A 144,179-nucleotide genomic window follows, 5' to 3' on the forward strand; every position below is an offset into this window, starting at 1 on the left:
GATGGAATCCGCGTCCAATGCAACCTGTTGCAAGTAAATCGGATAAGGCTAAGTACAATAAAAAGTGTATCACTTTTTTTATACACACATACATACATATATAGGGAACGTCCACAAATTACGTAACGCTTAGAGGGGGGAGGGGGGGTTGAGTGAAGTGTGACGATCCATACAAAATTTTCGGAAGCTTCATACAAAAAGTGTGACATAGGGGGGAGGGGGGGTTGAAAAAGTCCAATTTTTGCGTTACGTAATTAATGGATCTTCCCATACATACAATACATACAAACATATATACATATAATACATACATACATACACACATACAGACATCACCTCAATTCGAAGAGCTGAGTCAATTGGTATTTAACACCATGGGTCTCCGAGCCTTCTATCAAAAGTTCGGTTTTGGAGTGATCATATAGCCTTTACGTATACTTATTACTTAGTATACGCGAAAGGCAAAAACTGGGTGAACTTTTGGGAGGATGTGTTGCCCGATTAAACCCGATCATTTTGCATGCAGATAAACTATAAATAATCATTCGAATGGTTATCAATTTTCATACGAGTTGAGTGGGATTCATGGGAACTTTTGTGGGGATGCAAACCTCATATGTTGTAATTCGGAAAATTTTAACACGCATATTTTATCACACTTTTAATCATTACGTTAAATCGCATGATAAAGGTAATATTAAACGCAATATAAACACGACATCAGCCAGTCTGGACGGGCGCACTTTACACCGTTCTCCACTACATGATAGTAGCGATAGTAGGCCCAGCGGACATCCTATCATAGTACACGAAGAGGCTTTAGCTTCCCCTGCTCTTTTTCTTTCTAACAGAAATTTTGCCTATTTCCAGTACGTATCATCAAACCGTTCCCAATATGAAATACTTTCAGCTATATATCAGACAAATCTTGCATACAATTTAGTTCAATATTGCATGAGACTTTAGTACTGAACATTGTCATCGGTGACACAGTTAGCAGAATATTGTATGAAAGAAAAACCGTGTCCCTCTGTGGTTGAATTATTCTTGTTGGTATGGGTGGTTTTTGGTGCGAGCTTTCGTGGTCACGTCACCTACTGGCATTTAAACCTCTGCAATGTAAATGCCGTACAGATGGCATAATCAACAGAAGCTTTATTTAGAGTCATCTTGTGACTGAAAATGGTTCTTACACGCTTAATGTAAACTATGGAATAGATAGATAATAGTGTGAAAGTCATTAATAAATTTTCTGGAGTGCAATCAATTTGGCGAATTGCGGCGGAAACAAAGTGTCAATGGTTGAAGGTCGAACGCCATTTGGCCGAATATTTGAAATTTGTTTCGTTATTACGTGAAATGATTTGAGAAGTAAATAGTGAAGTGAAGTGAGTACAGAGTGAAATGTGAAATGTGTGAAATGTGAGCAGTAACAAATAAAAAAAATAGTAAGTAAAGTAGAAAAGTAAGAAATGAGCAGTGATAAGTGAGATATGAAAAGTAAGAAGTAAGATCTGATAGGTGAGAAGGGAGAAGGCGAGTATCGAGAAATGATAATAGAAAAGTGAGGAGCGAGATGTTAAGAAGGAAGAAAGAATAGTGAAGGAAATAGAATAAAAAAGGGAAAAAGTAAGAAGGAAGAAGAAAAACCCAGAATAATCCACCTAGCGGTGATAATACCTTTCTTGTGTATTATAAAACAGGAAAACACATAAGAGTAACAAGAAAAGCACATAAGAGAGGTCAAAATTGCATTTTAGGGAGATTTAGTTATTTCAATCAAATTTCAATTTGCGTTCATTTGAATGCATTGCCGCAGCTTCTGAAAAAAAATTGATTGTTACTTGGCACATTTTACCCTTGAGAAAAATGAAAAAAAAAACAATGTTTTTGAAATAACTTCGGAGCGCAATGGCCATTTGAGCCAGTTTCAATAGCGAAAAATAAGAAGGATTCCGCGTCGGATGCAACCAGTTGCAAGCAAATCGGATAACATTTTTGTGCTTACAAACACATACACACATACAGATTTATTTATTTATTACCATGCTAAGGCCGGAGTGGCCTGTAAAAAAAAATCTCCATTCAGCTCGGTCCATGGCTGCACGTCACCAACTACGCGGTCTGCGGAGGGTTCGCAAAGCGTCCTCCACCTGATGGATCCACATTGCCTGCTATGCACCTCGCCTTCTTGTTCCCATCAGATCGTTGTCTAGAACAAGGGCCTCATACGCCTGTCACTGGCGAACAAAGCTCGTGTACTCTGCAACGAAGCCGGTGTTAGAGCGCAATCGTTAATGTGAACATTTTTATATTCGGTTAGTTACTGCAAATAAATTCTTTTTCGTGTCCCTATAATCAAGCAGGTATCTCAAGCATACCACATCGTTATATTGCTGCATGATTGAGTGTTTAATTTTGATAAAATATCAAAAACAAAAGTGTGCAAAAATTGCCTCGCCATAACAAAAGGGTGGTAGAGAATTAACACTGTTGTTTACAGTTTAGAACCAAATCCAGATGTCGCACATGTTGGGGTAGGGATTCAGTGCTCCGCCTTCTCCCCCTGGTCTAGAACCATTTTCACCGGGTAAGAGTCTGACATTCTGGCTACGTGCCCGGCGCACCGCACTCTTCCGATTTAAGCGGTGTGAACGATGGATGGTTCTTCCAACAGCTGATGCAACTCGTGATTCATTCGCCTTCTCCGCGCACTGTCCGCCATCTGCATCCCACCCGAGTGTAAAATAATCGAAATTTTTTGGTGAAGTCCACCTTTCTTCAATTGTCAGTTCACTCCAGACACATTCATAGTCGGCTCTGGACAGTCAATATTCAGTTGAATATTAGTCATTGAATATTTATGCACATTTTACAAATTGATAAATTAACTGAAACCTAAACACGTTTCAAATGAGTAAAGTGATTTATCACACAGGACTGAATCCGATTTTCGTCCGCGAGGCACTTTCAATGGTAAACATCCACATAAACAATGCTAATAATGTTTTTTTCTGCGCATAGTAAACACACTCAGTGACAGTCGAATGAATGAGTTGGTGGAGTAGTCGTCTGACTATGTCATTCTATGTTTTGAATATTCATGCGATGCTTGTCAAAATTCGGACTGAAGTTGCTTCATGAAGATGAATATTTTAGGCTCTGATTCTAATGATCCAGATTTTTCAACCGGATCCGATCCGTAGAACAAAACGTAAGGAGAATGCAAAAAAGTAAAACCTTCGTCATTCTGGCTCACACTTTTGAACCGTACTGACAATAACTTTACCCTTTCTTGTTTACAAGCGTATGGATTACTAAGAATGAACTTTTTATTTTATTATTTCCTTACAAATGGTCAAATAATTTGATGATCTGGTGAACTGGATCTTTTAAAAAATGATCCACGAATCATTCACTCAATTTAGAGATCCGGATCATTTGACCGGTTACGGATCTGAACGCCCATGTCTAGCCGTAATAACTCTCTACGCGTTTCGAAGCGACTCAAGAATGGCCCTGAAACTCGAACTACGCACATCACCCGATCCATCGTCGCCTTGATCAACCGTGTCAGTTTATCCGTACATCCATTTTCGTGCATTAGCTGCCATAGCTGGTCCCGATCGATTGTATCATATGCGGCTTGGAAGTCGATAAAAAGATGATGTGTGGGCACGTTGGGGCCCTCCTTAGCCGTGCGGCTACAAAGCAAGACCATGCTGAGGGTGGCTGAGTTCGATTCCCGGTGCCGGTCTAGGCAATTTTCGGATTGGAAATTGTCTCAACTTCACTGGGCATAAAAGTATCATCGTGCTAGCCTCATGATATACGAATGCAAAAATGGTAACTTGGCTTAGAAACCTCGCAGTTAATCACAGTGGAAGTGCTTAATGAACACTAAGCTGCGAGGCGGCTCTATCCCAGTGTGGGGATTTATTTTATTTTATTATCAGACTAAGGCCGGAGTGGCCTGTGCTATGTATGTATGTATGTATGTATTAAGCCACCACCCTGGCTAGAGTCTTGCTCTGCATGCGGTTCCGCTTGACAGTAAAGTTAAATTTCAATTTGAATTCAACAGATTGCTGTATGAAGGGCCAAAAATGGGGGTGGTGGACCTGTAAGCAGAGACACTTACACGAAACCCACGGGAAAATGAGAATCTCCTTCCAGCAGAAAGATCCAACAAAAAGAATAATGAAATTTGCAATCCTTGTCAAGTTTTTCACGGGATGGTTTGTTTGAAGAAAGGCGCGTCAAGCAGGATGTTGTTAAAATATCTAAATTTCTATCAAAAATTACACTACTGGAAACAAAAAACTATCAAATTTTGTTACAATTTTATCGTAAAAATAACTTATTTTGATAGAAATTCTTAACAGAACTAGATACAAAATATATTGTTTCTGTGCATTTGGAAATTTTACAGGTCGTGATAAGTCTCCGGATTGAGATCAACAATCAGAATTTTTTGATTTTGTCTGAACAAGAATATTTTTTAAGAATATGAATCATGAAACCTTTTCAAATTATATCAGCGTTCTGATAGCTATGGTTGGGACTGCTGGGAGCCTTTGCTATATCTATTTTAATTGCCTACTGTTGGGCAATTCGGTGTTGAGCATTTTTTAAATCATATTATGATAAAATCCTGTTATGACATTTTAATGATAATGGCTACAAAGAAGAAAATTGTATCAAAATAAGTTATAAATACCACAATATGTTAAAATTGTGTTCAGTTTTTGTTATGCTCTTCTAGTCGGGTAGTTACAAATGTCGGAGAAAAAAGTAATCTAATAGACGCGAGCGACTAATACTTCACTTCCTTGACTCCGATTGGCTACCACTTCATTGTCCAGTTGTAACTTCATTGATGCCCTGCAGGGTAGAAATATTTCACAGTCAATGCAGTGAAAAACATGTATCTCAGTATAATCTGCAGTCGCCTTCCTCGCCGCCGTGGTGAGTGCGACTGGGTGCATCCGAAAAATCATTTCCAACACCGACCATTCAATTTCGCATTCAGCCACTCACAAGTCGCTCTGACATGCTGCTCCGTTCGTGCCTTACCGTATGACTGTGAGTGGCCCATTTAAACGCGTGGTGATTTTTTTCAATTTGCTGGGTGAATGTGTACATTTTGCTGTGGTAAATTTCACCTTCGCGGCGCAGTGGGTGATGTGAGTTCTGTTGTTTACTTTTCTGCCTCTCCGGGAATGTGAGGTTGATTTCAAAGCAGGAAGAAAATAAAAAAATGAAATAAAAAAACATCACCTTCATCCAGTGCTGCCGAATATTTACAACCCTGATGCCCTGATGCACTCTCCCAACCCCAGTATTTTTACATTCAAATCAGTAATATTGTAAGGAAAATATATGCATATGTAGAGAATATATTAAATAGTGGTCTGGCGGATAATCCTGTATCTACTGTACTGTGCTCTAATGCCATACTCTGAAACATGGGGGCAGCAGGGATTTAGGGATTTAGCCAGAGCGTTAATGAATAAAGCTTCCAATGAATGATTAAATTCGTTATGATTAAATCATTCAACTCTATGATTAAAGGTTATGAATAATGATTCATTCGTTTTTAACAATGATTAATGATTATGATTAACGATTAAATAAATTTTTGACAATGATTAACGATTATGATTAATGAATAAAAAGTTTGGAGTGTGATTAACGATTACCGAATGCGATTAAATGTTGGCACAATATGTGTATGATTAATGAATAACGATCGATATGATTAATGATTAATGATTATGAATAATCAAATTGAATGATTTGCATAGTGATCAATAAGCAAGTAACCTTTCTACCAAATTGGGTTATTAAAATGTATAATAATGATATGATTATGATTAAAGAATAATAAATAAAAGCGATGTATGCAATGATTAAAATTTATGATTAATGAATAAACCCAAAACAATTATGAATATGATTGGTGATTAATGATTAAATGTAAAATTCTATGATTAACGATTAGTGATTAGTGATTAAATCGTGTTTGTTGTATGATTATGATTAATGAATAATGATTAAATAACCCATTATTCATTAATCATGATTAAATCTATGATTAATCACTAATGCTCTGGATTTAGCCTATAATTATCTACTTCCTGTAAGCACAACTTAATACGTTGGTTTTTCGGTTACCCGTGACCTCGGGCCTTCATCGAGACAATTAAATAAAATATCCCTGAAGGCATAGGCAGTTTTTTTTATTATTATTTTAATCCGCTGAAAAAAATGATTATAAATAAGGCCGATACAAATATTTAAAAACAATTATGTCTCCCCCCCCCTCGGTTTTTTTTGGCAAAAAAAAAAAAAATTTGAAGGGGCAACAAAAAAAATCGGGCAATTTTAAGGATTTTAAAAACATTCTTTAACAAATCCGAGGAGTTTTGTTGATTTTTTCCATTTTACTTCTTATTTTTTATTGTCCCCCCTTGACCTTTCGGAGACCAGTAGGACATAATTTAAATTTGATATTTGTAACAGCCTAATATAAAGTATATAATATAAAAATAAAATTAAATATGAAATATAAAATTCAATTAAGTTATATGCAGATTACGCATACACAATTGATATAATAATTATAATATAATATAATATAAAACAATATAGTATAATATAAGGCCGATAAAATATTTAAAAACAATTTTGTCCCCTCCCTCGAATTTTTTTTCCAAAGAATAATATTTTGAGAGTGCAACAAAATACAATTCGGATACTTTTGAGGATTTTCAAAACATTCTTCTGGATGCTAAATTTCTTATCTTCGCTCCATTGTTATCTGAAACGGATAACTGATTTTGGTTCAACTCCTCTACGGATGATTGCATTTTAGTCTCCAGCTCGTATTCAGATATTTAACAAAGTATATGAGTTAATGCAACAATAACAAAATAAATTCTGTATAGATTCAAATTGTGATCCCGACAGTCCAACTTATATGCGTCAAGCTATTTTTATGTGGGAATCAAATCAATGCTGGTAAATATAACTTCAGTTAATCCATTTCTGTTTAAATATTCAAATTATCATATTCTTACAAACAAAATAGATTTTTTTAAATTTTGCATTTTTTTTTATTTTGCATTTTTACTCACAAACTAACTGAAATAAATTGATAAAAACTGAAATAGGAAGCAATAAATAATATGAAAATAAAGAAAATAATTAAATAAATTACTGAACAAACTTTTAGTTCAAAGGATATATGAAACAATATTTATAATAAATGCATGTGCGCACAAATGCGCTAGTGATGTCCAATGCAAATAATTTCTACTTTTACATGGAACTATTCAAAGATCCAATACGCGCCATACTTTCCTGGTTAATTAATTTTTATTTCCCATGTGCTCAATGTGCATGTTTATTAGGATTCATTTGATATTTTTAATTCTCCATTCTACAAATTTATGCCCACATAAAAAGATCAAAATCTTTATAGATAATGCGAAACTATACTTATATTTGCCTATACGAGTCGACTCGAGACGAGTCAAGTACGAGACACTGAAGACGGCCTTACGGTTGAGGTCGAAATACGTATCTGTCAAGATACAATTAAGTGGTGGAATTCAATGGGATTGTATTAACTCGTCTTATGACAAGTGAAGACATTCCACTAAAAAGCTCAAAATAATTTTCTTATCACGATTTTTAGCTATTATTAATTTATCATCCGCGAAGACCAATGCGTTTTTCATTTTTTCTGTAACTGTTTTGAAATCCTCATTAACCGATCTTCCCATTTGTTAATTTTCTTCCTGTCTCCCTAATGCTGCCTGGTACTTCTCCTTCAAACAGTCGTATTTTAATGCTGACGCATCCAGTTGAAATTGTTTTCATTCCTTTTGAATTATTTTCTCTGAATGTATTCTGACACCTGTTATAATCATTTTGCGATCCGTTGCTATTTCCGTCAAATATTCCGTCATGTTCCCTTCAATCGGTTTCAAAACGTGATCGATTTGACTTTCTCTCTGGCTACTTCCCCATGTCACTTCTGTATTTATTCCTATCTCCGATGATATATTCTTTAATCTGTGTATAGTTAAAAACATTTTGAACTCTTCTCCGTAGTCGTTGTTTTTGTTGAATCCAAGCTTCGACCCCACATTCTGTTTGTCTTTTGGTATTAATGAATCATATCCTATCTGTGCATTCCAGTCTCCCATCATGATCAAGTTTTCCCTCAAGTGATCCTTATTAATCATTTTACCTAGTTTCGTATAAAACATGTATCCTCTTTTATTTGGACCGTGAACACTTATCAAAATAATTTTCACTCCCTTCACTGCTCACTGATATTCCCTGGTTTCCGATCTCCATCCATTTAATAACGGCTATTTCTGAATCCTTCCTGATCAAAATTGCAAGCCCTCTTGCCTTGTTTCCTCCTTTTGATGCTATTCTCCAATCATAATTTCTTGTTGAAACCTTTTCTGCTTTTATATTGGCTTCCTGGAGTGCTACTATGTCCACATTGAAAGAGTTAAGCATATTGTCGATATCTTGCTGTTTCTCTGGCCTCGAACATCCTCTTACATTCAGTGAAGCAAACAGTACCAGCTTCTGATTTCCTTCCATTTTCTGCTTCTTTGATGTATTATCCCTGCTCTGTTCCTGTTTCAGTTTTGTCCCGTTCATCCATGTTTTCCTCTGACATTAAATTTGTATTGAATACATTTTCCTGTTCAGTCTCTGTTCCTACTTGTGCAGCCGCTAGTTGTTGTTCTGATTCTCTCATGGTGTCCTCCACTAGTGTATCCTTATTGTGAGCTGCTGGCTCCTGATGGTCGATTTCATACTCCATAACCGTGCTAGTTCCATTTGCTCCTTGTACTGTTTCTTCTGATTGTATGGTTTTCCCGTATACTACATCCCTTATTATTCTCTTTTCTTTTTCCATGTCGTAATTTTCTTTTCCTGCTTCCGAGCAGTCTTCCTCAATTCGCCTGACGCTGTCAAAATGGTTCTTGATACCATTCTTTCCTGTGTATAATATCCGTAGGATATCTGCTTCCCTTTCTTTCTGTTCTCCAATTATCATAGTCGGACTATCCTCTTGATACAATATAGGGTAAGACGGTATAATGCGCCCCACCTGGCCAAACACTGGGACAGATCCGCCTCGCAGCTTAGTGTTCATTAAGCACTTCCACAGTTATTAACTGCGATGTTTCTAAGCCAGGTTACCATTTTTGCATTCGTATATCATGAGGCTAGCACGATGATACTTTTATGCCCAGGGAAGTCGAGAGAATTTTCAATCCGAAAATTGCCTAGACCGGCACCGGGAATCGAACCCAGACACCCTCAGCATGATCTTGCTTTGTAGCCGCGCCTCTTACCGCACGGCTAAGGAGGGCCCCATTTTTGTATTACACAATGAAAATAATAGCAAAATACAAAAAGTTATAGTTTTGATGTAACTTTCAATGTTTGTTTGCTCAACATTCTGGAGCGACTCTGGCATACTGTCCGCAAAACTTGCACTGGAACACTCAGTTGGGCAACAAAATAACTTTTCTCAGTGGTTAATATAATATAAAATTGCTTCCATCTTCAAAAATGTAACGATTTTCGAAAACATGTTTCACTGGCCAAAACGCCCCAGTGTAGGCAGGACGATATGCCCTTACCAACTGGACACAAGCGCAGCGAGCCTGCAGCGGTTGCTTCCAAATTGTATGGGAAATATTGAATATTGAGTAATTCACACCTGCTTAAATGAACCTAAGTTGATTTTTTAATGTCAAGCGCATAAGGATTTGTAGCCTTTTTGTTATGGGATTGATAAAATACTAATGAAGGGCTTTGAAACGTCTTTGGTTAAGGTGGAGCGTATTGCCCAGACACTTTTTGAAATTAATTTTTTCACGACTTTAAAAAAAGCTTTATTACGTGTTATCTGTAATATTTTTATATGACTACTCGCGGGTAATGCATTTGCGACTTCCTGGACTACCAAATAACACAAAGTTTGCATAAATTGCGTTGAAAAGTAAAAAGTTATCGAGGAGTTGCCTTAGGGGGGCATATTATACCGTCTTACCCTTCAAACCAAATTTTTTTCGCTGGAAACCAGCAAAATTTTGCTGGATTTTGCCGAGCTGTAAAACCAGCAAACCATCCAGCAACATTTATTTTGCTGTTCTTCCAGCAAACATGAAAATCCTGAAAATGACAGGTACATTACTGTATATTCAGCAATGTCGTAAATGGTTTGCTGGACGGTCAGCAAGAGAGAAATTAAAATAATTTGCTGGTATTCCCAGCAATTTAATGTTATTGTTGAAACATCAACAGAATATAAACCAAAAAGCGCATTATAGTTATTTTAATAATATATTAATTATGAGAATGAGACAACTTCATTTGACATGTATCAGTTAATTCCCTCGAGAAATAAAATTGTAATCGGTTTTTGTTTGATCGACTGCTCATACATGCCATATGGGAAACAATCTCATATACGATATCGTTTGTATCAGTTTTTATTTTTAATCATTGTATTTTCAATCAATACTAAAAAGCAGTGAAAGACAGCAGTAAAACAGGTTATTTGAGTCTAACGGTATCATCGCTCTCGGTAGTGGATCAGATGGCTTAGTATTACATAAAATAGCTGTAGTTGCTACTGTTCAATATAGCGCTCGAGGGAGCGATTAGGAGAGCTGGTGTGCAAAGAAGCGGTACCATTTTCACAAAATCGCATATGCTCCTGGGATTTGCGGACGATATCGATATTATCGGAATTGATCGCCGCGCCGTGGAAGAGGCTTTTGCGCCTTTTAAGAGGGAGACAGCGAGGATTGGACTCACGATCAATACCAGCAAAACGAAGTACATGGTCGCTGGCAATCAACGTGGGTTCATTAGTGGTGGTGGTAGCGAAATAGTGCTGGATGGTGAAAAATTTGAAGTGGTAGAAGAATTTGTGTATCTTGGAACATTAGTGACGTGCGATAATGATGTTACCCGCGAGGTGAAAAGGCGTATTGCAGCTGCAAATAGGGCTTATTACGGACTTCGTAACCAGCTTAAGTCCCGTAGTCTGCAAACGAAAACAAAACTCGCGCTGTATACTACTCTGATTCTTCCGGTGGCTTTATACGGCCATGAGACATGGACGTTAAAGGAGGCTGATCGGAGAGCTCTCGGAGTGTTTGAGCGTAAGGTGCTGCGGACAATACTCGGCGGTAAACAGGAGAACGGTATCTGGCGGCGTCGCATAAATCACGAATTGTACCAGGTGTATAAAGGGCTGGATATTATTAAGCTTATGCAACACGGCAGACTACGGTGGGCTGGTCACGTTGTTCGTATGCCGGAAGAACGACAAGCGAAGATAATATTTAGTAGAGAACCCGGAAGAGGCCGCAGGCTTCGTGGAAGGCCGCGTACACGATGGCTTTTTGCAGTTGAAGAGGACCTGAGGGCGCTCAATGTTCAGGGCGACTGGAAGCGATTGGCCCAGGATCGAGTCCAGTGGAGAAGGATACTCCATTCGGCGTAGGTTCATCGAAGAGCTGTAGCCCATCAAGTATCAAGTAAGTAAGCTGTAGTTGCCTTAGTCCAGCATCTGGATGATGAACTGAAATGCAGGATCTATTCAAAATGTTTAAATAAAGTATTAAGGAACTTACACTCAAACATGCGGAAATGAAATCGTGCCCTCTAGTTTTAAGCTTCACTTTAAATTAAAAAGACACTTTGATGAAGAATATAGATTAAGATTAGATTAAGCAGAAATGGTGGCAGTTTCTTTGCGTGAATGTTTATCTTTGACGCATGACTTCAATTTGACAGATAAGTAAAATTGCTGGATTTCCAGCAATAAGATGACTTTTGCTGATTATTCAAATGATTGCTGGATTTCAGCAAACAAAATAATTGCTGGTTCAGAACCAGCAATCTGTTTTGCTGGAACGGGAAATGAAAATTTGGTGTGTGCACTTATCCAACAGCTCAGTTACCGCTACCATACTTTCGTGTCCAAGATATATACCTGGCTTTTTCACCTGTTCTGCAAAGTGTAAAAATCCTCCTTCCTGCAAGCTTTCTGTTAAAAATATTTGAAATCTTTCCCGATTGATCCAAATATGGTTTGCTATCATGTTCCGAAATTCCATTATATCTGTCATGTCACAATTATACACGTCTTTATCTTTGTTCAATTGATCCACCACCGATCGAATAAAACAGTTACCGTCTCCTAGTATCATCTTAACCGTCATTATTCTTTGAGTTCCGTATTGTTTAACCTTATACAATTCTATTGCTGTTGTCGTTACTGTCTCTTTTATGTTTTCACTGTTGATGTTCTCTATGCTCATCTCCTTATCTTCTTCTTCTTCTTATCTTCTTCTTATATATAAAAATGAAATGGTATGTGTTCGTATCCGCATAACTCGAAAACGGCTGGATGGATTTTTTCATTTCTTCAGCAGAAACATTCGTTATACCTAGTTTCCGACGGGTTTATATGATATTTCCTAATGCGAAAATTACGAGTAAAGTTGAGAAAATCGTGAAAAACTAAAGTTGTGATTCCTATGCGAACTTTGCATGGGCAATTCACAGCGCGCATTTCCGCCTACTATGCAGGACAACGTCTGCCGGGTCGACTAGTTAGCCTATGAAATTTATCTTGGCCGTCCTTTCTGTCAACCATGATATTTATGGATTTCAACCTATCTATATTGGTGCAAGCATGTGGCTGTAGCGTTTCTACTTCACCATTTTTGTGGTAAAACAATATTTGCACCTGGAACAACTCAGCTAATTTAATTAGTTAGTTTAACTTTTTAACTTGGTTATTCTAATTTCGACATTTTCTAGAAAACATACAGCTAGACGAATACTTTTTGGACTCACCGTACAAACTTTGCTCTATTTTACTCATTTCTACACATTCAACAGGTTGACTTTGTAATAACATCAGTTCACAATGTTCCGCATTCGATTAAATGAGAGAAAGCGAGATAATCGCGCCTTTCCTTTTTCATAGTTTGTTTCTCTCTAATTTTGAACAGCTTTCGTTCTAACAATTCAAATTGGAACTTGCGCAGTGCAGTACCCCGTGTCACTCACAGCATTACAATGAATAATTGTGTGAACGTACTGCAACCGTTCCAGTTAGTGTTTCTACTGTCGCAGTCGATGAAGGATTGAAAATGAAGAATTGAAATGATTCTTTTGCCTTTCCCGTACACTAAGCGTACGCAAAGACTATAGGATCACTCTAAAAACAAACTTTTAATAGAAGTCCCGGAGACTTATAGTGTTATATACCAATCGATGGATTGGGGTGATAAGTATCTGTGTTTATGATTACGAGTGTATGTACCATTGCTAAAACCTGAGACATGTTTACTACACCATCGTATATGTTCGCAACAGGTTGCATTCCATGGGGTCCTTTTCTTGTTATTGAAAATTAACTTGATCACTTTTTATAAAATATTGGGATTCGTTTTGGAAAAATAACATGGATAGTAGGGTGTCCCAAAAAAAATCGATATTCGAAAAGTCATGGTGCTCAACCCTGAATTGAAAGATATACCTGTCTGGATAATTTTTGTAGAACAAACCGAATATCTAAAAAATCGTTTAAAGGTCGCGCCAGATCGATTTTTGAAAAATGAGCTTTTTTAGGTAAAAACATTTAAAAATTGGGATCTTTCGCAATTTTTTTTAGGGGTCACCCATTCGTTTTATATTTTTCTATTTTTCTGTGGATCTTTGCCCATATTCTCCATGAATTAGTTTTTGGTATTATGCGCTTTTACAGTCTGCAGAACTTTTTAAATATCGAAAAGAACACATTTTTTTGACTAATTTTCGAAGTTATTTCATCCTCAAACAAAAAATATTTTTTTCTCGTTCAGAAAAACTTACATACTACAAAGAGCTATTTATAAGGAGTATTTTCATAAAAAAAGATCCAAGAAATATTGTTCTGGGGTTTAGATATTGCAGTTTTAGTTAATAGTCAAAAAGTGTACAAATTCGGTACTTTTTCTATACATGTTAAAATTTCATCAAGATAGCACCAATATTTTAATTTAGATTTAAAAAATTCAAAAGCAAATAAATGGGAATATTTTCTTGGTAACATAGCTTTTCTTTCCGATGGAGTTGGTTACCTGAATTACAGGATTTGGTCGGAGTATATGGATGGAGCCAGTTATAAATATCACACCCAGTTGATATGTAGCAATATACAAGTAATCTGGTTTACTATGATCTGTTTATTAGTTTTGATTCAATCATAGGATGCTTTTCACGGTATACTAAAAACAAGGCAGGCTCAGCACGTATGTAAACATTCAGTTTGAACGTGAACATGTGTCGTCACTACTATCTTCGCACAAGTTGAACTGAGACGATGCTCTACGGTCTCAGGATGCTTACTTTTGCACTCTAACATGTGGAGATAAAATATGCGTCACTCTTGACGTGTCATTTTTCCGTTTTTACTTTACGTTTATTCCGTTTTTACTTTTCCAATATCTCAAGTGAACTCTTGGAAAAGTTGTCGAACTGATACGACGAAAAAAATTGTTTGACTGTCATATGACATATAAAAAGCATCACGGTATACAGACAACTAGGTAGGCCCGTAAAAAAAGTGACACGTCAAGAGTGACGCATATTTTATCGCCACATGTTAGAGTAAGCATGCTGAGACCGTAGAGCATCGTCTCAGTTCAACTTGTGCGAAGGTAGTAGTGACGACACATGTTTACGTTCAAACTGAATGTTTACATATGTACTGAGCTTGCCTTGTTTTTTTTTATACTGTGAAAAGCATCCTGTGATTGAATTAAAACTAATAAAGAGACCATAGTAAACCTGATTGCTTGTATATTGCTACATATTAACTGTTGGGTGTGATATAATTTTATAACTGGCTCCATCCATATACTCCGACCAAATCCTGTAATTCAGGTAACCAACTCCATCGGAAAGAAAAGCTATGTTACCTAGAAAATATTCCCATTTATTTGCTTTTGAATTGTTTTTAATTTAAATTAAAATATTGGTGCAATCTTGATGAAATTATAACATGTAAAGAAAAAGTACCGAATTTGTACACTTTTTGACTATTTACTAAAACTGCAATATCTCAGCCCCAGAACAACATTTCTTGGATCTTTTTTTATGAAAATACTCCTTATAAATAGCTCTTTGTAGTATGTAAGTTTTTCTGAACGAGAAAAAAATATTTTTTGTGTGAGGATGAAATAACTTCGAAAATTAGTCAGAAAAATGTGTTCTTTTCGATATTTAAAAAGTTCTGCAGACTGTGAAAACGCATAATACCAAAAACTAATTCATGGAGAATATGGGCAAAGATCCACAGAAAAATAGAAAAATATAAAACGAATGGGTGACCCTTAAAAAAAGTTGCGAAAGGACCCAATTTTTGATTTTTTACCTAAAAAAAGCTCATTTTTCAAAAATCGATCTGACGCTACCTCTAAACGATTTTTTAGAAATTCGGTTTGTTCTACAAAAATTATCCAGACAGGTATATCTTTCATTTCAGGGTTGAGCACCATGACTTTTCGAACATCGATTTTTTTTGGGACACCCTAATGGATAGACAACTTGAAGCGATAAGATCTATTAAGATTATATTCCCAGGTACGGACAATATATATCAATCAATATATGTTAATGCAATGGCAAAGAGTACGGTAAAATAGGAAGACAACGGACAAACGGCTCGTTCAAGGTATCATGGAAGCAAGAATTTCACGATATTCCATTCACTCCAAACAAAACTGAATACCAGAATGCAATTACTGTTAGCCCACATGCACTTTCCCAGTTCACATACTGTTCAAAACTGCGTGTTCAACAATCGGTTTGTCCTCGTGGGAAATTAAACTTTTTTTTACCCGAACACAACCTGCCGTGTAACATTGGCTGTGCAGTGAAGTACCCACCATTAACAAACATAGCCTGTGATTGAAACTGCAGTTGTTGGTAATCAACTTTGTTTCCCACAATCTTATTATATGGATGTGGTGTAGATATTTTTCATGACAACGATAAAAACAATGTTAAAAACATTTTCTTTTATTTTTTTAATTGTACACTTTGAATAGTTTTCAAGAGCAAATGATAAGAGCTGCCAATCAATTTTAATACTACGCCACAATTTCTTGATGACACTATAAAGGTATTATCCTAGCGAATCAATTGCGATAACCACATTAAAGCTTTTATTGGAGCAATTTTTTTTCTTCTCCTTATTCATCGCCTCTACTTCTAGAACCTTTTCCACTTTTTCAGCTTTTTCAACTATAATCATTTCCACAGTTATTTATTTAAATTTTTTCTATGCCTACCATTGCATGATTTTTGAGTGCTGATAAAAATCGACTTTAAAAATATTCGAAGAGAATTGATCCCATTCCAAGAACTCGCTTTAATAAAAATAGAAAGGTATTCTCCGATTTTAAAAAATATTTATCCTCTAAAATACGCATATTTTCCGACTTGCAGTGAATATTTATTACCGAGTTTTGTTATGGAACTCGACAGCACATGCTATCTTTGAATTTGGGAAGACTGGATTCCCTTTCTATGATATCCACTCAACCAACTACGAGCCAACTCTTCACCAAATCCATCAAATTTACAAAAAAATAGAGGCCTAACAACGAGTTAATATTTTTTAATTTTTTCGCATTTTTTATGGGTTGCTAATGAGGGATCAAATCCCATATTGATGAAAAAACTAAAATTTACTAAAATGATGATGGAATGTTGACATTTTTATCTGTACGTACCATTTAGCATATCTATGTCTTTAGGAGGATCAAAACAGCCAAACCTTCCTGCAGAATAAATGTGGTTGTCAATCTAAAACATAACTCACCAAATAACAATCATTTGTCTAGAGGATCTATACTTAAAAATATGCTGAAACAATTTCGAATCTCGGTAATACAGAGGGGATCAAGTATCCCCACCTTCCCCTACTGTTTCCAACATCACATTCTCTTATCAAATAAAATTACCAAGTTTAAGTGTTGATAGACACTAGTAGATACCACTTGTTTTGAAAAATTAATAAAGATTCCACATAACTACGGCGAGTTAAGTTTCTTTTATATGAATGACTAACATTCGTTACTTCAAAACCTTCCTGATCGAAATTTAATTGCACATTTACAACATGAAGGTATTTTGAAAGTATCTCTATACACCTGATTTGTGTTCACGTTTAAAGCCATTAAAGAAGTATTTGTATACATTTGTTGGCACTCCGATTCCAATAGAAAATGTTCCAGCAAATTGCAGGAACTTCCCGCGTTCCTAAAATTATACAATATTCATTCATATAACATTACCTAGTATTGCATACATTATTCAACTTGCTCCTACTTACACGCACTTTTCTACTTGAACCGATTGTCGAAACTCTGGCGTATTGACGATCAGCACAGTGGTCTCATTCAGATTCAAACCACTTTGAGGATAGATAACCTGCTTTACGGAGTTACACAAGAACGACTGTTCGTACTCTTTACCTGCGTCTCCTTCAAATGGTGGAAGTGGATCGTTTTCAAATATGTCCAATTGTTTGAGATTGTTCAGTTTTACAGCGGCATCCATTACCTGATGCGGATAATCTGTCACACTACTGCATATAGGGATCTCCGAACTGCATTCATCGGAATTCACTGCCGGTAGAATATCATTGGGAAAAATATCGTATTCTGAAATTTAATGTTCCGAAATGAGTACTCTGTTTCGAAATAAGTAAATTAAGAATACCAATCGGATTATTTCGCACGTGGGATGATATTTGGCTTTCGTTTCCTGTAACTTCTCCGGATGCTGGAACTGGGAATTCATTTTTTACCTTATGTCGGACTAGAGGAAGGAAATCATAACACATACTAGCGTTCTTAAAAAAAATTAATGAAGTTCAGAATAAACTCGATTCACTTATTTGAACTTACCATTATTATAAAAAGTTGTATTGAAAGAACAAACGTATAATAATTCTTTGCTAACATTTTAACAGACAATGTTCAATTTCTATATTCGAAATGTAATCAACATCTTTCGCAGTACAATTTAAATACGACTCAGAAACATATTTATGAGCAATCCTTCCAATAGCTTCTTCACTAGAGTGAGTCGATGACGCTAGTCAACAAGCTTGATTGATAGTAGCGAAAAAACCGGCATATATGGGAAAATTTCAATATGGTATCTCACAGCTTCGGCATTGACCGTGTTTTGTTATCATACTGGAATTTGGTCAATAGATCTTTTTAATAAATGAGATCATGTTCGGAATCAGCATCGTAATACAAATAAATAATATGGAGGTGCAATTGATCTTCAAGGTCATCTTTTTCGGTGTCACAAATGCAAATCGCCCTAGCTACCAGCAACCCTAGGTAATAGTGTTTACGCTTGAATAATTTATGGATCAATGCCATCCACAAGGGAGCGAATTGGATTCATTTTATTTTGCTTTTGGTTATAATAACGCTATTTAGATTATATTCTTCCCCATTTAATTTAAATTTTAAACATCATCAAAGATCTGGTTCCACTCCAACGCCATTTTGCTGAAGTTTGATCTGACTGGAATGAAAATATCCAACAATGAACCAACTGTTTTATATCAATTTGTAAATCGAAGTTCTTTTAAAGTAGGGCAACATCTATGTTTTCTATACTGGGGTACACTTTGCGACTGCGAAAATCGGAGACGGTCACGAAAATGTGATAGACTTTGAACGTTCATATCTCAGTTGCTTCTCGGTTAATTTTCAATTTGGGCCATGCGATCAAGAAAGAGTCAATTATTGTTCTGAAAATACTGATTTTCAACTTTTTATTATCGATAATTGATAAACAGTTTAGAAATAGGTAAATCAACCAATACTGTAAATGCATCGCAAGCACAGACATCAGAGTCAAGCAACTTGCGGGTTTAGATCTCATCCTCAGTTCGGATGCGCTGGTGGCAGTTTCGATGGAAAACTTTCGCATCGGTGGTGGTTGTTGCCGTTCTTTCAACCTCAACTCTTTGGTCAGCACCAACGTGATCGACCAGCAGCAGCGGCGAGTGGCTGTCGCCGTGAGTGCAATGATGACTCCGGTAGCAAAGGTCCCAAGAGGAAAGTAAATCTTCGCATGGTCGTCGCTGACAGGAGCATCACAAAGTGAAATTTCAACGCAAGGTTCGAACAAGCGTTTGATTGTTGTTTGTTAGTAATCAAAAAAGACGTTTTTGCGTCGAAAGCTACGTGAAGTTTGGTAGTCACGCTTTAAGGGCGTTCGATACAGTGATGTAGGAATAAAACAAGACACTAGAACTGACTGTCGTATGAATGGTGGTTGTGATTTATTGTGTGAGGGCATTCAGCTCAAAGTTGTCTTATCTCATCTCAGCTTTTTATTATCGAGGCACTTCGTCAGAGCTTGCCATTTATTTATTTACTAGCAGACCCGACGAACTTAGTTTCCCCTAAATTTGATTAAATCGCTGATTAGTTCTTGAGTTATGCAGAAATTTTTGTTTCATTTGTATGGGAGCTCCCTTTTCCAAAGCGGGAAGGGGTCTCGAATCGTCGAGAACCATTTTTACCGGATTCTTGTCCTTGCTAGAGAACTGATTAATTTACATCGGTAATAAAGATCGATTCAACGTGTCCCGAAAAGTCAGCCACCCCATGACTGAATCATCAAAAGAAATGAGTTTTACTGCACAGGGATACATAGAACTCGAATCACCATTCTGGCCTGAATAATTTTGGTCATGCGATTGATTGCATTGGGACTTAAGCGCAGGCAGCTCAGTACGTTGTACTCAGTACTACTTGGGAGTGACATTTCGCAGATGGATCAAATCTTTGGTGAGTGTATCAATAGGTAGGGTGTTGCTGACCCTGCTCGTGAACGTGAGTACGACAGCTGCCCAAGCCACAACGTAAAAATCATCATAGGAGATTTGAACGCTCAGGTTGGCCAAAAGGAGGAGCTTAGACCGACTATTAGGAATATGGCCATTCGCACCACCTACTTCCAACACAGCCTCCCGTATCGGTACACCTGGAGATCACCACTGCAGACAGAATCACAAATCAACCACGTACTGATTGATGGACGGCACTTCTCCGACATTATCGTCGTCAGGGCATATCGTTGCGCCAACATCAACTCTGACCACTATCTGGTGATGGTTAAACTGCGCCCAAAACTATCCGTCATCAACAATGTTCGGTACAGACGACCGCCGCGGTACGACCTAGAGCGACTGAAGCAACTTGATGTCGCCACTGCATACGCGCAGCATCGCGATGCAGCGTTGCCGGAAGAGGGTGAGCTCGCTAGGGCCCCTCTTGAAGACTGCTGGAAAACAATCAAAGCAGCCATTAACGACACAGCGGAGAACAACGTCGGGTATATGGGACGAAGTCGACGGAACGATTGGTTCGACGACGAGTGCAGACAGGTTCTGGAGGAAAAGGACGCAGCGCAGGCGGTCGCACTGCAGCAAGGTACCCGGCAGAACTTGGATCGTTATAGACGGAAGCGGAGACAGCAGACCCGCCTTTTCCAGGAGAAGAAACGCCGCCTAGAAGAAGCGGAGTGCGAAGAGATGGAACAGCTGTGCCGTTCTCAAGAAACACGCAAGTTCTATCAGAAGCTCAACGCATCCCGCAAAGGCTTCGTCCCGCGAGCCGAAATGTGCCGGGATAAAGATGGGAGCATCTTGACGGACGAACGTGTGGTGATCGAAAGGTGGAAGCAGCACTATGAGGAACATTTGAATGGCGCTGAGAGTACTGGCAGTGAAAGTCAAGGCAGCGGAGGAGATGACTACATCAGTTCAGCGGACGATGGAAGTCAACCAACCCCCATCTTGAGGGAAGTTAAGGATGCCATCCAACAGCTAAAGACCAATAAACCAGCTGGTAAGGATGGTATTGGAGCTGAGCTCATTAAGATGGGCTCGGAAAAGCTGGCCACTTGCCTGTACAAATTGATAGTCAGAATCTGGGAAACTGAACAGCTACCGGAGGAGTGGAAGGAAGGGGTTATATGCCCTATTTACAAGAAAGGCGACAAGCTGGAGTGTGACAACTTTCGAGCGATCACCATCCTTAATGCCGCCTACAAAATGATATCCCAGATCATCTTCCGTCGTCTGTCACCATTAGTGAATGAGTTCGTGGGAAGTTATTAAGCCGGTTTCGTTTACGGCCGCTCGACAACGGACCAGATCTTTACTATACGGCAAATACTTCAAAAATGCTGTGAATACCACGTCCCAACGCATCATCTGTTCGTTGATTTCAAGGCGGCATACGACCGTATAGACCGCTTAAAGCCATGGAAAGTTATGGGAAGCTTACCAGACTGATCAAAGCAACGGTGGATGGTTTGCAAAACTGTGTGAAGATTTCGGGCGAACACTCCAGTTCGTTCGAATCGCGCCGGGGACTAAGACAAGGCGATGGACTTTCGTGCCTGTTGTTCAACATTGCGCTAGAAGGTGTCATGCGGAGAGCCGGGTGTAAAATGGGTACGATTTTCAACAGATCCAGTCAATTTATTTGTTTCGCGGATGACATGGACATTGTCGGCCGAACATTTGCAAAGGTGGCAGACCTGTACACCCACTTGAAACGTGAAGCAACAAAAGTTGGACTGGTGGTGAATGCGTCAAAGACAAAGTACATGCTTGTGGGCGGAACAGAGCGCGACAGGGCCTGCCTGGGAAGCAGTGTTACGATAGACGGGGATACCTTCGAGGTGGTCGAGGAATTCGTCTACCTCGGATCCTTGCTAACGGCTGATAACAATGTTAGTCGTGAAATACGAAGGCGCATCATCTGTGGAAGTCGGGCCTACTACGGGCTCCAGAAGAAACTGCGGTCAAAAAAGATTCGCCACAGCACCAAATGTGTCATGTACAAAACGTTAATAAGACCGGTTGTCCTCTACGGACATGAAACATGGACAATGCTCGAAGAGGACTTACAAGCACTCGGAGTATTCGAGAGACGGGTGCTTAGGACCATCTTTGGCGTTGAGCAAGAAGATGGTATGTGGCGGCGAAGAATGAACCACGAGCTCGCCCAACTCTATGGCGAACCCAGTTTCCAGAGAGTAGCTAAAGCCGGAAGGGTACGATGGCCAGGACATGTTGCAAGAATACCGGACAGCAACCCTGCAAAGATGGTGTTCGCTTCCGATCCGGCAGGTACGAGACGGCGTGGAGCGCAGCGAGCGAGATGTGCAGACCAGGTGCAAAACGACTTGGCGAGCATGGGGCGTATTCGAGGATGCAGCCTCAAACCGTGTTTTGTGGCGTCAAATTGTTGATTCAGTGTTATCTGTTCAGATGTAGACTAAATAAATGAAAATGAAACACTTCAAAGGATAGACTCTGGGTACGGACATGATCAACGGTTAACTGACCATTTGACTCGTGTTCTTATACTTTTTTCGCGTAGTATATAATTGAATTCTAAGCTCACTCTATTTGTAAACGTATTTTAAGCATAACCTTTCTATTCGATATTAAAATTTCTGTTCCAATATTGTATGACGGCTACCAAGATATTCCCGATGCTATTTTGACGTAAACTACGTCTAAAGGGAAGACTCAGATACAGGGTGTAAAACCGAAATTTCCAAATTCGAGACCGTCACGAAATTTGGATAGATTTCAAACGCTAATAGCGTCTTTATCTTTCCATGGATTTTCGAGATTTGCTTATCAATAGATTCGGAAACTCTCCAGAAATTTGCCAATTCTATTGATACTATTGATTATCAACGTTAAACTATTGAATATGTTATTTCTTTCCAAACCGGGTGAAAAATTCAATTCCGTTCATAAATCCCCAACACGGACATCAGATTGCAGTAACGTACGGGCCTTTTGATCCACTGCTTCGTTTTCCCTGTATATAAAAAGCCCCGTGTTTCGCGTGCGCGTGTCATTTTCATTCTGGATGTCATGGAGAACGGGCCAGCGCGGTTCCAGCGATAACGCCTGTGGTTTGGTCTGTTGTGGTAAAAACTCATGGACGATTCAAATCAAGTCCAACTCAGCACCTAAAAACTCATGGATGAGTTGAATCATCGTATGTTTTCTGTATGTATCTGAGAGAGAGAAGCCAGCTCACTGACAGATCGTTTATTTACTATGTTTTCTTCTTCTTTATTTGTGAGGAAACCGTAGAAACTAAACAAATCAAAGTAACATTTCATAACGTCGGAAGCAACATTTTTCACTTCAATAAAAACATGTTCAAATTAGCTGATTTTATGGTTATGACCTTCATAATGTGGAAAAAAACGATTTCTCATAATACGGGATCATTCATATGGATAATTACGAGTTTAAATCACTGTACCAGATATAAGAAAAGTTGCGAACATAAATCGCCAAATAAATAATTTTGGTTACGACCATATGAAGTTGCATCGCAGTGTTTACTTTTCCGGTTCGCAGTGACTGGATCCCGGTGACATTAGGATGAACGTTAATAAAGCGAGCTGTCTTCTCTCTCTCAGGTATGTATGTAGAATCACGAGCGCGTGTCAAACGGAGAAGCTGCAAAAATTTATTCGCATGGATGACTATCTACTAAAATTATAAGTCTTTCTCTGAATTGAGATTTTATTATCAATAAATTCGGAAACTTTTCACCAATTCGTTAATTGTTTTAAAACTATTGATTGTCAACGTAAAACTATTGAAAATTTTAGTTCTTTCACGTCTGGTAAAAGTTTCAGAACTAACCAACTCCGTTCATGCATCCCCAACACGGACATAACGCACGCACCTTTTGGCCCACTGCTTCATTTTTCCTGGGCATAGTCGTGTCTTGCGGCCATTGGCGGCCTTCGACGGGTAGTTGTTGCAGAAAATTATTCACAAAGATGACGTATGTAGCAAATAAGGGGAAAATCATTAAGTGGCTGTCGTCGGTGACAGCAGAATTGTGGAAATGCAATTTTCTCCTCATTTTAACTCGCTGTCGACAAACCTGTTCTACTAAAAAATTAAACAAATTCTATTGAACATGCTGATGACAACCGCACGATGGTTTCAAGAAAAAACGCAAACGCGCGCCTGAGAGCAGCTTTTTGAATTGACTTGAGACGATGGCTGCACCGGTAGCGGTTCAAGTAACATCTGTATGGTCGTCGGTGGTGATTGAGAAAAATGTTTGTTCTGAAAACAGTTTAAGATAATTTTTGGTTGAAATTCGCTATTGTGTCATGTATACAACCTAATGTTCATTTGATATTACGATTCCCATTGCACTAAGAGGTTTTACGTAGTTTACGTCGAGCGGTCGTGTCTTGTACACAACCCTTCTGTTTTTTTCGAAGCTATCAGTAGGAATCCATTAATTTATTTATTTATTTATTGTCGTCAATCATGTTTGTAGACCGTTTGATACAGATTTAGTCTTATAATATAGTTCTCCGTTACTTAAAATTACTAAACACTTTTATCCGATATGAAAATTATATACACCAAGCATTTACTGAGTACGCAAGTATTGTTTCAATTTAGTCTTAGATGTATTGAAATCAATAGCATTCCAATGTTTATTATAGGCAGCCATCATTTGATTTATGGGTCCGAATTTCGCATAGTTTGTACGATGACTACTACAGGCAAATAAAGTTCGATTTCGCAAAGGTCTTTGTGGGATATAAAAATTTAATTTAGATAATATTGCCTCTGAGTCGACCTTGTTCGAGATAACATCATTAATGAAAGATAGCATCGCATATTCCCGTCGTTCCTTCAATGTTTGTATACTAATTAGCATGCATCGTGCTTTATAAGACGGGAGTGGAAGTTGAGTCCACCCCAACTTGCGTAGTGCATATAATAAAAATTGCTTTTGTACCGACTCAATTCTTGTGTCATGCGTGACTGTGTAAGGTGACCAAACTATGCTGCAATATTCAAGTATCGATCTGACATAAGCAATATATAATGTTTTTATAGTGTATGGATCGTGGAAGTTGTAGCCAAACCTTTTATGAATCCTAACATATTATTAGCTTTGTTTATAATAGTATTATAATGGTCAATGAACGTAAGCTTAGAGTCTATAATTATGCCAAGATCCCTAACTCTATCACATCTTGTCACCTTTTGGCTACCTAAAGTGATTGTCATATTTGGAATACTTCGTTTTCTGCTTATAGTAATCAAGTTGCATTTCTTTATATTGAGCTGTAACAAACTTTTTATACACCAGTTATGAAATATCTGGATCTCGTGTTTGAATGTGTTCATGTCTTCAGCGTCTTTGATCTCAATAAAAAGTTTCATATCGTCAGCGTAAATCAATACTTTTAGATGCTTTAGAATGAAGGACAAGTCGTTTACAAACAAAATAAACAATAGCGGACCTAAATGAGAGCCTTGCGGGACTCCCGATGTGGAATGAATAGCTACAGATTGCTTTCCTTTGAACCTAACTATTTGATTGCGACTGGTCAGATATGCTTCAAGCCATTTAAGGAGTCCAGGCTGGATTCCCATTTTTGCAGTTTAAAGAGAAGCATTGGTATATCAACTCTATCGAACGCTTTACTAAAATCCGTATATAAAACTTCAACGTGATTTCCTCTGTCCATGGCTTCAAGAGAATAATTCACAAATTCCAGTAAGTTCGTAGCGGTCGACCGACCTTTAAAGAATCCGTGCTGGCTTGTAGTGATCCTATTTTTATTTGGTTGAATATTTTCTCATTGACAATTGCTTCGAGTAATTTTGGAATGGTGGAGAAGAGCGATTCCGCGGTAATTGCGGATGTCGGATTTTTGCCAGACTTGAAAATCGGCACCAGAAAGGAAGTTTTCCACGGTTTAGGAAATTCTCCAGATTTTAGTGACATATTGAAAAGCCAAAACAAAGGAGCAGTGAGCTCAGCTGCCATAGTTTTCAAAAATACGGGGAACACCATCTGGACCGGTACTGTTTGTTACGTCCAATTGTTTTAACGCGTCCAAGATGTCAAGAACATTAATTTGGTCGACGCTTATATCGTTTGAGAACTCAGGATAGAAATCAAAAAACGCGCGATCACGGTCCTCCTCTGATTGTTCAGAGTAAATTTCACGGAAATACTCAGCAAACAAATTGCAAATCTCATCAGAATTAGTACCCACTTTGCTGTCTATGTACATTATTGAGGGAAAATTGTCAGTCTTTAGTTTGGTGTTTACATATTGGAAAAATATTTTGGGACAAGATTTAATTTCCGCTTCAGTTTTTGCATTATACTCATCAAATGCTGTGTGCATAGCCGTATTAAGTTGATCGCAAATGTTCAAATAATTTTCCATACTACTTGAATTATTAATTTTTTTGTGATTTCTATGCGCCTTTGCTTTCGATTTTTTAAGTTCTTTATTTGCCTATTGAACCAAATTGGTTCTTTTGTAGAAAAAGAGCGTCTACGTCTTTTAACTGGAACTTCTTCTTTTATTATTTTGAACAATTTACTGTAGAATAAATTAGCAGCATTTTCGATATTATCTTGATTCCTCAAAGTTGTTTGCCAATCAATAATGTTTAATTTATTTCTAATGTTCTCGTAATTAGCTGCTTGATAATCCAGAACTTCCTCAATTTGATAGTCATTAGGTGGGGAAACATCGTGTAAAAACAAAGAGTATTCGATTGCCGTGTGAAACACTTCATTTCTCCATAATGGTGTGAGTGATTCGTTCACACTAAAGTCATCATAAATGTTAGTTAGCAATAGGTCCAAATGACAGTTCTGTTGATTTTTTACATGGTTGACCTGATTAAGTCCCAAGCTTGAGATTTTGTCAAAAATAAAGTGCAGAATTTCACTTTCTCCAACTATTGGAAGCAAAATGTTTTCATTATCAATATCTGGTATGAAATCTACATTGCGTTGGTTGAAATCACCGAAAATGTGAATTTTTGTTTCAGGAGTTTGGCCTGACAAAATTTGATCAGCTACAGAAAAAACTTATCATATAGATCTTTATTGGCTCTGTTTGGAGGAAAGTATACCGAAGCGAAAATATGATTCTCATTTGCCATTTGAACTTTCACCCACACGTGCTCGAATTCTTTAAATTTCGTTACTGCAATGATTTCTGAATTATAACTTGTGGAAACTGCCACCAGAACACCACCACCTGATTTCTTTTCGGACCATTCGCAATCTCTGTCATCTCTAAAGACATTATAACTGTTACCAAAAACTTCCTCACTTCTTACACTCATATCCCAGCTTGTCTCGTTTGCTAGAATTATTGAATAAGAGCAGCTCAAAATATTATTTTGTATTTCCTTAATTTTAGAAGCACTTCGCATGCGATTAAAGTTTTGAAAATAGATTGATATTTCTTTTGATGCATGCAAATTTTGCGAAGAACTATTTTGGTTATGATTCAATTGAGCTTGTAACTGATTGTTATTAACACTATTATCCTCAAAAGTTAGTTTTTCATTTCCTTCACTACTATTAGGTACCTCTCGGTTGTGGAAACTTGATATATTCAGATTATTGCTATTCTCCGAGTGCATCAGTTCCGTAGTTTCATCCACATCAGTATTTTTGCCATCGTCACTTATGCTAAGAATATTACAATTTAAACGTGTACATCCATTGCTTTCCTCTAAGGAGTTCGTCAATCCTGGCAAAAACACTGACAGACACAGGGCCTCGGCGATGGAGATATTGCGTTGGTTGTTCTTGAATGGTTAGCAGCAAAGTATGGATTTAACACCTCTCCTCTCCGAAAAGCGATGGTTGGGCGGTACGGGTGTTGGCTTGATGGTGGTGGCGGTCGCGAAAAGTGTTCCTTAGCCGCCGCGAGCAGCTCTCTATCGCGCGGAAGTATAGGTGTATGGCTGTTTTGTTTGTCACTGCGCCACGGTGGGTAGTATGGTGGTGTTGATCAGTCTTATTGTTACAATAATTCCGTTTATGTTTCTGCTTATCACGCGATCTGTCTGTTTTTTTCTGCTTCTGTCGACGAATGCATGCATCAAACTCCGACCAGTCCCGTTTCCATATCCACCTCCCTTTCCAGCGCCATAGTGGGTCATAATCGCGCGGTTCCTTGTACTTTGCGTGGAAATTTAATTCGTCACGTGTCTTTTCTGGAATGGGGCGAGGCAGATTCAAATCAGGTTGATTATTTATTATTACACCACGTTAAACTGTGCAGTTGGCCAGTGGTGTCAATAAACTTTTATTTCTGATGCATTTAGCGTCGATTATGCGTCAAAATGGCTGATGAAATAAGTTAGATACTCGAAAAAGAGAGCTTTAAGATTGACTCGTACCATTAGAGAAAGCTAGTGAAGCTAGTTAGACGCACGTGGCAAGGAACATTATTCAAGTGAGGATTATTTGCAGCATAGAGAAACCGACGTTAATTTTCAAATTCAATCAAAATCATCGTCACAGAAACATTATCGCTCAATGCTAAATGCACTGTGTTTGGACAAGCGGAAATCAGATGGCGATAGTGTGCAAACGTCAAACACAAGCAAATAATGGATGAAAGCGCCACCGGTGGCAGTTCGAACACCTACAAAAAAAATGAATCATCAAATGTTCAAAAGGTGATCGATGGAACATATGTTGAGTGAGACGTCTGTTTCTCTGTGTTTGCAGTGTAAAAGTGATTATCATATAGCAAATAGGATCATCTGGTTAGGCTAGTCTTTTAGGTCACGCTACCCCTTTCGGACAATCAAAGGAAATAGCGCATATGCACATTGACTTGTAGCGGTATGTTGGAACTAGTAATGATTTCAAAAGAAAATATAAAAATTATGAAAAGGATTTACTGTATTTCTAAAATTTGTATTGACAACTAATTATTTTGAATTATGAATATATTTCGACATCAACTATAATAAACTCTCTATACATAAATGTCAAACATAATTTCAAAGCAGTCTAAAAGTATTCTTGTACTGTACGGACCCCTCCCCACATGTAAAAATAATCACGATACTCTGGCACATTTACAGCAGCTTGGTAGCAAAATCTGTTCTTTGGTTGCTTTCCCGCTAATTTTGTCCACTGCTACCAATGTTCTGTAGTGGTACACTTGTTTGCATATAGCATTCACCTCACAGAAATTACACTGTTTGCCTTTGTACCTGTGTAAAAAAAACGGTGTTCATCAGAATGCTATTGAAAAAAAATAATCTCACCTACCGACACGTTTCTATGCGAACGCCCTGCTTATAGTCTTCGGTGTTGACGATCCATACCGTCGAATTATTCCTTGTGGTACCACTCCTGGGATGTACCAATGTTTCCGCACTGTCGCAAAGAAACTCATCCCCAAATGCATTGGAACGCGCGTTGAGAGCATCTCCAGCGGGAATAACGAGATCATCCCCAAATGCGCCTTCGAAGACAAGCCTGTGAGTGTTCATGACTTCGTTTATGAGATCCGTTGGGTATTCGGCTGTACCTTGTGTATGATCTACGAATTTAGAAATTTTGAAACGAACGATTGAAATATAGGTCAGACAACGATTAAAAGTGGTATCACCTGTATCACTCATTCTATCGATCAGATTGTCCGTTTCTATTTTATCTTCCTTTTCAGGTGATAAGGTAGAGGTGGTAGAAGTGGCGTCAGAACTTGGATTATTAGGAAACACGTAAGTAAGAGTACCATTGGGATGTTTGACTATGTAAGATTTGTTCGGATCGAAATCCTTTCCTATCAGTTTCAGTGGGCGCTTTCTTCGTGGTTTACTCGTAACCTGTAATCAAACAAAAGAGTTTATTCTCAAAATTTCTTCAACTGTGCAATAGTTTTGTTACCACTTCATCGTCTTCCGGAGTAGGTGTGGGGTTTGAATATCCTTTCCGGTTGTAAATTTGCTTAATAATCTCTTTCACATCGTCATCGACTTCCTTCTTTTCTTTTATACTGCGCAAATTTGGCAATGAATCTGGTTCTATCGAATCAATATTTTGCTGAATGTTGGATGAGGAGTATGAGATCTGAAACATGCATATTGAATCACATATTAATAAAACATAGGGGCGACTTGATCCTTTTTTCTCATTTTCGATGTATATCAGCTAAATGCAAATAAATTTACACAGTGTTTGCCCAATTAAAAATTAGAATAATACCATTATTCTCTCCTTCTTCTTAAAATTAAGTACCACAGTATCAATGTCGTTGTCGAAACCAAATATCTAAATTGTACCACTCGTGGTCAATTCCTGTCGTCGTATTTACCCCTCCAAAGCAATGTTCATTAACCACCCAACCAGGGGATGGCAGATTTTAATACAGTTCTGCATAAGAACCTTACAGAAACTGTTTAATTATAATTGGGCATATACAATTCCGTAAGCTTTTTATACAAATATTGTATTAAAATAATACAGATTTGTATTATTTTAATACAATATTTGTATAAAAAGCTTACAGAATTGTATATGCCCAGATTTTATACAATAATTAACAGATTTGTTTTTTGGGTGCAGGCACGGAAGGTAACTATCTGCGCGTTTTAAAGGAGCTCGAGAATGCCTCTGAAGCTACGCAGTATTGGATCACCCGATAATTTCGGAAATCCGTATTCGTGTAGTAGCTGCTTTAGCTGGTCTCATCCATTTTTATCATATGTTGTTTTAAAGCAGATGAATAGATGATATGTGGGTGTTAACTATCAAAGCAACCATTCTGAAGATTTGGCATAATCATAGTAAGCGAGTACATTGTACATAGCAGCCAGGCAGCCAGTATATAGAATCCACAAGGTTGCTGTCTTGCATCACAAGTATCAGCGTCGTTGTCATGGTCACCGCAGAATTGTTGAATTTTCGTTAATTCTAGAATGTTCCAAACTTCTTGTATAAAATAGTGCTAAAAGGAAACCAGTTTTCTTTCTTGAGTGGACCAACACCCAACCGGAGGCAACCTGGCACCTCAAAATTTGGTCCAACCCGAGCCGAATACCATCCTGTGAAGTGAAACCAGCCTACAGTACCTACCAGGTCCATCGTCGAAGTGTTTCTGCTGGTCAGTGTGACACCAACCGATCAGTGGACACCAGATTGATTTCCTTCTGGTGAACAAGACGACCACCACCAAAAGTGACAGTGCGCAGAATTGCAAGCCGTGAAACCCGTGAACATTACAACGTTTTGATTCGTCGTCGCGAAAATCGAGAACTCGTAAGTGAACACGTGTCGTTCGTTACGTTTCGGACATTGGACAATCATTCGTCGCGAAAAAGTGAATACGTGGCGTCGGATGCACAAAAGTGAAAAACGTGCATTGCCAAAACAGTGAACACGTGTCGTTCGTTACGTTTCGGACATGTATTGAACAATCATTCGTCGCGAAAAAATGAATAGAGTAAAGGATGTATTTTGGACCACCAGTTAGATGGCTCATATTTTGGACCACTGAGTGCAAATTCCTCTTGGTGGTCCAATATAAGAGCCCCCGTAAGGGTGGTCCAAATACGTGGCGTCGGATGCATAAAAGTGAAAAACGTGCATTGCCAAAACAATGAACACGTGTTGTTAGTTACGTTTCGGACATTTGACAACAATTCGTCGCGAAAAGTCAACACGTGTCGTCGGAATCACGTTGCGTCCATCGCGTTGAATCACGTTGTGCCGTGAACGTGAAGTGTGAGAAACGGAATGTCTCCTCTAAATCACACTCCGAAATCTGATAAAAAGAAGAATAAGAAAGAAGAAGACATGGATGCAGCCAAAAATCTCATCCACCAGCGTGGTCCAATCAAGCGAAAGGTCACACTCATCACTTGGAGGAAGCAGAGGATGACCCACCAAAATAAGTGCATATCTGATGAAAGTGTTCTCTAAGAAACTGGAATTGCATTACCAAGAGTACGAAGCAGTACACCGTGAAATTTTGGCATTAATCCCTTCGTCGAAACTGGAAGAGCGGAAGACGAAATGCTAATTAGCTTTCGACACGATGCACACCGAGGTGCTTGACAGAATCGAGCGTCTCTCCGAGCTAATTGTTAAACCAGGCACTTCTTCAGCTGGAGCCGGTAGTTCTCAGGTAATTATCCAACAGCAATCACTAAGAGCTCCAGTTCCTAGCTTCGATGGGAAGGTGGAGAATTGGCCGAAATTCCGAACGATGTTCGAAGACGTCGTTGTACGCAGTAACGATTCCGATGCAATGAAATTGCACCATCTGGATAAGGCCCTCATCGGTGATGCCTCTGGATGGATCACTGTGAAGATGATTTAAGACAACAACTTTCAACAAACCCTCCAGCTTTGGGAGAGAACTCAAGAACACTGTTAGCTACCTGATTTTCATGAAACTTTAAAATTCCTGCAAGGTGAATGTCAGGTTCTGGAAAGGTTTCAGAATCGGCACCAAACGGCCGCAAAGGAAGTTAATTTAAAACAATTTAGCGAGAAAGCTTCAAGCCAAAAGGCACAAGCTGCGACGTCCGCTGCTAAATCCCCACTCTGTTTGATGTGCAATGGAGAACACCGTCATTTGGAGTGCCCACACTTCAACAAGTGGTCCCCAATGGAACGTAGCGCAAAGGTAAAGGAGTTAAATTTGTGTTTCAATTGCCTTCGATTCGGATATCGATCCGTCGATTGTTCATCAAAGAAGATCTGCTCGAGATGTCAACGAAAGCACCACACTCTTCTACATGAAGCATCGAAGCAAGCACCAGATAAACCGGATCCGATTTCGCAGAAAGAAGGCCCGTTCGTCAAGCAAATTCATCCATCATCAAGACCATTATCAAATACCGCTGTTCCTAACAATCATGTCATGGAAACCAAAACCTCAGGTAAGTTTTATTCCGAAGCCCATGACTGACCGTCTCTCCGTGGGAAGAATTCCGACGCTTGTTCCTGTTACTGGAGTTGGAGCAGCTAAGACCTGTGCCCGCGAGAAAATTTTAGTAGCAGTCGAATCCAGATACTCGGACTATGGTTGAGTGCCTTGTGATTCCAAAGGTGACAGGTGTTATTCCCACAACCCGCATAGATGTGTCCACATGGCCACTACCAGCCAACATTTTCCTAGCTGATCCACAATTTCATTCTCCTGGACAAATCGACATGTTGCTTGGAGTACACCCGATTCTGTTTTACACGGATTTTTTACACGGCCTTGTAAAAAATCTAAAAATTTTTGCGAAGTTGCTCCATTTTGCATGATTCGTCGAGAAATCATAAAACTTTTTTACACGGATTTTAAAATTTTGAACTGAAAACTTTTTTTACACGGAACGCATCCCCCGTGTAAAAAAAAAAGAATCGGGTGTATCTCACTTCCTATGCCTGCTTAAGTCAGGAAGAATTCAATTGCAAGTAGGTTTACCAGATCTGCAAGAAACACACTTTGGATGGGTGATTGCTGGAGACGTCGAGGAGCAAGTGAATGAAAAACAGTGCTACACCACTATCACCACAACGAAACCATGAAGAAGTTTTGGGAAACCGAAGAAATAGACGATGCCGATCAACCCACGGACGCAGAAGAATGTGAGAAGATTTTTCAAGCTACCCATTACCGAGATGAAACCGGAAGGTTTGTTGTGTCCTTACCTTTCCGTGAATATCCCACCCCTGCTGAACAACAACCACGAATTGGCGCTGGGTCGGTCCCTCTCCCTAGAAAGACGAATGAGGAAGGATCCTGGTTTGAAGCTACAATACAGAAATTTCATCGACGAATACGAAGCCTTGGGCCACTGCCAAGAGATAAGTGAAGAACTCGATAACCCTCATCAAGTCCGTTATTATATGCCCCACCATGCCGTTTTACGTCCAACAAGCACCAGCACAAAACTCCGTGTTGTATTTGATGCGTCAGCAAAAGCATCATCAGCCGATATTGCTCTCAACCAAGCGTTATTGGTCGGTGCCACAGTACAAAACGACATCTTCGCCATCCTTGTTCGTTTTCGAAAGCATTTCATCGTATTCACCGCCGATATATCAAAAATGTATCGACAAATTAAGGTCATTCCAAGTCAATCGTGCTTCCAACGAATTTTTTGGCGAGCTGATCCAGCACAGCAACTTCGAGTATTGGAGTTAACAACCGTGACTTACGGAACCGCCTGTGCACCATTCCTTGCGACTAGATGCTTGTTGCAGCTAAGTATCGATGAAGCTAAATCATTCCCGATGGCTGCGAAAATCATGCGAGAAGATTGCTATGTTGACGACATTTTGTCAGGAGCTAACACCGTTGCTGAAGCGATTGACTACCCGAAGCAGCTTCTTCAAATGCTCGAGTCTGGAGGATTTCACGCTTCCAAATGGAGCTCCAATTCTTCGGAAGTATTACAGCATATCCCTGAAGCTGACCGTGAGAAGCTTATAAACCTAAGCAACGACGATGAAGGAGTTATGAAAACTCTGGGTTTAACTTGGAGTCCCCAACTAGACGAATTTTCTTTTGGTGTGAACCGAACCGATGCCGATAAACCACCAACCAAGCGATCCGTCCTATCTGAAATCAGCCAGCTTTTTGGAACACTCGGCATTCTATCCCCAGTTGTAATTGTTGCCAAAATAATCATGCAAAAAATTTGGAATGCTGGATTACCATGGGACGCTAGTCTGAGAAACGACTTGCTGCAGGAGTTTGCGGGTTTGCATGGATTTTCCGACGCGTCAAAATCAGCCAGTGATATACCTTCGCTGCATTTTCCCCGACGGTACAGTAAATCTTCATTTGCTATGTAGCAACAAGCTACAAGCTGCTCTGGAACTTATCGTAAAGGTTATTCAACACCAAGCACTTGCGGATGAAATTCATCGGATTCAAGCAAACGAACCATGTAAGCGAATTCATTCATTCATTTCATTCATTCATTTATTTAGTTAACATCTAAACAGATAACACTGAATCAACAATTTGACGCCACAATACACGGTTCGAGGCCGCATCTCCATCCTCGGATACGCCCCACGCTCGCCAGGTCGTTCTGCACCTGGTCTGCCCATCTCGCTCGCTGCGCTCCACGCCGTCTCTGTACCTGCCGGATCGGGAAGCGAACACCATCTTTGCAGGGTTGCTGTCCGGCATTCTTGCAACATGTCCTGCCCATCGTACCCTTCCGGCTTTAGCTACCTTCTGGATACTGGATTCGCCGTAGAGTTGGGCGAGCTCATGGTTCATTCTTCGCCGCCACACACCGTCTTCTTGCACACCGCCAAAGATGGTCCTAAGCACCCGTCTCTCGAATACTCCGAGTGCTTGCAAGTCCTCCTCGAGCATTGTCCATGTTTCATGTCCGTAGAGGACAACCGGTCTTATAAGCGTCTTGTACATGACACATTTGGTGCGGTGGCGAATCTTTTTCGACCGCAGTTTCTTCTGGAGCCCGTAGTAGGCCCGACTTCCACAGATGATTCGCCTTCGTATTTCACGACTAATGTTGTTGTCAGCCGTTCGCAAGGATCCGAGGTAGACGAATTCCTCGACCACCTCGAAGGTATCCCCGTCTATCGTAACACTGCTTCCCAGGCGGGCCCTGTCGCGCTCGGTTCCGCCCACAAGCATGTACTTTGTCTTTGACGCATTCACCACCAGTCCAACTTTTGTTGCTTCACGTTTCAGGCGGGTGTACAGTTCTGCCAATGTTCGGCCGACAATGTTCATGTCATCCGCGAAGCAAATAAATTGACTCGATCTGTATAAAATCGTACCCCGGCTGTTACACCCGGCTCTCCGCATGACACCTTCTAGCGCAATGTTGAACAACAGGCACGAAAGTCCATCACCTTGTCTTAGTCCCCGGCGCGATTCGAACGAACTGGAGTGTTCGCCCGAAATCTTCACACAGTTTTGCACACCATCCACCGTTGCTTTAATCAGTCTGGTAAGCTTCCCAGGGAAGCTGTTCTCGTCCATAATTTTCCATAGCTCTACGCGGTCTATACTGTCGTATGCCGCCTTGAAATCAACGAACAGATGGTGCGTTGGGACCTGGTATTCACGGCATTTTTGAAGGATTTGCCGTACAGTAACGATCTGGTCCGTTGTCGAGTCTCCGTCTACGAAGCCGGCTTGATAACTTCTCACGAACTCGTTCACTAATGGTGACAGACGACGGAAGATGATCTGGGATATCACTTTGTAGGCGGCATTAAGGATGGTGATCGCTCGAAAGTTCTCACACTCCAGTTTGTCGCCTTTCTTGTAGATGGGGCATATAACCCCTTCCTTCCACTCCTCCGGTAGCTGTTCGGTTTCCCAGATTCTGACTATCAGTTTGTGCAGGCACGTGGCCAGCTTTTCCGGGCCCATCTTGATGAGCTCAGCTCCGATACCATCCTTACCAGCTGCTTTATTGGTCTTTAGCTGTTGAATGGCATCCTTAACTTCCCTCAAGGTGGGGCTGGTTGGCTTCCATCGTCCGCTGAACTGACGAAGTCATCTCCTCCGCTGCCTTGACTTTCACTGCCTGTACTCTCAGTGCCATTCAGATGTTCCTCGTAGTGCTGCTTCCACCTTTCGATCACCACACGTTCGTCCGTCAATCCTTATCCCCATCCTTATCCCGGCACATTTCGGCTCGCGGCACGAAGCCTTTGCGGGATGCGTTGAGCTTCTGATAGAACTTGCGTGTTTCTTGAGAACGGCACAGCTGTTCCATCTCCTCGCACTCCGCTTCTTCCAGGCGGCGTTTCTTCTCCTGAAAAAGGCGGGTCTGCTGTCTCTGCTTCCGTCTATAACGTTCCACGTTCTGCCGGGTACCTTGCTGCAGCGCGACCGCCCACGCTGCGTCCTTCTCCTCCAGAATCTGTCTGCACTCTTCGTCGAACCAATCGTTCCGTCGACTTCGTCCCATATACCCGACGTTGTTCTCCGCTGCGTCGTTAATGGCTGCTTTGACTGTATTCCAGCAGTCCTCAAGAGGGCCCCATCGAGCTCACCCTCTTCCGGCAACGCTGCCTCGAGATGCTGCGCGTATGCAGTGGCGACATCAGGTTGCTTCAGTCGCTCTAGGTCGTACCGCGGCGGTCGTCGGTACCGAACATTGTTGATGACGGATAGTTTTGGGCGCAGTTTAACCATCACCAGATAGTGGTCAGAGTCGATGTTAGCGCCACGATATGTCCTGACGTCGATAATGTCGGAGAAGTGCCGTCCATCAATCAGAACGTGGTCGATTTGTGATTCTGTCTGCAGTGGTGATCTCCAGGTGTACCGATACGGGAGGCTGTGTTGGAAGTAGGTGCTGCGAATGGCCATATTCTTGGAGGCGGCGAAATCAATTAGTCGTAGGCCGTTTTCGTTCGTCAGTCGGTGAGCGCTGAACTTTCCAATAGTCGGTCTAAACTCCTCCTCTTGGCCAACCTGAGCGTTCAAATCTCTTATGATGATTTTGACGTCGTGGCTTGGGCAGCTGTCGTACTCACGTTCCAGCTGCGCGTAGAATGCGTCCTTATCATCATCAGTGCTTCCGGAGTGTGGGCTATGGACGTTGATTATGCTGAAGTTGAAAAACCGGCCTTTGATCCTCAACTTGCACATTCTTTCATGGATCGGCCACCACCCGATCACGCGCCTTTGCATATCGCCCATCACTATGAAAGCTGTTCCCAGCTCGTGTGTGTTGCCGCAGCTCTGGTAGATGGTATGATTACCTCTAAACGTTCGCACCATTGATCCCTTCCAACAAACCTCCTGCAGCGCTACGATGCCGAATCCACGGTCTTTGAGCACATCGGCGAGTATGCGTGTGCTCCCGATGAAGTTGAGAGATTTGCAGTTCCACGAACCGAGTTTCCAATCGCTAGTCCCTTTTCGTCACAGTGGTCTTCGCCGATGGTTCCGGTCCGTACTCTCTTGTTGATTGTTCGTTGCTTAAGATTTTTTAAAGGCTGGCTTGCAGGGCTTGACACCAAACCCCCTAAATTTCCGGAGGACCATGGTGCACAGTTTCACTTAGAGTCCCTCGCTGGCACTCGGACGATGATCAGCCGCCCCTAACATGGAGAACAGACGCTGTTGTGAGCCGATCCTGACATGGAGAACAGGCGCTCAATAAGATTTGCACCTCCGGAGAGGAGCAAACCCCCCCTTCCCTGTCAGCATAGTTCCCCCCCCATAGTTCCCACCGGGGTTGGTTACCCGATCTTCCCTAAGGTTGCTCGTATCCCGGCCAGCACCGCGGGGAGGTAGGGATAGGAGTTGCTGGGTAAGAGGCTAAGGACCGCGACATGGGGTCTATTTTATTCCTTCAGGTACGCGAAGTACACATGGTACGCTCTACCCAGCATTTGCCGTGCCATGTAAGCGAATTCAAGCTCTAAATCCGGTCTACCAAAATGGAATTTTACGTGTTGGAGGAAGATTACAACATTCAACGCTTCCTCTCTCCAGTAAACATCAGATGTTGTTACCCAAGCACCCAATTACCGATCTCATTATTCAAGCATATGCAGGAGCTCCTGCATATTGGTCCATCTGGTCTATTAGCAGCCATGCGAAGTAAATTTTGGCTGCTGGATGGACGATCATCAGTGAGGAAGATCACAAGGACCTGTGTTAGCTGCTTTAGATCGAAACCACGAAGCGCAAACCAGTTGATGGGAAACCTACCGTCATGCAGAGTGATTCAAGCACATCCGTTCGAGAAGACTGGTGTGGATTACGCTGGTCCGGTACTAGTTAAAGTGGTCAAGATACAGTATGTTGCCCGGAGATTTCCCATGCGCTGAGTTGCTACACAACTAGTGGTGTCCACGTCTTATTGAACGAAATGTCAAGGGATACCAAATCAGCGTGTTTACATTTCTACAAGGCATTCTAAAGGACATCTCCTAGGCCGACGAAGTCGGTTTCGTACTCAGGATGGAAGGAATGCTGTTGGAAGCCAAATATTCTATCGGTCTCGAGCTTCTCGCGAAGAAGACGGTTAATGACTAAAATAAATACTCCCCCTAAACAATTAGAAAATTCCCATAAAAGATAGAAAATTGCCAATAAAGAAATCAGGGTATGAGCAATAAATAAATATAAAATTTCCACAAATAAAACAAAATTTCCATAAACAATTTAAAAAAATCCACAAAACAAAAATAAATAAGCACTTTTGAAAGCAAAAATTGCAATTATGAAAGAAGAATTTTCCATTAAAAAAATTAAATGTTCCACGAAAAAAAATACCAAATTTCCATAAATAAATCAATATTAGCAATAAAAAATTACAAAATTTATCACAAAAAAAAAATTCCATAAAATGATCAATAAAGAGCAATAAAAAAATATGAAAATTTCCATAAAGAAATATAAAAAAGCAATCAAACTGTGATTTTTTTTCTATAGATGACCCCTTCTTTAAAAACGTTCAAAGTTCATGTTAAATTTCATCAGCTTTATTGCTTTCTTGTATTTTTCATGGAAATTTTCTTTTTTTTATTGCTCTTTATTGATTAATTTGTGGAAAATTTCAAATTTTTGTCGAAAAAATACTCATTTTGTGGAGCATTTTGTAATTGTTTATTGCTAATATTGATTTATTTATGGAAATTTTGTATTTTTTTCGTGGAACATTTTCATTTCTTTATGGAAAATTCTTCTTTTATAATTGGTATTTTTGTTTTTAATAGTGTTTATTTATTTTTGTTTTGTGGAAAATTCTTAATTGTTTATGGAAATTTTGTTTTATTTGTGGACATTTTATAATTATTTATTGCCCATATCCTGATTTCTTTATTGGCAATTTCCTAATTGTTTATGGAAAATTTCTAATTTCAAATGGAAATTTTATTTTGCTGCCGACGGTTAATTAGCCTCTCGACAACCTTATAGACGCAGGAATTCATCTAAATAAGACGGTATTTCGAGGCATCCCGAGAGAGACGCTACCCTTTGGTGGCGGGGCTGAGCCGCCATTCGTCTTGGCCCGACCAGGCTTGATTGACCAAATCTAGGAATAAGGCTTTAATGAGAAGGGGAAGGTTTTTTTTTAAAATGGGTACTCCTGGCGAGGGCGATCGACAGCTCAGTGACAGAGAAAGGCTGGTTGAATGAGAAATTTGACACGTCCGGTGGGAGTTGATGTTCTCGAGAGAGCTGGATCTGGTGGTGATGAACCTCTGAAATTCGGCTGGGTACCCACTAACCGTGACAAGTGAAGCAAAATACTCTCCGAGAGCGTTTGGCGACGGGTTGGGCCGAGTCCTCCTATCGCTTTTTCTTTGCTTCATGAATGACGGCACGGCATTCGTAATGTTTTTTTTCGGTATGTCTGTAGCGTACTTTCCTTTCTTGGATGACTAGCGGGAAGTCTCCTAAGTAATTGGAGAGTTTTCCTACGCACTTTTACCACGTGACGTGTTCCGTCCGACCACCAACGAAGGGCTTTACATCCAGGTCGGCTGCTGGTTTGAGAAATAGACGTCCCAGCAGCTTCCAAGACGACCTTGGCGAATTCAGGTAGTGTTGACGGAGTGCTATTCTCAAGAGTGTATTGGAGGTGGTGGCCATAGGCTTCCCAGTCGTGGCCTCCGGGAGGGGGGCGTGAACAGTGACCATTATTGGGAAGTGGTCACTCCCAAAAATGTCGGAAGACACTTCCCACTTGGCCGTTGAAGAAGGTTGGTGAACCATTATTGAGCGGCACCAGGTCAGCAGACTTAAAAGCTTCCAGTAAGTCGACACGACGAGGATCAGACTTTAGATTGCTCCATGCTGGGTGGTGCGCGTTCATGTCTCCCAAGATGAAGAGAGGGGAGAGAGTCGTCAATAATGCTACTTACCTTGTTTCTGATTTTGGGTAGCGGTCCACAAGGTAGGTACATTTTGACTACGCTTAATGGCATGCTACCTCGAAGACGAACTCCAACAACTGGGATATCCTCGTTGAACTATAACCCAGGGGGAGCGCCGCTTATATTGCATTGGAGGCAGAGCTTGCCCGACCTCTGGGGGAGCGTGGGGTCGGATAGGATGCTGAAAGACTATCCTGACCCGATCTGGGTAGGGGCAAGGTGTCCGATATGTTGGAAGAGTTATATTGCCCCAAGGGGAAGATCCATCTTGAGGATCAGAATTGTGGCCCTCGGTTATGTTCATGGTGGTGCTGCTATCGGCGAAAGTCCCTTGAGGGGTCAAGTTTTTGTGACATCTGTGTCCTGAATTAGGGTTAACGAGCGGAGCTGAACTAGGAATGGACTGCTGAACATAGGACTTATTGCCCGGGTGCCTAGGACGCTGGAACTGTTGGGTCTTATAACCCAGATTGATGTCCACGAAATACAGCCCTTACGTGAACAGTTTAACTTCTCATAGATCCTTCGTGCGTTATTAGCTCCGTATTGTTGCTCCATCTCTTCTTCTTCTTCTCGGTCTCAATCTTCCTGCTGTCCGTTTGTCCTGTTTGTTCGTTCCATGCCCATTTGTATCATGCATCGTTCGCCCTCGTGCGGTGTTGTAGCAATATCCTGCACGCCCCCAAATGTCGATCGTCTAATTATTTGACAAGTTTATTCATAAGTTAATCGATTTCAGGATTTTTGTTGCATATTTATCGTTTGATTGATCCTGTGATTGTTCATTGGGCATTGGTCATTGCCCTAAATATAAATTGTAGGAAATATGAGCGAAATGCAAACAAACGTCTCTAAATGTTATTGATATGACAATAAAATCATTAGCATTAGCATTGAGCATTTCGCACAAATTTGTAGGTGGTGCAAGCCAAGACTATTGTATGAGAGTAGAATCACTTTCATTCGTGACCACAGATATTGATTTGGGACTAATCGCTATCTCTTAGATAGAAGCAATGCACTCTCCAATAGTCGAGATCTATCCTGGCCACGTCCTTGCGAATGCTGAGGAAGGGGAAGGATGGTTAGTTGGACACCTACTTAAGAAAGATGCAGAGAACTCTACGACCTCTCATAGGTGCCAAGGGAGGTTTTTTTTATTGTTGGTGTTGAAGGTTTAACAGTAGGAATCGTTCTGGTAGAACGTGAAACACAGAAAGAACTAAGATAGAAATGCAAAGTAGGAAAGGGACGAGCCTGGAATTGAACCCACGACCTCCTGCTTATAAAGCAGAAACGGTAGCCACTAGACCACCGAGCTCGTCTATTGATATGACAATAAAATCATTTAGCATTTACGCTGCCGATTTCAAGTTTAGAGAAATATCCTGATTAGCAAAGTTAAGTGCTTAAGATTTTACGCTTTCCCCAATTGACACAAAAGTACATTATTCAAAATTTTTCAGGAATGGGAAATGAGGCGCAATTAAAGAAAACAAAAGATATTCACCTGTCATAAGTCGAGTTTAGTGCTATTCCATTTAATTCCACCACGTTGTAATCCTTACAGATACGTATATCAGCCTCAAATGAAAGGTCGGTGAAGGTGTTCCACTAAAAGAGCTTAAAAATTGTCTTCTTAAAAGATACTCTTTGGCTGATCTAAGGAATCACACACATCAAAGGCGGACGTGTGCGCATTGCTTGAAATTCATTATGCTGCTATGCTAGGTTTCGTTACACAAAACCGGATATTACTTCTGGTATCATACGCATATCTTTGCTTAGGATGATTCCATTTCAAGAGCTAAATCACAATATATCTTCTGATGGGTTAAAGGAATCTGGTCCCTAAATTTTAATTATTTTATATCCATGAAATTTTCTGCGATGCAAATGTAATTTATTATCTTTCCCATTCATAATATCAAAGATAGTTCATGGGTGCGTTGATATGCTTTTAGTTGTCAGTTGTCACACAGGTGTGGAATGAATCGGTGTTTCGCTTCTTATTCAATGGTTCTACATTACAAATGGAATATTGACTGCTTTTCAATTACAAGTGTTCTATTAGCACGAGTGTATATCTTATGTGGCTGAATGGATAGATATACTATGCACAGATAGTTGAGAATATTTCCCACCTAAAAACATCCTAGAACTGACCATTATTTGAACTCACTCATTAGAATTCCAATGATTGTGTTCGTAAGGTTAACCGGGTAATATTCTTGCTATAATAAGTAAGATATCAGCCACCACCGGTAGTTGACTCACTATTGGTGATATGAGTTCACTTTCTTCATCCTACCTGTTGCGGCGACGAAAGATCTTCTTTGATGTGGACATTTGTAGTGACTTATTTCATTCGTACCACAGCAAGCAACATGACACATGCTTCTATGCGTAAAAAGCAGCTCTAGAAGAAGACATGTATGTGGCGAATTGAATCATTTTTCAAACATTACTTTTTCCAATAAGTTATTCTTGTGCTTAATGTTTTTGCATTAACTTGATCTGATCGATGATCGATCTTTTCACTGAAAAACAATGAGACAAAGAATAGTTGAAAGCAACTTGTTCTTGGAGTAACCTTACATCCTATGTGTGCCCTTAGTGATCAAGAAAGCCGAAAATGATTTTATGCCATTTGCATTATACAGCAGTACTTACCTCTCCCAATAGTGTTACGAAAATGGCGCCAAGCAATAGTAGTACCATCAATCCGGAAGATAACCATATACTCCACAATACCAAACGAACCATTTTAACTTTTTCCGTGGGCTGATTTTTATCACCAGTTGTATAATCCATTTAAATCCCGCTGCATTATTCTTTCTACAATAGCGAAAAAATGCTAGTCGTATTCGTCAATTGATTTATTTTTTGCTATTGTCATAGCAAAAACTACTAATCGAACTACTTATCAGCAGGAGCAAGTCACCCAGGAATCAAAACGATAAGCAGCGAAAAAGAGTGTTTCACGTATGAAGAAAGTCCGACCACGATGCTGCACCACACTGCACGTCCGAGTGAGCCTGCGGAGCTTGATCGACTGATCAGGTTGGGCTGATTAGGAAGGAAAGCTCTCAGAGCGGCACTCATCTGACTGAGATTTTTTGGGCTACACGTGAGAGGGTACAATACGAAAGGTGTTGAAAAGAATAAACGTCAACTAAATATTGACGACAATCGAATTAGAATTTGACGCAGCATCTTGGACCGGTGAGAATGTGTGACACATACCTTTCTCGAAAGAAAGGCATTATCCAGATTAAGCATTCTTATTAGGGTATTACCTGCTCATCGTGCGCTTCAATTGGCCTTTCTCGTGAAAACATTTTATATCTTTCCATCTCTTTTGATTTTTATGCACGCTCAGTGCATCCTTTTTTATCAGTCACTAATGATTTTATATATGTTTTAAAATTGTAAGCTTAGCACACAATTGATCAATCAAACGATTCTTTTAAAATGCAATAGGCTGCTCCTCTGCAAAGATAGCATAAATGAATACCGTCAATTTACTTGAAAAACTAATATTTCCCATTCAAAAAAATATAGATGCGGAGGTATTGTTCGACTGGACAGGTCTATTATATAGATCAAAATCTATATCATTCGAAACAGGTTTGTATTTTTCTCTCTTCTTTAAATTTGTGAACTAAACAGATTACGAAAGCTCCAAATCCAAATCAATGCTCTTGAAAAGAAAACATCACCTGTTGATATGAGTAGGCGGACAATTCGTATTGATCGGTGAACAAATCGACACGGCTTAATGTGCTGCTGCACACATGCTAAAAAAGAGATTTATTGTAGATATGATATAAGTATGAGACTCAAACCATCTCAAACCAACAAATGTCACTTCTTAACCACAGCTTAATACGCTGTGGTTAAGAAGTAACATTTGTCGTTGTGTATCTTGATATATTGAAGCTCCAGCCAAAATTATGCTACCAAGTAGTTAAAAACAACAATAATTTGTGCCCAATCTCTTATTTAAGCCATCAAATGTCTCAAGCGAAATGGACTTTAGTCTCGGCAATTTTTTCTTATCTTAGCTCTGGTTGTGGATGCTTTTTCATTCCATGAAAAGTTGGTGCATTATTCACTATAAATCGTTTATAAAAGCCTTACGAACGATTGACAATTATAATGCCGTATGCTGTAGTATGGCAATGAGTGCTCCAAATATTGACCCGAACAGTTTTTGTTAATCGTGTCGTTATACTAATGAAAATTGTGAATTTACTATGAATTCAAAAATAGTATGATTGTTATCCGTTCATTTAATGTGGAAAAATAGGAAAATCCATTCAGAATACTATATTATTGGGTAACAGAAAAAAAAACTCTTGAACAGCCTGCCTGTTTAAGTGGCTGCTGCAAAAAATAACCGAGTCAAAGTGATTTTTTACTCAAGTTTATTGCGTTTATCAGTTGACGAAGTGCATGAATGTAACGTAATGTAACTAAACCGTGTTTGATACACTTTTTAAGCAACATTGATACTGTAACTCTCGATGACGTCCACACGTCTGGAGAGTGAACGTCCTCACGCCCTAAACTAGCTCACCTCGTAGGTAATAGGTTTCAGGGTCGGCAATCAACCTGCTTTAGGGTACACACGTACGAATCGACTCAGAAGCGGACTTTAATAGTCAGGACCAACCACTTGCATGCATAGGACGAATTCCAACAAAGAAAAATAAGAGTGAGATACATTTTAATTTCTTTTATTTTGTTTAATTTTTAAATTAGGGTTAGTGGGTTAGGGTTAGTTTATGTTGCGGCCGATCGGAGAAGTTGAGGCCCTTACGGTGTCATGCGCAGAACGTAGTCCAAACATACCTTGAGCACTTGTCGGTATTGCCCCGACTGCTTGCATGGCGATATCGCTGGGTCACCTGGACTCGGTCCGTATCCCACACCGGCCTTGGGCTTCAACGATGCTGAACATTCGTCTAGAATTGTCACGTGGCTTCCGAGATACCGTAGAGTTGCTCGTCGGATATCCTGGTCCCGTTCGTTAGCGTCAGGAAAAAGCTCACTGAATCCTCGTGGTATCGGCGTGGACCTGATGGGAATGCGAGGCGATTCCTTCTTCACCGGACTTGCTTGGACCTTCGGACCGGTTCACGGGTGCTTCCGTACGAACTCTGGAGGGGAATGGTGATTGCGTTTCCGTGGTTTCCGCCAGTAACCTTGCGATATAGGAATCGCGGACGGTGTGGGTTCTCACGTCGGTTTTGCTCTACGGAAAACTCTCCACACGTTGTCGATGGGATTTTCAATTTACCTTCTCCTGGGGTACACGGAACAACAACGAACCGGCACAACGACAATGGCGGCGGCTATCGATAACCCGCGAAGCCGAAGCCGAATAACCCGATACGGAACGCGAAGGAGGGGAGACTTGCTTCTAAGGCTGATGCCATACTGGGAGAGAAGAGAAGCGATTAGAAGAGTTGAGAGGGAAGCGAAGCGTCCGCGTGAAAGCTACCTCAATGAGCGATGTATGGAAATCGCTTATACTATGACAGGAGTGGAAGCGATGAGAAGAGGCGAGAAGCGGTAGCCAAAGAGGTGAAGCAGTTCGTGGAGTGCTTTGCCGCGCGAGATCGCAAAGGATCACTTCTATTTGTTTGTTGATATGAGTTTACCCTCGTTCCAAGTTGTGTAAAATGGCTGTGGGTGAAAAGTATTGCGGGAGAGGAATGCAACATTGTTTATTTTGTTAATTTGGTTAATGAAAACATTAAAATATGTATGGTTTTAGCTACATGTATGGAGCAAATCTGATGTATTTCATAGTAGCGGTACTCATTAAAATTGGGAATATTCTGGTGCAGTCCATACATTTAGAAACACTTTGAAACAAAAAGCACGTATTTTGATGTTACCACAGACAAATGGATGTAGAACTTGTTATTTTAATATCGTTCTCGTATTTAGGATTAGTTTTAAATGATAGATTTTTCACGCATCTGTAATGCGCGTTTGAAACGAAAGAAATTGTTGTGTTCAATCGCTTTGATATTTGATTTTACACTGGAGTCGGTTTTTACGCGGGAGATATGTACCGTGTACCTTGAAAAGTCCGTTAAATTGCGTAAATCTAGATAACCGCAGAAAAAACAACTTCAACAAAAATCGGGTTTTTCGCAATTTTTGCTTATGTCCGCATATTAAAACTTCGGGAACAATCGGATAGATAAGGAAATTGTTGTCCCAATTTTTTGCCGGCTATTGGTGGGAAATGGTTTCCCTTTTTTTCTGTGGATTTTTGGGATTTGCGTTTGTTTACGCCGTTTTTCAAAACAGGTTGCCGAGACAAAACGATTTTTGTGAAAGTTGTTTTCATGATGTACGTATCTCCCGAATACAAATCAACTTCAGTGTATAGAAATGTTGTAAGAGGAACATCCATAAATTACGTAACCCTTGATAGGTGCAGGGGTGTTGCCGGTGAAGTGTGACGATCCATACAAAATTTTCAGATATTTCATACAAAACGTGTGACGTGGGGGGGGGGTTGAGAATTTCCCGATACGTAATTAATTCCATAGGAGCAAACGTAAAATCAAGACAAAATTTTAAAACGACTTATCTGCTTTTGTAAACAAAGATTTAAACGACGATTTGACGAATCTGATAGCTCTCCCACGCAAACCAACACCACCAACTGGTAGGTGAATGTTTCCTCTACCTGTTGATGGTGTTGGTTTGCGTGGGAGAGCTATCAGATTCGTCAAATTGTCGTTTGAATCTTTGTTTACAAAAGCAGATAAGTCGTTTTGCAAATTTTGTCTTGAAATAAGAATAAAACATGGCCCAAAATGTTGTTACCATAGCTACGCCCTACGTCTGTTTGTATGTGGTGATAATCTATCGCTCACATCATAAAATCGGTTTTCTATTGCGACATTCTATAAATCTCCCCAACACTCTTCTCTTTGTGCTTGGAGAAGCAAAATATTCTACATCTGAGGAAATCCATGTTTTTACACTTGTATTTGTTGCGAGATCAACACTCTGAAAAACGCTTTCAGTATGTCATGGCTCGCTTTGATCGCCGCTTCACTTCGCTTTGCTTATCTCCAACCTCTTCGCTTCGCTTCTCTTCGCTCCCAGTATGTCATCAGCCTAACGGTGATCGCTTTTAGGATCTTTCCCTGCGGCCTTCGACAATATACGTCTCCGGTTTTCACAGCAGGCTCGGCTACTGCAGCGGAAAAGCGGTCACTTCACGGAGTTGGTGTCGATTTAAAAAAAAACTGGCAATTACGCACGTCTCGCTGACTGACTAACTGGCCTCTATTATAGGGACACGGCAGGTATTTCCGTCCATCGTCGTAGGGGCTAAAACCAACGGAAGCAACGTACATTTGCTAGAACTCCACTGTAGCAGAACGTTTCTCCTGAGCTTACGATTTGGTACGTATGAGTTTAACAAAAAAGCGTCTCTTTTATTGGTTTTCGAGACTATGACGAACAGACGAAAATACCTGCCGTGTCCCTAGTTCACAGCCGACTGATCCCGATGCGACGATTCTCTTTTGCACCTTCATTCTCTCTTTTCTTCGCCGCCGGATCTCGGGTTGCCTCCGCGATATTTCGCTCATAGGAGGCGAGTTGTCGTTTGGTAGCGTTAGGGGCCCCATACACGCTCCGACGTGTTGTACAACTTTGACTCCACCCCCAGGAAATTTGGTTCGGTCGGAGTAAAGTCGGACCGTCTGTGGGCAAGTTGTACTGTCAAACAGTCGTACAACTTGCCCACAGACGGTCCGACTTTACTCCGACCGAACCAAATTTCCTGGGGGTGGAGTCAAAGTTGTACAACACGTCGGAGCGTGTATGGGGCCCCTTAGTAATCTTACACGGTTTAAGGTAGAATAATCTTATAACGCTAAATGATCTGTACTACATATTATTCTACCCAGTTTGCTACTACATGCATAGTTTCACAATTCTATATTTGATAAGTATTATTTGTCTGGTTAATGTCGTGCAAGCAAGGGTGGACTACTAAATTGTTATCGTAATCGTATTCGGTAACAACACTATTTGCAAGGTTTTGGCTCATCAGTCTGGAGATTTTTAGAACAACCGTTTAAGATCTGTCCCATCGTTTTTGTTGCCTTCATCAGGGGAAAAATCATAGATGTGGTTCTACGTCTATCGTCTTTGACGAGGATATTGCCGTTTCAAATGTTGATAGATAGTTCATGTAATATGTCGCATAAATTGAAATATTCATAATATAAAATCGTATTGTTTTGCACTTTTGTGGATGGAGTTACCTCTAGCTATCTTTACAACAGCTCCCACGCATACATATACATATACCCGGGACCCGGGTCAGGGTGCCGAGAGTCCTCAACTGGATCTACATCTTGTGGTACAGCCCTACATATTTAAGAAAGCAGACGAGGGCTGATAGGCTAGCGGTATCGTCACCCAAGGCATTTCGTATATTCGTAGGTATTCCGTAGCAGGATCGAGGAAAGTTTTCGAGGAAAACTTTAGACATCGGCAAATCAAATATGCTCTGAAAGGTCTGCCGCCAAAATTATGTCAAAATCGAGTACCTCAATATAATTAATGCCTAAAGGAGAAACATAATTATATAATTGTGCAAAATTCCTCCCAAGACAATTGTGCAAAACTCTTCCCAAGACATAAATCAATCAGAAAAACTAGATGGATGTGTTTCCCTTGGTTGAAGACGCTTTGAAGTTCGTCTCCTAATCCCACAAAGTTCGAACTGGCCCCATACCCCGGGCGAAAAGGGTGTTGGCGGAAACCAAGTCTTCCGTCAACTTCAAGCTTTTCACGCAGCCTACGGTTAATCAACCTCTCGACGAACTTCGATACACAGCAGTTCAGCAAGATATGCCCCCAATCAGTGGTGTCACGCGAGGTGACACTGTTGTTTTAGTATCGGAATGACGCGGCTGAGTCGTAACGCGTAAGGGAAAGTTTGGCCGGTCCGGCGGGATTCGAAAGTTCTGCAGTGGCAAGGTCCTGGAGGCTATGAGTCTTTGAAAATCGACTGGGTAGCCATTTACCGATGCGAGTGATGCAAAATATTCCCGGGCGCGTTTTGTCCGACCACCAACGAAGGGCTTTGCGTCCTGACAGAAACTGGTCTGAGGGATCGATAGGCCAGCGGCGTCGAGAATGATTTTAAAAGACGAGGAGCGTTAGCGGGGTAGTTGGCAGTAACCTAAATTGGGAAATGATTGCTCCCATAGGGAGCATCCATAAATTACGTAACGCTAAGAGGGGGGAGGGGGAGTTGCCTAAAGTGTGACAATCCATGTGAAAATTTTAGATGCTTCATACAAAAAGTATGACATAGGGGGCTCAAGCAAAACCACTTGTTTCACAGTGAGTAACAACAACTCTGAGGTAGTCAGAAAAAGTGACGTTTCTGACGGTTTTAACGAGTATTACTCATCGAGATCGAAACATGGAAAACATGTACAAGGGCTGGCCAAAACACAGGATAGCAAATTTTGAGCAAAACTAGATTTGTTGTAACTTTGTCAATTATTATCCTATATGTTGATATTTTTATAACTGCGTAAACGACTAAAGTAGAATTGGCGCTTTGATGTTGCACGAAGAAGAAGAAGCAGAAAGATGATAACCAAAAAAATCTCCACGAGAAACCACACGAAGAATTTAACGTGGCTAAACCACTAACTGGGCTTGCCACCAAATATATGTATAATTACGACCCAAAAGTAGTTGGTCACAATGTTGACAGTTCAGGGAAGTCTGAACTGAACATTTAATATTGTTTCACGATATGTTCATGATGCCGATCGTGGTAATTAGATACCGGTGATGTTCTAGGTTGTTCAAAGGTTCAGAACCGTAAATTTGTGATAAAAGAATCAGGCCACAAATTCTACGATCCGTTGAGCGGTGGAAAAACCTTTGTGCAAATGTTTCTTATTGAGTGAAGCCAGTCGATTGAATAAAATTCTTGCGAGATCCAAGATTTTGGTTGGCGAAAACTGCAAGCCAAATGGCGACTAAACTTCTTCTGATGAAGAATCGGTACAGCACTTATTTGATACACACTTCCCTAGATGTGTCGATATAACATCTTCGGACGATCCTGATGTCTTTTCATGTAGCTATGGGTCTTGGGCTCTAGCACGTACAATCATAATTACTGAATCGATGCAATGGGCACTTAACAGTTTTGCTCCCTACAAATCTCCAGGGGAGGGTGGGATTTATACCGTTCTACTTCAGAGAGGTTTTTAGCATATCAAACATGTTTTGAAAAAACTTTTAGTATGCAGTTTTTCTACTGGGTATATTCGCATATCCTGGCAGCATGTCACTGTAAAGTTTATCCCAAAAGGAGGACGTGCTTCGTATGAAAGGCAAAGAGTTTTAGACCCATCAGTCTTACCTCTCTTGTTCTGAAGTGCTTAGAACGTATTATCGATCATTACATTCGTGACGACTGTTTGGCAAACGTGCCTCTTCATGTTAATCAACATGCTTACCAATCTGGAAAAAAACACTGTGACTCTTCTAGACAAGGTCGTCTACGACATTGAGAAAGCTTTCACTCAAAAGCTTTCTTAGATATTTAGGGTGCTTTCAACAACGTGTCTTTCGATGCAATATTGGAAGCCGCACGTTGTCATAGGCTACCTAATACAATAATCAAATGGATTCACCAGATGCTTAAAATCCGACATCTCTATTCGACATTACGTCAAGCAGCGATTAGGAAATTAAGCGTCTGCGGATGCCCTCAAGGGAGAGTATTATCTCCACTTTTGTGGAATCTCGTTGCAGATACGCTATTGAACCTATGAATGTGCCGACGACTATCTTACATTGACAGTGGGTTTGTGCATTACTACCTTATTCGACCTGATGTAAAACACGGAAGTGAGCAGCTGCATCAACCAATCCACCACATTATCCAGAAAATATGGGAGGATGAAGAACTGCCAGCAGGTTGGATGGCCTCATATGCCCAATCTATAAGAAAGGGCACAGACTAGAGTGTGTTACAGAGGGATCACCCTTCTGAACTCGGCGTACAAAATCCTGTTTAACAGACTGAGACCGCTTGAGGAGTCCTTCGTCGGCGAATACCAGGCAGGTTTTCGTGAGGGCCGATCAACGACGGATCAGATGTTTAGCCTGCGGATGATCTTTGATAAATTCCGGGAGTACAACTTGCAGACTCACCATCTGTTCATTGATTTCAAAGCAGCGTACGATTCAGTGAAAAGAAATGAGCTGTGGCAGATAATGTCCGAACATGGTTTTCCGACGAAACTGATTAGACTGATACGTGCAACGCTGGATGGCTCGAAATCAAGTATTCGGATTGCAGACGAAGTGTCAACCTCGTTTGTGACCTTAGACGGATTAAAGCAGGGATGCACTTTCGAATTTATTGTTTAACATTACACTCGAAAGCGCCATTAGGAGATCTGGCGTGTAGATCACACGGTCGCATATACTCCTAGGCTTTGCGGACGGTCGATGTCGGTTGGAATCGATCGCATCAGCATCAGCTTAACGCGATGAAATCGGACCTGGGACTTTGGACGTTCGGGGAAACTGGAGGAACATCGCCCAAAACCGACGATTATGGAGCTCTACAATACGCCATGAATAGGTGTATCGACGCTGTAGCCAACCAGGTATCCAGTTAGGTATGTAAAACTCTCTTCAGGTAGTTGAAAGCTGGTGTCGCCAATATGGCTTTTCGGATAATCCGAATAAAACATCTATTGTTCTTTTCACGGAAAAATGTAACCGTAATGGTATTCGTCCATTACATCTGGTTCTGGTTTTGGTTCTGAAATCAATGTAACTGTTAAGGTGAAGTATGTGGATCTAATCTTGGATTCAAAGCTTTCCTGGACTCCTAACATTGAGTTCAGAATCAAAAAGACGTGTATGGCTTTTGGCCAATGCCGACGAACCTTTGATAAAACTTGTGGTGTTAAACTCAAATATATCAAATGGATTTCCATAATAGTTTTACGACCAATTCTGGCTTATGGATGTCTTGTGTGGTGGAAAAAGGGAGAAGTGAGGACAATTCAGTCCAAGCAAGATTACCGGGCGCGAGTATTAGCCGTTTGGCAGCGCAGTATCATTACTTGACAGTTTACCGGTCGCTACTAAACGTGCTGCTATAACAGTAGCGCGACTGACAGGTGACCAAATTTGGTAGCGCGGTAAGAGCGCTGCTATTTGATAAACTGTCAACTGTCAAAAGTCACCGGTACGGAATACAGCAACCAAATTGAGAGCCGAAAATAGTGACCGTTACGGAAACGAGTGACGAAATTAAAATGACAGCGCTGTGCGGGTGATTAAAATGCTCGCTATCGATAATGATGCTTCGATAATGAGGCCATCTTCAAAGGATGTGCCTAATAGCAATGACTGGTGCGTTCTCTTCAACCCCCACGGCCGCTCTCGAAGTTCTCTTCGAAGTGGTCCCACTACACATACATTTCAAACAAGAAGCATTTTCTGGTACTTACCGATTATGGGTTTCTCGGTTTTATGAAAGAGAATCCGGTAAACCGCAGTTCTACCCACACTCCGTTATTACCGCTTAAAGTTTTCCTTGCTCCAAGTGATAACACATATGTTAGTAGCAGGGCCGGATTTATGGGGGGGTCGGGGGGCTGTGGCCCCGTGCCCCCACAAATTTTATGTACCAAAACCAACATTGTACATTTTGGGGCCCCCACATACCGTCGGCCCCGGGGCCCCCTTCCGGCTAAATCCGGCTCTGGTTAGTAGTTTTCCTTATGGAACATTTTCAACACAATTCCGCTCGTAGGATGAGTGAACATCTGGCTATTTGGACAGAAGTATGTCAGACAGCATTGTTTGTTACTAGAAATGGGCGTTCGATCCGGATCTCTAAAGTGAGTGAATGATTCGTGGATAATTTTTTAAAAGATCCGTTTCACCAGTTCAACAAATTATTTGACTATTTGTAAGGAAATAATAAAATAAAAAGTTCTTTGTAATCCATACGCTTGTAAACAAGGAAGGGTAAAGTTATTGTCAGTACTGTTCAAAAGTGTGAGACAGAATGACGAAGGTTTCACTTTTTTGCATTCTCCTTACGTTTTGTTCTAAGGATCGGATGCGGTTGAAAGATCCGAATCATTAGAATAAATGACCCAGATCTGATCCGTTCATCAAAGTGATTCGTTTTGCCCATCTCTATGTTACACTGACGGCTCCCTCCTCGATGGTAGAGCAGGTAACGCGTAGAAATAGTGTCTCTTTTCCGACACTTATCTTTAGCCGATCTGTTTGCATGGGTCAAGTTGTGTTCCATGGGGATTCGTACTATGAATTTAAATGAATGTAAATAAGAGTGCCTATCCCCCAATCAATGCCATTTCCTCCAGTGCCGATTGCACATACACCTGTTAGGGTCTATTGTTTTGGACTTTGTTCTTATGTTAAGGACAATCCCCCCGTAATCCAAATTCAAATCTACTCGCGTTTTCAAGGACACTCCACTCAATACGAAAGTAGCGCACAACTGCCATTTTTATTATTCCACGCATGCTATTGGATTAATAAAAATGATAGTGCACAGCATTGCTTCTCTAAAGAATGATCGTACTTTCCGAGGAATTTCGAAACTAAAATGTCCTGCGTACTATTAAAACCGGGTTTATTTTTATTTTTTATTGCTTTTATTTTCCGCTGGTCCATTTCCTCCCGAAGACAACCGCTGATGCCAGGAGTACGAAACAAATTTGAGCCCTACATATCGTACCCATCAACACATGCGTTGAGACCTACGGCTTTATTCCCTTTCCGAGGGAATGCGTGACCAGGCATATTTCGTCTTAGAAAACGCTAACGGCGCGGCTGGGAAAACCCAGGCTTTTACAAGTTTAAATTTCAAAGGGTAGTTTTTTTTCGCGGAACGGAATTTTTTAGGGCAATAATGATTAAAACAATTCCACGCACCAAGGGCAAAAATGGTTTGTTAGCAAATATCTAACAGCTAAATACGGACATCTAATAACATTACTCGCTTCTCATACTGTCAGACTGACAATTCACTTCTAGCATTCATATAACATAGATCACCTAAAATACTCGTTATCGTTCCCCACCTATTTGTAAGAACGTGGCCGTGATAGTTGTTGAATAATAAAATACACAAATGCATTAGAATTTGCAACGTGGAACTGGTAAATTTATCTAGTCAGCCGATCATATGATTCAGTGTGCGGTTTCATCATTTATAACTTTGAAAACACGCTTTTCCAGCCTATTTGTCCCATTGTACCCTTCCGAACAGCACAAGTTGGACAAAAATAGTTGCAGCAACTTCTTACTTGATACTTGATGGGCTACAGGTCTTCGATGAACCTACGCCGAATGGAGTATCCTTCTCCACTGGCCTGGGCCAATCGCTTCCAGTCGCCCTGAACATTGAGCGCCCTCAGGTCTTCTTTTCAACTGGAAAAAGCCATCGTGTACGCGGCCTTCCACGAAGTCTGCGGCCTCTTCCGGGTTCTCTACTTAATATTATCTTCGAATGACGTTCTTCCGGCATACGAACAACGTGACCAGCCCACCGTAGTCTGCCGTGTTGTATAAGCTGAATAAAATCCAGCCCTTTATACAGCTGGTACAATTCGTGATTCATGCGGCGCCGCCAGATACCGGTCTCCTGTTTACCGCCGAGTATTGTCCGCAGCACTCTACGCCCAAACACTCCGAAAGCTCTCCGATCAGTCTCCTTTAACGTCTATGTTTCATGGCCGTATAAAGCCACCGGAAGAATAAGAGTAGTATACCATTGATCGTGAGTCCAATCCTCGCTGTCTCCCTCTTAAAAGGCACAAAACCCTCTTCCATGGCAGGGCGATCAATCCCGATAATATCGATATCGTCCGCAAATCCCAGGAGCATATGCGATTTTGTGATAATGGTACCGCTTCTTTGCACCCCATCTCTCCTAATCGCTCCCTCGAGCGCTATATTGAACAGTGCAACAGTGCATCACTCTGCTTTAATCCATCTAAGGGAACAAATGACGTCGATATTTCCTCCGCAACCTTTACACTTGATTTCGATCCGTCCAACGTTATACGAATCAGCCGTATCAGTTTCGCCGGAAAACCATGTTCAAGCATAATTTGCCATAATTCATTCCGTTTCACTGAATCGTACGCCGCCTTGAAATCAATAAACAGATGATGTGTCTGCAAGTTGTACTCCCGAAATTTATCAAGGATTTCTCTCAGGGTAAACATTTGATCCGTCGTTGATCGGCCCTCACGAAAACCTGCTTGGTATTCGCCGACGAAGGACTCAATCTGTTGAACAGAATACGGGACATAATTTTGTACGCCGAATTAAGGAGGGTTATTCCTCGGTAATTGGCGCACTCCAGTCTGTGCCCTTTCTCAAAGAGAGGGCAAATGAGGCCGTCCAACCAGCTAGCAGGCATTTCCCATATTTTCGACATAATATGGTGCAGAGCTTCATAAAGCTGCTCACTGCCATGTTTGAGAAGTTCAGCCGGGAGCTGGTCCTTCCCCACAGCCTTATTATTTTTCAGCTCTTTAACAGCTTTTTTAACCTCATCTAGTGTAGACGACTCCACAGCTTATCCATCGTCGCTAATATTTATTCTGCTCACCGATGCACCATCACTTCCACTATTCAACAAAGTCTCGAAGTCGATCCTTCCACCTGGCAGCCACTTCGGTTTTATCTGTCAGCAAATTCCCTGGTTTATCGTTGCACATGACGTGGGTTCGTTTTCCGGCTGCTCTTGCTTCCTTGTAACGATCTCTATTCGATCGGGTACCCGATACCAACATCCGGCTTCTGACAACGTTCTTCTCGTCTGTCACTCTCTGACACTCCACATCGAACCAACCCGTCCTGGGTCGCCTCTGTGCAGTGCCTACCACTTCTCGTGCTATTGTGCTCACCGCTCCATGGATCGACTGCCATAGATCGTTGATGTTGTCGCTAACGTTGATCGCATTTATCCGTTCGTCGAGCCTCTGGCGGTACTCAGCCGATACTCCTTCCGCCGTCAATCACTACATATTGTAACACATCGTTCGCTGTGATTTTTCGTTCGGTACAGTTGACAACCATGATCGAATTTTACTGACAACGAAGTAGTGATCAGAGTCAATGTTCAGACCTCTGAATGTCCGCACATCGGTAACATCCGAGAAACGGCGCTCATTCACCAGAAAATGGTATATTTGGTTGCAAGTTTCACCATTTGGGTGTCTCCAGGTGTGCTTACAAACATTCTTTCGTGTAAAATAGGTGCTACTGATGGCCATCCCGCAGCGAAATTCACTAGCGGTAAGCCGTTGTCATTGGTAGCAGAGTGAAGGCTCTCCCTACCGATAATAAAACGGAAATAGTCCTCTCTATCGACCTGAGCGTTAGCGTCTCCGATAACAATTTTCACGTCATGCTTTGGGCACTCTCCATAGGCTTTATCAAGATATTCATAGAACGTGTCCTTCACGTCGTCGGATTTATCGTTTGTCGGTGCGCAAACGTTGATTAGGCTGTAATTGAAGAATTTGGCCCGTATCCTCAACACACACATTCGTTCGCTAATGGGTTTACACCGCATCACTCGCTTTATATGCTTGCCCATCACTACGGAACAAACTCCATGCTCTGCTTTTCCGCCGCCGCTGTGATAGATGTTATATTTGAATGCAGTGTTGGTCTTAAGGTCCACGGTTCGGAATTCACGTTCTCCGGATCTAGGCCATCGGACTTCTTGAATAGCGGCCATGTTAACTACAACCTTCAGCAGTTCACGAGCCAGAAGGCTCACTCGTCCAGGTTCATTTAGGGTCCTGACCAAGGAATGTAAAATAACAACATTGCCAATGTCAACAACATTATCCTCTCTTGTAAATGTTGGGACAAACTCAACTCGCAATAGGCGTTTGTCCCAAACTGCAACAGAATAGGACAATGATCGCCTGCCGCTCATTTTGAGAAGTAGTCGGTTTCCGATGATGTTTTTGGTTCAATCAGTATCAGTTATCATAGCTTAGACAAAACTTAACCATCTGTACACATGATTTGTGTTTTACTTCTGATATATAAAAGTTATTGCAGATTGAAAAGTTCATAACAATTACCTCTCCATGTTTGTTGCAAATAAAATGGAACGCAACAATGTCTTTATCATCTGCAGATGAGGACAAAGAGTTATCGCTATTCTCTTTTGTCGCTTGTTTTTCGCATTTTTCAGCAACAATTACATTCCTTGGTCCTGACATTCCAGGTACCGAGTTTCCAATCATAGTCCTTATTTCGTTGCCGGGTCGGTTTCCAAAAATAAGGTTCTCTTTTTCTTCTATCTCCATTTTTCGTGGTATTTGAGAGGCTTCAGTAAGCTACCTTATCGGGGTCACGTTACCTACATCGCGCTGATGGGACTGCCACCTTAGGAGCTGACGCGATACAGCATTTCATCTCTCAGCTGCTGGGTACCAGGCAGACGCTGTTTGAGCCGCACCTCCTGGTGAACAGACGCTCGAGGTGTACCTCCTCACTCTAGCTGATGTCAGAAGGACAACAGTGCCCAGACTGCACTACACAACCCTTAGCTGGCGGTCTTTTGTCATCGGACGACCTGTGGAAGCGTGGGATAGGAACTTGTTGGGCGCTATGTTGGGCGCTCCTTTGGCAAGGATTACTTTTACACAACTTATTCAAATGAAAGCCTAGACTTGAAATTGTGTTATTGAATCATAATTATGTTCATAAATAGTGTATGTTTGCTAAAAAAAGCAAATATTGTTGAGGGTGCCAACAACTGTCGCACCCTGCCGATGCCGTATTCTACCCTATATAGACTCATTCAAAATTTATTAAAAATCAGGGTTCGTACTTTTCATTTCGGTGAGACGAAAACAAGCGATTTTCGAACCGAGGGAGAATCTTTTTTCTAGGTCTGTGGCGATAAACATCTTTCAGTCGCTACTTTTTTCTCTAGAAAAAGCCTGAAAGATAAACGAAAATCGTGCCTCTTAATGAAATTTCTTTTTCGTTTCATCATTCTTACGCCTCACTCATTTTTCACGAAAATTTTCAGTGTGCATTTATAAAAATTGTATGACCGCAACGGGATTCGAACCTAGAACACCAACAAAAATGGCACTGGGTTGCGCTCACTCTAGCCACACCACTACATCGATTGCTTATTATGGATAGGTTGTAAGTTCCATAAAAGCTACTGTTGTTTGAATTGGTGAAAGGATGAAAGAAGTGAGAAAACGAGCAAATTAACTTTTCGCGGCACTGACAGTGAGGGAGAAATTGTTACCTCTCATCAGCCCTTTTTGCTTTCCCGCAAAATGCTTTCTCGGTGAAAATCTGCGTGAGTGAACATCCTCTGCTCGTGAGAATGAGGGAGCATTACGTTCCCTGTTAAAAATTGATTATAACTTCAGATGTCTCGTAAACAATGATGATATAAAATCCAATCACTCTCAGGCACATTATAAAAGTCTATATGGATATGAAGGGTCAAACTGACGAACAGCCATTCAAACACGAAGAACATAACTGACTCATTACTTCTAAGTTAGCTAAAAAATTGAGGTTTCTGCTTCAAATAATGAAAAAACGTTCATCCTCTGTTAAAACCAAAGATTTTTTAGTAAATTTTAAAAATTATTCCATACTAGTCGACCCGGCAGACGTTGTCCTGCATAGTAGGCGAAAATGAGCGTTGTGAGCTGCCCATGCGAAATTTCCATACGAATCTAAAATTAAATTTTTCTCGATTTTCCCAACTTTATTAATAATTTTCGCACGAGGAAATATCATATAAACCCGTCGGAAACTATAACGGATGTTACTGATGAAGGAATGAATAAAATCCATCCAGCCGTTTTTGAGTTATGTGGATACGAACACAGACCATTTCATTTTTATTATATTAGGCTACCAAACTAAAAAAATGTTTCTTAGAATATATATAATGTGTACCTTTAAAGTCGATTTTAAACAAAGTTTCAAGTTCCAATAAATTGTTTCTACATAATCCTCAACATTAGCTGTCTTCTCAGTGTATTTACATCTATTTTATCTACATTTTCAAACGTTTTATACCTGTACTGAAAACAGAATGAAAAATAATGTTGGAGTGAATTAAAGTAACTATAAAACACAAATTGCATGTCTTTGACATTTTCAATACATTCGTGCAATCCTATGTGATGCACTCAATGTGACGGGTGATTGTATGAACAGTGAAAAACGCTTCCATTATGTTCATTTTCTTCTGGTAAACGCCGCAACTAAGATCTTTGAAGGATTTATCTTTAAACCTACTTTTCTGCGTAATGTAATACAAATTCGATCAATTCGCATTCGGTTAGACAAAACACAATTATACTTGCTTCATTACCGATAAAATTATTCCGAAGCCTCGTGCCTTCAGTTTGAGAAAAATCATCAACAAGAAGGACAACAACAATAGAAGTAGGTAATTGCACCCTACTGCTTGGGGACATACACTAATTGATGAGCTTCCATGGATTGTTGATATTTTTCTTTTCGATAAATTTTCTCCATTTCATGTCCGCAAGCAGCGAGGACTCATATCACCATGGCATTTTTTTGAATTGAATTGTGAGATGTGTAACCGAATGCTGCTAAAGTGCAAAAATCTTTTCTAGTCTGTAACTATTTTACTTGTTGGCATTGCATCCCACATTGAATCATTGCACGAATTTCACATTCATATGCAAAAGCCAAGGACGACACAATTATGTCCTTAGGAAAGTTTTTACTGCGATTTGGTAAGTTCTTTCACAGACTTATAATAAAAATCTGACATTCGCTGGATGGTGGTACACCGAAAAACTGAGCGTTTTGAATGAGCGCTGCAATCATTACCGAGACAAAACGCCCTAGTGAGACCAACCTACTATGTATGTACTACGAGTCTCCACACACTGCCCATACCAAAATGATGATTCGCCGACGCTTGGTGTGTTGTTTCCAAAAATATGCCAGCTAAAATGCGTTTTGCCTCACCACTTTTTGAAATCTGAATATTATCAATGTGATTTTCTACTGTTTTAGGTTGGCATTAGATAGATATATTGTTTAATTGTTGGGGTGAAAATACCCATGGAAATCGTTACAGCTAAGACTGGGAAGCAGTATTTGCTCCCCCTGTAGAAAAAGGCTAAAAGAGATCGTGATGAACTTATACTCACAAAATAAAAAATCAGAAGGGTTGTGTACAAGACACGACCGCTCGACGCAAACTACGTAAATCCTCTTAGTGCAATGAGAATCGTAATATCATATGAACATTAGGTTGTATACATGACACAATAGCGAACAAACATTTTTCTCAATCACCCCCGACGACCATACAGATGTTACTTGGACCGCTACCGGCGCAGCCATCGTCTCAAGTCAATTCAAAAAGCTGCTCGCGTTTGCGCGTTTGCGGTTTTGCTTGAAATCATCGTGCGGTTGTCATCAGCATCGGCAGCGTTCAATAGAATTTGTTTAAATTTTTTAGTGGAACAGGTTTGTCGACAGCGAGTTAAAATGAAGAGAAAATTGCATTTCCACAATTCCGCTGTCACCGACGACAGCCACTCAATGATTTTCCGCTTATTCGCTACATACATCATCTTTGTGAATAATGTGGCTTTTTCAGTCTGAGGATAATCAAAAAGGCTAGATTTTGAAATTACCCGACGTTTCGGCCGAATGTATTTGGCCTTTTTCAAGGGAAATTACTGGAAACATGTGTATGACATGAGCCAAAAGGTGCGTGCGTTACACCAATCTGATGTCCGTGTTGGGGATCCATGAACGGAGTTGGTTAGTTTTGAATCTTTTACCAGACGTGAATGAACTAAAATTTTCAATAGTTTTACGTTGATAATCAATAGTTTTAAAACAATTAACGAATTGGTGGAAAGTTTCCGAATCAATTGATAATAAAATCTCGAAAATTTATCGAAAGATAAAGTCGCTATTAACTTTTGAAATCTTACATGATTTCGTGACGGTCCCCGATTTGGAAATTTTCATTTGGCGCCCTGTATCCGAGGCTGCCCCTTAGACGTAGTTTACGTCAAAATGATGGCAAATTAATTCTTTTGTGTAAAATGGTGATTCTGAAAAATCATAATCTTGATAGAAAATTTGCATATATATTTGCAGCACCTACGATGCGCGCCTGTAATTGTGCTGGTGGAATAACAAAACCGAATAAGAATCTTGAAAGAATTTCACTGCCACTGAAACCATCTCCCTCCGATGCGCGCTCGTGATTCTGCTGCGGACGGCAGGCAGCTTCATGGCGTCGCCAAGCGGTTAATTTTCAATTTGAATAAAATTCGCCTCGCCTCAATCTTTCGATTAATTCCCAATATGTAATTCATATTTAGAATCACTAAGAGCTGTCGACGACGACCACACGATCCACGACACGGGCTGGAATAATATTCGCTCTGTCGATCATGGGACCGGGGGAAAGCAGTTTTTTTATAATGAATACAGATAGCTCATTAGTCCCGCCTCTTTGTTGTCCGGTATGATTGCAAATACTGTGTAACCGAAACGCTTACCAAAGGGGCGTGGCTACAGGTTTAACTTGATTGATTACAAGAAAGCAGCTCTTCCGCGCGTGCGAGCCATTTCGTTCGAGATGTCGCGAAAAGCAGATCGCGGTCCCACCATCGGCATCGGCAGAGCTTTTAAATTAAATTTTCGTGTCTGAACTACTAACGATTGGCTACCATCAGTGAAAGTAGCTATTAAGTCACAATTTGAGGCGAGATGAATTTTAATCAACGTAAAACTTAATTGCTAGGTGATAGCAGATTGTTTTACTTCGGTAGCAGAATCACGAGCGTGCGCAAGAGAAAGAAGCTTCCGAAAGTAATTCGCGTGGACACCAGTAGCAGTAAAGTGAAATTTCCCCACAAGATTATAATTTTAGCAGGTAGTCTGCTACTTGTTTCAGGTTTTATTTCCATCCATGCGAGTACATTTTTGCAGCTTCTTCTGACGCGCACTCGTGATTTAACTACCGACGGCAACATTCTGCTGTCGCCAAGCGACTATAATTTGCACTTTAGAAAAATAAATCGTCTCGGCTTAACATTCGCTTCCACAAAATTGTAATCTTTCGATTGATTGTTAATAATCCGCCTTCCCAATCACAAACTGCAACAAAACCAAATAATAAGCTTGAGAAAAATTTCAATTGGCTGGCACTGATGCCATTCATACGAATTCATATTTGTAGCATCTCCCCCCGGGGCGCACTCGTGATTCTGCTACGGACGGCAACATTATGGCGTCACCAAGTGGTTAATTTGCACTTTGAATAATATTCGCCTTGTCTCTTTCTTTGTATAGAATGGTGGTCCTGAGAAGAACCGATTATTTCGCTCAGCAACTCCGCCGATGCTGGGACAGCTCTCCGCGACATTTCAAACGAAATGCCACGCGCGCGGGGGAAAGCAGCTTTCTTATAATCAATAAAGATGGCCCATGGCCATGGCCCGTCAAACACCACCCAAGGGGCGTGGCTACAGGTTCAACTTGATTGATTACAAGAAAGCAGCTCTTCCGCACGCGCGAGCCATTTCGTTCGAGATGTCGCGGAGACCAGACCATGGTACCACCTTCGGCATCGGCGGAGCTCCTACCGGAAATCTTATTCTCACCGATGGTGTGGGTCGTGCGGTCGTCGTCATCAACATCAGCGCTCAAATTAAATTATTTTGTCTGAAGTACTAACGATCGGCTACCATCAATGAAAGTGGCTCTTAGGAAGCGTCCACAAATTACGTAACGCTTAGAGGGGGGAGCGGGGTTTGGCGAAGTGTGACGACCCATACATAACTTTCAGATGCTTCATACAAAAAGTGTGACATAGGGGGAAGGGGGGTTGAAAATGCCCAATTTTTGCGTTACGTAATCAATGGATCTTCCCTTAAGATGACTCGGGAAGGTACTACACACCGTGTTATTTTTCCTATCTTTTGTCTCTTTCTAACATTGTCACCTCGTAATTTTGGAGTGGCGTATTTCGGTTTTCAGTTGTTTGGTGTAACTGTAAATGTATCAGCATGTAGATTGCGAGTAAGCACGCGCCGGTGATACTTTTTCAAAATCATATTTGTTGTAGAAAAAAAATTAAGCATTCAATGATAATCAATAGTATCAATAGAATTGGCAAATGGCTGAAGGGTTTCCGGATCAATTGATAAGCAAATGTCGAAAATCCATCGAATGGTAAAGACGCTATTAGCGTTTGAAATCTATCCTAATTTTTGTGACGGTCTCGAATTTGGAAATTTTCGTATTACACCCTGTACCTGAGTCTTCCCCTTAGACGTAGTGTACGTCAAAAAATCTGTAGCAAACATTAATACTGACGGCATACAATTTTCTTCAGTCATAATGCGAATCAATTGTTTGCATGGTCTCCTTCCGATACTTGCTTGGGATTCAACTACCGACGTTAGCGTTGCGCTTTGAATAAAGTTCATCTCGGAACCGATTTCTTTTTCAATCATCAACAGGAAATACAAAGTTAGAGTCCGCTGGAAAATTTCATGTTATGCCGACAATATCCAAATCGTTGCAAACGTCACATTAGTGAATAAATTGCTGTAGCAATCTTTTGATCTGATTCCGCTACCGATGCCAAACAATTATGCTTTGCTCTATGCAGTGTTGTGCTGAATCATTATCAGACGATAATGATTTCGATTTTCATGTGAAAACTTTTCACGTGAAAACAGTAGGCGAGTTGTCACCGGCGACAACTTCTCAAATGTTGTACTCAAACGATAGTAAACACAGAATTTTCATTCAAACATTAATCTTTACTAATATCAGCTAATTGTCAACAGACCCGTTGTATCTTCTATTCTATGAAGAAAGTTCGTCTAATATCAACATTCTCAATCACTAAAATCATATAACTCCGAATTACGCTAGAAAATTTCACCGAAGAATTTTCCAGTTCCTAGCGGTTGCACTTTAGAAAAATTATTTCAACTTAACCTTCCTCCCAAATATAATGATGGTCCTGAAAAGAACCGATTAATTTCCACTTATGTGCCTTATTAACAGCAGCCACTGCGCGACCGCCATCCGATGATTCGGCTCATCGAACGCCGTCGATTGCCAGATCCGCCGAAGATGGGACACGGATGCAAATGATGTGCTGCTGCTACCACGACCGCCACCACCACCGAGTGAAAAAAATTCATCCGCACCACCACCGCTGAGACAGCCGTTGTCACTGGGACCGCTTCTGGACGCCCTGGTCCGCTTTCCGTGACATCCAGAATGAAAATAACGCGTGCACGCGAAACACGGGGCTTTTTATACACAGGGAAAACGAAGCAGGGGATCAAAAGGCCCGTACGTTACTGCAATCTGATGTCCGTGTTGGGGATTTATGAACGGGATTGAATTTTTCACCCGGTTTGGAAAGAAATAACATTTTCAATAGTTTAACGTTGATAATCAATAGTATCAAATTGCTGGCAATTGCAATTGCAAATTGCAAATTGCTGGAGAGTATCCGAGTCGATTGATAAGCAAATGTCGAAAACCCATCGAAAGATAAAGACGCTATTACCGTTTGAAATCTTACATGATTTCGTGACGGTCCCCAATTTGGAAATTTTCATTTTGCACCCTGTATCCGAGGCTTCCCCTTAGACGTAGTTTACGTCAAAAATCACGGAAATAAAGTATAAAAAAACTAAAGACTCCCGCACATAGGATACGTTTGTGCTTCATTTGATAATTTTCCCATGGGCATTTTCCCACTACATCAAAATCGACTTCAGTATAATTCGGCGTGAACATCCTAAACAAAATGTTATTGACAAAGAAAACCAAGCATACGCTAGTTAGGTCTACATCAGTATGAGAAGTGTAAACATTATAATCGTTTAGGTAATCAATGATAAAATGCAAATCACAGGTGCTGATTATTGCTACTGCTGCAGTTGGTCACTTCCTGAATAATGTTCAAACACTGTTTGCCTTATATACAAATAATTTTTAATTCAACAAAAATTAACATCGACATTACATGACTTATATTCTTATGAATTGTATTGTACTTCACACCGCTTTTTGTTCAAAGAACAAATAATTCGATGACATTCAATCACTATCGGAGTGAATAATTTCCATCATATTCACAACTTGTTTTTTTTCTGAGCACTGAGTCTCGACCAATGCATGTGGCCTCATCACAATCCTCCATTGGTTTCTCTTTTTTTGCGGTAGGCCGATCCATCTAGAGACATTATCACACATTTGCAACACGACGGTAGTTTGAACTTCTCCTTGTATGGCTGATTGGTTATTGGATCAATTGCCAGTAAAGTGCGATAGTGATAAACCTGCCGGCATTCCGTTTTTGAAAATAGTGCATTCAAATTCTCACAAGGTTTTCCTCCAGATCTGTAAAAAATATTATAACATAATCAGTTTTAGCAATAATTTTCGGCCACATGTTCAGATTATGTTCACTTACAGGCATGTCTCTATGCGTACACCTTGCATGTAATTCTGGGTATTGATGATCATAACTCGTTTCTCATCCTTATCGAATCCGCTCTTCGGATGAATCAATCTCTCTTCGCTGGGGCATATATACCTAAAGGCGTTGCGGCTATCGTCCACACTGTCGAACCGCTGTACAAGTTTGTCACCGTTTTCCACCACGACGTCATTCCCGAAAACTTCAGCGAAACGTTCCTTCTGGCGATCAACAATGTCGTTGATAAGCTCATGCGGATAATCGTCCATGTTTACGCAAATGGGATACTCGGGCGTGCATTCCCTCTTGTCGATTCTTGGCTCTAGATCACTCGGGAAAACAAAACGGGAGCCTACGGTTGGAAAAGAGAAAGGAATCGTTGATACATTCTTGGGAAACGAACTTATTTAGCGGAAAGCTAAACGTATTAATACTGTCGTTAAACCAAATGATCCCCGAGAGATAGAAGGAAAAAGTGTGTCTGACAGTTGCTAAATTATCAGAATTTCCATACGTACAAAACTTACAACTAAGATACGTGTTTGCTAGATCATTGACACTACCTGCCTTAGTGTGCACATGATTTTAATATCCTGATAAACACCGTGTTCAATATTCTCATACATTTTTTCATTCCTTCGTAGAGGTGAAGTTATTCGCAAGTGTGGCAAGCTACCATTTGTTTCTATCGAGAATGCTACCGAATGTCATTAGGGCAAGTTTAAAGGAATTTTATGGAAAGGACGGTTTCGTTTTACAGACTGACTGACGGAGCGTCTTCTCATACACTGATTTTGTTCCAGAACTTTTGAACTTTGGTCCAGTTCACCAGATGTGAACCTCTTGGAGTATTTTATGTGATCGTACATGATCGGGAATAAACGAGCAGTAATTGTTTTCTTGTGGCTCAGTTCAAACCAAAAATTCTTCATGCATACCGCTTGTGAGAATCTGTATAATTTCGTCAAAAGACATTTCTCGCTCTAAGTTTCATAGGGGCGTAACTGTATTGATCGATTTCTGTTCATCGATGTTTTCTTTTTATTATTGCACCGAATTGCGCTAGTTTGTCGATGATTTAATGGTTTGGTGTGATAAAGGATGATTGTACGTAGCACCAAAATCAATAATCACGGTTGTAGCTTTTGAAACAAATGAGTTATTAACAAAATATAAAATCGATTAAGAGAAATCGATCAATACAGTTACGCCCCTATGAAACTAAGCGCGAGATTTCGTCAAACCACTAAATGTTCAGCCAAAACATTCAGTCGAATTGGTCGATACGACATTACGTCGAATGGATTTTAGTTGAAAGCAAATCTTCGGGGGGCTTGAAAATGGTCGATTATTGCGTTACATAATTAATGAATCTTTCCTTGTGGTGTTTCGAAAAGTCACGTAATGAATGCTCCTATATTGACCAATGATGAGTTAAAAAAAACGAGTAATAGGAAAATGGTATATATTCTCGACACTACATTGATTATGGGGTACCTGTCAAACCAACTACGACATTTAGTTGAATAATGTTTCGTGAAATTACAATCGGTCGAAAAGACAATAGGTCGAATAGACATTGGATCATATGACCATTTGTTCGGATTTAAGTTTCGCTAACCATTAACAAATTATGGTTGGAAGTAAATGTTGTACTGAACTTATTATTGTATGAATATTAAGTAAAAAAAAACCAAATTAATCCACCTAGCGTTGGTGGTGGTCACGCATTATAAAAATAAGAAAAACATATAAGAGAGGTCAAATTTGCACTTTAGGGTTATGGATTTTAATTTTTCCTTCAATTTATGTTCATTTTCGATCATTTGAGTGCATTGAAGCGGTCTCTGTAAAAAAAAAAATCGATTCTGACATTTTGTTTCCAAGAGAGGACCCCTGGCTAAAACAAACAATGTTTTTTGAATAACTCTGGAACGCGATAGCCGATCGAACCAAACAACTAGACCGCAATCCGCGTTAATTGAAACTTGTTACGAGCATTTTGGATAATGCTAAGTACCAAAAAATCTGAAGGGTTATGTAAAAGACACGACCGCCCAACGTAAACTACGTATAATGCTTTTCGCAATTCCAACTGTTGCATTCGACTTAGAGTAAAATTAGTAGGGATTCAGTTTCATTCCAAGTTTTCGACCACTATTCTAGTTTATTTGTAGTAATATATAGGTGGAAATAGTGGAGTATGATTATTAAACAATACTATTCTGAAATAAAAATAACTCACTAGTTACATGGTTATGATATCCCAAGCAGCACACGTTGGGCCAATCTTGTTTCAGTAACCATATTGTGAGAGAATTTGGGCATATATAAGTTACTGTGATCGATGTGCTATATGTTTGTTGCTGGGGGTGAATACTGGTGAGTGCGTGTACCACGTCTTAGCGATTTTACGACAGATGCGAGACGATACGCATCGGCCCTGGACCTTGCAAAGAATCTCTGCTCTGGCTACGGACAAACAGGTGCCTCTGTCCAATGGTAGTCAGAGCATCGAGTCATCACTGGTGGAAGAATACGAGCCTTGGACCTTTGGCAGAATCTCCGCCTTCTGTTATTTGGAGTGACGAGGAATAGTTGGCAGGAAGGGATAGTCGTATTGTTGAGTCAAAGAAGCGTGAGTCGATAAAACCCGGTTGCGCCAACTAGAAATCAACAAATACTAGCCATGTACCGTTTTGACTCAAATTCCGAACATGACTCATATTCCGAACTTTAGCTTTTAAATGCCCATTTTAACTTTATTCGTGTAATTTTCTCCACAGGAGTTAGAATTCGTTTGTTATCTTGATCCTCAGTGCGGAAAACCAATGACAGTTTTAGTTTTAGGGCGCTAAAACGCCAGTGTTCAAAATATAAGTCATATTCGGGATTTGGGTCAGAACGGTACCAAAAACCAAGCCATTCGGTTGAGATGCGCCAGAGTAGTAAACGCTGCGGACGGGAATAGGGTATTTGTGCTATTTTATTACAATCTAACTCCCACTATCTGGCAGTGGCATTATGGATAACATACTCGTGCAACCATATTATTAATATGATTGCAAGAATCTTAGATCCGGGAGCAAGAAAGTAATAGTTCTATTGTAACCTATAGCCCGTTTCAATAAAGTATGCGTTCCGAAGCTATAGCCGTATACAATAAGCCCCGCATGATTGTACCCACAGAGTATCTGAAGTGCATTCAAACTTCCTGAATTAAAATTGAAATCTTTTGATTTTGGCGCATATTTAATAATAAAAATATAATTAACTATTTGCAGTTTATCATAAAATGGCTCACAATTTTCCTAAGTTATCTTTGAATCGAAAATGTTTGTTCATTTGCATTGCGATTATCGCATTATGACATTGCATTGCCGTTGCTAACAATCTATTATCCTATCCTTGCACAAACATGCGCTTGTATGTATTTCGCCAACTGCAGTCACTGCTGTGGCCCTACTTTTTGTGGCAAACTGGTGCGAAGCACCGCACAAAAAGTAGAGCCCAAAAACCAACTACACTGAACGACGGCCGAATGAGACTCACGTTGCGAACGGGAAAAAGAGGTGCTGCCAAAATGGTCCAATACCCTACTTTAACGTTGACAATCAAATGTTTCAATATAACTGGAAAATTCGTTGAGAGTTTCCGACTCGATTGATATATAAATCTCAAAAATCCATCGAAAGATGAATGCGCTATTAACGTTCAAAATCTTACATGATTTCGTGACGGTCTCGGATTTGGAAATTTTCATTTGTCACCCTTAGACGTAGTTTACGTCAAAAGCGTGTCTCACATTTTTGTACAAACACATACAGACATCACCTCAATTCATCGAGCTAAGTTGATTGGTATACAGTGATCGTTCGCTAATTGGGGCACGACCTCATCCCAAACAGCGAATGCCGTTCGCTAATTGGGGCGTTTTGACAAGCGTCAATGTTGTTTACTTTTTGCATTGAACAATGGAAAATTTTACGCGCCAGAAAATATCGATCCCGCCAAACACGGAAACAAAACGTCAACTCGTTTTTGACATCACATTCTGACGTTTAGCTGCTTTTTAATTGGGGTTCGCCCCAATTAGCGAGCCCCCAACTAAAAAGCGCCCCAAATAGAAAAACCCCAATTAGCGAACGTTCACTGTATAACACTATGGGTCTCCGAGCCTCCTACCAAAAGTTCGTTTTTGGAGTGATCATATAGCCTTTACGTATATTTTGTATACGAGAAAGGCAAAACAGTATCCATGAAAAGAATAAGAAAACCTATGCTGCTCTTTACTTTACTCACTCATCACAGTCGCCCACTCATCACAGTCGAGCCCTTGCAGCCAGCGACCTACAGCCGTCCCGGCCCTGTGCATGAGCGAGGTGATGGGGTCTTCCGCTCTTCTTTCGAAGGCAAGTACGATGCATTATCGAGCAGCCCCTCGGCTATAAGACTTTCGACTTCCAGTACTGATCTACAGCTGAACTACTCGGCACTAGTTCATCAAACGGCTGCTGGCCTCGCTTCGAACGCCTCTCATCATGGTTCCACGATGTCTTCTCCACCGGGACGCACAACTGCCTGTAGCCTTGAGGAAGCCCCAAGCCTACTCATCACAGTCGAGCCCTTGCAGCCAGCGACCAACAGCCGTCCCGGCCCTGTGCTTGAGAGTCAGGTGAAGGGGTCTTCCGAACACTTTCCGCAGGCAAGTATATTAAGTCAGTGAACCCTCCGCCGCCTGATTGTTGTTCAACTTACAGCCACGGTCTACCGCACAACTTACTGCTGTATTACCAAAATGTTGGTGGAATTAACTCATCCGTCGAAGACTATCGCCTTGCAGTCGCCGACCATTGCTACGACGTCATTGTTCTGGTTGAGACTTGGCTCAATGAGAACACGATTTCCATCCAGGTGTTCGGTTCGGACTACGAAGTTTTTCGATGCGATCGTTGCCGTGACAATAGTCGGAAATCTACAGGTGGTGGAGTTTTGGTTGCTGCGAAAACCGGCTTGAATGCACGAATCGTTGCGAAAACCGCATGGGCAAGTCTCGAGCAGATCTGGATAACAATTCAGCTTGGTGACCGTAATCTTTTTCTGTGCGCGCTGTACATTCCTCCTGATAGAACCAGGGACGTTGAGTACGTTAATGCTCATTGTCAATCAATTTTCTCAATTATCGAAACGGCCAGCACAATCGACGAAATTATCGTGCTAGGAGACTTCAATTTGCCGCAAATCTCTTGGAAATCTTCACCTGCCGGTTTTTTATTCTCGGACACTGGACATAGCACTTTCCATGCTGGTGCGGAGACTCTACTCGACAGCTACAGTTCCGCCACATTATTACAAATGAATTCTGTCGTCAATGAAAACAACCGTATTTTGGACCTATGTTTTGCCAGTGATCATGATCATGCTCCGTCCGTAGTTCAGGCTCCTGCCCCTCTGGTAAAATCGGTTGCTCATCACCCGCCATTGCTTGTGACGATCGCTCATAATGCGGCGCATGATTTCAATGCTTCAGATGTAACTGTTTCATACAATTTCTCAAGAGCCGATAATCGAAGTATCGACGAGTTATTGTCTTCATTAGATTGGGAAAGTATTCTGGAACAAGAGGACGTCGAAACTGCGGCGCGAATTTTCTCAAATATTTTAACTTACGTTATTGATCGACATGTTCCAAAGACTGTGCGAGACAGGAAAACCGACTGTCCCTGGCAAACGACTTCATTACGCAAACTGAAATCAACTAAACGAGCTGCCCTGCGTAAGTTTACAAGGCACCGTACAGTACCGCTTAGAAATCATTACGTCAGGCTCAATTACGAGTACAAGCGAGCCAATCAAAGATGTTTTTTCCAATACGAGCAAGATATTCAGCGTAGGCTACGCTCTCATCCAAAACGTTTTTGGAAATATGTCAATGAACAGCGAAAGGAGTCTGGGTTTCCATTCTCGATGCACCTGGATGACGAAATAGCCACTTCCACCCAAGAAACGTGTCGTCTTTTCGCAGAGAAATTCTCTAGCGTATTTAGCAATGAAGCTGTAAGTGATAATCAAGCCACCCTCGCTGCTAGTAATGTGTCATTGGTTGGACAAACGCTTGGTACATTCGATGTGGACGCGGATGCAATTTCCAGGGCTGCGTCTCAACTGAAATCATCGAACAGTCCCGGTCCAGATGGGATTCCAGCATCGTTCTTGAAGAAACATATCTCCTGCTTATTAGTACCGCTTCAGCGCTTATTTCGTTCGTCTTTATCCAGCGGCGAATTTCCATCCTGCTGGAAACACGCCCACATGTTTCCTGTACACAAAAAGGCAGTAAGCGTGACGTTAACAATTACCGAGGCATATCTTCGCTGAGTGCGTTGTCGAAACTCTTCGAGCTGATTATCATGGAACCGTTGCTCTCGCATTGCAAACAACACCTCTGCTCAGATCAGCACGGTTTTACTGCTGGACGTTCAACGACCACCAACCTTTTGTGCCTGACATCGTTTATCACCGATAGCATGATTGAACGGGCTCAGACAGATGTCATTTACACCGACCTATCCGCCGCATTTGATAAGATAGACCATGTCATCGTGATAGCAAAACTTGATAGATTCGGTATTTGCGGCAACCTTCTTCGCTGGTTTAGATCGTATTTGTCGGACCGACAACTGATGGTAGCGATTGGAGACTTCAGATCTGATTGCTTCTTTGCAACATCCGGTATACCTCAAGGAAGTCATCTAGGTCCACTGATTTTTCTACTCTACTTCAACGATGCGCATTTGATCATAAAGAGCCCCGGTTATCGTACGCTGACGACCTAAAAATCTTCCTTTTGATCCAATCAATCGCCGACTGCTACTATCTGCAAGAGCAACTAGATCTCTTTGCCAGTTGGTGCCTGCTAAACCGCTTGACACTGAATCCTACCAAGTGTTCCGTCATCACCTTTTCGCGAAAGAGGCAACCGATCACATTCGCCTACAACCTGCACGGTACCACAATCGGGCGCGTAAATCAAGTGAAGGATCTGGGAGTTATTTTAGACTCGCAATTAACATTCAAGCAGCATGTCTCGTATATCGTCGAGAAAGCTTCAAAAACGCTGGGATTTATTTTCAGAACAGCGAAAAATTTCACCGATATATATTGTCTGAAGTCTCTGTATTGTGCCCTCGTTCGCTCCACACTGGAATATTGTGCAGCAGTCTGGAGCCCGGCCTACAACAATGGCTCTGATAGAGTAGAATCCGTCCAGCGCCGCTTCCTTCGTTTTGCGCTTCGAAAGCTTCCTTGGAGGAATCCGTTCCAGTTGCCGAGCTACGAGAGCAGATGTCGTTTAATAGATCTTGAGCTGCTCCGCACCAGAAGAGATACAGCAAGAGCAATGACGATTGCTGATACGCTTCAAGGTCGAATCGATTGTGAAGCCATCTTGGAGCGAATCGATATTAACGTTCAACAACGCACGCTTCGCAACAGTGTAATGCTTCGGTTGCCTCTACGACGTACCAATTATGGCCTGCAAGGAGGAGTTAGTGGCTTACAACGGATCTTTAATAGAGTGGCACCGTTGTTCGACTTCAACAGTACACGTGATATGCTTCGTCATAAGTTTTCGTCATTCTTTTCTAACAGGTGTCCGTAACAGTATTAGATGATGAATGTAGATTATTGATTGTTATTTTTGTTCTATTTTTATTTTGTTTTACTTCTATTTGCCGACCTGATTTGTATCTCTGTTTTTGTTTTATATTATTACCAACATCATTGGGGCTATTTTAAGCCTGTTGATGGATAAATAAATAAATAAATAAATAATTAAATGCCCATCCAAACAAACGCCTCTTCACCTAAACGCCCATTCAACGAAATGTCATCTTACCAAACTTCATTTGAACAAATCTAGACCAACATTTGAAAAGGGCGTAACAGCCAAAATTTATTCCTTCTTATTCTTCATCCACATATATAGCTATATATGTATACGAAGAATAAGAAGGAACAATTTTTTTCTGTTTCGCCCTTTTCAAATGTTAGTCTAGAAATGTCAATCAACAAACTGTTTCAAAGCAAAGCCGACTTTGATCAATAATTGCAAAATAACATTGGTGTCATTGGTTTTTGAGCATTTTGTTTTTGAGCTCTTGGCAAAAAAAGAATACATAATGGGTGTTTTCCCATCGATACCTAATATTTTACTTTTTCTGTAGGTTTCAATTTTTCTATAGTTTTCGTTTGCTCAGGCGAAAAATCCTCATAAGCTTCGGTAATCGTTTCTTCCGCTGCTGATTGGACTTCCAAGTCCACTGATTTCTTCCTATTAGTACATCCATGTATCTTGTGAATTATTTAACTCAATTTAATCAAACATCCATTGACTATATATCCATTTTATGTAATTACCTATTACCGACCTATTATGCTTAAATTCACTTTCAACATTCGATTAAATTTCCACCCGACTAAATGTTCGACAAAATGTTATTCGACGAAATGCTGTAATTGGTAAATATTATATCGACTTTCAGTGAAAACAATCACCATTCAAACAGAAAAACTGATGTAAAACGATTGAAGTTTGAATTTGTATGAGAATATTTTGGACACGGTATATAAAACAAAAAATCAATAAAAAATAAACTAGCTGTTAGAATACTGTTAGGTTTACATCATTTGAGATGTTTGATATCGAACTTTCGATTGGACGGTTTTTTGTATATCAAAATGTTTGTGTAATTTTTTACGGTCTACATGTTTGGGTTCTTGATATTTCTCCAGCAGGTACATGACAAGTCACAAGGCGCAAAGAAGATATTGTCCCGATTCAGTCCCGGGCACAGTCGCACTGCCCCGGTGAAGTTATATACCTACGGAAGACTCTTCATAATAGAAATACAAAAATGTAGCAAAAATGGAGTTAGCGGTAAACCCGGCAACGAATAAAGACTAAGATTGGGAAATCGAGCTTTGAATGAATTTATTAATTACAAAAAGTCGACAGCAAACTTGACAGCTGACTTGAAACCGTAAAACACGAATTTCGAGTCGTGGATTCCATCACTTTTCTACACACTAAGTGCGGGCTTAGTGATCATGACCAACCGAGCAGGGTCATTTTTAAATGGACAATCGGACATAGAGGACACAAACAGATTCAGGATTGACAAGCAGTGGAGCCACCAACGGTAAGCTGTTCGAGACCTAAAAAACGGTAAGACCGCTAGGAAAGACGGAATCCCGGCCGAGCTCGTAAAGCTCGTCTGACCGAAAAAAAAACCACCAAATGATTGAAATGATTTGCGAGGGAGAAGAAAAACCTTTCGAGCTGACTTGATGGCCGCATTTGTCCTATCTACAAGAAAGACAACAGACTCGATTGCGCTATCTATCGAGGTATTACACTCCTCAATACCGCCTACAAGGTAATGACTCAAATTTTGTTTAGTAGACTGCGCCCGTTTTCAGAGACGTTTGTCGGCGAATATCAAAGCGGTTTTCGGGAAGGACTTGATAAATTCCAGGAATACAAGTTGCGGACTGTTAGAGGTTTTAAGAATGCATACAATTCAGTGAAGCGAAACGAAGAGTGGCATTTAATGCTAGAACTTGGGTTTCCGGCAAAGATAATTAGGCTGATTCGTGCGACGCTGGATGGATCCAAATCGAGCATCATACTATCTGGTAAGACATCCGATTCGTTCATGATGCTATATGAATTGAAACAGTGAAATGCGCTATCTAATCTACTATTCAACATAGCTCTGCAAGGTGCAATACAATGATCTGGTGCGTAAAGAAACGGAACGACCATCAACAAGTCGCACAGCAGTAGGAGAGCCTTCCATGCATTTTAAAGGGGTGATAGAAAAAATAGGACTGAAAAACTATGTCAAAACTAAGTATCAGGTGGCTGGCTGATAACGGGGCAGTCCAAAAAAACATTCTACGATTTTCCACGCCAGCTTAAGTCTTGCAGCTTACAGACACGGACAAAACTAGATCTGTACACATTGTTGATTCTTCCAGTCGCCCTGTACGGCCATGAAGCATGCAGTGTTGTCCTACACTTTGTGCAAACTGCTCTTTTACTCCACCTAAACGATTTTATAATTTTAACTAAGGGGTATTTTCAGCGCACGCGCTCCTGTGGCTCTGGTGTGCATTTTTTATTAGTTTGACATGACATTTAGAAAATTCAAATATCCCTGTATTAGTTGCACTTACTATGTTGAGATTATAAAATCGTTTAGAAGGAGTTGGCGATTATTGGTGGCCCAAGAACGAGCGGCTTGGAATATGTCATTACATTCGGTTTTGCTCCGAACAACACGGAGTATATCACCATCATAGATGTGGGTAAGTAGAAGAAGAGCCGGGTGTCACCGTCTTGAAATGGTGGGTAGGTGAATTCCACAGCTGCTTTCCGTTCCGTAGACCGTGACAGGCCTTGGGGTACTGTACGGGTATACCCCGTTAGGCATAAGTACGTTAAGCATAATGGACGTTAGGCATAATGGAAGTTAGGCATAAAAAGACTCAAGAACAACCCATGACATAAAGAAGGCAAAATTATGCCAAATGTCCATTATGCCTAACGTACTTATGTCTAACGTCTTTATGCCTAACGTCGCGGACCCGAGAGTAGGACCAAATGATTCCGTCCTGGCTTAAGTCGATTCAGCCCTGAAAACCGAGGTGCCAACCACCGCATGGTCTCATAGCAAGGCGGACCCAACAATCAAGAATAAAGCTAAACCAACCAACCAATCAACAGAAATGTATTCCTTTGCAAGGAGTGGTTTGGAGAATTCTCCACTCAACGCATTGGTGGCGAGAGAGATGGAGCTGAAGAAGACGAGTGGCGAAGCAGTCGTCGAGGAGAGCGCTAACGATGCATCAATTGCCGGTATAAAAGGTGGCGATAGGATCGAGCGGCATCCTTCCGATATTGAGAAATCGTCATGGTGCAACTTGATAACATTGTCGAATTCACCAATGGACGAAGCAATATATCGAGAGACCTGAAGCTGAACCTGATTAAGATTAACAATTTGATTCTAGATGTAAAGCAGAAACAGGAAGTGCTTGCAGTTAGGCTGGAAGGCTTTGGCGAGGCGGAGAACAGGCTGTTCCCTTCTTCTTCCGTAGTACACATGGGCACAGGACACAACCATGACACAGGAGTAATTAGATTTCGCACTCAACGATAGGGTGATAGAAATAAGGACAGACAAGCGCGGAACAGATTCGCTCGTCAATAAGTTCTACCCACAAAACGCGGAAACGCGTCGGGAGAGCACACAACCTGCCTCCCCAATCAGCACACTTGGCATGAATGAGTTTGTGTTTTCTAGGAACGATCAAATCCTGTCATGTATGAAATGCTGCGACCTAATCTGTCTCAACTGTACTATTCGGGTCAGGGCTAGAATAAAATTACAAAAAGCACGCTAGGCAGAAGTGAGGGAAGAATACATCGAGCTTTTCAAAGCACCAAGGCTGGCCCTAAACAAGGCCATCAAAGAGTGCAAGAAAGCCTGTTTCGATAGATTGTGTCGGAGCGACAACTCGAACCCATGGGAAGACACTATCGAGTGGGGATGGTCAGACAGGAGAAGCACTTCTTCCGAGCGATGTTCAAGCGGCACGCGCAACATATTTCAAATAGCTGTTTGTTCGTAACGAATTTCATTGAAGATTCAGGCAATGCATCAAATGTCATTAAAGCCCTATAGCAAATAGTTTTTAAAATTTAACGACGTCTAAAATTGCAGCACACAAACGAATTCACATTCGATGTAGAATTAAATTAGACTGAATTTTACAAGCAGCACGATGTTTCATTTCTGTTCCACTAACGTCACAATCGGCCTCTTAAATGATTTCTTAGATGGTTGAGTTCAATAAGTGACATATCAGAAAAAAAAGAGATTTGTTGCATAAATAATAATGTTGCAAAACACTCAGCTGAGCTGCACTTTTATTTTGATCAGAACCGCATGTTTTTTCAAAGGTACAATGAAGCTAAATTAACTTGAAAAAAAACAGATTAATCCACCTAGCGGTGATGATGCCTTTCTAGTGCATCGTTAAATGTATTGTAAAAATCATATAAAAAAAGGTCAAAAAAGCACTTTAGGAGAATAGATCGCATTTTTTACATCATTCTGCATGTTTTTGCATTAATTACTATGCATTGCCACCATGAAAAAAAAAATCGGTTTTGATTTTTTTTAAGGGCGACCTTTGGTGAAATGTGAATATTATCAATATGATTGAGATTTTTGACATTTTTTGAATGGCATCAAATAGCTATCTTGTTTAACTGTTGCATAATGTAAAAACACCCATGATTAGCGTTACAAATAAGACAATAAAGCACTGTTTGCTTAGCTAGGGCATATTGCCCCTCCTTCCCTTAGGGTTGTGTGAGGTTGTGCCAGTTGGTCGTCAAATCCCGACCCGACCACATAAGCGAAGAGAGAGATCGCCACTCGAGTTCAGTACATTCCAAGTTAATTGCCCATATGCCGGGTATTAAGCCACCCGGAGTGGAAATTAATTACTATGTCTGCAAGTGTGTAGGACCCGGACAACACTAAATACTCATCCTACTTGGTTGGCATGTGTACAAAAATACATATGAGAGAGTTAGTTCTGAAAATGTATTGCGAGAGTTTGGCTGGTGGCCCGGTACTGGGAATTTGGTTTCATCAGTTCCCCTCTAAGCAACGGAGGACGACGGAGATCCTTCGTAGCTTAGTAGGGAAAGCACCTGTCTAGAGTACTGGGGTCGTGGGATCAAAGCCCACCGAAGGGGCGGTTACCCTCCAATACCTTTTCCGAACTAAATCTATCACATGTTGTGCATATGCATAATCGAGATTCAGACATAGTTATTAATTTTCACTCCGGGTGGCTTAATATCCGGCATATAAGCAATTAACTTTGAATGTATTTTTTCATATTATGGGCCACCCTTTTTTTGTAGCACCATAATGATGGCCTTTCTATTTTCTAACTTTGTAGAACAATACTTTTATCTAAAAAATAAAGTTTTGGCGTAAAATGCATCTATCCGCGTAAATATGTATCCTGACCGTGATGCAGTGGGGTACAGTTAGCAAAAGTGACGAAAAGGATAGCCCTGGATAGTCACGACAGGTTTCGGAGGAGTTCCCGCTGTCGGGTAATCCATCGTCGGAGAATGATAGATCTGTTTTCCGGAGTAGGCTAGATCCAAATCCCTCACTTCAGCTTATGTTAGAAGGACAACAATTCCCGGGCTACACTATCAGCCAGGTGCGCAAACTTTAGCTGGCAATCGATTGTCAACTCCTGATTTAAATCTCTGGAGGAATAATAGGACGAATTCGTGAAGGAATTTCCTATGAAATTTCGGGTTGACTTTCGAAAGGACTTCACGAAAGGATTCTTGAAGAATTACTGATTTAAAAACCTGAAGATTTTTTTGGATGAATTCTTGAAGGTTTGGTTTTCCTCGACTTCCAGGAGTAATTGTCTAAGGCATTCCTGAAACAGTTTTTGAATAAATTCAAGCAGTAGAATTATTTTCAAAGAAGGTTCATAAGAAATCTTCTTCCTCTTCTTCTTATTGGCATTACATCCCCACACTGGGACAGACCCGCCTCGCAGCTTGTTCATTAAACACTTCCACAGTTATTAACTGCGAGGTTTCTAAGCCAGGTTACCATTTTTGCATTCGTATATCATGAGGCTAGCACGATGATACTTTTATGCCCAGGGAAGTCGAGACAATTTCCAATCTGAAAATTGCGTAGACCGGCACAGGGAATCGAACCCAGCCACCCTCAGCATGGTTTTGCTTTGTAGCTGCGCGTCTTACCGCACGGCTAAGGAGGGCCCCCAAATTATGAACATAGTTCAAATGAATTTCTGGAGTAATTTCAGTTCGATAGAATCCTAGTAGAAATTTCCTAAAGCGTTCTAGATGCAAGTAATTAATTTTCTGAAAGACAATCCAGAGCTTAAAATAAGCTCCTTACTAGTTGCAGTTGAGAGTGGGTCGCCATCCAATGATTTCGATTTATAGACTTTGCGTAAATGACAATAAATGCTGCATAATCGTAAGGAAATAACATACCGCCATCGGGGGTGACAATGTGTCTGTGGGGTGAGAATGGGTCATCGCTCTTATATTATGCAAAAAGGTATCTTTTATTTTAGTCTTCTTGCCCTCAGATACATTCAATCCATTCTACAAGTATTCTAAGTAGTTGAAACAGTGACCCATTCTCACCCCCATTTGACCCATTGTCACCCCCGATGACTCCCCGGATAAATTTTTAAACTGGTTTTCAGGATATGAAGACTTTCGGGACCCTCTTTGCCTAAAATCTCTGTACTGTCCTCTAGTTCGTTCCACCCTTAAATTTTGTACTGCCGCCTAAAATCCTTATAAAAGCGTCTGGATCTCACGGTTAGAATCCGTGCAGCGTTGCTCATCTTCCTGTAATGAGGACCGTTGTAAATTACCTAGAATCGACACCCTTTAAATATCGCAAGCTGCCAATTTCGTGATTAGTGAAAATCTGCTCAATGCAACAATGTAATTTCGGTGTCAGGCCATTTTGCCGAAGGCCGTTAGGCCGAAGGCCATTTGGCCGAACGTCATTAGGCCGAATGGTCATTAGGCCAAACGGTCATAAGGCATGAAAAATGAGAAGTTCATTCTTCACCTTACCCCTTCTTCCTTCCCCCTTCTTGTATCTACCTTCTTCTTCTTCCTTCTTCCTTCTTCCTTCTTCTTTCTTCCTTCTTCTTCTTCCTTCTCCCTTATTCCTTATTCCTTCTTCCTTCTTCTTTCTTCTTCTTTCTTCCTTCTTCCTTCTTCCTCCTTCTTTCTTCATTCTTCCTTCTTCATTCTTCCTTCTTTCTTCTTCCTTCTTCTTCTTCCTTCTTCTTCTTCCTTCTTCCTTCTTCCTTCTTCCTTCTTCCTTCTTTCTTCTTCATTCTTCTTTTTTCCTTCTTCCTTCTTCTTTCTTCCTTCTTACTTCTTCCTTCTTCCTTCTTCCTTTTTTTCCTTTTTCCTTCTTCCTTCTTCCTTCTTCTTTCTTTCTTCTTACTTCTTCCTTCTTCCTTCTTCCTTCTTCCTTCTTCATTCTTCCTTCTTCCTTCTTCCTTCTTCCTTCTTCCTTCTTCCTTCTTCGTCATTCCTTCTTCTTTCTTTCTTTTTCCTTTCTCCATTTTCCTTCTTCCTTCTTTCTTCTTTCTTCTTCCTTCTTCCTCCTTCCTACTTCCTTCATCCTTCTTCCTTCTTCCTTCTTCCTTTTTTCTTCTTCCTTCGTTCTTCTTCCTTTTTCATTATTCCTTCTCCCTTTTCCCATCTTCCTTCTTCTTTTTTTCTTCTTCCTTCTTTCTTCTTCCTTCTTTCTTCTTCTTTCTTCTGTTTTCTTCCATCTTTCTCCCGTCTTCCTTCTTCATTATTCCTTCTCCCTTCTTCCTTATTTCTTCTTCCTTCTTCCATTTTCCTTCTTCTTTCTTCCTTCTTCCTTCTTCCTTCTTCCGTCTTCCTTCTTACTTCTTCCTCCTTTTTCCTTTTTTTCTTCTTCCTTCTTCCATCTTACTTCTCCCTTCTTTTTCTTTTTTTCTTCTTCCGTTCTACTTCTTCCTCACTTCGCACTAGTCACTTCTCACTCCCAGTGCTCATTCGGCCTAATGACCATTCGGCCTAATGACCTTCGACCTAACGGCCTTCGGCTTAATGACCCAGCATCGTAATTTCCTGCAATCGAGCCCCCCAAAAGTGAAATAAAAGAAATACTGTTTCAGCTTTATAACATACAAGGTTTGTGTTTTTACCTAAGTTTATAGGAGAACTGTTCCGTTTTCCAAGTTGAAAGCAGGCCAAGTTGCAGTATGAATGAAGAGCCATTGAAAAAGAAGAAAAAGAAGAAGAAAAGCAAACAAATATGATGAAACCGAACTTAATTCACCGATCGGTCGTTATCAACTTTAATAGTGTTCAACTAAAATTTGGTCCTAGAAAATCGGTTAAAAACTATTTAAAGCTATTTAAAGTTGTCCGACATTTATATTATATACACGGACAAACAGATATTTACTTAGCTTGTCGAGCCAAATCAATTGGTCAACGAACTTAGCATTTCCCACTAAGATTTTTAGGAAAACTTTCGCTTCTACAACTATAACACAAACTTTGTATGTTTTAGAGCGATTTTTTTTTATCTCACTTTTAGGGTTATTGATCATTGAGCTGAATAACTCCGAAGAAAGGCGCTAATTTACTGATAAACTGTCTGAAAGACACCATTGCCTAAAATCTCATTATAAAGGTACTAATAATTAGGCGCACTTGAAAAACGATTCCAGTCACCGTGCGATTGAAAAAGGTCACAATTCAAGGCGTTGAGCGGCAATTGTTCAGAGGGGTATCCTAAAAACTCTGCAATATAAGATCTATAGAGAGGATCCGTAAATTAGACTTATTTCATTGATAGTCCTCAATATCATTTATAATAGACATGTTTGGCAAACTATTACCAATCTGTTTCTTGAATTATGCTAAAATATTTTATATTTATTCTATACTCCCGCGTATGTAAATTGAAATTAGATCTGTTCAATGGCAATGAGATAAGTAACTTCAAGGCCACAGCATACAAACACAAGGCGTATTTCTAGATTTTCCCGAGTGTTTTGTTTGTTTCAAGTCTTTTGTTTTCACGCCAACTTATATGTCATTAAAAATAATTTGGCTCCGTAAGTGTAATTTTGCCAATATGTCTTCCTTGTCTCTGAATACCGTGGTCAACACAATACTGAAAAGTTAGTGAGGGATCATGCACTAATTTTGTTATTTACGTGCATTCCTTAAAAAAAAAAACTGTACATGATTTATAAAACTTGACAATGTTCTATATGCAAGTGAATACATCTTCTTGATAATTATATTATCAAAATAAAATTTTGCTTGAACAATGCATTTCGTTATTAGTGAATGACCCCTAATTGTATTGCATTGAAAATTAACCAAAATTATTAGTTAAGTGTGATACAAATATACAAAGTTTAAAAATAAAGTTAGGCTCGAATTAATCCAAAGCAACACATTGAACAGATCTCATAGTAATCAAATAGTACATAATTTGTGTTTAAAGTTCGCCTACTTCGCAACTTTTCACTATCGCTCGTACTTGCTTCGCTCATCTTGTCGACGAGCTCGTTGGCATTGCTGTTTGGGGGCGCGGCCGTACTTCTAGTGGCCACGGTACCACTAAGATCTATATCCTTCGGCGGTACGTAGGTGATAGTTCCGTTGGGATGTTTGATGACGTAGGACTTCCGCGGATCGAAATTATCATCGATTTTCCACAGGGGCCGTTTCCGTCGCCTCGGCGATGCACTATCCTGGAGAAGACATGCTCTTTTGTAACTAAGCACCCTTTACTAGGAGGAGACGTCCAAAGTGACGCCCCGTGGGGATTAGCTGAAAAACGAAGTCGGGAGTTGGCGATGTTTCTACCTACAATTCTTACTGCTACTTCTTCGGGCTGTGCTTCGAGGGAATCATTTGGACTAGGATCTGGATTTGAGTATCCCTTACGGTTAAAAACTTCCTGTATGCGCTTCTGCACATCAGCATCAGAAATAAGCGATTCATTACCATTGGAAGCATTGTAATCCGCTCTTTGTCGTATTAGTGGAACGGCCGATGAAGATTCGGTAGGCTGAAAGTAGAGAAAAGCAAATTAATCTTCTTAGCGGTGATGGATATGGGACAACTTTAAACTTTCACTTAATAATATGTACTATTATGACTTGTAAACCGCTAAAGCTATATCCTTTGGTTTTAAAATAATTCTAAAATAACGTTTTTGGTTCTGTTTTATTAACTTTTAAGAAAAATAAGAGTAAATTGAGTGCCGTTAAATGTTTATTTTATTTTGGGAACGAAGTCAAAAGGAAAGCAATTGCAAGAAGAATTATCTTAAATAAATACCAAAAATAAAAAGAACTCATGAGAAAAAAAAGCTTTTTAGCAGCAATTCTTCATTCTATGCTCCAACACTTGAAAACATAAAAATTGAGATGAATCCTTATATACAGTGAAGCGTCTTCTAAGACAAGTGACATAGTACAGTTCTGCAGTTTCCCTTCTTTTTGGTGTCTGGTTACTACCCAGTAGGACCCAGACTCAGCTGTAAAATCAGCTGATAAATTTAACACCATCGCAGGCTGAAAATTGCGCACCAACACGTTGGGCTAAGGCCCGACTTTCTGAGCACTATCTAACAAGCCGTCCGTATCCGGTGACGGTACCGTTGCGTCGGAATCTATATTAATGATCATTAAAACATGCACCTCACTTGGCAAACCGAACCGAAGAAGCAGGAGAACATGAGATTTACGATGCATTTCTCTATGTGTTTTTCTTTTTCCTATAGCGTCCTGCAAACTGCAGCAAACTCCATGCTAATATCGTGACTGCACGATGCCGTACTGACGCTTGCTAGCCAGAACAGAGGCAACCGGAAGCAGGCAATAGTGGCAAATAATGGCACACGTTGAGGTGGAAATAAATTTCCCGGTCCTATATGAGAGTTTGTCGTACCTTCTGCGTCAGCTACAATACGCTTGACTTGGCAGGGGAAATTTCTTGGCGCTGCTGTAATCAAAACTAGTGCTACTCGGAACGGAATGTAGGAAATGCGAAATATCACGTACATTTTTGAATTTCAAGATTTATCCTTCCGCAACCGAGTGACATCATTTTAAGAAGAACTCGGAATTGCTTCATTGGTGATTCGACATTAGCGTATTAATCATTCGCGGATTCAGTGAAAGCATTTTACCGATTAAATCTGGCTTGTTGGTATGGTAATGAAAAAGAACATAATCTTGGCATATATTACGAGGCAGCAACAAATGCATCTAAGAAACACAATAAGCTAGAATGTGAAGAAGAAATAGATTTTGATAACTCTGGTTGAATCATACTGAATTCAGGAAGCGAGCAAAGAAAGTAATCAAAAAATTATAGCAATGGATAACTCCCTGGAGTCATTGAGGCAAGCAATGAAGCATTATTCTGTAGAAAAGCGATTGATGGAAATACTGTTGGACATATCTTATCATCTTCTTCTTCTATTGCTCTACATTCTAACTGGAACTTGATCCGCCCTTCAACTCAGTATTCTACTAGAATTTCATTCTCAGTTATTGGTTTAAAGCTTTTCTATACCCGCCATTGCACATTGGGCCACGGAGCGGAGCTAGCCCGACAAAATACCTTGGAGCTTAGGGGATGCGTAATTTTGAGTTGGTGTCTTCGGAAGAGTGTCGTGTTTTGAAAAAATATGAAGCCCAGCGTCGAGCATTGATTCAAATTTTCGCCGCATAGGTGGCGCTGCAATACAAACTTTTTTGTTTTACGGTTTAGAGCTTTGGTGTCTTCGGCAAAGTTATAGAACGTGGAAAAATAATTATAGTTGCCGAAGACACCTAAGCTGTATACCTTCTATTTGCAGAGATATAGTGAAAATTGTAAAGTTTCATTTTTTTTCGATTTTCTTGGACTATTTACGAAAAATGTAAAAAATAACATATTAAAACCTAGTAGTCTGTCACAGTTGATAGTGCTCATGGTTTATGCAAGAGTTTTTGATATTTCATCAAGTTGAAAGAGAAATATTAACCTAAATATTGAAACATATCATGTTTTTGCCTTTCACGTACAACTAAGTTGTACCGAAAGGCTATCATTTCACTCCGAAAACGAACTTTTTATAGAAGCCTCTGAGGCCCATAGTATTATATACCAATCGACTCAGCTCGACGAGCTGAGCACATGTCTGTCTGTCCGTGTGTATGTATGTGTATGTGTGTGTGTATGTGTGTGCACAACAGCTATAAAAAACATTAGGCAACTTTTCGTATAGTAATCCTCAACCGATTTTCTCGCAACAAGTTTCATTCGACAGGGTACAAAGCCTTGTTGATCACTACTGAATTTTATAACGATCGGTCATTGCGTTTCAAAGTTATGAAGAAAATGGTACATCGGACCATATAAACCCCATATAAGGTTGGTGTCTTAACTAAATGCGAGAAAGGCACCACCAACGCTAGGTGGATTAATCTGGGTTTTTTGGTATCAAATATATTAAATAGTTTTAAAGTTTGGTACAAAAGTAACATTAGTGGGTCAAAGCAAACAATTCATGGCTAACCAAGAAAGCGAGTTTGCAAACACAATACACTTCAGTTGCCTTCTATTATTTTTCCCAGACTTCAACTTTTATTGGACAACGTGACATATGAAAATGTTTTTATTTGCTCAATTCAATAGTTGTTGCACTGATTCTGGGAAGAAATCTCTGGCCGTTTGAGGAAACTGTTTTCTCGACAATTCACACTGGGCCACGGGGCGGAGCTAGCCCGACAAAATACCTTGGAGCTTAGGGGATGCGTAATTTTGAGTTGGTGTCTTCGGAAGAGTGTCGTGTTTTGAAAAAATATGAAGCTCAGTGTCGAGCATTAGTTCAAATTTTCGCCGCATAGGTGGCGCTGCGATACAAACTTTTCTGTTTTACGTTTTAGAGCTTTGGTGTCTTCGGCAAAGTTGTAGAACGTAAAAAAATAACTGTAGTCGCCGAAGACACCTAAGCTCTATGTCTTCAAATTGCTGAGATATAGTTAAAATTGTAAAATTTCATTGATTTTTATATTTCTCGCACTATTTTTCCCAAAATTGCAAAAAAAAAAGCTAATCACACGCGACAAAACTAACTGATTTACTCAACTGATTATGGTTATGGTCCATGCTTGAGTTGTTTTCACTGTAACTTGGTATAAAAGTATCATAGAGTTAGGGAAGTTATTGAATTCGAAACAATAAACTATCATATTAAGATAAAGGAACCGATCAGAGTAGTCCATATTTTTATCGAGTAACAAAACACACAGTACAAATCATCGGATAAAGATCGATTTCAATGAGTTAATGCAATCTAAACGCATAAAATGATTGACATTTTTAGTCATATATATTTGTTTACGATAAATTCAGTCCTACTACTAGGATGTTCAATTGAGTTGTTTAGCAAAGAAAAATATGAGATTTTTTATAGCCTAACATAAAGAGCATGCTTAGCTAATCTCGAACAAATTTTTATTTTGTTTGTAAACCTTTTATTTACATTTTTTTACAGCAGACAATAAGCCATTTCAATCGATAGAATGACAATAACATTCGTAGAATGACAGTTGGCCCATGCAGCATAAGAACTTTTTTTTAATCCCATATAAATTTAAAATGCAAATTAAAAATAGTTCCGGGGCTCAAAAAATTCTGAAAAATTGGGATTAGGCTCAGTTTTTGATGCAAATTCAGAATATGTAAAAACATATATACCCCTAAACAACCCAATCATAGTTTATATTGATAATCGATGCACGGTAACGTGTTCTGCAAATCTTTGCCACAACATATCGATTAAGAATCGTAGTAGGCAAAGCGTATGCTGTTGATCTTAGTATACATATTTACCGAGGGTTATACAGGTGAGATTTCAAAATCAAAACATTTCATCTTCATTAATTATGGTTATCTTGTTAAACATTATAGCGAATGTGTTTTTTTGCTTTTATCCTATAATCGATATGGCTCAAGGTAAGTTATTTGAATCAGTTTATACATATCATACATTAATTAGTATATCAGTATCCAGTATCACCATACGAACAATTGTCGAGAAAACAGTTTCCTCAAACGGCCAGAGATTTCTTCCCAGAATCAGTGCAACAACTATTGAAGTGAGCAAATAAAAACATTTTCATATGTCACGTTGTCCAATAAAAGTTGAAGTCTGGGAAAAATAATAGAAGGCAACTGAAGTGTATTGTGTTTGCAAACTCGCTTTCTTGGTTAGCCATGAATTGTTTGCTTTGACCCACTTATGTTACTTTTGTACCAAACTTTAAAACTATTTAATATATTTGATACCAAAAACCCAGATTAATCCACCTAGCGTTGGTGGTGCCTTTCTCGCATTTAGTTAAGACACCAACCTTATATGGGGTTTATATGGTCCGATGTACCATTTTCTTCATAACTTTGAAACGCAATGACCGATCGTTATCAAATTCAGAAGTGATCAACAAGGCTTTGTCCCCTGTCGAATAAAACTTGTTGCGAGAAAATCGGTTGAGGATTACTATACGAAAAGTTGCCTAATGTTTTTTATAGCTGTTGTGCACACACATACACACACATACACATACATACACACGGACAGACAGACATGTGCTCAGCTCGTCGAGCTGAGTCGATTGGTATATAATACTATGGGCCTCAGAGGCTTCTATAAAAAGTTCGTTTTCGGAGTGAAATGATAGCCTTTCGGTACAACTTAGTTGTACGTGAAAGGCAAAAACATGATATGTTTCAATATTTAGGTTAATATTTCTCTTTCAACTTGATGAAATATCAAAAACTCTTGCATAAACCATGAGCACTATCAACTGTGACAGACTACTAGGTTTTAATATGTTATTTTTTATACATTTTTCGTAAATAGTCCAAGAAAATCGAAAAAAAAATGAAACTTTACAATTTTCACTATATCTCTGCAAATAGAAGGTATACAGCTTAGGTGTCTTTGGCAACTACAATTATTTTTCCACGTTCTACAACTTTGCCGAAGACACCAAAGCTCTAAACCGTAAAACAAAAAAGTTTGTATTGCAGCGCCACCTATGCGGCGAAAATTTGAATCAATGCTCGACGCTGGGCTTCATATTTTTTCAAAACACGACACTCTTCCGAAGACACCAACTCAAAATTACGCATCCCCTAAGCTCCAAGGTATTTTGTCGGGCTAGCTCCGCTCCGTGGCCCAATGTGCATTGTATGAGTATGTATCTTATGTGACACACAGTGGATACACAATGGTCAGGGAGTCGAGTATGGTTCTCATCCGAAAACAATCCAGGCCAAATCGAGAATCGAAATCGTCATCTCCGAATTGGCCACCCTACGCCTTTGCTCGTACAGCTAAATGGGGACTTAATAATATCATCATATAAGGCCGATACAAATATTAAATTTATTTTATGTCCGACAGCTCTTGGAAGGTACGAGGGGGGGATAAAAAAAAATAACAAGGAAACGAAAAAAAAGTGTCCAAAGTGCAATTATTCCGTGGAAAATTAGAATTATTAATGCAAAATCATAGCAAAGAACGTTTTGAGAATACAAAGAATATGAATATTTGTATCATATTTTTATCCAGTAGTGAATTTAACATAAAAATGTATATGAATAAAAAATAATGAAACTTATTTCAGAAGAAATTTTGGTTTTGGAAAAGTGCTAAAGTTTTTGCATTGGTTTGGAATTGCAGACTTCCCGGGCTATATGTACGGAAAATTTAGGTGAAGTCTGAAGAAGAATCGGTGGAACACGTCATATCAGCATGCTCACGTTCCTAAAATGGTTGGAATGCCCATAGACAGAATGCAGGATGCTAAATTCACGCATGCAAGAAACATGCACGGGTGTGCTGCGGGGTCATTGTGGCTCATGTACGGCGGTTGCTGCCTGGGCGCTTCCCAAGCCTCACACGATCTAAGATGTCTTCTCAGGTGTCTGGTTGCAGATTCTCCTTTAAATACCTTACTCCAAGCAAAGGTACGATACATTGAAAACAACCTCGCTTTGTTTCATGAAAAATAAAACATTATTCCAAACAAGTTCAAAAATAAGCTCTATTTCTTTGTGAGTAGCAAGAAGGCAGAAGTGAGAAGGGAGAAGTAAGAAATAAGAAGCGAGAAGTGTGAAATGAGAAGCGAGAAGTGAGGAAGTGAGAAGTAAGAAGTGAGAAGCAGGAAGTGAATAGTGAGAAGTGAGATGTGAGGGGTGACAAGTGAGAATTAAGAAGTGATATGTGAGAAGTGAGATGTGAGGGGTGACAAATGAGGATTGAGAATCAAGGAAGGAAATGTGAGCAGTGTGAAGTGAGATTTAGGATAAAAGAAGTGAGAAGCGAGAAGAGAGAAGTAGGAAGTACGAAGAGAAAATGAGAAGTTCGAAGTAAGTAGTGTAAAGTGAGAAGTGAGGAGTAAGTAGTGAATAGTGAGAAGTAAGAACTGAGAAGTGAGAAACGTAATAACTGAGTGGTGTGAAACGAGAAGCGAAAAAAGAGAAGCGAGAAGGAAGAAGTACAATGTGGATGAGAAGCAAGATGTGCGAAGTGAGAAGTGAAAAATGAGAAGTGAGAAACAGGAAGGGATAAACCAGAAGTAAGAAAACGGCAGCAAGAAGTGAAAGGAATGATATGGTCAGGTCTCTTTTAGTTCCATTGTTTGATTATGGTGATATTTAGTTTGACCTTGTAACTAAGAAAAACACGAAAAAACTAAACCAAGTATTCAACGCTGCTACACGATATGCTTTTAATCTGAAAAAGTTTGATCATTTATCCAATTATAGAAAGGCTATTCTTGGAACTGATTTTACAAATCATTTAAAGTTCAGAACCTGTATCCAAACATTCAAAATTATTAACAACTCTCCAATTTATCTTCGAGATTTTTTTAGATATACTCGCTCTTCGCGAGGTTCGTTACTTATCGTTCCTAGATGTTTCACAAACAGTTTAAAGACTACTTCCGCCTACGAGCTATACAAATTTGGAACGATTTACCTAGAAATCATCGGTGCGAAAAAAGTTTTTCTTTATTTTAGCGGAATCTAAATATCTTATTCAGTATGTAGTTATTGGTATTAGACGTTGCACAGTAACAAAAGCATTCGAAATCAATATGTGATTATGTATGTTGCTATATGGTAATTGTTAATAAATAAATAAATAAATTTGCGAGTAGTGAGAAGTAAAAGGTGAGCAGTGGAAAGTGATTTTTGAGAAGTGAAAAGTGAGAAGGAAATAGTGAGATGCGAGAAGTAATATGTAAGATGTGAGATCTAAGAAATGAGAAACAAGAAGGGATAAGTCAGAAGGTACAAATGAGAAATTAGAAGTGAGAAGTAAGAAGCGAAAAGTGAGGAGTAAGAAGTGGGAAGTGAAAAGTGAAAAGTGAGAAGCGGGAAGTCAGAAGTGAGAGGCGAGAAGTGAATAGTGAGAAGTGAGGAATGAGATAAATATGTAAGATTTGAAAAATGAGAAGTGATAAGTGAGAGCCGTGAGAGTGAAATGAGAAGCTACAAGTGAGAAGTGAGATTTAGAAGTGAGAAATTCGATACGAGAAGTGAGATGTAAGATGTGAGAAGCGAGAAGTGAGAAACGAGAAGTGATTAGTGAGAGCCGAGAAGTGGGTTGGAAGCGACAAATTCGAAGTCAGATTGAGAAGTGAGATGTAAGATGTGAGAAGTGAGAAACAGGAAGAGATAAGTGAGAGCCAATAATTTTTAAATTGATATAGAAGTCTAGAAATTTGGAAAATTAAAAATTTAGAAATTTAGAAATTTTGAAATTTTGAAGTTTTGAAATTTTGAAATTTTGAAATTTTGAAATTTTGAAATTTTGAAATTTTGAAATTTTTGAAATTTTGAAATTTTGAAATTTTGAAATTTTGAAATTTTGAAATTTTGAAATTTTGAAATTTTGAAATTTTGAAATTTTGAAATTTTGAAATTTTGAAATTTTGAAAATTTGAAATTTTGAAATTTTGAAATTTTGAAATTTTGAAATTTTGAAATTTTGAAATTTTGAAATTTTGAAATTTTGAAATTTTGAAATTTTTAAATTTGAAATTTGAAATTTTGAAATTTTGAAATTTTGAAATTTTGAAATTTTGAAGAAATTTTGAAATTTGAAATTGAAATTTTGAAATTTGAAGTACAGAATTTTGAAGTACAGAAATTTTGAAATTTTGAAATTGAAATTTAGAAATTTTGAAATTTTGAAATTTAGAAATTTTGAAATTTAGAAATTTAGAAATTTAGAAATTTAGAAATTTAGAAATTTAGAAATTTAGAAATTTAGAAATTTAGAAATTAAGAAATTTAGAAATTTAGAAATTTAGAAATTTAGAAATTTAAATTTAAATTTAAATTTAAATTTAAATTTAAATTTAAATTTCAAAATTTCAAAATTTCAAAATTTCAAAATTTCAAAATTTCAAAATTTCAAAATTTCAAAATTTCAAAATTTCAAAATTTCAAAATTTCAAAATTTCAAAATTTCAAAATTTCAAAATTTCAAAATTTCAAAATTTCAAAATTTCAAAATTTCAAAATTTCAAAATTCAATACTTCAAAAATTCAAAAATTCAAAATTTCAAAGTTAAAAAATTTCAAAATTTCAAAATTTCAAAATTTCAAAATTTCAATTTCAAAATTTCAGGGTTTCAAATTTCAATTTCAAAATTTCAATTTCAAAATTTCAAGGTTCAAAATTTCAAAATTTCAAATTTCAAAATTTCAGGTTTCAAATTTCAGGTTTCAAGGGTTTCAAAATTTCAAAATTTCAAAATTTCAAAATTTCAAAATTTCAAATTTCAGGGTTTCAAAATTTCAAAATTTCAAAATTTCAAAATTTCAGGGTTTCAAAATTTCAAATTTCAGGGTTTCAAAATTTCAAAATTTGGGGTTCAAAATTTCAGGGTTTCAAAATTTCAAATTTCAGGGTTTCAGGGTTCAATTTCAAAATTTCAGGGTTTCAATTTCAGGGTTTCAAAATTTCACAATTTCACAATTTCACAATTTCAAAATTTCAAAATTTCAAAATTTCACAATTTCACAATTTCTGATTTCAAAATTTCAAAATTTCAAAATTTCAAAATTTCAAAATTTCAAAATTTCAAAATTTCAAAATTTCAAAATTTCACAATTTCACAATTTCAAAATTTCAAAATTTCAAAATTTCAAAATTTCAAAATTTCAAAATTTCAAAATTTCAAAATTTCAAAATTTCAAAATTTCAAAATCTCAAAATCTCAAAATCTCAAAATTTCAAAATTTCAAAATTTCAAAATTTCAAAATTTCAAAATTTCAAAATTTCAAAATTTCAAAATTTCAAAATTTCAAAATTTCAAAATTTCAAAATTTCAAAATTTCAAAATTTCAAAATTTTAAAATTTCTAAATCTTTAAAATTCTAAATTTCTAAATTTCTAAATTTCTAAATTTCTAAATTTCTAAATTTCTAAATTTCTAAATTTTAAAATTTCTAAATTTCTAAATCTTTTATTTTCCAAATTTCTAGACTTCTATATCAATTGAAAAATTATTGATTGGAACATTTTTACAGAATGGACAATAACAAAATTTCATAACCTCGGCAGTACTTTAGAAGTGTACATCCCTAGAGTAGCCAGTTGATGCAGAGTAGTCAACCTTTTAGAAATTTAGAAATTTAGAAATTTAGAAATTTAGAAATTTAGAAATTTAGAAATTTAAATTTCAAAATTTCAAAATTTCAAAATTTCAAATTTAAATTTAAATTTCTAAATTTGTAAATTTCAAAATTTCAAAATTTCAAAATTTCAAAATTTCAAAATTTCAAAATTTCAAAATTTCAAAATTTCAAAATTTCAAAATTTCAAAATTTTAAAATTTCTAAAATTTTACAATTCTAAATTTCTAAATTTCTAAATTTCTAAATTTCTAAATTTCTAAATTTCTAAATTTCTAAATTTTAAAATTTCTAAATTTCCAAATCTTTTATTTTCCAAATTTCTAGACTTCTATGTCAATTGAAAAATTATTGATTGGAACATTTTTACAGAATGGACAATAACAAAATTTCATAACCTCGGCAGTACTTTAGAAGTGTACACCCCTAGAGTAGCCAGTTGATGCAGAGTAGTCAACCTTTTAGAAATTTAGAAATTTAGAAATTTAGAAATTTAGAAATTTAAATTTCAAAATTTCAAAATTTCAAAATTTCAAAATTTCAAAATTTCAAAATTTCAAAATTTTAAAATTTCAAAATTTCAAAATTTCAAAATTTCAAAATTTCAAAATTTTAAAATTTTAAAATTTCAAAATTTCAAAATTTCAAAAGCATGAGCATGAGCATGAGCATGAGCATTATGACCGCACAATTCGTAGTTGCTACTCCGTGATTGACTAGAACTTGCGAAATTGTACAAAGAACACAATAAATGGGGCTTGGGACTAGCTACCCATTCTCAATTTACACGTTTCGGGAGCTCAAATATCTAAAGTCAATAACGGCGCCGGCCACGTCCTTACGGTCATATAGGAAGGGGAGGATTGTTAGTCCGACTTTCGTTGCTACTAGAGACCGAGAACACCTCTGCATCTCCACGATTGTCTTGGGATAGGATATCGTTTTAGTTACAAAGGATAATGTATCTGGATTCACTTCGGTAAGTGATGCGATCTATGGGATGGGAAATAACACTCTCGCTGGCTGAAACTTTCACTTTCTGATTTATTCACTCACCCGCGCAAAGCAGAACAAAATTACGACGACCGGCCGATCGTTTTGCCTTCCGCACAAAGCAAAACTAAACTTCGATGACCGGCCGATCCGCTTACTGGAGAAACACGACCGGATAAGAAACAAACTTTCACTTTCTGATTTATTTACTCACCCGCACAAAGCAAAACTAAACTTTGACGACCGGTCGATCCGCTGACTCGAAACAAGAGCCAACACGCACTGAACTAATCTCGCTTAACTTTTCAAAAGGACCTAAGTAACATTTTTTTCATGAATTAATTTTAATAGCGCAATCAACAGAAAAACATGAAAGCTTTTGATTACAGTACTCAAATTAATTCATGAAAAAAATGTTACTTAGGTCCTTTTGAAAAGTTAAGCGAGTAATTAACTTTACTACCGGCCGCGCAATGCAAAACACAAAATTTCGGCAAATTGCGCAATCGTTCGGCCGTCCGAAACAAGAGCCAACACGCACTGAACTAATTAACTTTACTACCGGCCGCGGAATGCAAATCACAAAATCTCGGCAAATCGCGCGATCGTTCGGCCGTCCGAAACAAGAGCCAACACGCACTGAACTCATTTCAAAATTTCAAAATTTCAAAATTTCAAAATTTCAAAATTTCAAAATTTCAAAATTTCAAAATTTCAAAATTTCAAAATTTCAAAATTTCAAAATTTCAAAATTTCAAAATTTCAAAATTTCAAAATTTCAAAATTTCAAAATTTCAAAATTTCAAAATTTCAAAATTTCAAAATTTCAAAATTTCAAAATTTCAAAATTTCAAAATTTCAAAATTTCAAAATTTCAAAATTTCAAAATTTCAAAATTTCAAAATTTCAAAATTTCAAAATTTCAAAATTTCTAATTTAAATTTAAATTTCTAAATTTGTAAATTTCAAAATTTCTAAATTTCAAAATTTCAAAATTTCAAAATTTCAAAATTTTAAAATTTTAAAATTTCTAAAATTTTAAAATTTTAAATTTCTAAATTTCTAAATTTCTAAATTTCTAAATTTCTAAATTTCTAAATTTCTAAATTTCTAAATTTCTAAATTTCTAAATTTCTAAATTTCTAAATTTCTAAATTTCTAAATTTCTAAATTTCTAAATTTCTAAATTTCTAAATTTCTAAATCTTTTAATTTCTAAATTCCTAGACTTCTAAATCAATTGAAAAATTATTGATTGGAACATTTTTACAGAATGGACAATAAAAAAATTTCATAACTTCGGCAGTACTTTAGAAGTGTACACCCCTAGAGTAGCCAGTTGATGCAGAGTAGTCAACCTTTTAGAAATTTAGAAATTTAGAAATTTAGAAATTTAGAAATTTAGAAATTTAGAAATTTAGAAATTTAGAAATTTAAATTTCAAAATTTCCAAATTTCAAAATTTCAAAATTTCAAAATTTCAAAATTTCAAAATTTCAAAATTTCAAAATTTCAAAATTTCAAAATTTCAAAATTTCAAAATTTCAAAATTTCAAAATTTCAAAATTTCAAAATTTCAAAATTTCAAAATTTCAAAATTTCAAAATTTCAAAATTTCAAAATTTCAAAATTTCAAAATTTCAAAATTTCAAAATTTCAAAATTTCAAAATTTCAAAATTTCAAAATTTCAAAATTTCAAAATTTCAAAATTTCAAAATTTCAAAATTTCAAAATTTCAAAATTTCAAAATTTCAAAATTTCAAAATTTCAAAATTTCAAAATTTCAAAATTTCAAAATTTCAAAATTTCAAAATTTCAAAATTTCAAAATTTCAAAATTTCAAAATTTCAAAATTTCAAAATTTCAAAATTTCAAAATTTCAAAATTTCAAAATTTCAAAATTTCAAAATTTCAAAATTTTAAAATTTTAAAATTTTAAAATTTCAAAATTTCAAAATTTCAAAAGCATGAGCATGAGCATGAGCATTATGACCGCACAATTCGTAGTTGCTACTCCGTGATTGACTAGAACTTGTGAAATTGTACAGAGAACACAATAAATGGGGCTTGGGACTAGCTACCCATTCTCAATTTACACGTTTCGGGAGCTCAAATATCTAAAGTCAATAACGGCGCCGGCCACGTCCTTACGGTCATATAGGAAGGGGAGGATTGTTAGTCCGACTTTCGTTGCTACTAGAGACCGAGAACACCTCTGCATCTCCACGATTGTCTTGGGATAGGATATCGTTTTAGTTACAAAGGATAATGTATCTGGATTCACTTCGGTAAGTGATGCGATCTATGGGATGGGAAATAACACTCTCGTTGGCTGAAACTTTCACTTTCTGATTTATTCACTCACCCGCGCAAAGCAGAACAAAATTACGACGACCGGCCGATCGTTTTGCCTTCCGCACAAAGCAAAACTAAACTTCGATGACCGGCCGATCCGCTTACTGGAGAAATACGACCGGATAAGAAACAAACTTTCACTTTCTGATTTATTTACTCACCCGCACAAAGCAAAACTAAACTTTGACGACCGGTCGATCCGCTGACTCGAAACAAGAGCCAACACGCACTGAACTAATTAACTTTACTACCGGCCGCGCAATGCAAAACACAAAATTTCGGCAAATCGCGCGATCGTTCGGCCGTCCGAAACAAGAGCCAACACGCACTGAACTAAATAACTTTATTACCGGCCGCGCAATGCAAATCTCAAAATTTCGGCAAATCACGCGATCGTACGGCCGTCCGAAACAAGAGCCAACACGCACTGAACTAATTAACTTTACTACCGGCCGCGCAATGCAAAACACAAAATTTCGGCAAATCGCGCGATCGTACGGCCGTCCGAAACAAGAGCCAACACGCACTGAACTAATTAACTTTACTACCGGCCGCGCAATGCAAAACACAAAATTTAGGCAAATCGCGCGATCGTTCGGCCGTCCGAAACAAGAGCCAACACGCACTGAACTAATTAGCTTTACTACCGGCCGCGCAATGCAAAACACAAAATTTAGGCAAATCGCGCGATCGTTCGGCCGTCCGAAACAAGAGCCAACACGCAGTGAACTAATTAACTTTACTACCAGCCGCGGAATGCAAATCACAAAATCTCGGCAAATCGCGCGATCGTTCGGCCGTCCGAAACAAGAGCCAACACGCAGTGAACTAATTAACTTTACTACCAGCCGCGGAATGCAAATCTCAAAATTTCGGCAAATCGCGCGATCGTACGGCCGTCCGAAACAAGAGCCAACACGCACTGAACTAATTAACTTTACTACCGGCCGCGGAATGCAAATCACAAAATCTCGGCAAATCGCGCGATCGTTCGGCCGTCCGAAACAAGAGCCAACACGCACTGAACTAATTAACTTTACTACCGGCCGCGCAATGCAAAACACAAAATTTAGGCAAATCGCGCGATCGTACGGCCGTCCGAAACAAGAGCCAACACGCACTGAACTAATCTCGCTTAACTTTTCAAAAGGACCTAAGTAACATTTTTTCATGAATTAATTTTAATAGCGCAATCAACAGAAAAACATGAAAGCTTTTGATTACAGTACTCAAATTAATTCATGAAAAAAATGTTACTTAGGTCCTTTTGAAAAGTTAAGCGAGTAATTAACTTTACTACCGGCCGCGCAATGCAAAACACAAAATTTCGGCAAATTGCGCAATCGTTCGGCCGTCCGAAACAAGAGCCAACACGCACTGAACTAATTAACTTTACTACCGGCCGCGGAATGCAAATCACAAAATCTCGGCAAATCGCGCGATCGTTCGGCCGTCCGAAACAAGAGCCAACACGCACTGAACTCATTTCAAAATTTCAAAATTTCAAAATTTCAAAATTTCAAAATTTCAAAATTTCAAGATTTCAAAATTTCAAAATTTCAAAATTTCAAAATTTCAAAATTTCAAAATTTCAAAATTTCAAAATTTCAAAATTTCAAAATTTCAAAATTTCAAAATTTCAAAATTTCAAAATTTCAAAATTTCAAAATTTCAAAATTTCAAAATTTCAAAATTTCAAAATTTCAAAATTTCAAAATTTCAAAATTTCAAAATTTCAAAATTTCAAAATTTCAAAATTTCAAAATTTCAAAATTTCAAAATTTCAAAATTTCAAAATTTCAAAATTTCAAAATTTCAAAATTTCAAAATTTCAAAATTTCAAAATTTCAAAATTTCAAAATTTCAAAATTTCAAAATTTCAAAATTTCAAAATTTCAAAATTTCAAAATTTCAAAATTTCAAAATTTCAAAATTTCAAAATTTCAAAATTTCAAAATTTCAAAATTTCAAAATTTCAAAATTTCTAATTTAAATTTAAATTTCTAAATTTCTAAATTTCTAAATTTCAAAATTTCTAAATTTCTAAATTTCAAAATTTCTAAATTTTAAAATTTCTAAAATTTTAAAATTTTAAATTTCTAAATTTCAAAATTTCTACATTTTTAAATTTCTAAATTCCTAGACTTCTAAATCAATTGAAAAATTATTGATTGGAACATTTTTACAGAATGGACAATAAAAAAATTTCATAACTTCGGCAGTACTTTAGAAGTGTACACCCCTAGAGTAGCCAGTTGATGCAGAGTAGTCAACCTGTTTGGTTCGATACACCATTTTCGTCAAAGCTTGAAAACGCAATGCATCATAGGGATCAATAGCGTCCACCCACCTGTAACGGTTCATATATTTTATTTCAATCAAGGAAAAATAAAACTTTTAACAATGGTTTACAGCCATATTAGCGACGTTATTACCAGAGTTGAATGATCTGGGATTCTAATTATAGAGTGAAGAAGTATTTCAGTAGCACAGCATTTTCGTTTCGAAGCTTTAATTCTAGCGGCATTATTACTCCAAAAACCCTCATTAATCCACCTAGCGGTCTTGTATCATTAAAAAAGTTATTTGTCTATTGATTATGAGCTCATAGTTTGATCTGCCAAATTCTCGGTAGGAAAAAAAAAGAATTCCCCGTCGACAGCATATTGCGAATAAATCGGTGAAAAGTTAGTGCGCACAAATACAAAAATACGTACACACAGGCATTGCCTTAGATCGTTGAACTGAGCCGATTGATATATAACACTTTTATTACCCAGGTCTTTTATAAAAAAAACTCGTTTTCTCTCTCTAGAAAATCAAAAAGGTAAAAAATATGGCTTAATTGTGGATCAAAGTCGGGAATGAGTGCGCTGCGTAAATGGCTCTAATCCCTATTTGAAATTTTTTGTGGAGTGCAATATTTTTATAACATAATTTACTCAGCTTAAAATTCGCACATAATTCGACCGGCAATTAAAGTGTCAATCACGTTGCTACCTTCAAATGCATACATCTGTGAAGCCGATTCAATTCCGTGCTGGTGCATCTATCCCTGGATAATGTAGCCGAGCCATGCAATATAGAACAATGAAGTTGGATTGCGCGGGGGATTAGCAAATCAGTAGCAACGCAACAGCTGTTGTGGGATTTACCTCACCTGCAGTGACGACAAATGAGTGTACGGAGTTGCGAATGAAATCAAGATCATAGAAAAAAATGAGCAAAGCTTTGCACTAAATAGATATATTTCCGGTTCCTGCTAGTCGATATTGTGGGAATCATTGTAAAATATTTATTTGAGATGTTCAATTGTTTTATTTTGTAAGCAAAAGCGTAGGATTTCCAATCCGAAGATGACCAGTTCGATTGATGTGTTGTGTTGGATGTTTTCCTATGGGAAAAATTCTAGACTACCTGGGCATAGTGTATCCATTGTGCTTGCCACACGAGATTCACATTCATGGAATAGCAGTCTTAGAAAGCACCCAGTTGGAATGTAAAGCCATTGAAGAGGAATAATATGTGCGTTTCATTCGACATTTTTACGTGGATTGGGAAAATAACAGTTTTTCGGAACTCGTCGAGCACCTAAATAGCTGGGTTTCCTCCAATCAGTTTACGAAACGAATCGAAACGAAACTAACCGCAACGACTGTTGATCTGTTCATACGGACTTTGATGTTTCTTTTGTATTTGCGGATTGTGTTTGGTTCCAAAGAAACTATTCAAACAATGAATCTCTTGCTGATGTGTGAAATGGCTCGTTTAATATGCGATGATATTATCGCCGTTATTCAAACATAATCTTCGCCACCACAACTAACTATAGGTACACGTGCTCACACTATATGTATTAGGATCGCGTGCTACGACTGAAATATAAGCGCAATTGAAATGAAATTCCAACTGATCTATTAGTAGCTTTAGCGCTGCTGGTCTAACGTTTACCTTACTTTACTATAGTTCGGAGGATGTAGTATCGAACGAAAAAGTGCTATATAGAAATCTTCATAGTGAAATTTGCTATAGCAAACCTTTCATTTATTAATTTATTTGGTAATGTTTATTATAATGTGTTGCTAAATTTACTCCGTTACGAAACCTGCATAATGCATATTGGATAAAAAAATGTAATCAGATTTCGTCATTCGTTTACCTGCCATACTATAGAAAAGTGGTTATAAGCAATATGAGCAATCGTTAGCTAGTTGAAACATTATTAATATGAATAAACTGTACTGATCGACAATCAAATTTCATCACATTTCATGCACCAGGTGCCGAAGTATCCTCGCTTGAATTGTAATGGACAAAAAACTACACATGTGACCTGGCTATTTCTGGTTTTATCCACAACGTACATCACATACTGTATTCGCTTAATGCTTGCCGTCAATTAATGGTGTACGAGAATGTATCCGGAAATTGGGAAATCCCCTGAGTAATCTTTGAAAGCGAAATTTGAATACAAACGTGCATTGTTTAGCAGGGTGAATAATTAGGGAAATAAGCAAAAATCGAAAGCAATTTTCCTCGATCGTTATCATTTATGTTACGTTAGCTTGTAATTTGCTTACATTAAATGGCATTCTGAACACATATCGGTGATTTTTTATTCAGATTTATGCGCCAATTACTGCAAGTTCTTTCTTAATTTTTCATCCTTTTAGTGATGTGCGGTGATCTGCCCATATTAGTGTCATAGCCAATTGTTCCATCTCGCCACTCTCCCCCTGCATCAATTTGCGATCAAGTTGAAGTCTACCACCGTATATCTTCTACTGCCCCAAACACATCAAGCGAACTGAATAAAAGTAATTATTAAATTCTAGTCTGTGCATTCATTACAACTGCGTGTGCATTACAATGAAACTACAAGAAAATATGCAACACTGTCATTTATCTTTTTTTTCTCTAGATTTAAAGATGGGAATTCAGCATCAAATTAAAAAGGTATGGATCCTCTGTCATGGCCATAAGGGATCGAACCTACGAGTGCATTGACGATAATACCTACCCTAGTTTTAGGGAAGATAATACCCACCCTAGTAGTTAGGGAAGAGTAACGGTGGCGGAACTTGTGGAAATTGCACAGTCCCTTAGTGTAGGTAAGGCGCCATGACCGGATGGTATTCTGAACCTGGCCATCAAGGCGGCCATTGCTGAGGCTCCCGAGATGTTCAGATCTATCATGCAGAGATGCCTGGACGAGGGAGTCTTCCCTGAAGCATGGAAAAGGCAGAGCTTGGTCGGCATATAGACCAATATGCCTGCTTGATACGGCGGGGAAGATGCTCGAGAAGATCATCCTCAACAGGTTGTTGATACGCACGGAGGGTGTGGATGGTCTATCGAGTAACCAGATTGGCTTCCGAAAGGGTAAGTCGACCGTAGACGCTATCTTGTCGGTTACCAAATCCGCGGAGATAGCTATCCAGCGTAAGAGGAGGAGAGTTCGCTATTGTGCAGTAGTGAGTCTCGACGTGAGGAATGCATTCAATAGGGCCAGTTGGGCAGCTATTGCAGATGCGATCCTGCGTCTTGAAATTCCCGGTTACCTGTACAACATTCTCGGAAGCTACTTCCAGAATCGAGTACTGGTATACGACACGGAGGCGGGGCGGAAGTGCGTTGACATAACCTCAGGGGTTCCGCAAGGTTCCATACTGGGTCCGGTGTTATGGAACGTCATGTACGACGGTGTCTTTAGGTTGAAGTTCCCGGTGGGCGTGGTAATCGTCGGCTTCGCTGACGATATTACGCTGGAGGTCTACGGTGAATCGATCGAAAAGGTGGAGTTGACTGCAGCTCACTCTATCGCAATTGTGGAGGAGTGGATGAGTTCCAGGAAGTTAGAACTGGCTCACCACAAGACTGAGGTGGTTGTTGTTAACAACCGAAAGTCGGAGCAACAAGCGGTGATAAGGGCAGGCAACTGCACGGTCACCCCTGATCGCTCCATCAAACTCTTGGGGGTAATGATCGACGATAAGCTCACCTTGGTAGCCACGTCAATTACGCCTGCAAGCGTGCCTCCACATCTATAGTGACATTGTCCCGGATGATGTCCAATAGCTCTGCGGTTTATGCCAGCAAGCGCAAGCTTCTGGCTAGTGTCGCTCTGTCTATACTGAGGTATGGGGGTCAGCTTGAGGCACGGCCTAGGGTGGTCGGTATTGGCCATTTTTGTCGAATACTGGTTTTCGGTATTTGATGGAGTCAAACCGGTAATACCGGTAGAATACCGGTTTTGTGAAAATTTCAGGTTGTAAAAGTAAAACTTTTGATTTGGATGAAAAACTAATATTTGTTGACAAACTTCAAATGTTAAAATCATTGCTTGCTAAGCTGGGCAATGCGAAACTTAAGTAGACATTACGTACTGAGCGACGAATCTCCCAATCCGCTTTGGATTTTGTTAGCAATATTGCCAACTACTGAGAATGCTCTCTCTGGTTCAACCGAAGCTGGACGAATGATTCCAAGACCATCGAAAATCAGTGTCAAATACTTGCCCAATTCATAGTAGTAGAATTTCTGACGGATTGTATGCAAGGATCCTGGCGTCAACGTATTTGCCACCAGCAACGCTACAGTCTCTTCACAAGTTTTTCTTTAACCGATAAACCAGAAAAATATCCATAGAGGCATCTTCTTCGTACCGATCGTCAGGTATGGTCGCTGTCTTAGTTACAATGGACAAAATCAGGAATGATTAGACGCTTCAAGATCCCATACGCTTGCTTAATCAAAGTAGCTCTGGATGCCTCGAAGAAAATACCAAGATCGTTTCTGATTACCTAATTGCTTCAGGGCAGAATTATTCAAAAAAGAAAAAAAATGTCGGCGTATTTGGATCATCTCTCTTGCATTCATTACTTAAAAGCATCGAAATAGTGGCGGAAATTTCTGTGGCTAGATTTGATAATAGTTCCAACGTAAATTGGAACGCCATGTCGGCTTCATAATAGAGTGTAGAACTCACAGTGCAGTAGCTCCACAACAGCTTGAACAGGTTTGAGGGCTTGAATTATTTCAGCGTGCCTTGGCAACAGCCACTAATTTAAATTCTTTTCCGAATTCAGAACGGACATATTTTTGCAGATAATCTTTTTTCACAGGTGATCTCCGGAAAAGCACTATTACGGCTCGTACATTTTTCACAATTTCATACATTGCGGGAAAACTCTCAACGATATCAACAATGTTCATTTAAGAAAAAGTCATTCGTAGTTTGACAGATGGCTAAGAGAATGAAGCAACAGGTATGATTAATGACGATGTTGATCGATTTTTGTTGTAGTGTAAACGTCGTCAATGATGCTTACTTGGGCAAAGTTACTCATGCGCGAATTCAATTGATGTATTTTTGCTCGATGAGTCTTTACTGCTTGTAACCGAATATTTGACCCATCTATGCTGGACTTCCTGTTTATATATGATATGGGCTGATATGCGATTACAGGCAGTTGAAGTGATATAAGTAGATGGAAATTATTCGAGATTTTTAATACTGATAGCAACATTTGAAATATCGGAAAGACCCATGGGCGTAGCCAGGATTTCGATTAGGGGGGGAGGGGCAAATTTTTTAGGTCTTCTGAATCGTTGTTTTATAGTAGTTTAAAAAAAAAACACATGAATATTAGTGCTTGGTACTTTTTCCTTCTAAGCTCCAAACACTTTGAAACCAAACCCACAACCAACAGTAAAGGCTGAATCTCAACAGCGCGTTGCGCGTCAGCGTTGAAGTCAGCGTTTTGTACTAAAACGTAATGCCAATAAACGTGACGCATTCACGCCCGGATTCTTCAGGAATGCCTCCAGAAATTTCTTCGGCAATGTCTTCAGGAATTCCACCATCAATTTCGCCGGGAATTGACCGTAAATTCCACCATTATTTACTCCAAGAAATCCTCCACGAATTCTTTTATAAGTTCTGCAGGGAATTCTTCAGATAATTCTTTCGTGCTGTTTCTCATAAAAAATCTGAAAAATTGCACCGTGGAATTCCTAAAAATATTCCGTGAAAATTCCGCAGAATTTCCAATAAACATTCCTGAGAATTCCGCGAAAAATCCTCGAACTTCCTGTTTAAATTCCATATTTTTTTCCGTGAAAGTTTAGAATAATTTCTTGTGAAAATTTCAAAGAATTCCTCCAGGAATTCCACCGAAAATTTATACAGAAATTATACCGAAAATAAAATCAACAATGGAATTTTTGGAGGAGTTCCTAGATTAATTCCCAAAGATATCCAGAAAGAATTCCGGTGGAAACTTCAAGATTTCCACTGGACATCCTGCAGGAGTTCCTTCGAAAATTCCTCCGGGAATTCTTCCAGGAGTTCAACTTGCAGATCCTCCCAGAATTCCTCCAGGATTTCCTCCGAGAATTATTCCGGTAGTTCTATCGGCAGTTCCTACGAGGGCTCTCTGAAAATTCTTCCGGGAATTTCTCCAGAATTTCCTCTGGGAATTATACAGAAATTCCTCCAGAAGCTCCTCCGAGAATTTCTCTGGGAGCTCTTCAAGGAATTCTCCGGGAGGTCCTCTGATGATGATGATGATGATGGTCCTGCTACATACCCCTACAAAGGTTTCAGCTAGATGAGATTTGTCTATAAGATGAATTCTCCAAAATTTTTTCCGAGAAGTCTTCTGGTAGATTCACTGGCAGTTCCTCCGGAGGTTCATTTAAAAAATCTCCCGGGAGTTTCTTTAGAAATTCCTCCGGGTATTCCACCAGTAGCTCTTCCAAGAGATCATTCAGTCTTTTTTCAGGAAATCATTTAGGCTTTCTTCAGAAAATTAGCTGGAAATTCCTCCCGAAGTTCTTCCGATAGTTTTTCTGGGAGTTCCTCCGGGAGGTCCTCTAGGAATTCTTCTAGGAGTTTCTCCTGAAATTCCTCCGGTAGTTCTTACGGGAGCTCCTCCGGCAGTTCCTACGTGAATTCCTCCGGGAGATCCACCAGCAGTTTTTATGAGCATTTCTCCGGGAGTTTCACCACCAGTTCCTTTGAGAAGGAACTTCCGGAGTAATTTCCGGAGGAACTCCCAGAGGAATTTCTGTAGGAATTCCCGGAGAAAGTATCAGAGAATTTTCGGAAGAACTGCCAGAGGAACTTCTAGATGAATTTATTGAAGAACTACAGGAAGAATTTCCGGAGGAAATCCTGGAGGAACTCTCGTAAGAAATTCTGGATGAATTCCAGGACAAACTCCTGCAAGAATTCTTAAAGGACCTCCCGGAGGAGCTCCCAGAGAAATTTTCTGAGGAACTTCTGAAGGAATTTGTAGATAAATTTCCAAAGAAAGCCTTAATGAACTCCTGAAAGAAAGTCTGAATGAATTTCTGGATTAACTACTAGTGGAACTCCCGGAGAAATTTTCAGAGGATCAGCCGATGGAATACCCGGATTTGAATTTCTAGAGAACTTCCGAAATCCCATTTCCCTTGAAATTCCTGCCAAATATCCTCAAAGAATCCCCTGTAAAGTTTTTGGAGAGATTACTAGAGGAACTTTTGGAAAAACTCCTGGGGGAGCTCCCGGAGGAACTCCCACAAGCACTTCCAGAGGAATTCTCACAAGGTAGTACTGAAATAATTATTGGAGAAGTTCATGAAGGAATTCCTGGACAAATATCAGAAGGAATTCCCGAAAAAATACCAGGAGGAATTAATGCAGAAATTACCAGATGAAATCCAGAAAGTATTCCCAGATGAATTGCTGTTCTTTGTTTGTTCTGAAGAAATTCCTGAAAGAACTCTTGGAAGATATCTTGGAGGAACTCTAACATTAATTTCCGAATGAAATTCTGGAGTAAATTCCTAGTGAAGTCCGGAAAGAATTCTAGAACAATTCCGCGGAAAAAAATCTGGAGAAATTTCTGAAGGAAGAGAAAAATTTCCGGGGAAATACTTGGATGAATTCTTGGAGAAATTCCTAAAGAAATTTCTAGAGGAATTCTTGAAGGATATTCTGAAATTGAATTCCAAAATGTAATTCTAGAGGATTTCGCAATTGAATTTATAGAGGTATTCCCGGAAAAAGTCCTGGAAGTTAAGGCTACCTTACACCTCGGGAAAATTTTCCGCCGGATTTTGGTCGCCGGGATTTTGATTTCCCGGGCCCAAATCCCGAAAACATCGCATATGCAAAAATACATGGGGAAAAAATCCGCGGATCAAATTCCCGAGGTGTGAGGCTACCTTTATCCCGGAGTAATTTAAGGAAGAGTTCCTGGAGGAATCCCGGAGCAGTTTCTTATAGATTAGCAGATGAAATTATGGAGCGAAATCGGAGGATTTCCGTCATAAATTACTGAAGAAACTTCTAGTGGAATTTTGGGAGGAAATTCCGTATGTATTCTTGGAGGAACTCTAGAATGCATTCCTGAAGGAAATGTCGCAGATTTTTCTGGAAGACTAGCCGTCTAGAAGTAAAACTTGAAGGGAGGAAAAGAAATCTTCAAGAAACTTCCACATGAATTTCCTAAAACAAAATTAGTTGGGGGTTTCTAGATAAGGAGAAATTACAATTACAGGAGAAGGATTTTCAAACGATTTTCAGAGGAATTTGTGGATAATTTTCGGGAATTGAGAAGTTCCCAGGGGAGCTTCTAGAAGGATTTCTAGGAGAATTCTTGAGCCCGAAATGTTTCGAGTTTTTTTGAAATTTCATATAGTATGGATCCTGGATACCCTTATAAGTTTTTTGGGAATCTTTTGAATTTCAAAAACCTATTTCTGAATATGATTGGATCGTATCGACATCGTTATCGGTGAAGACATAGAGTGCTTCGAAATGCGCGGCACGAGTGGCTTCCGTAGGACTGTCAGGTTGGCCTTAATTGTCAAATGGCAGCGTGTGTGGAACAGTTCCACTAAGGGTAGATGCACACATAGGTTGATACCGGAGATAGGTACGTGGGTCAAGAGGCGCCATGGGGAAATCATTTGCCACCTGACCCAGGTCCTTACAGGCCATGGTTGCTTCAGACAGTATCTACACCGGTTCGGACACTCGGGCTCGCCCGGGTGTCCAGTGTGCGCAGGTTTAAAGAAAACGGCGGAACACGTGTTGTTCGTGTGCTCACGTTTTCGCACAATGCGTGACCACATGCTTGCCACATGTGGTCTGGACATTACCCCGGACAACCTAGTCCGGAGGATGTGTAAAGATGAAGTAGGCTGGAACGCCGTTTTATCGGCTATCGTCTAAATCGTCTCGGATCTACACAGAAGGTGGCGCGTGGACTCGAAGAATGGCTAGTTCAGGCGCAAATAAGAGTTGGTCCAAGGGTTCGGAGTCGGCTTCATGGCTCATACCGGTGCCCTGTGGTCGAACTCGATCCTTTTATCGAATAAGTGGCCGCGCAAAGAACAATGGTATTGTCGCTTTCGTGGCGTCGGTCAACCGGACGAGTTCCGAGCCCGATAACGGAAAGGGGTCCTCGTCAAGGCTGGGGCAAGAATTGGCCCTATCGCAGAGAAGTCAATTTGGGGTGCACGCGGCATCATCATTCTTGATACCAGTCGTGCACAGGGAAGCAGGCGCGAAGTCGACCCTTCCCACCTTCCGAGGACATAGGGCATGGTAAGGCCACCTGGAAGGCCGACAATGCGCTGGCACGATACCATGGTGTTCTTCTAAATAGCTGCAAGGACGCACAGCTAACCTCGAGGGTGCGTTGTGCACTGGCCCCCCTTTGAAGCATTACTTTCTGGTTGTACCGAAGGGGCGATGGGTTTGGCGGCAATGGAAACGGTTTAGCGGGTCGGGGATGTAGTCCTGCCTCCCTAGTTTGGCAGGTGGTCCTTAACCCCGCACTTTCTGGACAACCCAGGATGTCTGTTGAGCAGATTCTCCCTCCATTGCTTAGGAAGAAAAAAAAATACACACAGACATCATCTCAATTCGTCGAACTGAGTCGATCGGTATATAACCAGGGTTTGCAGAAATCGTTCTCATAAGATAACGAACAACGATAAAAAAAAGGCAAAAACTGTTCCGAATCATAACAAGCCATAATAACAAATTTATCAAACTTGTATACAAATGCGAAAAAACAGAATCGGATAGGCAGCCCCCACGGAAAAATGGTGATTCTCGCTTTGTTTTTGCTCCTTTCGTGTTGGTTACTGCACAGCTGTGTATTACAAGTTGAAATGGATCGTCAGAGCCAGTGCTCCCCACGTTTGGAGCTTTCTAAAAGAAATTTATCATGGGGTATAACATCCCGAATCAGTTCTCTATCATGACAGCTTGCGAAAAAAGTTTCTCGCGCTATGCTACATATCGTATATGTATACAGAGATGATAAGTGAGAGACTTGCTCTTTCTCTTTAGGATTCAATCCCTGTATATAACACTACGGGTCTTCTATAAAAAGTTTGTTTTTGAGCGATCATATAGCCTTTACGTATACTTAAATACTAAGTTGAAAGAAGAAGAAACGGAGAAAAAGAAGAAGAAGAATATGACGAAGAAGTCTGATCTTAACTCTATGAAGAACGTATACTATCGTTCGTAGGGAGTAAAAAACGGAGCGTAAAAGGCAGAGGTTTTATGTTATCCGTAAAACTCATAGTAACGCTCTTAAAATTTTGGTGAATTTCTGGAAACTTGTTGCGTTGTCAAGCAAACAAAAAGAAATGGTTCAATCACAGGTAATTGCCTATTTCCGGGGATTAAACCACCCGACTTGGACGTTAATTTACAATGTTATGAAAACTCATATGTGGATATGTACGTTATATGGAAGATATTGATTTGGAAAATGTATTGGAGGTAACCACTTTCCCGATTGCGAGTGATTTGACTATGCGTCAAATTCTTCAAACTTATTTTAAAAATTGTCACTCTCTACATCGATGTTTTTTTACTCAATGGTCCATTCAATATCTAGTAAGAAAGAGTTTTGGTTTAAAGGCACTTCTAGATTTGGTTGGTTTCAAAAACTATAAAATCCATTGATTGTCTAAATCGCCATCGTACTCTAAATCCATTGGCACAACAAAAGTTAACGCCTTCAATAAAGTTAATCCAGAGTTCCAAAACATAAGGTTGAACACCGCACCGGTTTAGTTTAAAATCCATTCGCTTAGTGGCACTATTGTAATGTATAGAAAGCTACCGTTTTCTACTGAGAGAGTGAAAACATTGTCTGCATATTTCCTTCATTAAAATTCACATGTTAATCTCATGTAATAGTTTCATTATTCTCAATTATTGTAGCTACGCTTCATCAACAAAACCATATTCCAAAACAAAACAAACCTATCATGGCTGTTTGCTAACGACACTCTCTCGCTGCACCTGCGACCCGATCGACGACGGCGAGCGATTGGAAATTCCTGGAAATACCCCCTTCCAAAGCGAGACAAGTTTTCAAGATCACGTGTTAGCCTTTTCGAATTTTGTTTTGCTATGTTTTTGATTAACAAACCTATGATGCTTGATGCTTCATTTTATTTCACCAACCGGCACGCATTTCAGTAGACAACATGTGGAACGACATGAGATGATGAACAGGCACAAGTCAGGGGTTCCCCGTCTATGGAAATACGCGATTGAGAATACATTTTTTTCTTCATTTACTTACCTTTATCATTACAGTGATACTACAGAGGATCAGTGGCATTAGCACCAACCGGTAGAAGAGCCAAATACTGCATGATGTATGTTTTGCCATGGCAAAGTATTTTTGTCGACCCTTGGTTTTGAAGATTTTTTTTCACTAATTACTACGTTGGTTTGGACAGGTTTTCAGTATGACTAGAATTCAACGATGATCGAGAGCACTGCACCTGGTGGCGTTATTGCTTCACATTTCGATTTTGGCACCTGGTGACGAAATGTACATTTCGAATATATATTTTTCACATATTCCGATCATCAATCTGCGCACTTTGTTTAGCACTAATACCGAAGCACTAGTCACAGTGATGATACGCTTGTATCTCTCCAATTTACTCTGCTATTAGTATCGACCGCTGCGAATGACTTGATGACCACACCGACTGGATATACTGTCGCTAATAGAGCTACTCGTCTTTCCAGTTTATGAACCCGGTAAATAATTGTAAGTAGTCGTGATGATTGCATTCATACACGAACGGTCGAAGCGGATTATTACTAAAACTTATCCATCGCCCGGAGACAGTTGTACGCTTGTTTGCGCATCGACTGTGACAATGCCGCGTTCAGTTACCCGTTACACTTGACACACGTCCGATCGAAACCATGGGAAATGATCAACTGATCGGGAGTGCGGGCTTGCGCCAGAGAGAATCAGTCTAGCCGACAAGCAGCTTAACATGCGCCTGGGGAATTAATCGAAGAGAAACTTTTGCTAATCAAATTTGCATAAATAGCATCGTGGAGAGAAATAGAGTCGACGTTGGTCAGCTGCAAAACCTGTTTTGATAAGGGGGAGGTTTTTTTTTAGAATTTCGAAATTGTTCATTTCGTGATAGCAGCTGATATTTTTGGTTGTGTTTAATAGCGAACGAATTGGATTGCGTTCAACGGGAGGAGCTGGGGCACTAATGGTAAAATGGACCATTTAGGGAATCGGAAGCGATAAATGTAAAAAGTGCTATTACACCCGATTCGGCCGTGTAAAAAAAATCCCATACAAAATTTTTGCAAAGTTGCTCCATTTTGCATGATTCGTCGAGAAATTATAAAACTTTTTTTTACACGGATTTTCGAATTTTGAACTGAAAACTTTTTTTACACGGAACGCATCCCCCGTGTAAAAAAAGATTCGGGTGAAAACGGTATGAAAAACAGTCGTTCTTAATCTCAGCCTTGATACACAACATGGCTAAATAGCTAATCTTACTAAATCTCCTCGCACACTAACGAAATAAGCACGATTATCGTACACATCGCCGAAGCGGCTGCATGAATGATCAAGGACCATGTGAGTCCCGGTAGGTTGAAAGAATGAGTTTAGTTAAGCCGTAATTCTTTCTGACCAGTATCAAAATCATTATCATACCTCAATAATATAGTACTCACGAGCGAGTAAACTTGGAAAGGAAGCATCTTGTTCATCGTTTCACTCAGGGGGACGGACCATTTAGGCAGCACATCTATTATTTTTCGGTTGGATTTCAACCAAATGACCTCATTTAATTTACATCACTAGAAACCTACAGATAGCATGCATGTACTAAGATTCTGTTGTAATATAACAAAGTAATAATGTTCCGTCTAACTCCCTATTTGTCAAATTCAATTCGCTCGAAATCACTCGTAACACAATTAATTATTTGTATTATTATATTCAAGAATATCTGAGGTTAAATACAACGCCAAGAAATTGATAACGGTACATCGATTAATGAGCCTGAAGTGACAATCGCATGCCGCACCATATCATATAAGGCGGTAGGAGAGAACAGCCCAATATGCACTCCTTAAGCTTTTTAGATTTTTTTAACAATATCAACCAAAATACCGAACCATTTCAACGAACAGACGTAAAATGTACTAAACTAGCAACATGTCTCAATCATCTCCTACTCAAAACAGCAATGTTTTTGTGACGTTTGAACGAATTAAAACGTGTTTTAAAAATAGTCCTGGGATAAAACGCGCGAATGGTGGTGCAAACTACATAGCAATCTGTTTTAACACGATTTTTTTTTTCGCTCGTATTGTTGATCGTGTCACTTCAAATTAGCACCAAAATCTTTGCAACATGTTTAAAAAAAATCCGGAACAAATAAAAGAAAAATCACATGATAGTTAATATGCGTTAAACCTTCAGGATGAGTGCAAATTTGAGAAAATATAAATTATGTAAAAACAGAATTCAGTGTAAAAGAGTTGCATGAGAATTCAATGGTGAACGCATGGTTGTTTGTTTATCTTAGAGTATTGAACAAAAATCATACGAATGAGGATATGGATTTTGACAGGTTTGCATGTTCGTTCATTTTTAGGGGATAGATTTATCCCCTAGTGTCAAATCACCCCAATACTGATTTATTTTACAATAGTATGTGCGCGAATTTTAAATGTTTTCGTTTTTACAGGAGAATATGATGCAAAACGCCCATTCCACTCAATAATGCAACATAATACAATCATGAGAAAATAAAAGAAAAATGAACGAACTATAAATTAAAACTATTTTACACTCGATTCCATGCTTTAAACATAAGAATGTTCAACTTGTTTGCTCAATTCTTTAGAATGCTACTTGCACAACGCACTGTCTATGCCTTCGTTCGTTTTATATAATTTTCACCCTGGAAATTGCTTATGTTGCATTCGCAGTGCACTCGTATAGGTGACTCAGAAAAGATGTGACAAAGATGGCGTAGCTTGTCATCCCCATGCTTTTATCACATTTTCTGAAACCGAGTTGTCAATCTTTGTTAATAACAAAGGGAACGTTTCATCTGGCTCTATTGTTACCACCATCTGGGGTGACAATGGGTCTGGGGGTGAGAATGGGTCATCGCTCTCACCGGCAGTCTGGAGGTCGTAGAGCAAAATCGTTCAAAAAGGTCTCTTATGTTTTAGTCTTCTTGCCCTCAGATGCATTCAATCTATTCTACACGCATTCTAAGTAGTTGAAACAGTGACCCATTTTCACCCTCATTTGACCCATTGTCACCTCCGACGAAAGTACTTCTCCTTGCTCCTCATTCAGTGTTGATTGGACGGACTCCGTTGCACTCACATAGCTATTAGTACCATTCATAAGCTGAAAAGCGTTGATCAGAGCTTATATGTCCGACGGCTTTCCTTCCAATACATCCATTATCCGATCGATCTGACTTTTCAGATCCGACATATCCTGTCGCATAGAGCTCCATTCGGTATGTACATCATCGCAGCTCTTACTCCAGTTATTAAAACGAGATGAACATCCATCGCACAACCAAACAACTCCTCTGTGGCTCTCGGACATAATTAGCATTTGCTGCTTACTCATACCAATGCATGTTATATGAAACGCGCTACTGCAAGGCCCAGTACACACAACATACAATCCAGCTTCTGTGACGATTCGTTGTGCACATTTGCATTTTGTTAAGCTTGATTCTGCCATAATTAGAGATATTTTCTGTTTTGCTGAAAATTCTGTTTCTTCACTAATATTAGGTAGTTTATAGACAAGTTGCAATGATTACAGAAATTACAAAAGCGAAAACAGAGATACATTTAACGTTCCGAACAGCGTAACAAACTTTCCCAGCTTTTTCAAGCTATGCACACACAAACACCTTATTGGCGTTACATCCTCCACTGGTACATTTCCGCCTTGCTGCTTAGTGTTCATTCATCACTTCCACAGTTATTAACCGAAAGATTTCTAAGCCAAGTTACCATTTCTGCATTCGTATATCATGAGGCTAACATGATGATACTTTTATGCCCAAGGAAGTCGATACAATTTTCAAACCTAAAATGGCCTAGACCGGCACCGCGAATCGAACCCAGCCCTTCTCAGCATGGTCTTGCTTTCTAGCCGCGCATCGTACCGCTAGGTTAAAGAGGGCCCCGAGTCAAACGGGTTGCTAAGGCAAACAACTTTGTTGGCCGAATTACTGGCTCGGCCGAATGTCCCTTTTCGGCCAAATTACATTTTCGGTCAAACCATTTTCGTCCCAACGAAACAACGGACAAACGTTTCCGCCAAATGGATTTCGGCTTACCGTGTTAAGGCTCCCCCAGACCGAAGTGATTTCATCGCCGCGACGGCGACAACTAGTCGTCGCGATTCTATCGTTGGGTCGCTGCAGGCAATGTTCTATCTACGCTTCCATACCAACGGCGACAAAATCGCTGTCGCCAAGCGATAGAATCGCGTCGCGACTGTTGCGTCGCGTGTGTTTGGGGGAGCCTTTATTCGGCCTAGCGGCATTCGAAAAAATGGCTTTTCGCCGAATGGCTTTCGACTGAAGGACATGAAGGGCCATTTGACCGAAAGGTTTTTGGCCAAATAAATCATTGACCCATTTGGCCGAAAATGTCATTTAGCCAAAATGAATATAATGTGCTTTACTACAGGTGTGGGCCAAACCCTAAAGTGGTATTTGTTCAACGAAAATTCTCTCTTTTGAGAGAGAAACTCTCAGCTGGGTTGCCGAAGATGGCCGAAGGCGACCGAATGTGACGTCACGTCTGGCATACTCAGTACAAATTTTATAACAGACGTGACGTTTCACTTCTCCCGCCCCCTGTGGGTGGCAATGTTTACATTATTTTTCCGACTAATACAGACTTAGAGGACTTTGGCCCACACCTTTACTGAAGCACATCGTGTGTCCCCGTTATAAATATTTGCAATATCTCCACCCTAATATAATCGATACAGAACCACACATAAATTAAATTATTGCTAATTCGAGACCACACATAAAGTTTATTTGGATATATATTTTATTAGTAGTTTGCGTGGAGAATGGTTATGTGTGCGCTGATATACATCATAAGTTAAATCTATGGATTTTTGCCAATAAATATGTGTGGATTTTTAGTAGTGTAGCTATGCAAAAATGCGTGACAGAAGGAGGAGGGGAGTCTAGATATCTCAAAAAGCAGTGGACGTCATATTTGAATCACCCCTATTGTTGAATTTTAGTGAAAATAAAAGTATTTTACTTTTTTTGCTGCAGCTCAATAATGAACAACTAATATTGAATTATAATGGTAATATTCGTTCAGAAAAGTGGTTCAGTCTTGTAAAATGCCATCTGCATGTTATTTGACTAATTTGTTCATAACTTTCTTTAGATGTACTCATAAGGCTTGAGTAGTGCTATATTTTTGTCCAAGGGTACATTGCTCTAAATGTAACATCTGAGGCTGGGGAGTGAAATCTCTTCAAAATGTCACGTGTGATTTGACATAATGTCATTTGAATGATATTTTCCCTCCCACGCCCCAGATTACATATTTACAGCAATGTCTTGTTAGACAAAGTTGTAGGCACATTACACGCTACGCTACAATTTCGTCATACCTCATGAATTGATAGCAAGCTTCTGAAAAAAAAGTTCTGGGAGAATTATACAAACGAATGCAAATGACATTTAGCAACAATGAATGGTATAAACCTTTCTACAAGTGATTTTATGAGCTGGGGCATACCGGTATTTGACAAAAATGGTCAATACCGACCACCATAAACCGGAACAATTGAGCTACTTGATCATCCAAGACCGTGAACGCAGAACAAACCTCAGGTTTACCTCATTGTTATTGTGCATCTTGACTCAAGATGGAACACGTTGAAGACATTGGATCTCATGTTCATGGAAATTGGGATCATTTGCTTATTACACCGGATTGGGTAAATACCGAAGATGAGTATATTGGGAAAGTCTTGATTGATCTGGTAGATATTATTAACTAAACTCAATAATATTTTGGAGTATGATGCGTATATGCTTATTGAACCAGCTTGGGTATATACCGACGATGATGACATTGCAAAATCCTAGATTGATCTGATAGATACCTTGGACTGAACAGAACGTTTTAGAGTACATTGAGCATCCCGTATTCAAGAAAATTTGATTTGCATGATTGCGAATATGTTTACTGAACCGGATTGGGTGCATACCGACGATGCGGACACTGCCAAAGCTTTGATTGATCCAGTAGATACCTTGGGCTGAACTTCAGAACGTTTTGGAGTACCCTGATAAATTTGTATTTAACAAAATAGGGTTAACATGACGCGCATATGCCAATTGAACCAGATTGGGTGTATACCGGCGATGAGGACATTGCAAAAACCTTGGTTGGTCCGGTAGATACCGTGGACTGAACTCCAGAACGTTTTGGAGTACCTTGAGCATCCCATATTCAAGAAAATTGGATTTGCATGATATGCTTATTGAACCAGGTTGAATGTATTCCGACGACGAGGATATTGCCAAAATCTCGATTGATGTGGTAGATACCTTGGGCTGAACTCCAGAACGTTTTGGAGTACCTTGTGCTTATATGCTCATTGAACCAGATTGGGTGTACACCAACGATGAGGACATTACCCAAGCCTCGATTGATCCTGTAGGTACCGTGGGCTGAACTCGAGAACGTTTTGCAGTACCTTGAGCATCTCGTATTCCTGAAAATTAATCACAGGAATGCTCATAATGGTTCAACTTGTCTAAGTATTTAGAACCATCAAACAATGTGAGTTATGATTCAAACATGTCAGATTCATTTGCATGCTCTCAGAAACGAAATCTTCCCAAGGTTTCGGATATCTGGGTCTTCAGGATATAATCAAACTTGCCCCGATATTTTTCTTGCAAATCCAACATCCTGGTGAATAGTTTTGCTGAAGATAGTGGGGACCTTTCTCTCTTCTGTGATTTTACACAGCCAATCGAAAGCTCTGGGCATATATGACCCATCCGTCCTGAAAGGGTTAAGTGTGAGTATTTTTAGCACTGTAGAAAGTTTAAATTAGGGAACTCCTTTTTTGTATTTCCTCATATTTAGTGAAAGGGGGAGGGGCAATATCCCCTTGCTAAGCAAAGACTGCTTTGATGTCTTAGCTGTATCGATTACTATGGGTATTTTTACATTACGCTACGGTTCAACAATATGGCTAACTGATGTCATCTAAATATTATAGAAAATTTTATTCATATTGATAATATTCACGTTTCAAAAAAGTGGTGATATTTTGATGCTGAAAAACTCAAGAGAAAATCCGTCATTTAGTTTCCAGCTCTTAGGGAACAACGAACCGCGCGTCGTCGTAGCATCCCTAGCAGCTCACATGTCCTTCATAGGTCACTGCAACTCATATGTGACCAGATTCAGTCACAATCAAGTTGCTGCAATCATTTATGTCTGACTTGTGCTGCTCGGGATTCTGGTATGGACGACAGTGCTTAAAGACGCGTAGTACATGGGTTAGGGACAAAAGGTCGAAAGGACAAAAGGTTGAATGACGAAAGGTCGAAGGGACAAATAGTCGAAACTCAAAAGGTAGAAGCGACAAATGGTCGAAAAGGACGAAATGACAAAACGACGAACGAAACAAAAGGTCAAAAGGAAAAAACGTCGAACGAGACAAATGGTCGAGGGACAAAAGGTCGAAAAGAACAAAAGGTCGAATAGACAAGAATCTTAAACGGAGAGAATCAATTGCGCACAATAAAAGTTTTATTCATTTATTAAATCAGCAATCTTCTTTGTCTCTAGAATAACTATGCATAATATTGTTTTATAGTAATTACTCCATCTTTGAAAATTACTCATTCTTCAACTTTGATTGATGAGATGAGTGTATTACTTCTGCTTGAAGTAAAATGCATTTCACAAACTCTTTTGGAATATACTTCACTTGTTATCAACTTGTTCATGATCGATCTTCGTCTCTTTCGACCTTTTACCATTTGTCCCTTTTGTCCCCTTCGACCTTTTGTCTCTTTCGACCTTTTATCCCTTTCGACCTTTTTTCCTTCCAACCTTTTGTGACTTTCGGCGTTTCGTCTTTTTGGCCTTTCGTCCTTTCGACCTTTTGTCATTTCGACCTAAAATTATGTATGTTAGGCGAAAAAAGTGTAATAATAACAGATAGGAAGTTAGGGAAAACCGATTTTCTTCACATTTTGATGGAACGTCTTACATTTTGGCGAGGCAAAACGCCCTAGTGTAATGTACTACCAATGTACTACGCGTCTCCACGCACTGTTCATACCAGAATGCTGATTGGCCGAAGTGTGGTGAATTGTTTCCTAAAAGCTGCCAACTAAAAAGCGGGTTGCCTCATGAGTTTTCCTGCAACGAAATATCACCACTTTTTTTTTAAATGTTCATATTATCTATTTACCATTTAGATTTTCTCCAATTTAAGATGGCATCAGTTAGCTATGCTTATGCTAAAATAAGTCTCCTGTCAAATTTTCAGCTAATTCGGATAAAATTTCGAGGTGGCTCAAGTCGATTTAGTGTTTTTGGGCTATTTTCAATTTTGGAAAAAATGTAACAAGAGATATAAACGTCGAAAACTATCGCAACAACCTCTATACGGAAGCTTATAATATGCTCTACAAGTCTTGTGAACATTGCGATTCGTTCCGTTCACGTTTTGTCCATGTTAAAGTGATTTTCAAGCTTTTAAGTGCATAAAAATACTGTTTCCCCCAAAAGTCGTTGTTCTACAAAATTCTTGAGTTTATGACAAATGATTTTCAATTTATTATATTATTATTCCTCTTTTTTCCCTGGAAATTTGAGTAATATAATTGCCTCTGTGCGATTTACCGTTAAATTCTTAAAAATCAGAAGCTGAACATTTGTAATAAATTTGCACGTTAGGATTTCTTCAAGCAAGTTGTTCGAACAAAACATAAATTAAATCATATGATATTTGATGCTTACAACAAACGACTTCCAAATTTTGTTAAATTCATCATATGTCTGCATGCTTTTAACATTGAGTACATTGTAGTAACAAGTGAAATCGAAGCTTCTTTGTTTGAACAACTTGTTTGAAGAAATCTCAGCGTGCAAATTCATGACAAATGTTCAGCTTCTGATTTTTAATAATTTAACGGTAAATCGCACATGGGCAATTATATTACTCAAATTTCCAGGGAAAAAAGAGGAACTATAATATAATAAATTAACAATCATTTGTCATAAACTCAAGAATTTTGTAGAACAACGACTTTTGGGGAAACAGTATTTTTATGCACTTGAAAATCACTTTAACATGGACAAAACGTGAACGGAACGAATCGCAATGTTCACAAGACTTGTAGAGCATACCATAAGCTTCCGTATAGAGGTTGTTGCGATAGTTTTCGACGTTTATATCTCTTGTTACATTTTTTCCAAAATTGAAAATAGCCCAAAAACACTAAATCGACTTGAGCCACCTCGAAATTTTATCCGAATTAGCTGAAAATTTGACAGGAGACTTATTTTAGCATAAGAATTGTGATTTTTGGCTGACCGGTTGAATTTTTGATACTTTTTGAAAACATGAAGAGGTCTATTAAGCAGTCATTGCTTAGCTAGGGCATAATGCCACCCATTCCCCTAAAAAGCTCGATGAAGCTTCAATTTGCTTGAGTTTGCTGTCAACCCAAAACTGTTATTTCAAGTTGCTTTTCTGATTCACCGCTCGTGGCCACGCGTGGCTGAATGATTTGAAAGAAATTTGTTTCGCGAGCAAGTTCATGAATCTTGAACAGTTTAGTTACTGTTAGATGCAGTTGGTGATGGTGAATAAGGTTTGTTGCAGGTATTTTGTATGACGTGAGCGACGTAAAATATAAAATATGTTGTGTTTTTGCATAGCTTAAGGAGTAGAAACGATAAGCGATTTCGATGTTTTTCGTTACACCTCCATCGGCTTGTTGAATGCAAGATTTTATGGCATGTTTTACAGTTTTACATAATTCCTATGATGTTACAGTGCCGGCGACATAGCGACATCAGGGTATAGATATAAAATAGAATACTATTTCGTTAAATTGATAGCTTACTTTACTTTTTATTATTATGTCTGGTAACACTTATTAATTAATTATTAATCGGCCGTGTAGTGTCGAGCGGCAAAATGTGTTTGAATGGGATGATGGGATGCTGTGGGATATTTGTATTTGAACAAGTGCGAGTCGATGACGGAGCTGCTACTGTATGTCGATGCAGGTGATATCAAAAAGGATACAGGGGATGGACAAAATAATTAGGATAGGCAAATTTTGGGTAAAATTAGATGTGTTGTAACTATCTTAGTTATCATCCGATTTTGACAATTCAGGCATGCCCGAACTAGAAAATTAATGCAGTTTGACGGTATGTCCATGGAACCGACTATGGGCACCGGATTCCGGAGATATTCCGGGTTTTTTGGAGGTAGGTTCAAAACCATAAATTTGAGGTGGATATTAGGAGAAGTTGTGGTTAAAAATTGAATAATATTAGTAACCACAAATGAAGTAGGGCTCTTGCTGATTGGAACCACATATTGAGATTTGGAATCGGACCAGAATCAAGTGAGATATGGCCATTTCTTTAAAATCGGTTCCGATCGATACTTATCAAAGGAGTCAGGCCACAACTTCATTTGAATCTCGCTTTTTGATAGATCGGCCACTATGATTTTATTCTAGAAGTGCTCCAATGTGTCCAGAATAAAAAACCAATTGAATAAACGGATCCTGGAGTCGCTGGGATGTCCCCGGGGAACCTGTGAATGGGGACATTTAAGTTTTAGCACCAAAATCAGTCATTCGACGGCTCTTTTTTCATGGTATTCGATCAGGAAGCGAAGTATGAATATGAAATGGTCAATTTACGGTTCTGACCGATTCCAGGATCTACGGATTGGCCCCGAGGAACCTGTGGAAGAAGACATTTTAGTTTTTGCACAAAAACTAGCCATTCGACAGCTCTTCATTCATGGTTATCGATCAGGAAGCGAAGAACGAAAATAAAATGGACCATTGACGGCTCTGACCGCTTCCAGGACCCAAGGATTGGCCCCGGGGAACCTGTGGAATGGGACATTTTAGTTTTACCACCAAAACCGGTCGTTCGACGACTCTTTTTTCATGGTTTTCGATCAGGAAGCGAAGTATGAATATAAAATGGTCCATTGACGGCTCTGACCGATTCCAGGATCTATGGATTGGCCCCGAGGAACCTGTGGAAGGGGACATTTTAGTTTTACCACCAAAACCGATCGTTCGACGGCTCTTTTTTCATGGTTTTCGATCAGGAAGCAAAGTATGAATATGAAATCACAGACAAACAGACGTAACTCTTCATACAAACTGTTTGAAAAATTATCGTCATTCGCTTTTCGGAAAACACTACTGCCATCTGTTATCAGAATCGCGAAAAACACAGCCGGACATGATTATTTACCATTTGACGTTTGCTCCTAACGCATACATCTATATCAATCATCATCATCATCGTCATCAACACAGAAAACATTCAGCAGCATATACACTAATCAAATGTCAAAGCGATTGAACACTAGCGCCTCTCTTGGCACAATCGCGTAGCATAGATGTATTTCAAATCAACCGTTGTACACGTGTACGATGTTAAAATGAGAAGTGTTACGTCTGTTTGTCTGTGATAAAATGGTCCATTGACAGCTTTTCCCCCGAGGAACCTATGGAAGGGGACATTTTAGTTTTTACACCAAAATCAATCATTCGACAGCTCGTTTTTAATATAAGCAAAGCATTAATATAAAATTGACCATTGATGACTCTCAGGCCGCTCTCAGGACCTACAGATTCCCGCCGGAAAACCAGTGGAAAAGAACATTTAAGTTGCAGCACCAAAACCTTCATCTCGACGGCTTTTTTTTCGTGATTTTTGATCAGAAAGCGAAGTATGAGTATAAATTGGACCATTAATGGATCTGACCGCTTCCTGGACTTACGGATTGCCCTGGGAACTGTGGAAAGGGACATTTTAGGTTTAGCACAAAAACCAATCATTGGACGGCTCTTTTTTCATGGATTTCAATCAGAATGTGAAGCATGAACAAGAAATGGACCATTGACGGCTCTGACCGTTTTCTGGACCTACGAATAGCTCATAAGGAACCTGCCTATTTCATACTTCGCTTCCTGATCCAAAGCCATGAAAACAGAGCCGTTGTATGACTAGTTTTGGTGCTAACACTAAAATGTCCTCTTCCACAGATTTCCTGGGTCAATCTGTAGGTCCAGAAAGCGGTCAGAGCCCTCAATGGTCCCTTTTATATTCATTTCTCGATTCCTAATCGAAACCACTAGAAAAGAGACGTCGAATGACTGGTTATGATGCTTAAAATAAAATGTCCCCTTACACAGATTCTCCAGGAGCAATCCGTGGGTCTTGGAAGCGGTCAGAGCCTTCAATGAACCATTTTATATTCATACTTCGCTTCCTGATCAAAAATCGAATGACTGGTTTTAGTCCTAAAACTAAAATGTCCTCATTCACAGAATCCTCGAAGGCAATCAGTAGGTCCTGGAAGCGGTCAGAGCCGTCAATGGTCATTTAATTAATTTTTATTTAATTCATATTTCGCTTCCTGGTCGAAATCCATGAAAAAAGAGCCTTCGAATGACAGGATTTGATGCTAAAACTAAAATGTCCCCTTCAACAGGTTCCCCGGGGTCCAATCCGTAGGTCCTGGAAGAGGTCAGAGATGACAATGGACCATTTTATATTCATACTTTGCTTTCTGATCGAAAACCATGAAAAAAGAGCCGTCGAATGACTGGTTTTGGTGCTAAAAATTAAATGTCCTCTTCAACAGGTTCCTCGGAGGCAACCAGTAGGACCTGGAAGCAATCAGAGCCGTCAATGGACCACTTTATATTCATACTTCGCTTCCTGATCGAAAACCATGAAAAAAGAGTCGTCGAATTACTGGTTTTGGTGGTAAAACTAAAATGTACCCTTCCACAGGTTCCCCGGGGTCTTGAAAGCGGCCAGGGCCGTCAATGAATTATTTTATATTCATGCTTCGCTTCCTGATCGAAGACCATGAAAAAAGAGCCTTCGAATGACTGGTTTTGGTGCTAAAACTAAAATGTTCCCTGCCACAGGTTCCCCGGGGCCAATCCGTAGATCCTGGAAGCGGTCAGAGCCATCAATGGACCATTTTATATTCATACTTCGCTTTCTGATCGAAAACCATGGAAAAAGAGCCGTCGAATAACTGGTTTTGGTGGTAAAACTAAAATGTCCCCTTCCACAGGTTCCCCGGGGCCAATCCGTAGATCCTGGAAGCGGTCAGAACCGTAAATTTACAATTTTATATTCATACTTCGCTTCCTGATCGAAAACCATGAAAAAAGAGCCGTCGAACGACTGTTTTTTTTTTGGTAAAACTAAAATGTCCCCTTCCACAGGTTCCCCGGGGCCAATCCGTAGATCCTGGAAGCGGTCAGAGCCGTCAATGGACCATTTTCTATTCATACTTCGCTTCCTGATCGAAAACCATGAAAAAAGAGCCGTCAAATGACTGATTTTGGTGCTAAAACTTAAATGTCCCCTTCCACAGGTTCCTCGGGGCCAATCCGTAGATCCTGGAAGCGGTCAGAGCCATCAATGGACCATTTTATGTTCATACTTCGCTTTCTGATCGAAAACCATGAAAAAAGAGCCGTCGAATAACTGGTTTTGGTGGTAGAACTAAAATGTCCGCTTCCACAGGTTCCCCGGGGCCAATCCGTAGATCCTGGAAGCGGTCAGAACCGTAAATTGACCATTTTATATTCAAACTTTGCTTCCTGATCGAAAACCATGAAAAAAGAACCGTTGAACGACTGTTTTTTTTGTTGGTAAAACTAAAATGTCCCCTTCCACAGGTTCCCCGGGGCCAATCCGTAGATCCTGGAAGCGGTCAGAGACGTCAATGGACCATTTTCTATTCATACTTCGCTTCCTGATCGAAAACCATGAAAAAAGAGCCGTCGAATGACTTATTTTGGTGCTAAAACTTAAATGTCCCTATTCACAGGTTCCCCGGGGACATCCCAGCGACTCCAGGGTCCGTTTATTCAATTGGTTTTTCATTTTCGACACATTAGAGGCCTTCTAGAATAAAATCATAGTGGACGATCTATCAAAAAGCGAGATTCAAATGAAGTTGTGGCCTGACCCCTTTGATAAGTATCGATCGGAACCGATTTTAAAGAAATGGCCATATCTCACTTGACTCTGGTCCGATTCCAAATCTCAATATATGGTTCCAATCAGCAAAGCGCCCTACTTCATTTGTGGTTACTAATATTATTCAATTTTTAACTACAACTTCTCCTAATATCCACCTCAAATTTACGGTTTTGAACCTACCTCCGAAAAACCCGGAATATCTCCGGAATCCGGGGACCATAGTCGGTTCCATGGACATACCGTCAAACTGCATTAATTTTCTAGTTCAGGCATGCCTGAATTGTCAAAATCGGATAATAACTAAGGTAGTTACAACACATCTAATTTTACCTAAAATTTGCCTATCCTAATTATTTTGTCCATCCCTGTATCTATAATTGTTTTTGCTCTACAACTCAGAGTCGAAAAATGTCACGAAAATTTGTCCAGATCATGGATTTTAATAGTTGACAAATGACAAGTCCGTGAATAAAAATTGCGACCCATGCATGTCTATACGTTTTGGAAAATTTCGGATTTTTTTGACCGGTAGTAATTAGTGACCGGCAGAATTTCAACAGACACCCCACGATCAAAGTAGAAAGGAACAATTTCTGAAAGTGTGATGAATAGAGTCGATACTTATTTGTATGGTCTCCACGATACTGTCTAATCCGTTCCTTGGTGTATTATGTTAGGTAATATAACAACGATTTTAAAGCATGTTGTTCTTCGATCGCTTCCTAACTTCTAAACGATTTCATAATGTCGCATGCATGCAATCAGTTTCGATTCTGTTCTTCATCATACTTTCAAAAACGCTTCCTTTCTACTTTGCGCTTTGGTAATATCGTTCAGTCCAAGGATGTTTTCCATGATTTAGTAATCTGGGTTATCGTAATCTTTGTTTCAGCTCCGATTTTTATGATATCGATATTTTGCCACTCAACACATCGATCCTGTAGTATAGATATATTTTTTTAAATGACCATTTCTGTTGCACGTAATCTTGGGCAAGTATACCGCCTTGTACATAGGGTCGGTTTACCAATTGTCGCCATACATAAGAACAACTATTTTAAAAAAAATAAGTAAAAGGCATGTGGGTGGACTTTATATATCAAGCGAAAGGTTTTACTTCCTGGAAAGGTTCCTTATTTGGCAAATCCCATTGTTCTCTTATGGGACTGGCCAAATTGGGACCACTAGTGCCACAACTGGTGCAAAGCAAAGCAAAATCAATTTTTACAATTATTCTTTGCTTGTTTTGGAGGAAATCAAAGGTGTTATCGTGTCATATGAATATGCTTTGTCGATATGAACTTGATTTGCGGTGATTTGATTGGTCATTTGGCATTTAAAGCACTAGTGCGACAACTGGTGCTATAGCCACAACTGGTACACCTAGCCTAGCTGGCCAATGTTTAACCGTGGCGATCGACTTCAACGCGTGTTGTACACCTTTAAGAGTTATGAGCGCAGACATACTAAAACAAAATAGTGATCGGATTCTATATTTGCTCTGCGGTAAGTGCGGACGTTCGTAATGTCTTAGCAGATTAATAATTATTTGCGAACAAGTGATGGATGAAATACGTATCTGTGTAGATACCAAAAAACGAATTAGTGGAAGTCTTAGCAGAATTTATCATCGATTAAAACGTAGTTAATTTGATTTTCCGTTTCTTGGTAAGGTATGACGGACTTGCGCTGATCTGTAATGATGCTTAGGTGAAATAATACTGTTGTTCACGTAATATTTTTCAATGGACGCGACTCGTCGATTTCGGGGAATCTTCCATCGGCACGGAAATCCTAATCCGAGAAGGATGGATCCTTTGCCGTTGATTATTTGAAAAGTTCGCAACCACGTGGGACTCGGGAGACGATTGTCTCAAAATAAGTAAATGCCGGGCCAGAAAATATTTTGATCATAACTTTTTAAATATTTACAAAATAATCATTGTTTTTTTTTTCATTTTCTAGAAAAAACTCTACACGATTTCAGAAAAACGAAACACAGGATCATTCAGTTCGGGCAGTGGGTTTCCTTTATCTTGTAGAAATAGTGCCATTTTCTGAAGAAATAGTCCAAGGTTTAGTCAATGAAATTCGCAATAATACAGCAATTCCCCGTATTCGGCTCTCATTTCCGTCAACATAATTTATAATTAATGGGGTTGAGTTCCTTAACGTTGATACAGTTCTTCTTCTTCGGTGGCTCTACATTCCAACTGGAACTTGGCCTGCTTTTCAACCGTCTAAGACGAATTAAGTACTCTCCATTTAATTCCACCAATTATTTCCGATATCTTTGCAGATACGTATTTCGACCACAACTGTGTGGTCGTCTTCAGCGTCTCGTACTTGACTCTACACTTCCCAATCCTTACATTTTCTCAGCACCCATGTTCATGTGGCATGCATTAAGTTAAATCCATTCCCACTCACCCACTCTTGTGTTGTGAGCTCCTTTTGGGGTGCATAGGGCCAACGTTAAGGATCTCCTATCTCCTATCGATTTTATTTATTTAGGGTTTAGCCGCCAGGCGATCCTGAGTCCTGAGTCTGAGACCCAGCGCTTTCTAGCAGATTTCGTCTCTGCTCTTACGTTGTCTGTGGCCGGCCTACGCCCATTCACACTGTGGAGGTGCCGTTGATATTGGATCCCGATGGCATCGTCGATAGGGCTCAGCATTCGGGATCCAGTTGTGCGCCCACCAGGCCTGAGCTGTAAATCATAGACATCGGGTGATGAAAACTTGAAATCTATGTGGTCTCTGCCAATATGCACCAAGTCTTACTGGCGTAAAACATCACAGATTTCACGTTAGAGTTGAATATTCGAGGTTTGGTGCATTGCCTGGACAGATTGGATCTCCATGTTCTATGTGATCTTGGTCCGCCGCCCGACGTGTTGGCTGGCTTTGGTTTCGACCTTCTCCACTGTTTGCCCGGCTACCGTGGAGTTGGAGTTGTTCACATCAAATGATATGGTTTTGTTGACGTTGATGAGTGGGAGCATACGACCAGGTCATTCAGTTTACTCTACTTGATAGAGCGCTGTGACGTTAGTAGAGCAGTATGATGATCTCGTTCGATTGCTCTATGGAGGTAGACTGCTAGAGAGGTCCATGATTTCGCCGACTACGATGAACGATGCACCGATTCCGTGGTCAATTAGTACCAAATGGAGGGACTCTTGAAACTCAATGACCTGCTCCAGGATACTGAAAAGCGTGACAGAATGGTTCTCCCATGATCGTCCGAGGCGGAATCCTGCTTGATGCCGTCGGAGAATTGTCAACCTTGCCCTATATCTGAATTATGAGAGGTTGTCAAAACTAGAAGAAGTTGTTGTAAGTGGTCGAGCCAAAGTTTCAGCTAATCAACTGGATCGATGAGTGACTGACATGTCGCGTCTTTATCTATCAACCACGGATTTGTCCTTGCTTCATTCAGGCGTTGTGAAACATTGAAGAGGAAATGAATATCGCCGGTTGTTGCAGGTTTCCCTCCATCGAATCGTCGGCCGGGGAGTCAACTTACGAGCGCTTCTAACGTCTGCACTTCTGCAGCCAGCAACATTTGGCTTACTTCTCAGACCTGTTTTTAGTTGGCTGGACTAGTATTTGACTCCTCTGGAAATGGATCAGCTGAAAACGGAGACAATGCCTTCTTGGGTCCACAATAAACGCAGCGCTGACATCGCGTTTGACTATCATATTCTAATTGGCGACAATGCATTGCTCGGATTCAGCGGGGTCAGGAGAGACTTGGGCGACGAATCAACATAGACCGACCAGAAGATCCAGCTGTGAATAAATCGTTCGTTGAAGACCTTAGAACTCGGCTAGTAGATGTTCTCGAAGGTGACAGCGTAGAAGATAAGTGGGCAGTGAAGAATGCTTTTATCGAAATCGGCGAGAAAAACTTGGGTGAGCTGCTCACTCTGCGAAAAGAATGGATCACAGATGTAACCCAACGGAAGATTGAGGAGCGTGGTGAAGCAAAGGGTGAGGAACGTGAAGAATCAGAGGAGTAAAGTAGAGTCCGTCAACGGTATGTATCCCTGTAAGTGGGAGTCGGGCGCTGCTGCAGACAGGACAGGCGGGCATGGGTAGACTTCCTGACCGATGAAGAAAAGATGGCTGCAGCAACCGGAGGTTATTGCGCCAATCACTCTATGACTTGGACATCTGAAATATTGGTTCGAGAACTTCGAACAGCGTCCTCAATTCTCAGGCAGCGTTCTTCAAAAAGCACCCATCCGAGGTGTCTGTGAACAGACCATTTATTCAAGCATCAACGATAGTATCATTCACCCTGCTATCAATGTATGTCGTCGGCGAACGAGTGCGTTACCAATTTTACCTGCTATGGTCGCACTTTTTGGTTCGCTCTTTCGTAGGCTCTCGCATCATCACATCCACACTGCCGTGCGGACGGTCGTCGTTCGGTGCGTCGGTAGTTTATGCAAAGGCAACAGCAGCAGCAACGAATGCGAGAAATTAGTTGTAAACAGTCCGCCGTCGTGCACATTTCGAGGGGCGAACCCTTGATCGTTTTTATTGTTGCGTGTTAAGTTTAGTATTTAGTAATAAATGTAATTAGTGTCAAATAAAGTAGTGTCGTAAATTAGTAATAAATCGATGTTTAATGTAAAGTGTAATAAACTGTAAATTGTGTTTCAATGTGAAGACTTGGTGTTTTGTGTGACTGATGGTCATTTTGGATGACGAAATCTGCCCTGGGAAAGGTGTCGTTTTGGACTGGGTTCGCTGGCCAACATAGTGGAGGTGAAAACATAGTTCTCGGTCGGGAAGGAACCCGACATAAGCTGGTCCTTCGAACCGGATGATACTACCGGAAAACCTGTGGAAATTCGAACATTAATGTGCCAGTGAAAGTGCTCTAAGCCCCTCCAATAGACAATATACAAATCGCGCCATAGTGAAGTGCCCTGAAAAGGAGAAAATCGCCATAGTGATGTGCCCTGAAAGGAAAAATTCGCCATACTGTCCTGAAGAACTAATCAGCCAAAAGAGTTTTGTCCATTTTGAGATAGTGTAAAATAATGTGATTCACCATCGCCCGAAAGAATCAAAACGCTCAAAATCATAAACACCCATCAAGAAAATAACACAGTGACTTGCATCGAACCACCAATCAACAGCTGTTCGATCTGCTACAGTGTGCCTATACCATTCGTCAGCAGCAACACAAGAGGGAAAAAGCAATTGAACGACGGCCGGCATCGTCGCACAGTGGAGCGTGTGGGATTTAAATTTGGAATTAATTCGGAAGATTCAGCAAGGATTGTGGAATAATCAAAGCATTGTTCTACTACCTGTCAGAACATTTTGGGTGCACGGACCGTGCAAGTTGCGACGGAACGACGACGATCGATTTAGAGACGGACGACACTACGAAAGCTTCTAGGCTCGGGCATCACGGAAAGGCTTTTCCGGCCAGGTAAATTCATATGAAATAGTATATGCCCAGCCGAAGCTGGACATTTGATACTGCACGCCTAAATGTATTTCAACTTTTCGATGCAATTTGGACTGTTACGAGTCGAATGACGGACGGTTTTTGGAAGGATTTGCGTTGATTTTGAACCGAATCTAATTCGTTCAGCGCCATCTTTAGTTCTCCAGGTGAGACTAAGTATATGTCCTGCCGAAGCAGACATTTTTGAAACTACATTGGTTGTTCTTTCTCCGCTGCACTCGATTGAATGAACTGAGACGATTCCCGCTAAATTATCTACTGGTTAGCGGCGTTTGAGCATAATTTGGATTATTTTTGAGCTCGGCTACTGGTACCTGCTGTTGTTTCATAGGTGAGGAAAATAGTATATGTCTAGCCGAAGTTTCAATTTGAATATTACAACTTTATTTCCACTCCCTCGCATTTCATGGCTTGGATCGGAATCTGAGGCATCGTCCGAATATTGGAGGTGTTCTCAATAGGAGAATTTGCTGTTTTGGCTTCGGCTGCCCCGCTGTTACTTCTCATAGGTGAGCTGAACAGTATATGTCCTGCCGAAGCGGACAATATTGAGTACTACATCTCCGATTTTATCAATTTTTGGATTTGCCGACGGTTCTACGATTCTGCGAGTGGAGTAACCCACTGACTGACGACATTGTTCGAGTTTCCGTGGTGAGACGACAGTAATCATGAAGCCCGTTACCAGGAACGCGGATTCCCTGAAGAACCTGACGACGAGGCTGAAGGGGTTAAAGTTATCTTTAAGTAACATTAGCCAGTATGTTAAGAACTTTAAGGAGGGTACCCCTGTCGCTCAAATCAATGTTCGTCTCGAAAAGTTAGATAGTTTGTGGGTTCAGATAAGTGAGGCAATCTGGGAAATACAAGCGCACGAGGACTTCACGGAGCCCGAAAGTTTGCAGAGGGAGCAGTTGGAGGTGGAGAACCGCTACTACGATGCGAAATCGTTTCTGGAGAGGAGAGGAGAGGAGAGGTTCAAAACAATTCCGTCCAGAACCAGTCTATTCGCCCTGGAGATGCCACTCTACATGGTGGCATGGATCATGTTCGCCTACCTCAAATCCAGCTGCAGAGTTTCGACGGGAACATCGACGACTGGCTCAGCTTCAGGGATCTCTACACGTCTCTGATCCATGAGAAGCCAGACCTACCCGATGTGGAAAAATTCCACTACCTCAAGGGGTGCTTAGCAGGCGAAGCTAAGGCACTGATAGATCCGCTAAAGATCACCAGGGACAACTATCAGGTTGCTTGGAAGTCGTTGCTAAAACGCTACAACAATAGCAAGCTCTTACGGAAGAAGCAAGTGCAGGCTCTCTTCAAACTGCCGTCCCTCACCACGGAGTCAATCGCGGATCTTCACAGGCTGGTCGACGGATTCGATCGTGTGATTTTGACCCTGGATCAGATCATCCAACCGGCCGAGTATAAAGATCTGTTGCTGGTCGAACATCTAAGCGCTCGTCTCGACCCGAGCACACGGCGGGGATGGGAGCATTCGTCGACGAAGGAGCAGGACACCATATTAAGGGACTTACTGGAGCTCCCGCAGCGGAGAATCCAAATTCTCGAAGCTCTACCAGTGAAGGCGGAGTCAAAAGTTGTCGAGCAGTCGCTACCACCCAGGAGAAGGCCGTTTTCATCGAAGGTCAGCAACAACGCCGTCCAGTCCAACAACGCTAAGTGTCCCTCGTGTGCGCAGATACATGGACTTCATACGTGTCCATCCTTTTTGAAGTTGTCGTTGTCCAGTAGGGAATCATTCTTGCGTGCGGAATCCCTCTGCCGCAATTGTCTCAAGCGTGGTCATCTGGCTCGGGAATGCACTTCAAAATTCTCCTGTTGGCATTGTAAGGGTCGACACCATTCGTTACTTTGCTTCAAGGGAGGAGAACGCAAGGGTAGCCAAGGATCCCCCAGGAGATCGAGTTCAGGAGGGAGTCCGAAACGGGGTAGTACAAGCGCAAGGTCGAGGGCAGCGAATGCTTCAGCGGTCGAATCTACTTCTTCCAACGCGGCGCAGTGTGGGTCATCCCAAGTTCTTTTGGCTACAGCTGTCGTAGTGATCGAAGACGATGTAGGATGTCGCTACCCAGCACGAGCACTTCTGGATTCAGGGTCAGAGTGCAACTTTATCTCCACTAAACTATGCCAGGCGATGAGCGTTTCCGTACAGAAAGCCAACATTTCGATTCAGGGCATCGGGCAGTCCGGAATAAAGGCATCGCACAAAATTAAAGCTGTCGTCAAGTCCCGCGTTTCGTCGTACGCTCGATCTATGGAGTTCCTTGTGTTACCGAAGGTCACAGCGAGCCTGCCAACGACCACTATTCAGGCAAGTGGATGGGACATACCTGTAGACATCGAGCTGGCGGATCCAGAGTTTTTCCGGTCGAGGAAGATCGATTTGGTATTGGGCATCCAAGCTTTCTTCACCTTCTTCCCGTCAGGAAGTGAAATTCAATTAGGCAAGAGCCTGCCTGTATTGACAGAGTCTGTTTTCGGATGGATAGTGACAGGTGAAGTCACATCGGATAGTCAGGCGACTAGATACTCCTGCAACATGGCAGTGTCGGACGATCTGGAAGAGATAATGGCACGGTTTTGGTCCTGCGAGGAAGTGGGAGCCGTCAACAAACACTCCCCGGAAGAAAGCCGCTGCGAAGAGCTGTTCGAAAACACTGTGAAGCGGGAAACGGATGGACGTTACACAGTTACCCTCCCAAAGAACACTGAAGTGCTGGCGAAAATTGGTGAATCGAAAGACATCGCATTGAGGCGATTACGAGCTGTAGAGCGAAGGTTGGTGAAAGATCCTGATCTACAGAGACAGTACAGCGATTTTATGACCGAATATATCAATCTCGGTCACATGCGAAAGGTGGACGAACCTGAGGAGAAGGCAGTCAAACGGTGTTTTCTGCCACACCATCCGGTAATCAAGGAGACTAGCACCACGACCAAGGTGAGAGTGGTATTTGATGCCTCCTGTAAGACTTCTACTGGAATATCCCTCAACGATGCGCTGTATGCTGGACCAGTAGTACAGCAAGATCTTAGGTCGATCGTCCTTCAGAGTAGAACTCGTCAGGTGATGGTGGTTGCTGATGTCGAGAAGATGTTCCGGCAAATCTGGACGAAATCCGATGACACTCCGCTACAATGCATCCTGTGGACTGGACTAGATGGCAAGGTTTCTATATACGAGCTGCTGACGGTGACGTACGGTACCAAATCGGCACCATATCTGGCTACACGTACTCTGAAGCAACTGGCATCCGACGAGCGGGAGCGGTTTCCTCTGGCGGCTACGACGATCGAAGAAGACGTGTATATGGACGACGTTATTTCAGGAGCGGGCGACGTCGAATCTGCGATCGAATTGAGGCGACAACTCGACGCAGCGATGATCAGCGGAGGATTTAAACTGCGAAAGTGGGCTTCTAATCGTCCGGAAGTACTCGAAGGGATTCCGAACGAATGTTTGGCGTTACCGGATGCAAACGGTATTGATTGGGACCAGAACGCGGAGGTGAAAGCATTGGGCTTAACATGGCTACCCAATGTTGATCGTTTTCGGTACAAGTTCGAGATTCCTCCTCTCACGGCAAACCAGATTATTACGAAGCGGCAAGTGCTGTGTTTCATAGCGAAGCTTTTCGATCCGCTTGGTCTGCTCGGAGCAACGATTACCTCAGCGAAGGTTTTTATGCAGCGGCTTTGGTGCTTGCAAAACGAGAAAGGTGAAACTCTTCAATGGGATGACCCGCTACCCGAAATGGTGGGTGAGGAATGGCGAAAGTTTCACGAGCAAATCCCAGTATTGAACGATGTACGGGTTCCACGGTGCGTTATAGTTCCAGGATCGGTATCCGTAGAATACCACTGTTTTTCGGATGCTTCGATAGTCGCATATGGTGCGACAATCTATGTGAGAAGTCAGATAGAGGATGGCTCGGTTTCGGTTCATCTGTTGACCTCGAAATCACGGGTGGCGCCGCTCAAGACGCAATCTCTACCACGATTGGAACTCTGCGGAGCACTGTTGGCAGCACAACTCTGGGAAAAGGTGGCAGAATCGCTGAAGATAGAAGACAGGGTTTATTTCTGGACGGACTCTACCTGCGTTCTTCATTGGATCAAGTCATCGCCAGGTACTTGGACCACTTTCGTCGCGAGCAGGGTTGCGAAGATTCAAGGCTTGACGGGAGTAGACAAATGGAGGCATATTCCAGGGAACACCAACCCAGCAGACTTGATATCGCGTGGAATACTACCCAATAACATCCGTGACAATGAACTGTGGTGGCATGGGCCCACATGGTTAAAGCAAGACCATAGGGAGTGGCCTGTAGCCACGGAAGCACCACCGAAGGAAGAATTGGAAAAGCGACGCAACGTGGTGGTTTGCGCTTCGTCGAAGGAGTCCGATTTTCTTTCGGATTATCTAGTAAGATTTTCGACGTTCACAAGGTTGATTCGGATGACAGCATACTGGTTGCGCTTCCTGAATAACCTACGGTGTCCAGCCGCAGAAAGGCAAACGGGATTTCTATCTTCGTGTGAGCTACATCTCGCTGAGCAGCTGATAATTCGGAAGGTTCAGGTGGAGTCTTTCCCGGACGAGCTGTGCAAGTTAAAATCGGGCACGTCAGTATCACGGAACTCACCTCTACGGTGGTTCAATCCTCGGGTCGATGAGAACGACGTTCTGCGAGTCGGTGGACGATTAGCTCATTCGGAAGAATCACTGCATTCTAAGCATCCAATCATCCTACCGGCAAGGCACGCTTTCACCGAATTGATTCTTCGTCATTAACATCAGAAATATCTGCACGCTGGACCGCAGCTTCTACTTAGTTCAGTTCGACAGCGGTACTGGCCGCTTGGTGGCAGAAATCTGGCGAAGAAGATCGTTCATCAGTGTCAACGTTGTTTCCGGGCTAAACCGAGTACAATCCAGCAACAAATGGGAGAACTGCCAGCAGCAAGAGTCTCTGTTTCAAGGCCGTTTTCGAAAACCGGCGTAGACTATTTTGGGCCGGTATACTTGAAGGAAGGAAGGGGGCGTAAACCAACGAAAGCGTACGTTGCAATTTTTGTGTGTATGGCTACGAAAGCCGTCCATATGGAGTTGGTGTCAGATCTATCGACGGAGCGGTTCCTGCAAGCTTTGCGAAGATTCTTTGCGCGCCGTGGGCGCTGTAGTGACGTCTATTCAGACAACGGTACCAATTTCGTAGGCGCAAGAAACCAGATCCGAGAACTTTTCGTGTTACTGAAGGAGGAAAAACACCGAGCCGCTGTAACGAGGGAATGTGCAGATGAAGGAATTTACTGGCACTTCAACCCTCCAAGTGCCCCGCATTTTGGCGGATTATGGGAAGCCGCGGTTCGTTCAGCCAAATTCCATATATTGAGGGTACTCGGTGGAAATCCAGTATCGCATGAGGACTTCACCACATTGTTGGCACAAGTAGAAGGATGCCTTAACTCCAGACCATTGACGGCGCTATCCGATGATCCGTTGGACTTGGAGTCTCTAACACCGGCGCATTTCTTAGTCGGAGCATCACTTCATGCTTTGCCCGACCCAGATCTTGGAGACGTCCAGCTAAACCGATTGTCACGGTTCCAGCTCATACAGCGACAATTACAGGACTTCTGGAAACGATGGCGCCGGGAATATCTGTCACAACTTCAAGCTAGAGGGAAGCACTGGCAGCCGGCAATAGACGTGAAGGTAGGAAGGCTGGTTGTCATCGTCGAGCCTAACATACCACCTATGCAGTGGAAGATGGGCCGGATTCAGGAACTACACCCTGGCGCGGATGGAATAACTCGAGTGGTAACGCTAAGAACCTCAACCGGGTTCATGAAAAGACCGGTAGCCAAATTGTGTATGCTGCCATCGCAGAATCAGGAAGATTAGAGTTGAGGTCAATCGATTCCAGCCAGTGCATCGAGGGGAATCTTTTTGTATTTTCTCTTTTCAGAAGTTTCCTGGCAACTTCAGGGTGGGTGAGGATGTCTGTGAACAGACCATTTATTCAAGCATCAACGATAGTATCATTCACCCTGCTATCAATGTATGTCGTCGGCGAACGAGTGCGTTACCAATTTTACCTGCTATGGTCGCACTTTTTGGTTCGCTCTTTCGTAGGCTCTCGCATCATCACATCCACACTGCCGTGCGGACGGTCGTCGTTCGGTGCGTCGGTAGTTTATGCAAAGGCAACAGCAGCAGCAACGAATGCGAGAAATTAGTTGTAAACAGTACGCTGTCGTGCACATTTCGAGGGGCGAACCCTTGATCGTTTTTATTGTTGCGTGTTAAGTTTAGTATTTAGTAATAAATGTAATTAGTGTCAAATAAAGTAGTGTCGTAAATTAGTAATAAATCGATGTTTAATGTAAAGTGTAATAAACTGTAAATTGTGTTTCAATGTGAAGACTTGGTGTTTTGTGTGACTGATGGTCATTTTAGATGACGAAATCTGCCCTGGGAAAGGTGTCGTTTTGGACTGGGTTCGCTGGCCAACATAGTGGAGGTGAAAACATAGTTCTCGGTCGGGAAGGAACCCGACACGAGGTGTACAATTTGAACTACTGGCTAACGCTCATTTATGCTAAGTGGGCCCAAAGAGCTGACCGTTTGCTTTTTTGCGGCGTCTCACCATCAAAGTCAGCAGGACGTTGAGTGTCAACGGGAACAGCTCCGCAGACTTAGCAGTAGCCGAATGATCGGGGGATTTCAATATCTTGACAGTCTGATATCATCAGATAGCGAAATTGGGATCGACATGGAATCACGAGCTGGGGATAACTTTGCGAGTTATCGAAATATTTGGAAACACAACCGGATTGATCCACGCACCAAAGTTCGAATGTACCACTCGGTCTTGAAACGTGTTGAGTATAGGCAAAGATAACGCAGATGATGTTTGAAATTCACAATTCGGACGACCTTTCAGCTGGATAGCGTATGCCGAGCAATGTAAAAGCCATCGAATACTGATAACAATATGTGGATGTTTGAGAACATTGATGGAAATGGATAGTCCACATATTGCAAGGCAGGTTAGACGGAATCTGTAAGCAAGAGTCCCCTTAATATGCGTGACCTGATAGGATATAGAATATTTATGCCGATAGATATTTATTTATTTATTCAGACAAAGGCCAAAGTGGCCTGTGCGGTATATAAGAGTCTTCTCCATTCGGCTCGGGCCATGGCTACACGTCGCCAACCACGCAGCCCACGGAGGGTCCGCAAGTCATCTTCCACCTGATCGATCCACCTTGCCTTCTTGTGCCCGTCGGATCGTTGTCGAGAACCATTTTCACCGGGTTACTGTCCGACATTCTGGCTACGTGCCCGGGCCACCGCAGTCGTCCGATTTTCGCGGTAGAACGATGGATGGTTCTCTCAGCAGCTCATGCAACTCGTGGTTCATTCGTCTCCTCCATGTACCGTCCGCCATCTGCACCCCACCATAGATGGTACGCAGCACTTTCCTTTCGAAAACTCCACGAGCATCGTCCAGGTCTCGTGTCCGTAGAGGACTACTGGTCTAATGAGCGTTTTGTAGATTGTCAGTTTGGCACGGCGGCAAACTCTATTCGATCGAAGCGGCTTGCGGAGTCCAAAGTACGTACGATTTCCAGCCACTATGCGTCTCCGAATTTCTCTACTGGTATCATTTTCGGCAGTCACCAGTGAGCCCAAGTACACAAATTCTTCAACCACTTCGATTTCGTCACCATCGATGCAAACTCGCGCTGGGTGGCTCACATTGTCTTCATGTACTTCGTCTTCGACGTGTTGATGACTAGTCCGATCCGTTTAGCTTCCCTCTTCAGTCTGATGTAGGCTTCCTCCATCTTCTTAAAGTTACGCGCCATAATATCTATGTTATCGGCGAAGCCAAATAGCTGGACGGGCTTATTGAAAAAGGTACCCCTCGTGTTAATCCCTGCTCTTCGTAATACCCCTTCCAAAGCGATGTTGAATAGCAGACACGAAAGGCCATCACCTTGCCGTAACCCTCTGCGCATTTCAAAGGAACTCGAGATTGCCCCTGAAACTCTAACTATGCACATCACCCAATCCATCGTCGCCTCGATCAACCGTATCAGTTTATCCAGAAATCCGAATTTCAATGGGATTGTACAAACTCGTCTTATGACAAGTGAAGACATTCCGCTAAAAAGCTCAAAATAATTTTCTTAACAGAAATCCGTGTTCGTGCATTAGCTGCCATAGCTGGTCCCGATCGATTGTATCATATGCGAATTTTGAAGTCGATGAATGGATGATGCGTGGGCACGTTGTATTCGCGGCATTCCTGCAGTACTTGGCGAATGGCGAACACCTGGTCCGTGGTGGAGCGTTTGCCCATAAAACCCGCCTGGTACTGCCCCACGAACTCCGATAAATATATATGCTGTTATTTTCATTTGAAATATTCTTGGTGACAAATGTATTGGCTTTAAATGAAATATTTCGTATCAAGATTAAAACAGTGATGCACAGGTTCAGAATTTTTAAAAATTAAAATCGGCAAAAAAAAATTTTTTTCGCCCCCTCAATATTTTTGGAAAGTTGAAGGGGGGGTGACATAAAATAAATTTAATATTTGTATCGACCTAATGAATAATAAAAAAATATTTTTCTAACACGCCACGTACCATAAAAAAATGGAACCGAGGAGCGCATCCGGTTCGCGGGCTGTACGTTGGGCAGTTCTGCAACACGTAAAAATTTGAGAATTTTAATTGATAAATATCGCTAATTTGAAGAAATTGTAATTTTTCGAAGGACTGTTATATAGTTTATAAATAGAATTTAAGGTCAATCAATTCCCGAAGTAGTCTAAGCACATCTGATCTAATGATTTATCATCAGATTTGCGTGTTATAATTGTTTTATATGCGGTTTTTCTTGGAATTGTGCTTCGTGAATTTAACTTGAAAAAAATCATTTTATGCTCCACATTTCCCCCCTCTTAAAACAATATTCTGCACGATCTCCGGTTGTGTATTTGTGAGCCATCTACTTTCAATGATCACACGTAATCTGTTATCGTGCTGCAATTGTGTTGTGCTTGACACTTGATTGAACAGTCTGCACAGTAGGGTGTCCCAAAAAAATCGATGTTCGAAAAGTCATGGTGATCAACCCTGAAATGAAAGTTATAGGGGAACTGTTCCGTTTTCCATTTCACTGAACATATATTTATCTCATCGCAAAACAAAGAAATACAGCACCAATCTCGTCGCTTCTTTTTGCTAACACGCGTGCTCACTGCTGAAAAAAATCACAAAAATATGAAACAAACCAAATTCCTTTTCATTGCATTGTTTTTGATGGGATGGAAATAGGAGCTATGGGATGAAGTGCCGAACCGTTCCCCTACCTGTCTAATTTTTGTACAACAAACCGACTTTCTAAAAAATCAATTAGAGGTCGCGCCAAATCGATTTATGAGAAAAGAGCATTTTTTAGGTAAAAAATCAAATATTGGGTCCTTTCACATTTTTTTTGGGGGTCGCCCATTCGTTTTATTTTTTATTTTTTTTCTGTTTTCTGTTACCTATTTTCTCTATGGATTAGTTTTTGGTATTCTACGTTTTTTACGGAAGAGCAGCTAGGCGCAGCGTCTCTTGAAGATGGCTGGAGAGATATTCGATCCGCCATTGGTAGCACCGCAACCGCTGCACTTGGCACGGTGCCCCCGGATCAGAGAAACGACTGGTATGACGGCGAATGTGAGCAGTTAGTGGAAGAGAAGAATGCAGCATGGACGAGATTGCTGCAACACCGCACGAAGGCGAACGAGGCACGATATAAACAGGCGCGGAACAGACAAAACTCTATTTTCCGGAGGAAAAAGCGCCAGCAGGAAGATCGAGACCGTGAAGAAACGGAGCAACTGTACCGCGCTAATAACACACGAAAGTTCTATGAGAAGTTAAACCGTTCACGTAAGGGCCACGTGCCACAGCCTAATATGTGCAAGGACATAAACGGGAACCTTCTTACGAACGAGCGTGAGGTGATCCGAAGGTGGCGGCAGCACTACGAAGAACACCTGAATGGCGATGTGGCAGACGAAGATGGCGGTATGGTGATGGACCTGGGAGAACGCGCGCAGGACATAATTCTAGCGGCTCCGGATCTCCAGGAAATCCAGGAGGAGATTGGCCGGCTGAAGAACAACAAAGCCCCTGGGGTTGACCAACTACCAGGAGAGCTATTTAAACACGGTGGTGAGGCACTGGCTAGAGCGCTGCACTGGGTCATTACCAAGATTTGGGAGGAGGAAGTTTTGCCGCAGGAGTGGATGGAAGGTGTTGTATGTCCCATCTACAAAAAGGGCGATAAGCTGGATTGTAGCAACTACCGCGCAATCACATTGCTGAACGCCGCCTACAAGGTACTCTCCCAAATTTTATGCCGTCGACTAGCACCAACTGCAAGGGAGTTCGTGGGGCAGTACCAGGCGGGTTTTATGGGCGAACGCTCCACCACGGACCAGGTGTTCGCCATTCGCCAAGTACTGCAGAAATGCCGCGAATACAACGTGCCCACACATCATCTATTCATCGACTTCAAAGCCGCATATGATACAATCGATCGGGACCAGCTATGGCAGCTAATGCACGAACACGGTTTTCCGGATAAACTGATACGGTTGATCAAAGCGACGATGGATCGGGTGATGTGCGTAGTTCGAGTTTCAGGGGCATTCTCGAGCCCCTTCGAAACCCGCAGAGGGTTACGGCAAGGTGATGGTCTTTCGTGTTTGCTATTCAACATCGCTTTGGAAGGGGTAATACGAAGAGCAGGGATTGACACGAGTGGTACGATTTTCAATAAGTCTGTCCAGCTATTTGGTTTCGCCGACGACATAGATATTATGGCACGTAACTTTGAGAGGATGGAGGAAGCCTGCATCAGACTGAAGAGGGAAGCTAAGCGGATCGGACTAGTCATCAACACGTCGAAGACGAAGTACATGATAGGAAGAGGTTCAAGAGAAGACAATGTGAGCCACCCACCGCGAGTTTGCATCGGTGGTGACGAAATCGAGGTGGTAGAAGAATTTGTGTACTTGGGCTCACTGGTGACTGCCGAAAATGACACCAGCAGAGAAATTCGGAGACGCATAGTGGCTGGAAATCGTACGTACTTTGGACTCCGCAAGACGCTCCGATCGAATAGAGTTCGCCGCCGTACCAAACTGACAATCTACAAAACGCTAATTAGACCGGTAGTCCTCTACGGACACGAGACCTGGACGATGCTCGTGGAGGACCAACGCGCACTTGGAGTTTTCGAAAGGAAAGTGCTGCGTACCATCTATGGTGGGGTGCAGATGGCGGACGGTACGTGGAGGAGGCGAATGAACCACGAATTGCATCAGCTGTTGGGAGAACCATCCATCGTTCACACCGCGAAAATCGGACGACTGCGATGGGCCGGGCACGTAGCCAAAATGTCGGACAGTAACCCGGTGAAAATGGTTCTCGACAACGATCCGACGGGCACAAGAAGGCGAGGTGCGCAGCGGGCAAGGTGGATCGATCAGGTGGAAGATGACTTGCGGACCCTCCGTAGACTGCGTGGTTGGCGACGTGTAGCCATGGACCGAGCCGAATGGAGAAGACTCTTATATACCGCACAGGCCACTTCGGCCTTAGTCTGAATAAATAAATAATAGAATTGTGTATGCCAAGGTTTGATACAATATGTCAAATCACAATTAAAATAGAGTTTTTATAATAGTCAGGTTGTCGACAGTAGAAACATCTAATTGTACAATTATCTAAGGGGGCAAAGTATAATTTCACACAATTTTATATTGAATCCTCTGAAGTGCCTTCATTCTGGTATTGCAGCAACTAGCCCATTTTGACTCAGCATACAACATGGCCGGTCTAAAAATTTGTTTGTAAATCAGTATGTATCATTTGGAGTCAATGTAAATTCTGTTGATACGAAAAGATGAGAAGGTTTTGCGCCCATTCGAGAAAGTGCCTATACGAGCACTACTCGATCGGGCTGTTCCCTGCTCCCAATAAAGATAAAGATAAATTTGTTCTTAAGTCAAAGTTTTGATTTTCTGTTTATTAGTGGATATAGATTATAGACGATTAATATATGTGTAACATTTGGCTTGAATGCCTTTTGAAAAGTTAATTTTGGATCTAGCAAAAGTCCTTAATATTTAGCTTTGCTAGACCAATTGATTGGAATTCCATTTATAGTTACAATATGTCTACTAGAAGATTCAAGAAGCTCGGCATATGTGGGAAAATTATAAGCTTTGGAAGCATTCGAGGAAATTTTCCATTTTTGCAAGTAAGTGGAGAAAACATCCAAGCTTTTTCTGCAATCTACTACAAATGACACGAAGGCTTCCCCATTTGGCTGAAAGGCCCATGTCATCTGGAAACGAAGATTTTTGACACCCTGGTGGTAAAACAGGTAAGTCAGAAGTAAAAATGTTATACAATATGGGCCCCAGTATGCTGCTTTTGGGAACACCAGCTCTTACAGGTTATCTATTAGATTTCGAATTCTGATAGTTTACCTGAAGTGAGCTATCTGATAAATAATTTTGGATCAGTTTAATGATGTACAGAGGAAAATTAAAATTCATCAATTTTATAATCAAACCTTCACGACAAACATATATATAAAGATATAAAGAAAGCATTGATCTTTATATCAAGAAGAGCAACTCCAGTCGAATATGCTTCAGATTTGTAGAGCCGAATTAAGTTCGTAACTCTTAATAACTGATGAATGGTTTCACATGGCGAAAACCAAATTGCTCATCAGCAAAAATGGGATTGTCATTGATATGAACCATATTCTATTTTCAAACAGTTTGCTTATTGAAGAAAGCAGACTGATTGGGCAAATAACTAGAAGCCTCAGCTGGATGTTTGTTCGGCTTCAAAACTGGAACCACTTTGGCATTTTTACATTTACATTTATGACATACATTGTCAATTAAAAACATTTTTTAAATAAATTAACCAAAAAGGATAAAGAGCTCTCAGGAAGTTTTTTGATAAGTATGTAGAAAATACCATCATCACCCGGGCCAATATCCGGCAATAATGGAATAGCAACCGCGAGCGGTCAATCATGCTCATGCTCAGTGGTATGGAAATGAGAACCGTTCTTTTATGTCTTAACAGAAATTTCAAAACGAACAGTTTCCAGACTGCCATGAAATAAAACTAACGCTTATTGTTTTTTAAATACTGGGACAAAAATTAGCCAATAAGCAGTGATGTACAAAATACAGTGACAAAATGGAGAATTAATGTCCCTTACTGATACCAGTTGAAAAGGGTACGAATGAATTACAAATCATCAGTTCTGGATTCAAAATCTGAATCAAAATTGCCTTTTCAACCAGAGAAAAAATGCTACTAGCAGCAATAACTGAGATCACAAAATAATCAATCCCTCTATGCAACTTCATATTTCCACGGTGAAAGAGTTGAGCATTAAAATAAAAGGTTCCAGCAATAACCGTAAAGCAAAATTTCCAGTTGTTTCGCGTGCTTGTGACAAATGCACCGAATTCAGATTGGGATTATGGAGCCAAAAAATGAGTGCACAAAACTGTTCGTTGCATATCAAACGCACCATGAAATCGGCTTCAAAGCAGAATCTGTATTGCTCTTTTTGTTCCAGTTACCGAACAAATGCTTGCGCACCAAAACAAATTAATTGTTCGCCAAAACATGGACAGTAGCCCCGCGGAAAATTGCAAAAT

General features: G+C 40.2%; 4 protein-coding genes across 5 annotated transcripts; 1 reads left to right on the plus strand and 3 right to left on the minus strand.

Annotated features, from left to right (window-relative positions):
* Positions 1-16,435: 16,435 nt before the first annotated feature.
* On the minus strand, positions 16,436-18,198 carry LOC134208382 (protein spaetzle-like). Its single transcript, XM_062684371.1, has 4 exons — positions 18,030-18,198; positions 17,842-17,974; positions 17,453-17,783; positions 16,436-17,379 (listed from the first exon to the last, which is right to left on the minus strand). Exons 1-4 carry the CDS (start codon positions 18,084-18,086, stop codon positions 17,199-17,201), a joined length of 702 nt encoding a protein of 233 aa, XP_062540355.1. The 5' UTR covers positions 18,087-18,198; the 3' UTR covers positions 16,436-17,198.
* A 10,751-nt stretch (positions 18,199-28,949) lies between these two features.
* Positions 28,950-43,917, minus strand: LOC134208391 (protein spaetzle-like). Its single transcript, XM_062684381.1, has 6 exons — positions 43,792-43,917; positions 43,542-43,706; positions 29,916-30,098; positions 29,638-29,854; positions 29,295-29,568; positions 28,950-29,236 (listed from the first exon to the last, which is right to left on the minus strand). The coding sequence occupies exons 2-6, from the start codon at positions 43,680-43,682 to the stop codon at positions 29,080-29,082; spliced, it is 972 nt and encodes a 323-aa protein (XP_062540365.1). The 5' UTR covers positions 43,683-43,706; positions 43,792-43,917; the 3' UTR covers positions 28,950-29,079.
* Positions 43,918-65,980: 22,063 nt separating this feature from the next.
* Positions 65,981-111,509, minus strand: LOC134208405 (uncharacterized). Of its 2 annotated transcripts, none has more exons than XM_062684393.1 (5): positions 110,846-111,509; positions 84,039-84,239; positions 83,706-83,919; positions 66,487-66,844; positions 65,981-66,413 (listed from the first exon to the last, which is right to left on the minus strand). In XM_062684393.1, exons 1-5 carry the CDS (start codon positions 110,933-110,935, stop codon positions 66,200-66,202), a joined length of 1,077 nt encoding a protein of 358 aa, XP_062540377.1. In that variant the 5' UTR covers positions 110,936-111,509; the 3' UTR covers positions 65,981-66,199. The 2 variants fall into 2 exon arrangements, with proteins under 2 accessions (XP_062540377.1, XP_062540371.1); XM_062684387.1 differs by having other exon boundaries at positions 83,679-83,919.
* Positions 111,510-131,045: 19,536 nt separating this feature from the next.
* Positions 131,046-136,309, plus strand: LOC134206749 (uncharacterized). The gene is made up of 3 exons (XM_062682479.1): positions 131,046-131,408; positions 131,450-135,157; positions 135,203-136,309. Exons 1-3 carry the CDS (start codon positions 131,046-131,048, stop codon positions 136,307-136,309), a joined length of 5,178 nt encoding a protein of 1,725 aa, XP_062538463.1.
* Positions 136,310-144,179: the final 7,870 nt, after the last annotated feature.

Source organism: Armigeres subalbatus, chromosome 1, assembly GCF_024139115.2.
Source record: "Armigeres subalbatus isolate Guangzhou_Male chromosome 1, GZ_Asu_2, whole genome shotgun sequence".
NCBI classification, from domain to species: domain Eukaryota; kingdom Metazoa; phylum Arthropoda; class Insecta; order Diptera; family Culicidae; genus Armigeres; species Armigeres subalbatus.

Bases quoted from the DNA above. Each gene is read 5' to 3' on its own strand.
- LOC134206749 (XM_062682479.1), top strand. From the start codon at position 131,046: ATGAAGCCCGTTACCAGGAACGCGGATTCCCTGAAGAACCTGACGACG. The intron at 131,409-131,449 runs GTGGCATGGATC...ATCCAGCTGCAG, and splicing joins TGGAGATGCCACTCTACATG to AGTTTCGACGGGAACATCGA. The intron at 135,158-135,202 runs GCAAGGCACGCT...CATTAACATCAG, and splicing joins AGCATCCAATCATCCTACCG to AAATATCTGCACGCTGGACC.
- LOC134208405 (XM_062684387.1), bottom strand. From the start codon at position 110,935: ATGGCAAAACATACATCATGCAGTATTTGGCTCTTCTACCGGTTGGTG. The intron at 84,240-110,845 runs GTAAGTAAATGA...CTCTACTTTCAG, and splicing joins GTATCACTGTAATGATAAAG to CCTACCGAATCTTCATCGGC. The intron at 66,414-66,486 runs GTAAGTGAACAT...TATTTTTTACAG, and splicing joins GTACGCATAGAGACATGCCT to ATCTGGAGGAAAACCTTGTG.
- LOC134208382 (XM_062684371.1), bottom strand. From the start codon at position 18,086: ATGTTAGCAAAGAATTATTATACGTTTGTTCTTTCAATACAACTTTTT. The intron at 17,975-18,029 runs GTAAGTTCAAAT...ATTTTTTTTAAG, and splicing joins TACAACTTTTTATAATAATG to AACGCTAGTATGTGTTATGA. The intron at 17,784-17,841 runs GTATTCTTAATT...ATTAAATTTCAG, and splicing joins CGTGCGAAATAATCCGATTG to AATACGATATTTTTCCCAAT.
- LOC134208391 (XM_062684381.1), bottom strand. From the start codon at position 43,682: ATGGATTATACAACTGGTGATAAAAATCAGCCCACGGAAAAAGTTAAA. The intron at 29,855-29,915 runs GTAACAAAACTA...GTTTGATTACAG, and splicing joins CTCCGGAAGACGATGAAGTG to GTTACGAGTAAACCACGAAG. The intron at 29,237-29,294 runs GTAGGTGAGATT...TTTTTTACACAG, and splicing joins GTTCGCATAGAAACGTGTCG to GTACAAAGGCAAACAGTGTA.